Source organism: Podarcis melisellensis, assembly GCF_964234715.1.
Source record: "Podarcis melisellensis genome assembly, chromosome: 10".
NCBI lineage: Eukaryota > Metazoa > Chordata > Lepidosauria > Squamata > Lacertidae > Podarcis > Podarcis melisellensis.
This window is the reverse complement of record NC_138542.1, coordinates 57,549,949-57,666,604: the sequence shown is the minus strand read 5'-3', so window position 1 is coordinate 57,666,604 and position 116,656 is coordinate 57,549,949. Positions and strand designations below refer to the sequence as shown.

General features: G+C 44.0%; 2 protein-coding genes across 8 annotated transcripts; both read left to right on the top strand.

Annotated features, from left to right (window-relative positions):
• The first annotated feature begins 1,149 nt into the window (after positions 1-1,149).
• Positions 1,150-46,001, top strand: KDM5A (lysine demethylase 5A). Of its 7 annotated transcripts, XR_014172374.1 has the most exons (30): positions 1,152-2,066; positions 5,202-5,279; positions 6,521-6,643; positions 8,418-8,588; positions 9,039-9,173; positions 13,883-13,988; positions 15,014-15,102; positions 16,598-16,756; positions 17,861-17,980; positions 19,583-19,741; positions 20,958-21,139; positions 21,982-22,144; positions 22,700-22,819; positions 24,492-24,686; positions 24,814-24,995; positions 25,225-25,349; positions 26,691-26,841; positions 28,119-28,236; positions 29,274-29,629; positions 30,400-30,538; positions 31,949-32,128; positions 32,843-33,004; positions 33,985-34,536; positions 35,668-35,811; positions 36,913-37,072; positions 37,380-37,600; positions 38,859-39,269; positions 39,606-39,823; positions 42,237-42,299; positions 44,219-44,262. XR_014172374.1 is itself a non-coding variant. In XM_081927963.1 (29 exons), the coding sequence occupies exons 1-29, from the start codon at positions 1,890-1,892 to the stop codon at positions 44,429-44,431; spliced, it is 5,151 nt and encodes a 1,716-aa protein (XP_081784089.1). In that variant the 5' UTR covers positions 1,150-1,889; the 3' UTR covers positions 44,432-46,001. The 7 variants fall into 7 exon arrangements, 5 of the variants coding, with proteins under 5 accessions (XP_081784089.1, XP_081784088.1, XP_081784091.1 ...); XM_081927963.1 differs by lacking the exon at positions 39,606-39,823 and having other exon boundaries at positions 1,150-2,066; positions 28,122-28,236; positions 44,219-46,001; XR_014172373.1 differs by lacking the exon at positions 42,237-42,299 and having other exon boundaries at positions 44,219-44,351.
• An 8,386-nt stretch (positions 46,002-54,387) lies between these two features.
• On the top strand, positions 54,388-101,954 carry LOC309378632 (sodium- and chloride-dependent GABA transporter 2-like). The gene is made up of 15 exons (XM_081927094.1): positions 54,388-54,422; positions 59,406-59,689; positions 67,861-67,995; positions 70,762-70,902; positions 72,038-72,122; positions 73,705-73,837; positions 83,525-83,659; positions 90,864-90,967; positions 92,131-92,255; positions 92,922-93,034; positions 93,590-93,727; positions 97,249-97,351; positions 98,351-98,451; positions 100,024-100,194; positions 101,479-101,954. The coding sequence occupies exons 2-15, from the start codon at positions 59,476-59,478 to the stop codon at positions 101,596-101,598; spliced, it is 1,818 nt and encodes a 605-aa protein (XP_081783220.1). The 5' UTR covers positions 54,388-54,422; positions 59,406-59,475; the 3' UTR covers positions 101,599-101,954.
• Positions 101,955-116,656: the final 14,702 nt, after the last annotated feature.

The window sequence follows — 116,656 nt, the reverse complement described above, 5'->3', positions numbered from 1 at the left end:
TATTGTTCCATTAATAGAAGACCTTAAGAGGACAATGCAGTTATGTATGTTATGAAAAAGTCACACCAACATGAAATAAAAGGAGTTGGAGCAGTATGGCGGTCAAAACACACACCCCTATAAGAATCCTGGGAACTGTAGTTTACCACTCAATGAGCTACAATTCTCAGCACCTTCCCAGCAATTTTTTGGGGGGAGAAAGGCATGATGTGTAGAGAGCCAGTGGATGTACAGAATCCAGATTAAAATCTCTATACTCAGAATCTCTCTGAGCAAACATAGGTGCTGCAACCTCACACCCTGCAAAGTAGGCTGCTGTTTCTCCGCCTAGCCTATCCTGCCCTCGCAAAGATTGCTGCAAGGATTAAAATGTCTGCAGGCAGGGAAACCTGTTTTATTTTATATCTATCCTGCTCTTCTAGTGATTGCACATCCCTTAGGGTGGCTTGCATGAATTTAAAATCAGAATAATGCTCCTAAAAAACACACGTCAAAAATACATTTAAAAGCAACAATGATTTTAAAAATGACCTTTGCAGGTTTAAAAAAAAATAATTAAAGGAATTTTAAAAATTGTTGCCTACTGGAATAAAAATATATTTTATCAGCTGGTGCAAGACAGCGAGAGGCAGGGCTAGGTTTTTTAAAAAAAAAATATTTCAAACTGCAGCCAGCAGGAGGAAAAGTGGCAGGTAAACGATTTTAAAACACTGCACTCGTGGTTTTTGTTTTCTTTTTTCTGGTTAGCTGGCAAGTTTATTTACTGGGAAAGTCGTTTTAATTAATCACTATGGCTAAAACCGCCTCAGCCAGCCAGCCAGCCCCCCCCCCCCCAGGGATTGTTCTCTGAGGGACTCCGAGGGGGTCAGGGAACTGCGGCGCTTCGGGGGGGGGGACGGTTGCTCTGGCGACCGAGAACGGACGGCGGCGTCCGTTAGGGCGGGGCAGGAAAGGTAGATGTTGAGAGTGACAGCTGCTGTGGGAACTAAGTGGGTGGAGTCCAGGTGGGCCGTTTCGAACGCGGGGTGGAGGAGCGAAACGTCAAGAGAGACGCTGCAGCTGAGGCGGCTTCCGCCCGTGGATGCGGGGGGGGGGAGGTGAGAGAAAGGAGCGCATTAAGGCTCGTAGAGGCGGGCGGGGCTCTGCGAAGATTCCACGGAGGGGGGCGGGGCAGAATCTGTTCGCACACGGAGAGAATGGGGTACATGGACAGTCGGCTCCGGAAGTTCTCTAGCCGAAGTGAACCTCGTCACACAAAACGCACTGCACATTCCTCCGCGAACCGAAAAAAAAGGGCCTCGGCCTAACTTGCTCCTACTGTTTTGACCCGTTGCAGGAGCAAAAGGAGGCGACTCGCGAACTTGGCACGTATACGAGCCGGTGCTTCGCGCGAAGAGAGGAGCGGCTCAAGCCCCGAGGTAGAGAAGGCCGGTACTAATTATTTTGAACATAAACTACATCGCGGAGGGATATTCTCACACGGCTCGCTTCCGCAAGAAAGGGTTTTTAACAGACGCGTCACTTCCGGCGAGCCTCAAGAAGGGGAGGAAAAGGAAAGAAGAAGAAAAAACAACAAACCCCCGAAGGGGGAAACAAAAACAAACGAGAGGCCTCGTCAGCCGCGGGCTCCGCGAGACTCCGGCGCCTGTTTCTGAGGGCCTCAGGGCTCGCGGGCAGCAGCGACCCCCTCCTCGATGGGCACCGGCATGTCCCTCCGCCCCCCGGCCCCTCTTTGAGCTTCTTTGCCTCCCCTTCGCCTTTCCCCCTTCGCCCTCCCTCCCTCACTGCTTCCCCGCCTGCCGCCTCCTCCTCTGCCGCCGCAGCTAAGCCCCTTCCCTCCCCGGCCCTGAGGCGGCGGCATCATCACCGTCGACGGCTCCGCCGCCGCCATGTCGGGGGACGACGACGGCCCTGGCGGGTCTCACTACGTGGCAGAGTTCGTGCCTCCGCCCGAATGCCCCGTCTTCGAGCCCAGCTGGGAGGAGTTCAGCGACCCCCTCGGCTTCATCGGCCGCATCCGGCCCTTGGCCGAGAAAACGGGCATCTGCAAGATCAGGCCTCCCAAGGTACCCGGGGAAGGAGGAGGAGGAGGGATGGCGAAGTGGGGTCCACCCTTCAGGGCCTGGAAAGGGGTCCGTAGTGGGGAGGGCGGGTGGGGTCTTCGGAACAGGATCTCGGCTTTCCCATGAAATCGCTCCCCTGGCTTTTCATCTCCTCGCTGGCCCAGCCTCCCGTGCCCGGTCGCATCACCAGCTGCCACGGTCTGTGATGCTTCTTCGCCCGTGAAAGGTGCCCAAGGGATGGCGCTTCCTTAACGATGGGGCAACTTCTCCTTTGGATTCCTTGATTTTTGTTTGTTATACTGACCTGTTTTTAATTTTGGCTATGTAATTCCGTAACGATGTTTCAAAAAAGCAAAGCTGGGTGGGTGGAAAGGAGGAAAACAGGAAGAGAGGGTATTGAAGATTAAGGGTCCATTCAGTGTTGTAGCAATATACGATACAGTAGCTATGATCAATACAAGAAGAATACTTACTTTCACTTTGGGGGAGGGTTACCATGTTTACGTTTTGCATAGAGCAAGTGACCTAGGCCACAAAGACTAACTTCTGTTAGTTTTAGGGTGAAGGGCTCCTAAGCCTTTTGAGGTGTATAAAATTCCCTATCAAAAATTTGTGTGCAGTTCCTGCGTAATTTGATCTAGTAAAAATGCCTTTTTGCTTGTCTATCTGGAGGCAACTTGGTAGTAGCAGAAAACACTATACCAATTTAACAAAGTCCTCTATCCTACACTCCTTTTTTCTCTAGTACATTTCTTCAATAATCTAAAATATCAATTTAACATATGAGGGGTGATTATTTTTTTACACAAAAAAGTTCCTAGTTCTCCCCTTGAACAATCCTTTTCTGGCTTTGGGAAATGGGATCCAGTTGCTGCATCCTGCTTTGAATGTTGCTAATTCCCCTTCACCATCCAAGGTCAATCTAGATCCTGTCTTCCATCTTTGTTACTGCATTTTCAATGTACAATATTTCAGTTATATTCCATGGCATTGTATGAAAGACGGTTTTACTCATCACATTCCCTTTAATCTCAAGAGGTGTTTAAAGTGCTGGAGTTTTCATTCTCAGTTTTTCAGCTCCCTGCCCCAAATAACTTGTAGAAAGGGAAAAGCAATAGCAATGATTAGAATTGCTTTTTTTCTGGCATTGCTTTTGCACCTTGAGTTTGGTAGGTGCTGGAAAAGGAGTGTTGCCAGAATAAGATGTGGACACCCTGTCTGTCACTAAAAGAGTTGGGTATTTGGGTTTCTCTTTTTAATTTCACAATAGTGAAAAAGTGGATTCAGCGATGGTTTTGGAGTATCAGTGATCTGGCAATAAGCTTTTAACTAATTTTTAAATATATTTCGGGTACTTGCTACTGAATGAAATGAATTCTGAAGTAATGTTGTGCCCCATTTAGTCCTTACTGGGGATGAGTGATAATAAAAACTTCAGTTCTATTACTATATTGTGTTTAAAAAACATGGTTTTATTCAGGACAATCCTCAGTTGCAATTATGGATGATCACTATTGCATACTGTTAAAAAGACCACATTGCTTGAAAGTTGTTCAGCTAAAAAGATATCATTTTGCATCTCAGCATTGTGCATTCGTTTGCAATGCATTTTACTTGCAAGTTAGAGCATAATCTCAAGTGCAAAGTAGAATAACATTGTAATTTTGAAACAGTGTAGTAGCAATACATAAGGATTAAAAAGCACTTCAGGAACAAGTCTTATCATTCTCTAAAATACTGAAAAAAAGGTACCATTAAGTTTTGTAGCCTTTGTTTTGTTATTGCCTCTGTTTTAATCTTGAATCCACCTAACTGGCCTTGTGGCATGTTGCTCTATAAGTAGATGCCTATTTTAGGACCACATCAAATACGTTGGATTGTACAGTGGTGCCTCGCTAGACGAAAAGAATTCGTTCCGCGATTCTCTTCGTCTAGCGGTTTTTTCGTCTTGCGAAGCAAGCCCATTGACAGCTTAGCGGATTAGCGCTACAGCTGTCAAGCGGCTTCCAGCAATCAGCTGTTAAGCAGCTTATCAGCGGAACAGCTGATAAGCGGCTTAAGAAAAGGGCGAAAAAAGCGGGGAAAAAACACGGGGGGATGCAAGATTTTTTTCGTCTTGCGAAGCAACCCCATAGGGTAATTCGTTTTGCAAAGCGCCTCCAAAACGGAAAACCCTTTCGTCTAGCGGGTTTTTCGTCTTGCGAGGCGTTCGTCTTGCGGGGCACCACTGTATGTAGTATCTGCTGTGGTTCTAAGATGAAAACTCAAAATTCTGTTGAGCTTAAATGTCTTCTGATTCTCACTAGCAGCCTCAGCACCTGCAAAGTGAACTGGTTACGTTGGCAGATACTTTAAATCTTCATTCAGCAATGAATTGCTTGCTTGCTTGATATTATTAGAAGCTTTAAGCGGTATGCTATTCTAAATGTTTTTGAAATATTGCATTGTAAGTGATTTTATCTCCTATCTTATAGATGCTTCGATGTTTAGCCTTAAAAGGTTTTTGAAACAAAAAAGCTTGTAGTAATTTGATTGCTTATGGCAAGTGGTTTTTCTGTTGTTGACTCATGCCATACTGTGCCATAAATGGCAAAGAGAGATGTAGGCAGACAGGCAAGTAAAGTGTTCTATGGACTTGTAACTTGTGAGGCATACTGCTGTACTGACAAGAAATTGAAGTGCATTTGCTGAAGTCAGAGTCTAAGCATGTTTACAACATGATGAATCCTTGGGTTTACCTTGCATATTGTTCTCAGTTTTGTGTTCCTCTCATGCCAACATCTCCTTGCAGGAGTGAAGGTTTTATTGGATTGCAGATTCTGCTTCTGCTTGTATACATTAGTGACCCACATGACTATAGACATTGGAAGAATTAGGGCCTTTTTAAACCAGATACATTCTCAAGTATGCCAGCATTCTGACTGTTTCCTGTCAGCTCTAAAATAAATTAACCTTGTTCTTAAAAGCCTTTTTACTTTCTAATTCATCTGAAGATATTCTCAGGTGTGCATTGATTTAACTTGCATGTAAGAATAAAAATCCAGTATTTATAAAATATTGGGGAAATAGCTATGGGGATGTGTTGGATATTCGTTGAAGGCTTATATCTTGAAACTAAATTCCCTCCTTTCTTTTTAGGACTGGCAGCCTCCTTTTGCATGTGATGTACAAAGTTTTCGTTTCACGCCACGAGTTCAGCGTTTGAATGAACTAGAGGTGAGCTTCCCAACCATTGGCATAAATCTGTACCCCTATATAAAGCATTAGACCTGTTTGTTTGGGGTTTTTTATGAGGTACAAAGTTATTGTCTTAAGAAATGTTTAGAACATCTCAGTCTTCCATCATTTGTATTTACATGATTTGATTAATTTAACTTCAAGTGTCTATGAGCAATATTTCATTTTATTACCGTGCATCATTGCAGGAGCTCTTTACAACCTACTGGAAATGTCTTACAACACCAGTTTAAAACACATCCCCTGAAACTATAACCGTATTCAGGTGCTCAGAAGAATGCATGAGGGCACAAACTGTGTAGGGAGTACATTCACTGCTTAACATCTACACACACGCTGTCCCTCCCTGCTCCCTCCAGCCAATCTTTTGATCTTTCCAGTAGGTTTGAAGGAGGATTGTAAGCATGTTTGGCTGAATACATTTAGAACCTTATTCATGATAGGGAAGTTTGATTTTCAGGAGGATTCTAGACACATTTAGACAACTATAGGAAGATTGGGGTGGAGCAGACAGTCATTGTATATAGGGGACAGTATACAGGGGACAGCCCCGTGTCCCTTGCAAAGTTTGCGTGTTTGCTTGAATGCCTGAATAGGATTTGTTTCAATGATTCTATTAGAACTTGTTTTCAAGTAAATAGGTTAGAGCTGAAATTAGGCTTAATACCAGCATAATAGTCTAGTGAGACATAGACTCTCCTCAGCTTTCAGATAGTGAATGAAACTCTTCCATGAGTATATTACTCTGATATATATTTTAAACTTCAATTTACATCGATACCTTTATTTCTTACTGCACAGCATTTTGATTTGAAAATGCTTAAATAATATACATGCAACTTGCAAGAGACTTTTAAAATTCTGAAAAGAGGAAGCGCAAGGCATCTGCATTCAAGTAGTATTTTTCATTGTACTTGGATTCATCTGTTTCTTCTCCTCATTCCTAATATTTTTTCTTGACTTCTGCTGTGCAAGAAATATCTGCCAGTGCTAAAGGAGAAGTCTCCACCAGGGTTGTAGGAATGTAGAAAGCTTATATCCAGATTTGCCATTTGTTGAAATGGCCTTGGTTCTGATAGGACATATTCTGGTCTAAGTTTTGAAGACTTTCAAAATAGAAGAGCTGACTGTGAGCATGCTGCCATTATTTTCCTTGGGTATTGTGCTTCTCTCATACCTAACTTGTATGACGTCCATCTGTTGCCTTGGTTTGTTAATAGGCAATGACTAGAGTGAAGCTGGACTTCTTAGATCAGCTGGCAAAATTTTGGGAACTTCAAGGATCTACATTAAAAATCCCAGTCGTGGAGAGAAAAATACTGGATCTTTATTCACTGAGCAAGGTGAGTGTGAATCTACAATCATTTGGTAGGGTGTTAGTGGTTTCTCATAAAATCACGTTTTCCCTGCTGTAATAGAGAATCGTAAAATATTCTAGCTTATGGCTTGAATAATATGGTGTGTTCATTGATAACTCCCCCTCCCTCCATATTAAGTCCATGGATTTTTATCGGGGTACATAAGCAATAAGGAGTTTTGGGTGCAGTAGCTTTCTATATCAGCAAGGCAAATTACTCTTGCTATTTGAAAGTGTCTTAAGACTCTTTGTTGGGTCTTGCTGCAGGAGACTAATATGGTTACTCTACTAGAACGTAACTTCCAGGCATGTAGGGTTCATACTGCACAGCTTCTTAGTGTTTCCATACCAGTTCATAGCATATGCATTGCATCATGGCAGAAAGCTGTGAATTGTGACTTAATTGGTAGCTAGTAGCATTAATACAATAACGCTAAATAATATTGTTTCTGGTTTTAAAAGTGCCTGTAAAGCATGCTAAACTCTTGTAGTACTAAATGTTTATTTTTATAAAATGTTTTAAACCTGCCTTTCCAAAGCTGCACGTAGCATACAACTTATTTAAAGCCTGCAACCTTGGTATAATACAAACCAATGGAAACAGCCTGGTTTCTGCCATAACTGGGGATGAAGGGCCACTGGGAGGCTGCATCCCTCCCTCTCAGGGAATCATGGTAAGGGGCAGACCAACCTGAATCCTTTCATCAATAAGTGAAGGACTTGTTGGAACTGCTTTCCTTTCCCCTCTCCTACTTTTTTCCCTTCTGTCTTCTAACTATTGGATTGTGATTGTGAGTCTGAGAACAGAGACTGGTTTGTCTTTCCTTAATTGTGAAACACTTAGAAAATGTTTAGTAATAAGAGTAGTAGTGCAGAGAGTTCCAACTGTGCAATAGCACTTTTGGTCTCATGGCAGTTCATTTGTCAGATGAATGCCTTCTCAAAAGTGCCTTGTCACCTCCCTGAATGCCAAGAAGGAAGAACAGAGATTTGCGGTATGCACAGCTATGGGCCCTTTTGAGTGAGATGAGTAGTATTTCACAACAGTAGCTTGTTAGATGTGAACTTGAACAAGTAGAAAGCTGTACATATCCTGGGAAGGGAATTTTACAATTGGCTTGTAATTCTGTTCAAATTTACTTGACAGTTTAAGGGGAGGAGGAAATATGGTGTTGGAGGAAAGCTCTCTGGGCCTGATGCTGACCGTATTACTCTCATAACATCTTCTTCATGGCAAATAAACACTGGTTTAATCGAGCCATTGAGGATCTAAATTGATAAGAATCAGTTAAGAATTGAATATAGCTGTGGCTGCCACCTTCAACTTGAAAGAAGCAGACTGTTTTACCTCATGCAGTAATCTGTTGCCTTAAGACTCTTTCCTGGGAGTGTCTGCATAGCCACTATTCTTGATCTCCAGCTCTTCTGACTTCTGAACTGGACTGAACAGCAGGTTAAATTAATGCTTTTCATAAGATGGAAAGTCAAGTTTAGCAAACTGTTTCTGGCTGCTGTTAGTGAGAATCTGCTATTTCAAACATCTTTGGGAACTGCTTCTTGTCTGGTTTCAGGCATCCAAATCGTCTTTATGCATTAAGCTTTTGGAGCGAGAAATGAATTTGATTCTGCAGAACAACTATCCCCTTGTTATTAAGTAGAGGATCTGGTGAAGTTTTATATTTGGACTGTGACCTGTATGCTTTAAGAAACTTGTATGTAGCTTTCTAAATAAAATAAATATCTGTTTTCTTTTATTTCAGATTGTTGCCAGCAAAGGAGGCTTTGAAGTGGTCACTAAAGAAAAGAAGTGGTCTAAAGTTGCAAGTCGTCTTGGTTACTTACCAGGAAAGGCAACTGGCTCACTGCTGAAGTCACACTATGAACGGATCTTATATCCATATGAGCTTTTCCAGTCTGGTGTCAGCCTTATGGTGAGAGATGGCTTTGTTTGCAGGAGAGTAATATGAGATACAGTATGTTGCTTGTCTACTGTATACTAACACAAGGTTTTGTGCTCTTGTGCATTTGCCTCATGGAAACAAGTTGCTTATATCACAATCAAGAGAGATATGTATTATACTGTGATCTGGTTTTGCGATGGTATCTACTTCTTTGTTTATGCTTGAGGTCAACCTTGATAGGATGAGGACTTTGTTGGAAAAGAATCAAACATGGGAAGGAATCTTTCCTTGGCTAGGCAGCAGCACTTGAGAAATCAGTTCTATTCAGTTTTCGTGGGTGACTCTGTCCAGATGACATTTGTAATGCAGTGTGTCATTGTTGGTAGCCCTTTCTCCCAGTAGTGCTGCTCATCTTGAAAACCAGAGTCTGCCATCCCAGATCCAACCAACCTGGTGTCCTTCTGTGCTCTGATTCTTTAGGGCATCCAAAAGCAAAACTTGGACCTTAAGGAAAAAGTGGAGGTTGAGGACCTCGGCATTGGTGCCCAGTCTCCCCCTAAGCAGGGTACAAGAGTGAACGTTGTGCTGAAGAGAACCAGACGTGTCAAGTCCCAGGTACCCAGATCACTTGGCCACAGTAGACAGAGTGCTTTAGTCTTTGCACCAGTGCAGATGCATTGGAAATGCAACAGCCTTTGTCCGGCCGTGGGGGCTCACTCAAAACTTCTCATGAGGAAGCCATCCTTTTAAAGATCAAAAGTGAGCATGCTAGATAAAAACGCTCACGTTGTGCTGGCCTCACTTAACGTTTCTCTCACTGAATAAGCCGACTATGTTAAGAGGAAAAGGACTTGTGTTCATGCCAGCTTCTGAATTTTATATCAGTTTGAGCTGGTGGCTAAGCTGAGGAGTTCCTTGGGTTTCATTTGGACTGTGGCCTCGCCGTGTGGCCTTAAGCAAACCATTATCTCTTAACCTCAGCTCCCCACTTGCTGTAATACAAAGGTGATAAACTGGTCTACCTTACAGGATTGTTTATAAGAATGAATGAAATGCTTGTTTTGAGTATTGAAAACTTAAAGTCCTGTATAAATGCTTAGTATTGGTATGGATGAGGAGATTGGCTGGTGCACACTAACACCAGCAGAACTAGTAGTTATGTAGGAACTTGGTTCGGTTAATTTGTAGACAACCTTCTGTTTGTGTGTTGTGGTGGCTGGAAGTCTTCAGAATAGTCCTAACACTGAAGGGGAGAAGTTGCTTGTAGCAGTAAAGGCTTTCTAAGCAATGTCTACTTCTTCCGTTCAAATTTCTCAGTATTTCAGTTAATATAACCACTTTATTTCATGAAGGTTAAGAGTATTTTTTTCCAGAACATGTGATGACACAAGCTACTTTTAAAACCCAATTCTTTTTTAACAGAGTGAAATAAATATATGAAAAATTGTAACTAGCATTGACAGCCTTTTTCTTTAATAGTTAAACTCTGTGTATGTTTAAAGTGAGTATTCTTCATGTTTTGATTAATTAATTAAAATATTTATTACCTGTTCTTCACTGAAGCAGCAATCCTAAAGTGGGGAATGTAATAAGTTAAAATACAGCATATAAAACAAAGCACAATTAAAATTTTCATCACATTGTTTAACAACTAAAAAAACAACTGCTACAATTATAACTCACCAGCCATATGCATCAGCATTCTGCTGGTACCAAAAACTCTCATAAGAGTGATTGCTCACAGGGGAGGTGGCTATAGCTCAGTTTAAAACATAAAAACACTAAGTTGCAGATACATTTGAGAATGATACAAATGATTATGCAAAAGGAGAATGAACAGGAAGGAGAGACACGTTCTGTACTTCATTAAACAAAACATTCTAGTAGCTTTTAGGTCAGTTGGCTTTAAAGGAAAGTTAGCTTTTTGGTTAATCCTCTAACATTTGCAAGTAAGTATGAAGTGACAATTATAGTTTGATTTTTTAGGCTAAATGATGCTGAAATAATAATTGAGGATATGGTTTCTTGACTGAACTTGGAATAATTTGATGGGTTTTCTCTCTATGCCTGCACTTGGTACATCGTAGCTTGGCTATGAAGGGTTCCCAGGTATATTTGGTATGTCTGGTTTTTGCTTGCACTTTTCTACTTGCTCTGGTGCAGGTATGGGAATAGGGAGGGTTGTGCTAGCGCAGCAGAAATAGTCCACAAATATCAAGTGTCCTAAGAGTATCAAGTTAATACAGGGGTGGAAGAACTGGATGAAACCAGTAGGCCATCCTTATCTTCTTTGCTCCATTCCCACAGGCCAAATTTGACTGGTTAGTGGGACTGCTGACCTGCCAGTTACCTGGCATCATAAGGACATTAGGTGACACATTTTTGCCTGTGCTTTGCAAGTCTTGACAATCAACTACATATTTATCTGTCAATGTTGAGGCCAGAATGGCCTCAGAGGCCAAATAGGGGAGGCCTTGTGGAGTTTATTAGGGTTACTGAAACAGTAATTTAAAAATATATATACTGTATGTAGAAGGCACATACATTCAAAGTATGCTTTCTATCTAGTCCTTAGTAGTTTTGTAATCATGGTTTTTGCATAGATATATAGTATACAAATCTCTTAAAGTTCAAATGAAATAACATTAGTTATGTCTTGAAGACTTCAAGTGTAGTCTAGTGTGAAATTCTGAAAAATAAAAATGAAGATGGGGAGGAGTCTGGACAGTCAAAACAGAAATATCTTATTAAGACATCGCTTTCAAATTGATTTTGGTTTATAAGTCACAGTTACCAGAATTAAGTGTTTTGATAGAATAACTGAATTGCATTCCTGTATGTATAATTTCAACCATGAGCGTGAAAAACCCTCAGTATGAAGTGAAAAATAAAGGGCTACAGTATATCTAGCATTTGTCATACTCCACGTAGACTCATTGAAATTAATGGCATGACTAACTTGGCTCTAACTTGGATGCAATACAAGTCAGAGTAGACCCACTGAAATTGCTGAACTTTGTTCACATTGGTTGGTTTTTTCCAGTGTGTCTGCTCAGAGTATGATTTGGTCGTTGGGTGGTATCTGACTATGCAACAAATCCTAGGTTGAATCCAGACTTAGTTGTGCTCAGAATAGACCCATTGAGATCACTTGGGACTTGAGAGTTATTACTAATTTAAGTCCCATTGACTTTGGTGAGTTTCCTCTAAGCACAACAAAGTCTGGATCCCCTATGTGTTTTCTGCAATCAAAACATGGAATAAAGTACTTTAAATGCTTGAGTAATACTACCGCTTCTACTGTCGGTCTTGTTAACTGAGTGTGGATAATCACATTCGGTTTCTTTTTCCCTTCAACTCTTTAAGAAGGTTTAAACATATTTATTTTTGAGTCTTCCAAAGCAATTCTCATGGTTCATCTTGTTTTGCTGCTGTTTTTTTGGAATTGGATATGTAAATTAGCAAGACCATTCCCAGTAGTGTACTTTTGTGGAGTAGAGTGGCTTTCCCCAGGCTCTACTTAAATGCTTCCCTCCGGACCAACATTAAAAGTATTCTTGATCTTCTTTTTCAACTTCCCTGCTCTTAATACAGTGTGGTTTGTAGCAAAGCATATTTCTCCTGAAATGTGGATAAAATATATCTGGATGCGGATGGAATAGGCCTGTTTTGGTTCTTTAGACTGGCAGGACCATTCTTACCAATTTTGGAAACCCTATGAAATACTCAAAGCAGTTTATTCTGTACTTATATTGGAATCTTGGTACAGCTTTTTCAGTGCACAGCTTGGCATACAACTGTTCAGAAAACAAAAACCCCATTTTCAGAAACGTTACAGGGTTTCTACAAAATCTCTCCACATTGGGGCAGGTGCTACAATTGTGCCTGTTCCAAATGAGATGCTTGCTCCCAACAAGATCATTTGTGATTCACCTAGCTAAAACGCAATTTTAGTGCCAGCATAGCATAACAAAGGCATTCTTAAATGTGACCAAGAACAAGCTTTCAGGGTCATGCACACTCCATCATCTCTTCTGCTTAACTATAGTTAAGAGATATGAAGGTGTGGCCTTAAAGACAATCCTCCATTAACCAGGGTTCATTTCCAAAATTTTGATTAAGGGTTACACTTCTTAAGCAAGCCAGAAATCCTGATTTAAGAAACCTTAAAGTATGGAATCTGCTTAGCCTTAATTGCAATAAATGTTGGTGCCAGCATATCCCTGAACTGTGGTTGAGTAAGAAGGGAGGGTCCAGGGAGTGCAAGTTAATGCTCTCCATCACCTGATCACAGTTAAAAGGAACGTACAGTGCTTTGTTAAAGGCTAACTTTGAGTCAGTATTGCTGAAGACGTTGCAATTGCAATTAGCAAGTGCTGATTTACAAATTAAGCAAGATATCATGTAAAATGAAGAATCCTAATGAAATTTCTCTCTTACTCTCTCTCTTTTTAAAACTGCATCTCACTTTCTACTTATTGCCTTATGTTGTTCAGGCACTGCTGTGATCTCCATTCACAAAGAATCATGTCCCTTTTGAATTTTAAACAACTTGACAGGAACATGAGAGATACTATTTAGCGTTACAAAATTTAATTTGGAAATGTGAAAAAAATAATGATTTAAGCCCGTTGAAAGATAAAGCCTTTCCTGGATTTCTGAGGAACAGCAGATTGGACTGTTTTAATAAACACTAGAAATGTAGCAGAAGATGCAGGATGGTTATAGATAAATGTTGCATGTGTCAAAAATCGAGACATGTAGTGGCGAGCATCCAAGCCTGCAAGACTCAATCTCATTAACAAAGACATATACTTAGTTCTATATTCTAATAGTATTTATTTCCTATAATTTATATACCACTTGATTTTTTAAAAACTCAAAGCGGTTTGAATATGTATAATGAACACTTATTCTTGTTCCTTATTGTTGGAACTGTCCTTTAATAACTAATGTGATAGGTTTTTATTCTTCATTACAGAACGATTTAAAAAGTGCATTAGCAGATGGTGTCAGTTAGTAGAAATGGGATAGTAAATATGATCTAATTTTAATTTTCTTCCTGCTTTTGACATTTTGCAGCTGGGTGCCATTCCAAGCAAGGTAAAATGTATTGATTATTTGAAATTTGTTACACATGATGATGGTAGAGATAAAAACCACACTATCTTCCAAAGTATCTGCTCTTGGCAGTGACTGTGCAAAGACCAATGTCTGTGGAGCAGGAGTTTGCTCCAGCCCCATAACTCCTCTGGTCATCTACTGTGAGAGCAATTATATTCTGTGTAAATACTAATGGTGAGTTGATGTGATCTTGTTTTCAGGCAGAGGCAGGCGAGATGAGTAGAAACACTGAACTGAAGAAGCTCCAGATCTTTGGAGCAGGACCAAAGATGATGGGATTGGCTTTGGGAGCAAAAGAAAAAGAAGGTAAGCAGCAGCTTTGAGCCACTGCAATTAAAGCGGAGCGAGGCTATTGTTTTATTTTATTTTTTAAATTTCTATGACCATCCTCCATCTGAGGATCACAGGTATGTTAACTTCTTCAACATAGAGTTTCGAGCCTGGTGGTTCATCATTTAGCTGCTAGTGCAAAGTGGTGACACAAGCATTTCCAAAAATTGTATAGCAGCTGCATGCCCACTCCATTGAGAACCTTTGGTAAGTTCCAGATGCTATGGAGTTTTATATATTTGTTAAAACTGGCACTACTAGAAGCCAGCATGAAATAAACTACTGTGGTACTTAGCCGAAACCTTGAGGGAACTTGGTGCCTTGCAAATAATTGAACATGATGTACGGTAGTTTAAAGATTTCACATGTCACTGTGATTCCTAGTTAAGTTTATGGGGGGAAGGATTTCAGTGAAGGTGAGCCTTCTAGCCTACTAATGTGCATATTGTGGATACGCTGCTTATGAGCTAGTGAGATGCAGGCCAGATGGATCTTCCACATTTGCATGCCTGAGCAGTGTTCCCCCCTTTTAAAAAAAGGGGTGTTAGGAATATATTTATATGCTTTCATCTGGTAAAATTTGTGATGTGCACATTCCAGTTTTTAATAGGTTGTAACAGGGAACTTTGGAATGAAGGTTGTGATGGTAAGAGTAGAATGTGTGATGGAGTTTATAGGATTCGTGGCCTTGAACAAAGTCTCAGGAATCATATCAACGTCCTTCTGGTTTCCATTCCTTTGTTACAGATTGCTCACAGGCTTTAAAGTTCTGCTTTACAGCTATCGTGATAAATTTTGTTCACCTTAAACACAAAAGGTTTGGGCTCTTAAGATGCTATCAGGTTGTCGTTCTGTGGCTAGTAGTGCCATTGCAACCTAGTTAAGTGATGACTAATTTGTTTACTGCTAAGCGTGCTTCGCTTGCTGCTCCATTCAGGACAGCAGACTGACCCTGTGAAATCTTTGCAGAGAATATAACTAGTACAACATTCTCTCTCTAGATGAAGTACCTCGAAGGCGGAAAGGTACTCGGTCGGAAGCTTTCGGCATGCAGATGAGGCAGCGGAAAGGGGCCCTTTCTGTCAACTTTGTAAGTTTGCTCTTGAGCATCTGATAAGTTGCTTCTTACCTGGCTTGGGGAAATGATGAATGAAGGGATAAGGAAGCAAAACACCTTCATTTTATTAAAGTTGCTGGTAGTGCTGTAGTTTGGTTGAGAGCAACTTCTAATCCAGTCTTTAGTTGCAGAGGTCTCATTCTTCTTCAGGCTACAGTTTGGAACTGTTTGCATTAACCTCATGAGAGAGGTCTACAAGATGAGAAATTTGAAATTTCAAGGCGTTCTCTGTTTGATCACAGTTAACATCTTGGATACTTGTTACCAAATAGTACCTCTACTAGTTTTTGAGACTATGCAATGTTATTCAGTCTCTTCCTGGCTTTATGCATTGTCTTTAAGCAAGACTGCTTGCAGTTGCCTATACAGAGAAAATCTGTGCTAATTGGAGAGCTGCCAGATCCTCATTATTGTGTCTATGCATCTATGCATTTCATGGAAGAAGCATGTGTACAATGGGTGTTTAAAAACAAGCTCCCTCCAGATTTTGTTTGGGTTTCAGAGTAACCTTGATACATTCCAAGTGTTTCAATAGCAGAATGTGAGAAATTTGGGTCAATTAATGAGTCTTAATTATGTGACATCTCTAACATGTGTTAATTAGTATTAGGGAGATGATATCGCTGAATTTTACATAACTTTACATACTACACAACTGAGGATTATATTTAATGAGAGAATAGATGGTTTTTAGGGGGAAATGCAAAAAAGGTGCCTGGCTATAATCAGTGAGCCCAGGAATAATATTGGGTTGTGTATAGTAGTATTAACCACTGAATTTTGTTATTGGTAAGTCATACATTGGACACGGGTGGCGCTGTGGGTTAAACCACTGAGCCTAGGACTTCGCGATCACAAGGTCGGCGGTTCAAATCCCTGTGACGGGGTGAGCTCCCATTGCTCGGTCCCTGCTCCTGCCAACCTAGCAGTTCGAAAGCACGTCAAAGTGCAAGTAGATAAATAGGTACCACTCCGGCAGGAAGGTAAACGGCGTTTACGTGCGCTGCTTTGGTTCGCCAGAAGCGGCTTAGTCATGCTGGCCACATGACCCAGAAGCTGTACGCTGGCTCCCTCGGCCAATAAAGCGAGATGAGCACTGCCACCCCAGAGTCGGTCACGACTGGACCTAATGGTCAGGGCTCTCTTTACCTTTACCTTTTAAGTCATACATTAATTTGCTTTTGTTAACTGTAGTTTGAAAATACAGCAAAAAATAAGCATAAAGATGAATTCCTCAACCAGAGATTCCCCATGCTGGCCAGTGCCCGGCAAATGCTATTCCAACCCTGTAAAGAGCCCGTGGCTTCCTTGGATGATGATTGACATCTTTCCTCTTTCCACTGGAGGCTTATTTAGAATCTCGTTGCGGAGGCCACTGCATGCAGCTACATTAGATGTAATGAAGGATTTGGGTAGGTTTGTCTTATGCATAGAAGACATGAAACTCAAGATGCTGTTTCCTGTATAGGTTGACCTATATGTCTGTCTGTTCTGTGGCCGGGGCAACAACGAGGACAAATTGTTGCTGTGTGATGGATGTGACGACAGCTACCACACTTTTTGCCTGATACCCCCTTTGCCTGATGTGCCCAAAGGTGACTGGAGATGCCCTAAATGCGTTGCTGAGGTACTTTGTTTATGTTTTTGGCGTATTTGAAACATTGAAGCCATAAAACACTAGTGGTTCGGCTAAGGTGGCCAGGTAAGAAAAGAGGATAGGATTTCTGTGTCATTTTAGTTGCATAGAAGAGGAAATTTTGGAAATCGTAGCTTGGCATGTGAGCTACACTTGCTGAAATTCCTTCCCTCTTCAACTCAACTATTTAAGATTCAGGAATCCTGTCTTCTTTTTCATCTAGCTACCCAAGGTTTACCCCTTCTGAGGTGTAGAGGAGTTTTGTCCAGGAGACAAGGCTTCTTCGTTAACAGTAGAAAAATGCATCTGTTTTGAAGTTTGTAGTAGCTACAATCAATTGTGGCTTGCTGAGACATGGGCAGCTATATAATAATAATAATAATAATAATAATAATAATAATAATAATAATAATAATAATTTATTATTTGTACCCTGCCCATCTGGCTGGGTTTCCCCAGCCACTCTGGGCGGCTTCCAGAGAAACCAAAAATACATTAAAATATCACACATTAAAAACTTCCCTGAACAGGGCTGCCTTAAGATGTCTTCTGAATGTCGGGTAGTTGTTTATCACTTTGACATCTGAGGGGAGGGCATATGTGATCTTTCATGATTCTTCCTATCTGGAAGGCGTTTCTGTGTAGGGACTTGATGATTTTTGGAGATGCCCTAAGTCCAGAAAACAGCTGAACAAGCTTCTGTCAGAGTTATTGCCTGTACAGCTGAGTTAGACACAGATTACTATTGAAAAGTGGAACCTGCTTTCAAATGGTCCTGCTCCAGATGTTTGTCGCATTCCAGGTTCACTGATGAGCTGTGTACAGCTTGCTAGGCTCTCTTCCTTGTCTTTCTCTCCCCAACAGCAGTGTATTGCAAAAGGCGCAGATACTTAGTATTTTGGAAGCAAGTCCACTTGTCCACCAACACTGCTGCATGCGCTCATTGGCCTAAGTCAACTTACCTGGAGAGATAAAAAAATGAAAGCTTAATATTTTCTTAATTTAGTTAAATGAAGGAACTTCATTCCATTTTTGCAGGATGCTCTGATAAAACTGCTTTCTGTGATGTCGAATAACACTTTTCCTCTTTTCTAGGAATGTAACAAACCACGTGAGGCCTTTGGATTTGAACAAGCTGTTCGAGAGTACACCCTTCAGAGCTTTGGTGAGATGGCAGATAACTTCAAGTCTGATTACTTCAACATGCCAGTCCACGTAAGTATGTAATATATATTGCGGTCAAAGTGTTCTCACTAGTAGTCGGAAAACCTATAGGCCAGTTCAGATTTGCCCACACAGCGTTGCTATTTAACTATTTTATAGGTTTTTTAAAATTTCTTTTTATATTTTTGTTGTTGCAGAATTTAGAATTTAGAATTCTGTCCTCTTCTGTAGAGAGACGTCAGGGATTGGGTTCATGGGACAAAAATGGGGGAATGTGTCTTTAGAGGCCAGAGAGCCCCAATGGAGTCCTTTTTCCTTCTCTACATCCATGGTAAAAACCTTGCATTTCAAAATGAAAGGAAAATGGATGCAGTTCAGGTGCCAAGCTCTTTAATATCCAGTTGGGCTTTTACTCTGGCAGCATTAGGAGTTGGATTTTGTCTTCAATTTTGAAAAAATGTTTTCAGGTATTTTTATAAACATTCCATAGCAAGGTTGTTGTTTACTGACAAGGCCACTGACCCATCTAGGCCAGAGATGACCTTCTATAACTGTCAGTGGTTCTCCTCAGGTCCCCAGACAGAATTCTTTCCCAGTCCTGTTGCATCTTTAGGTATGTGGGGCTTCCAACATGCAAAGCATGTTTAGTAGTACTAAACTACCATATTTACTCGAATGTAATGCACTCTTGTATGACCAAATTACGTTGCGAAAATTATGGTGCGCATTATTTGATGGCACATTAGATTTGATTGCAAGCTTGAAAAACACCTTTGACAAAGCAAATACTTTTTTTGGTGTCAACTTTTTGCTAATTGAGGTGTGTGTTAGATTCAGTGGTGCATTAGATTTGCGTAAATACAGTATGTCCTTTCTTCTATCCCCTGCCACTCTTTGCCATTTTCGTGAATTGGCTTTAGTTGCTAGAAAAATGGTAGATCGTAAAAGGGGTTATGAATTCTAATCATGATTGATCCTTTCTTACGTTGATGTCATCATTTATTTAAATTCAGATCCAACAAGAATGTTACAGAAATTTGGAGTTGGACACCCATACAAAAATTATCTGTAATGCCCACCTATCCTTCTGTTTCCTATGAACCCTTGAACTGTGGTGTAAAAAGTAGCAGTAGCACTCTGTTGCTGCAAGAAAACAAGCACAGTGACTGATTCTCTCTGGTTGGTTTCCTCCAGATGTAGAATTTGAGCAGAGTAGCAGTATTTGTTATAATTCACAATGTAGCCTGAGTGCTTGTGTGGGTGTGCGCGCTCTCTCTCTCTCTCTCTCTCTCTCTCTCTCTCTCTCTCTCTCTCTAACATGCATACCCTTGCTTTCCTAGTGGGAAGAAGGGGAGCATTCAAGTGTGATTCCTCCCACTTTCACTGCACCTGCGTAAGGCAGGTGTGAGGACACCCTGGCACTCCAGATGTTGTTGGAGTACAATTTCTATTTTACCTGGCCGTGCTGGTTAGGGAAAATTGAAGTCCAATAGCTCCCGGAACACCGCAGGTTCCTCAGCTCTGGTCTAGAGAGAAAAACGGCTTTAAATGTGGGTTTGGGAAAGCATTGAACACCAGTGAGGTGGTAAGTGCTGCTCCATGCCACTTACATGTAACTTGCTAGTTTTAAAGTTCGTCCCTCTGTGCTTTCAGATGGTTCCCACTGAGTTGGTGGAGAAGGAGTTCTGGCGACTTGTGAGCAGCATTGAGGAGGATGTAATTGTGGAGTATGGAGCCGACATTTCATCCAAGGACTTTGGAAGTGGTTTCCCTATAAAGGATGGCAGGCGAAAGCTAATGCCGGAAGAGGAGGTGTGGCTAGGATACACAATCTGCATGCACTTTAGAAAGCTGACTCTACATGTTATTAGGATTAATGTATTTGGGGGGATTTCAGTTTTGAGAGGCAACAGTTTTAACATACAGTTAACATTCTTTCTGCTATCTCTTGGCCCCAACTAGCATTGTGGACAGAAAGCTGGGGGCCAGGCCACTGCTGCTGATTTAGCTCATCAGGCTGGCAGTGGGGCTGAACAGATATTTGTACCCTCTCATTATTCCCCTGCTCCTTATGGGGGGTGGCCCTATGGTGTCACTGAGTTCTGTGGAGTTCTGAGTCCAAATGTGTGTGTGTTGCCGTATGAATGACTTCATTCCTTATGTATGCATGTTGGATGCCGTATCACTAGCATGGAGGCACCAGCCAGTACATGTGTGTGCCAGGAGCGCTTCCATCATCTGATGAATGGTGAGGATGGGTGGGATGTTAGACCGACCACCAAGGGCAGCTTACTTAGAGCCCCCCAGCACTTTTATTGTTACTGGTTTAGCAACAAGTTGTAGGGGGGTCAATGACACCTTTCACTGACTCCTCTTGCAGCAATGTCACTAGAAGTGGTAATTGGTGTTGTAAAGAGGCAGAAGGGGAGTGTTTAAACTTTTCCTGCTAGCTGAAACTCCCTTAGCTGTTTTTTTAAAACCTTCCTCTTCAGAGGGGGAGCATCTTACTGCATCCAGTCACAGTGGGGCTTGCTTCAGTGCCAAATGAACCCTGCTTGCAAAGGAGCAATTGGGAGCTTACTTGAAGCTCCTAATTATTCTTTTGTAGCCATGTCCTTGTCTTCCCCACACCTGGTGTCACATATGTCCCCAAATGTGGGGCAGGTGGATGTGGTTTGGGCAAATGGTGTCATGGGCCAAATTGTGGCCTGTGCCCATTCGAATTAGGTCCATGGGCTAGAGTTTCTTCACCCCTGCTGTAAGTGAAGGTTGGGCTGACCTGCGTAAGGGATGGAGGTCAGGTTTACCATCAGTTACAGCCTCCCCACCCCATTCAGCCTCCCTTCCCCAACCCAGCGTTCAAGCGATGGTGAAGCACCTGCAGAACCTTATTTACTGCTTGAATGTGGCAGAGGATTATAACCAGTCTAGGAGGAGAGTGTAAAGAACTGGTTCTTGTCCTATGTTACGGTATATTAGTTGTCTTCTGGCCACTTCCTTTACAAACTCGTCTTTGTTCTTTTGGCAGGAGTATGCCCTTTCTGGTTGGAACCTCAACAACATGCCCGTCCTGGAACAATCTGTTCTTGCTCACATCAATGCTGATATTTCTGGCATGAAGGTGCCCTGGCTTTATGTGGGAATGTGCTTCTCTTCTTTCTGCTGGCACATTGAGGATCACTGGAGTTATTCCATCAACTACCTTCACTGGTATGGACTCCTGCCACATTGGGTGGGTGGGTGTGCATGCCCAGGTAGTGTCACCCTTATTTGCCTTACCTTTTCTAGAATGTTACACAAGTTCTCTGCTCAAGGGAGAAGAGCATTGAATACAATAATGAGTGTCCAGTAAGGCCCAAAGTAAGGGACGCGGGTGGCACTGTCGTCTAAACCACAGAGCCTAGGGCTTGCCGATCGGAAGGTTGGCAGTTTGTATTCCCACGATGGGGTGAGCTCCTGTTGTTTGGTCCCAGCTCTACCCACCTAGCAGTTCAAAAGCACGTCAAGTGCAAGTAGATAAATAGGTACCGCTCCGGCGGGAACGTAAACGGCGTTTCCGTGCGCTGCTCTGGTTCACCAGAAGCGGCTTAGTCATGCTGGCCACATGACCCAGAAGCTGTCTGCAGACAAACAGCGGCTCCCTTGGCCTATAGAGCGAGATGAGCGCGCGGCCCCAGAGTCGTCTGTGACTGGACCTTATGGTCAGGGGTACCTTTACCTTTAGTGGGAAAAGACAGTTATTAGTGAAAGAAGTTGGTATGTGTCTAAGTTGCAAAACACTCCAAATATGTAGGACAGGCCAGAGTAATGTCTGTGAACCTCCTTAGTCAATTTCTGAACAATCATATGTTTCCCTGCAATTGCTCAGCATCCTCCTTGCTTGTGTATTACCTGAAGACCAGGCTTATAAATACGTAGCTTATCCTTGACTTGAAGCATCTTGTTTTCCAGTTCAATTTATTCTTGGCAAACTATTTGTAGATTAGGGTTGGAAAATACGCCTCATGCTAGAATGTGCTTTCTTTGTGGTAATGGATGATATGTTTTGCTAGGGGAGAGCCAAAGACGTGGTATGGAGTGCCCTCCCATGCAGCAGAACAGCTGGAGGAAGTAATGCGAGAGCTTGCTCCGGAACTATTTGAGAATCAACCTGACCTTCTGCACCAGCTAGTAACCATCATGAACCCCAATGTGCTAATGGAGCATGGTGTGCCTGTAAGTTCTGCAGAACCTTTACCTGCCTATAGGTTACTCGTCTTGTGTCACGCAGAATGACTTGGAATAGCATTTTAAACAGTCTATAGATTCATTTCAATCCAGCTTCAGCCCTGATTATGAACTGAGATTGCTTTGGTAGGTCTGAAAAATCTGTGCCAGGAACTGGACTGTGAAGGTTTCCCAGTCGAATCTTAAGTAGCTTTCAACACCATCAACCCTGACATCCTTCTAGCTACTGTGTATAGATTGTGTTCTAAACGTTTTTAACCCTTATCTAGGCAACTAGTGATTTCACTTGTAGATAGTGGAAAGATGCTCCTTTGGCGATATGCCCTAAGAGCCTTATGTAAAAAGATTGAGGTTTTAAAACCAGTTTCTTTGCAGCCTGCATCAGTTGGTAGATTCTACGAAGTGGTTGAGAAGGGAAAAGGTGATAGCATAGTTCATGCATGAATTAGTAGTTACTACCAGCCATGTTAATCTCCGTTTCTGAAAGATGAATATGATAATGATGCTTTCTTTCCAAAATCTCTCACTTCTCACTGTCTCTAGGTGTACCGGACCAATCAGTGTGCTGGCGAATTTGTTGTGACTTTTCCACGTGCCTATCATTCTGGATTTAATCAAGGATACAATTTTGCTGAAGCTGTGAACTTCTGCACTGCTGACTGGGTCCGTATACATCTGGCATAACCTAGCTTTTCTCTTATCTGGGCACTGTCTGGTGCTATATATTAAAAGGCATCAAAGTAATACCCATCTGAAAAGGATTATTGTTTTGGTTACAGCTCAAGGTGCAGTTTTCTCTACATTGGGCAAAATACAGTTGTGGCTATTTAACTTTTTGCTGAGGAGGTTTGGCAGCTCTCCAATTTACTTCTTGCCATTAGTATAGAACAAGCAACTTACTATAATAACCCTGTGGTGGTTTGGTATCCAAATACTAATATGCTGTTTACATTAGACAGGCATGTATTAAGACACCCTGTTAAAACTTTATTAAACCAGCATATCCAGATACATTGCTTAAGGTTTGCTTTTAAATTTTCTCATATTGTCTGTGTATTTTTTTTGATTGAGCAAAAAACACAACACTATTGTTACCTCTGTGTCCACTCGTATAAGCCCCTTGAATAATTTATGCATATCATACTGTAATACACCATAAGGCTGAATGGTCAAAATACCTTGCATCAAACCAATTTTAAGCACAACACTTGTTGCAGTGCAAAGCCTAGGTATTTTATCTAGCTTAAGATGCAAGCTGAAACCTTGCAGAATTTCCAGAGGCTGTGACATGCTCTGTGTAGTAGTTGTCTTTTTGGAAATTAAATCTCAAATTTTGGGGAAATTGAAACTTGTTCAATACAGTCATACCTCGGGTTATAACCACTTCAGGTTGCGTTTTTCAGGTTGTGGACCGCCGAAACCTGGAAGTACTGGAACAGGTTACTTTTGGGTTTCGGCGGTTGCGCATGCGCAGAAGTTCTAAATAGTGCTTTGCGCATGCACAGAAGCACCGAATCGCAACCCGCGCATGCGCAGCCACGGGTTGCGAACGCTGCAGGTTGCGAATGTGCATCACGTTCGCAACCTGAGCGCCCACTGTACTGACTTACAAAGTCACCACTCTGAAGAACAAAGTTGATCATTCTGAAAGAACCTTTGTATTTTCTACTTTTTTCATATTCAAGTGAGGCAAAATTACCTTTTTTTTGGACATCTGGTCTTTAAGGTTGCCTCACTTGTTTTTTTGCTGAAATAATTACTTTTGGCAGGAGACTATGTGATATACTTCAAGTCTTGCAGTGTAAGTCTAACTCTTACTCTGTTACTATGTTGACATCATTTTCCTCTGTTAAAATGTGTTGGCTCTTGCAGCTTCTTTGGTTTCTCAGATATTATGAGGAGATGGTATCCCCTTGAGAGACTTTCAAGTCTCACTCCTCTTGTTTTTTGCTTCTCATCCCTATTGCTGTTTATCTTTTTTTCTGTTCCCAGCTAATTATGTGGTTGGCTTGGAGTTTCTGGGGGAGAGGCTGATTTCAGACAGGCTATTTGAGACTCCTTTGGCTTCATGTGAAATGAAGCCCTTGGGTTCCAGACCTCACACAAGCAATTCCCTCATATCCCCTCCCCCCCAGTTGACTCCAAAGAGCTTGGCTTACCCAAGGCCCCTGGAGACCCTACTCCTGGATAGTGTGACACACTTAATGCTCATAGTAATTGCCTATATCATTTAATGAGACCATTTTAACGTGTTTTTCTCATGAACTCCAGTGTGGAAGCCCAAGATGAGCTGGGGATAGTTCTAAACCAGATATCTCGCTTCTTGCATTTCTAGCTTCCAATAGGTCGGCAGTGTGTCAGCCATTATCGGCGACTGAGGCGTCACTGTGTGTTTTCTCACGAGGAACTAATTTTCAAGATGGCTGCCGACCCAGAGTGCTTGGATGTGGGGCTGGCTGCCATGGTCTGCAAAGAAATGACTCTCATGACAGAAGATGAGGCACGTTTAAGGGAGGCTGTCATACAGATGGTGAGTTCAGGGAAGCTCTGCTTTCATGCCCTTTGGGACTGAACAAAGAGATTGTGTGAGGCCTTGGAAACAAAAGGTCTTCCCCTGACCAGTATCTTTGTTAGATGTCACTTTTTCTTTGCATTAGGGAGTTCTGATGTCAGAGGAGGAAGTGTTTGAGCTGGTTCCAGATGATGAGCGTCAATGTGCAGCTTGTAGGACCACCTGTTTCCTGTCTGCTCTTACGTGTTCCTGTAACCCTGAGCGACTTGTATGCCTATATCATCCAAATGATTTGTGTTCATGCTCTATGCAGAAGAAATGTTTAAGGTACCATTTTCACAGTCCATCCTGCTTCCTTTTGTATACTGCCTTATTTTCTGCCTCTAAACTAGGATAAATGTTTACAGCAATAATGTTCCCTCTTATTCAAAGATCCAGTGCATAGTAGTCTGACAAATACATAATGTTGTTATTATCTTCTCCATTTTTTTTTTTGCTTCTACACACTTGAAAGTTGCAGTACATTTGAAAGTTCTTCCTCCTTGTTTATCTCCAGATACCGGTATCCACTAGAGGACTTCCCTTCCTTGTTGTACGGAGTGAAAGTCAGAGCACAGTCCTATGATACGTGGGTCAGCAGGGTCACAGATGCGCTGTCGGCCAACCTCAACCACAAGAAAGGTTAGATGCAGTTTTGTTTCCTATTGGAATCTCTTAAGGAAGATTTTCAATTGGTTGGAAACACAAATGGGAGATGGACTTGAGCAAAACCAAATCCTAAAACAATATATAAATTTCAGGGAAGGCTACACAAAATACTTCACTAAGACATGTAAACATGTATTTAAAACTAAAAATACTGAAATGTTCAACATAGAACTGAATTAAGTCTGCAAATGATTTAACACAGTGAGTTCCAGAGAGCCAATGTGGCATAGCAATTAAGCGTGTTTGGCTAGGATCAGTTTGAAATCCCCACTCAGCCATGAAGCTCACTGGACCAGCCACACACTCTCAGCCAAATCTGCCTGATTTGTGGGGAAGATACAAAATGGGGGCAAGTGAAGAACCATGTACACTAAAACATACTTTGGAAGTGTCCCTGAGCTCAGAGGAACAGCTTGTAATGTGACACAAAGAAGGGCTACAGGGTCAGAAAAGCTGTGCTGGTATGTGAAGCTACTTCCATACATTTCTACACTGTGGCTCTGTGTCCTGCAGAGAGGGAATAGTTTTCTTGCTTTCAAAATAAGATTGAGACAGTATGCATTTGACCCGAGCAAGCTTACATGACCCAAGCAAGCTTATATGACATTCCAGCTGGGAATGTCACTTCTTGTGACATCTGAAATACTTGTTCCTTTTAGTACTGCATGCTTGACTTCCTGTTTCATTAAATATATATATATATGGACCAGTTGCCCAGAAGCAGCCAATCAGCTGCTGCTCATTTATCAAGCAGCAAATGCTTTCAACATTAGATCATGCGGGACATACATTTGCAGCAAGGGATGGCTAGTTCAGAATTAAATTTGTAGTTTGACTCTTAGAAACAACAGATGGCTATCACCCTGGAAATTTTTTCTGTTCTTGAGGAGGTTTAATACTTAACATTGATTCCATGTAGCAAGGTGATGGGTGTGTTACACAATGTGTGCAGGGTTTCTGATACCAAGCTAGTGTGCTCATCCTTGTGAGACATTCTTCTGTTTAAAGTGCCAATATGGCAAGATAGTCAAGGTTAATTAGTTAGTGGAAGTATTGGATTGCCAGCCTGCCTTTCACACAATTTCTTTGTAGAAATGAGGCTAAAATACTGCCATGAATTGAGGCATCTTGACTAAAGTGAGGAGCAAATACTTTCTTGATGTAGGAAATAGCTCATAACAAATGGATAGCTATGCATATGATAACTTGAATGTGTTCAGTCTACTGTTCTTGGGGACTTCGTGGTTGGGTGTGGGGAGTAGTTTGCTGTGCTTGTTTATATGTGCAAATGGCCTCTTGGCTAATTTCTTGCAGATGTGATTGAGCTGAGAGTGATGTTGGAGGATGCTGAAGACAGGAAATACCCAGAGAATGACCTCTTCCGCAAGCTAAGAGATGCTGTGAAAGAGGCAGAGACTTGTGCTTCAGTGGCCCAACTGCTTCTGAGCAAAAAACAAAAGCACAGGTATGAGCAGGGAAGGTGGAGGTAGATTTTTGGCATAACTGTATAAATCAGCAACCCAAAAACACTTATTCTACTGTCAAAATAATTTGTGCATGCCTTGCCAGAATTGACACTTTTCAAATGGAATATATTAGCTTGATAGGCGGTTGGGGGGATGTGGCAAAGGCAGTTTCATCGTGAAGGGGGGAGAAATTGGAAAGTGTTTAGAGAAGTCAAATCAGAAGGATTCTACCCCCTAGAGAAAGCATGTAGAACACTTTTGCAATGGCGAGAGAATTAGGGAACTCGTGAAACATTTCAAATTGGAAATAATGTGTTCAAAAGTGACCAAACTGGTGTTGATAATATTTTGCTCATGCTGAAGGAATTTTGCTGCTTCTGGGTTCAACTAGAAAGACCTAGTTAATATTTACATGGGCATCCTGAAGGACTCCTTTCTCCTCCATGTGAACTTGCATGTTAATAAAAATCACTAATGAAGGCCCTGCTCTAGTTACTTCACCTTCAAAAGTTAGGTTGATGGTGACAGCATTGAGCAATGTTGTCCCCAAATATTTGTGCTTGTTGTGAGGTGAAAATTGGTAGAGATTTTGGCAAGCTTTAACTCTGTATTTTTACATGAAAATCTACACTACTATTAATTTTGATAAAATATTGGGCTGTACAGCTTTTAAATTATTACATAATTAACATCTGAACTCTATTTTTCAGAGTATGTGATGGTAAGGCCTCAAACTCCCCTACAGCCTCTATTTTATGTAACAGATTTGTTTACGTGACCAGAGGAAATTTACTATGCGTTGCTGTTGTTAATTTATTAATCACATTTGCCTTTGTCTCAATGGTTTCAAGGCGATGTGCAATAAAAGAGTAAAAAACAGTTAAACACAAAACACCCAATACATTTAAAACAAAACTAAAATGATACAAAATAGACACTCATGGCAATGGCTTATTTATCCAGCTGGGAAAGCCTGTTGGAACAACAGCAACAAAAAAAGTTGCTAAAAAGTGCAGATAGTGACACCTGTTGCATCTTGACAGGAATGCTGTTCCACAGAATGGGCAGCCACTAAAAGCCCTGCTCCAAATTACTGCGGAGCGAGTTTCTGAGATCTTTGGAATTTGCAGAGAAACTTCCCCAGAGAACAACTGGTCCTAGTCTGTATAGGGCTTTACATGCTAGTACCAACACCTTGAACTTGGCCCATTTGTTGACTCTGTTGCCCTCCAGGAACTGTGTATGTGATTTACAAGGTTCTTTCCTTTCCCCATAGTAGACTGACCCCAGAGAGTGGAAGGACACGGACCAAGCTGACTGTGGAAGAACTGAAAGCGTTTGTGCAGCAGCTGTTTAGCCTTCCCTGTGTCATCAGTCAGGCCCGGCAAGTAAAGGTGGGTTTTTGGAGAAGGCTGTACTTGGATTGAGTTTTGGTTCTCTTTAGAATGGAGATGGCTACCTGATTTTCACTGAAGGGTATTCATCCCGCACACGCAGATATGCACAGGCCTGCAGCCCCTGCTCCTCAGCTGATCTTTGCAGTTCAGCTGTGTCTGTGTGTGGCAGGGAGTATGGGGGTGTTATCAACCCCTCTCTGCTCAACAGATGTTTGATCTTACGAGGTGGTGGTTTCAGTTGCCATCAAGGCACTGAACTGTAATAATCTTAGCACTTTCTACTTCATTTTTTTACCTCCTGCCACTAAAATCAGTGGGGTTTGGGGGAAGGGAGCTAGATCAGGGGCTTCTGATTTAGAGCTTCCATTTCCTATTTGAAATGAACGTTCTGCAAGATAATCAACTAATGAACATATCTAAGTTTGAAAATTGTGCAACCCGTGGGCTGTGTTTAATACACTATTCCATTTAGCTCTGTGGTCTTTAAATCTTCCTAATGTTAAACAAAAAATAACTTGCATTTTGTGTCCTCTAAATATAGCCAAAGTGATACAAAGGCAGATTGTTTTCCTGGCAGTGCTTTCTCTTCTCATGGTTTGAGAAGCAAATTGTTTAAAGGGGGGAAGCAGTGAGCTGGACACTGTAGCATCCCAGGAAAACAAAACACAGACAGTAATGAGACTGAATTTGATTTTTTCCAGTAGTCATAGTCAAGAAAAGTGTTTTATGGGGAGGGGTTTCAGGTTTAACACAACAGATAGAAGCAAGTGTCTTAGCATTTCTTGCCATTCCAGTCAAAGCACTTAGAATAGCGCTTTTTTCTATTTTGTCAGTTACTCTGGGCAGCATTTATTGCAATAAACTGTTAATTGTAGCTTTTTTCCTGCCTGACATCAGTTGTCATTGCTTGGAAACTCAATAGTTCTGAACGTTCAGCTCATCCCAAACATACCAGTAACTAGTTACGCAGTCTGCAACCCCTCTGGCAGCTGCCATCACTGTAGTGAATGAGCACCTTGTTGTCACTCCCTTAGAACCTGCTGGACGACGTTGAAGAGTTTCATGAACGTGCTCAGGAGGCCATGATGGATGAGGTCCCTGACTCATCTAAACTGCAGATGCTGATAGACATGGGCACTGGCCTCTATGTGGAACTTCCTGAATTGCCTCGCCTGAAGCAAGAGCTGCAGCAGGCACGCTGGCTGGATGAGGTGCGGGTGACCCTTTCAGATCCTCAGAGAGTCACCTTGGATGTGATGAAGAAACTGATTGACTCAGGGGTGGGGCTGGCCCCACACCATGCGGTAGAGAAGGCCATGGCTGAATTGCAGGAGCTGCTCACAGTTTCCGAGAGGTGGGAAGAGAAAGCTAAAGTCTGCCTGCAAGCAAGGCGAGTATTACTCTTGGTCATTCTGCTCTCTGTTTACAGGACCTCCGAACTGCGGTGTCATTTAAGCCACAATGAGTTATAGTCTAGTCTTGGCCTCCCAACACCTGAACTGACTCCTCTAATAAGTTTCTGGAGCGGTGCCTGCCTTATGGCCAAAAAATGAAACCAAAGCATTCACATTCTAATTCCGTTCTTTAGAGATAGGTTTGGGAGCGCCTCACTAAAACTGCACTTTGAATCCTGTTGATGATATTCAGTTTTCATCATCAGCCTTAAAAATGGAATAAATAACGCTGAAAAATGCACTGCTACAGAGTAGGGGTTAGTTTTGGGTGATGGCTGTTCAGGCAATGACTACGTGGTAGCTAGGACTTACTGGATGATGATGATGATGATGATAATAATAAATTTATTATTTATACCCTGCCATTCTGGCTGGGTTTCCCCAGCCACTCTGGGCAGCTTCCACATGAATATTAAAATACAATAGTCTACTAAACATTTAAAGCTTCCCTAAACAGGGCTGCCGTCAGATGTTTTCTAAGTCTGATAGTTGTTTTTCTCTTTGACATCTGGTGGGAGGGCATTCCACAGGGCGGGTGCAACTCTGCCTGGTTGCCTGTAACTTGGCTTCTCGCAGCAAGGGAACTGCCAGAAGGCCCTCGACACTGGACCTCAGTGTCCGGGCAGAACGATGGGGGTGGAGACACTCCTTCAGGTAAGAAAGCAAGACCGTATGCTAATCAGGTTGTGCCCCCCTGCACCCCCAGGCCTCGGCAAAGCATAGCAGCTCTGGAGAGCATTGTCAATGAAGCAAAGAACATCCCTGCTTACTTGCCCAATGTGCTGGCACTAAGAGAAGCCCTGCAGCGAGCGCGAGACTGGACATCCAAAGTGGAGGCTATTCAGGTATGGTTCACAGCAAGCAATGCAGCTGGTATATATATCCTTGAATCCTTTCCAACAGGCATTTGCTTCCTTCCTTGAAAAGACAGCATTGTTTTTTCATTTTGAAATCTGATATTCATTGATTGTCCCATTCATTTCCATGCTTTTTAATCCGGATGCATCCTGGCAATGCATTGCAGTGTCTTCTTAATATTTACTGACTGTATTTATGTCCTGCCTTTCCATCTCGATAGAGATGCTGAAGGCGGCAAGCAATACACTCCAAAAATAGAATAAATTGTAAAATTTCTTCAAGCGAAGAATGGTAGGGATTCTGTTCCTTGGCTGTGATTGTGTTTATTTGTGAATGAAAGCTGACATTTTTAGTTCTCTGAACTGGCTTCAGAATGTAAGGGTGGATAGTTACTGCTGGTGACAACTGCTCAGTTGGAGCAACTTGAATACTGAAGCCTTCTCCAATTAAATGAGCTGTATTTGTATTGATAAATATGTGGCATCATCCACCCTGCCCCTTATGTCTCAGCCTTAGCCTTATAGCTGCGTTTTCTTGAACAAAAATTGAACAGGTCCTTTTATAGAGGTTTCCAATTTTATATACAAGCTCACTTGTTCCTCACAAGCAGAGTGAAGTCATTTGTTATTTACAGATAGGTGTTCTGGAATTATGTACGTACAAATTATAAAATTTGCTTTTGGAGTAAATTATGGAAACTATTGAAATGTGTAGGAAATTATTAAATGTGTGTGTTTTATGGGTGAGAGCTGGTAGAGTAATAGGCTGCTTGGGATCACTTCCTTCCATATGAACCTGCCAATACACTAAGGTCATCCTTAGAAGCCCTTATCCAAATGCTTCTGCCCTCTGAGGTCTGGCAGGAAAGAGCCTTTTCAATTTTGGCACCCCAGCCTTGGGACACTCATCCCAAGGAAGATTGGCTAGGGCTTTCTCCTTGCTTTATGGGTAGGGCCCATAGCGTAGCAACACAGCACCTGTATTGGATGGAGAAAGTCCCAGGTTCAATCCCTGGCCTCTCATTTTAAAAAAATCAGGTGGCAAGTAATGGGACAGACCACTGTAAGAAACACTGCCATGGTGGTTAGTATTGCCAGGTTAGGTGGGTAAATATTTCTCCTAAAAGGCATCGCCCAATGTATTTTTGGCAGCAGACATGGACCCTTTTATTTTCTCAGGGATATTAGTGTGAATTGCTTTTATTTTACTGTTGTAATTTTATTCTCTTATTGTGTCACGCTGTGTTAATGCTCATATGTGATTTTATTGCACTTACCCATTTTATCCTAATATAATTGAACAGTGTTGAAATCCACTTGTGGCTGCATAGGTTGGCATAAGTTCAGTTTACTGTGGCGGTGGGAATGTTTAGCTGAGAATTATTCTTTACCCCTTAGAATGGGAGCAACTATGCATATTTAGAACAGCTAGAGAATCTGTCTGCAAAAGGCCGCCTGATACCCGTCCGCCTTGAGGCATTGCCGCAAGTCGACTCACAGGTAGCAGCAGCCCGTGCCTGGAGGGAGCGAACAGGGAGAACGTTCCTTAAGAAGAACTCGAGCTACACACTCTTACAGGTAAGTTGTGGGCAATCCTGTATTGGGGCCTGTAGAAATGGCCTTAGCATTGCCTTCAAATGGTTAAAAATGCACTGACACAGAGAAGGGGTTAGTTTTGGGTGATGGCTGTTTAGGCCAGTGTTTCCCAACCTTGGGTCTCCAGCTGTTTTTGGACTACAACTCCCATCATACTTAGCGAGCAAGACCAGTGGTTAGGGATGATGGGAAGTGTAGTCCAAAAACAGCTAGAGACCAAAGGTTGGAAACACTGGTTTAGGCAATGACTACGTGGTAGCTAGGACTTACTTTATAATAATAATAATTTATTATTTATACCCTGCCCATCTGGCTGGGTTTCCCCAGCCACTCTGGGCAGCTTCCAACTGAATATTAAAATACAATAGTCTACTAAACATTTAAATCTTCCCTAAACAGCTTCTCTATCTTGCTTGGCGCTGGTATATCCATAACACCTCCCAATGTCTTAATGCATAACTGATTGAGAAGCATTAAATCTGCACATGACTTAGGTGAAAGTACATGATCTTCAGTACCATGTAAAGGTGTTCTCTTTAGGAAAATGGGTCTGCTTTGCCTGAAATTGATCCCCCCCTGCTTTGTCCCAATGGAGAATAATGAGTTAAATCTGATTTCGAATGAAATTTGTCTGAAATGTTTCTGTGCAGCATTCAATCTGAGTGGTCTTATAACTGGTCTGCTTTTTGGTTGCAGGTTCTGAGCCCTCGAACTGACATTGGTGTTTATGGAAGCAGTAAGAACAGGCGAAAAAGAGTCAAGGAGCTGATAGAGAAGGAGAAAGAGAAGGAGCTGGACCTGGAGTCCTTGAGTGAGCTAGAAGATGGACTAGAAGAGACCAGAGACACTGCAACTGTGGTAAGGAACTATAACAGCACTGCACTGGGTTTGATTTCTTCTATGGGGGGCCCTTACATACTAACTTCATGGAACAATAAATGCTTGTGAGTGTTGTTACCTGTGGCAGGTATTTTGGCCAATCTGTAGCCTCCTCTCCACATGCTGTGATCATGACCTGAGGCCCAGCTCTTCCAGGGCCAGGGCCTTACCAACCAGGGTGCAACGTGCCTCATTGCTATATACCGTATTTTTTGCACCATAACACTCACCTTTTTCCTCCTAAAAAGTAAGGGGAAATGTCTGTGCGTGTTATAGAGGGAATGCCTACGGGTGGCATGCCTACAGATTTTCCTCCTCTAAAAACTACGTGCGTGTTATGGTCGGGTGCGTGTTATAGAGCGAAAAATACGGTAGTTTTAGGTGGCGGGTAAAGAGGTAGTTGTTTGTAATTTTTTGAAATTAAAAAAACAGAATAGATGTGCTACATAGTTCTTGTTTGCTCAGTGGAAGTCTCTTCAGTGTTGAGATGGAAAGCTTTCAACTATAATTTTAAAAGTTGTGTTAAAAATGGAAAGCATTTCGGAAGAATGATAAAATGTATTTGCATATAAAGATAATGATATAATTATGCTGTAAACTCTCATTATGTAGAGAGATGTGAACTGCTTTTGAATACTGGACTAATCTGTAAATGTAAGTTCATAGGAAATTCTGTGGAAATTAAGATGAAGGTTCTTCTGCACATTTAAAAATGATGTATAGTGCTTCACATGAGTTTTTGTGTTCAGTAATAATGTGCCAGAGATGGAGAGAAAAGTTTGCCTAAGGCCAGCTAGTTAGTTCATGGCAGAGGTGAGATTCAAACAAGGGATCTTTTGATTCATAGTTTGATGCTGTGGCCTCTTTGCCTCCTCAGCTCCCCACTTAAAGGAAGAAAATGGGGTCTAGCAGCTGAGCTGAGTGAAGGGTTTTCACCTGTTCTTCTCCCTGTCCAATAGGTGGCAGTCTTCAAGGACCGTGAGCAGAAGGAGATTGAAGCCATGCATGCCCTCAGGGAAGCCAACCTGGCAAAGATGATGATGGTGGACCGCATTGAGGAGATCAAGTTCTGCATCTGTCGCAAAACAGCCAGTGGGTTCATGCTCCAGTGCGAACTCTGCAAAGACTGGTTTCACAGCACTTGTGTGCCCCTCCCCAAAACCAGCTCCCAAAAGAAAGGCTCCAGCTGGCCTGCCAAAGAAGTCAAGTTCCTATGCCCACTCTGCATGCGTTCGCGAAGACCCCGCCTTGAGACCATCTTATCTCTGCTTGTGTCCTTGCAAAAGCTGCCGGTCAGACTGCCGGAGGGGGAGGCACTCCAGTGCTTGACAGAGCGGGCTATGAGCTGGCAGGACCGAGCGCGGCAAGCTCTGGCTACAGATGAACTGTCCTCTGCATTGGCCAAGCTCTCTGTGTTGAGCCAACGTATGGTGGAACAGGCTGCCCGGGAGAAGACAGAAAAAATTATCAGCGCAGAGCTACAGAAAGCCGCAGCCAACCCTGACCTACAGGTAGGGGTGAGGCGGGGCCTAAGCAATACACAGCATGTAGTTTGTTTCTCTGGTGTATGTAGTGCTTCTTTCTGGGAACACTTGAAAAGTTGTCGCATATTAAGAACTGTCGCTTAGTTTGATCTGAATGCAGTCCATCTCCTGTGACAAAAAGCTTCTGGTGATTTTTTTTTAAAAAAATCTTAGGTGTCTTGTAAGGCTTACAGGCTTACAAGTGAAGGTTATAATGATATACACAATAAGGACCTCCACAAAAATAACACAAAAACAATAAGGCACAGAACTTTATAAAAATGTATATTCAGTTTTCATAGCTGCAGTGCACCATTCAGACAATGGCCAGTTACTCTGGAATTCCAGCTGATCACATTTTCTTCTGCGTTACAAAAATAAAGTCACAAGGCTTACAGCAGGAGTCTGCAACCATCTTCAGCCGTGGGCCGGTCCACCGTCCCTCAGACCATGTGGTGGGCCGGACTATATTTTGAAAAATAAATAAAAAATGAACGAATTCTTATGCCCCACAAATAAGATGCATTTTAAATAAAAGGACACATTCTACTCATGTAAAAACACGTTCCTGGACTGTCCGCGGGCTGGATTGAGAAGGCGATTGGGCCGCATCCGGCCCCTGGGCCTTAGGTTGCCTCCCCCTGGCTTACAAAATCAGGTGATAAGGTTCAGTTTGAATAGAGGTGGGTTCACAGTTTAATAAACTCAAGTTTGTTACGAATGTAGGTAAGTGGCCAAATCACATCCGTTTTCTTTAAGCACATAAAGTATATTCATTGACCAGCAGGGGGTTTATAGGCTGCAAAGCCAGAGATTGTAAAATGTGACAATCAGGACAGGTGAATGTAGGTGTGCTCCCCGTATTGTTTTACTGATGGGATTATAGCTTTACTTTGAAGAGTTACTAATTCACATTTTGGTATCCTGCCTCCTGTTTGCTTCACTCCTTTTGCTGTTTTGGCTTTCTCTGCCAAAATACAGTATACTGTATTTTATTTAGATGTGGAGATTACACTTCTGGATCTGAATTGTGACCATAGAGCAAAGCAAAGGAGACCTCCTGTTGAATTCTTCTAAATTTACTTAGTTATAACCTCCTAATACTTTTTCACCCCTTAGGGTCACTTGACTAGTTTTCAGCAATCTGGCTTTAACCGGGCAATGAGTAGTGTGTCGTCATCTCCGCGACAGACTATAGACTATGATGATGAGGAGACGGATTCAGATGAAGCCATCAGGGAAGCATTTGGCTATGACATAAAGGTCAGCACTGCAGTAAAAATCTTTGAGCCATTAATGTCAGTTTTATTTCTTCAATGAAACTTCAGCCAATTTACTGTAGCTTACAGTCACAGCTGTAAAAGTTGCTTGACACATCAAGGTGATCCAAGATGTGTCATGAAGCTTGTAATGGATTTTAATCTTACTGCAGAGTTTGCATTTGAATTAACTGACTGGAAATGAGCAAAAATGCACTGCCCGTCCCCATAAATCTGGAGAGAGGTATTGGCCCTCTTGTCTATCGGTTGCAGTGGTTAAAAAGTAAACCATAACCCATGTTCGTATTACAGATAGGTAGCCGTGTTGGTCTGCCATAGTCAAAACAAAAAAAAATTCCTTCCAGTAGCACCTTAAAGACCAACTAAGTTAGTTCTTGGTATGAGCTTTCGTGTGCATGCACACTTCTTCAGATACATCAAATGCCATCAAATGCCAACAGTGTCCTTCAGCTCTCTATATTGGACAAACAGGCCAGACCTTACGCCAAAGAATAAACGGACATAAATCGGACATCAGGAATCACAAGACAGAGAAACCAGTAGGAGAACACTTCAATCTCCCAGGACATTCTATACAAGATCTCAAAGTAGCTGTTTTACTACAAAGGAATTTCAGAAATAGACTGGAAAGAGAAGCTGCTGAATTGCAACTTATTACCAAACTTAAAACCATGGAGAGACCTGGTCTGAACAAAGACATTGGATTCTTATCTCATTATACATGACAAAGCCATTTTTCACCTTTTCACCCCTTGCTTTTTCCTGTAAGACCTATTGCAGTCGTTAAGAGTCGTCAACAGGCTCATCACAGCTATCTGCCAATCACCCATTCCCACCACCCTTCTGAGTAATACCCCTCCCCACCTTCTCACTATATAGAAGGGTCTGGAAACCTCTGTTTCAGTGTATCTGAAGAAGTGTGCATGCACACGAAAGCTCATACCAAGAACTTAGTTGGTCTTTAAGTTGCTACTGGAAGGAATTTTTTTTGTTTTGACCATGTTCGTATAACACACTAGCTTAACATATGTTGGCACAAAAATAGATAACTCTATGCTTATGCCCACTTACATTCTGCTCGTAGGACAATGCCAGTGTAAAATCCTCTAGCAGTGTGGAGCCCAACTTGTTTTGTGATGAAGAAATTCCCATTAAATCTGAAGAAGTTGTAACACACATGTGGACAGCCCCCTCCTTCTGTGCTGAACATGCATATTCATCAGCTTCCAAAAGCTGCTCCCAAGGTAACATTTCCTATATATATGGGGCATCTAAGGGATTGTCTGACCTCACAGTAACATGTAACACTTGAGTGCCTTGTGGCTCTTGAGTAATTAACTATAATTCTAGCTTCCACTGTTGTGTTTGATCATTCAAGTGACTTTGCAGTCTGCCATAATTAAGGGAAATAATTGCCATTCACTACTAAGAAATACAGCATTTGAAATGTTTATTTGAAGTCTTGTCTGCTCTAATCCTTTTTATGTTAATGAAAAATTAAACCATTCTCTTTTGACTTGTCTGGTGTGATTTTCGGCTTCTCTCTAAAAGGCTCCAACACCCCAAGGAAGCAGCCTCGCAAAAGCCCCTTGGTACCTCGCAGTTTAGAACCTCCTGTGCTTGAGCTGTCTCCTGGAGCCAAATCCCAGCTAGAAGATTTAATGATGATCGGAGATCTCCTAGAGGTTTCTCTGGATGAGACCCAGCACATCTGGCGGATCTTGCAAGCAACACATCCACCATCAGAGGATAGGTTTCTACATATTATGGAGGTGAGGATGGACGTTCCATACTGAGAATCATTTAGTTCCCTTAACTTACCTTCAAAAGGAAGAGTTTCCATCTCTTTCCTTCCCCCAAGTCCTTTTTCAAGACATGCTTACTTAATGCTGTTGGGTTCCCCTCTGTTTCCTCCACATCCACTGAGGATGGCAGGACTGCCTGTGGCTCTGGGTCTAGGAGACAAAACAAAATTGGCTAGAACAGCAACTACCTTCTCTTCCCTGCCTAGTTAAGTTAGAGGAGGGGTGGGGAATCTTTACTATGTTGAGGGTTGCAGTCCTGCAGGGAAAGCCTCATCCCCCCCATCACTTTTTCATCTCTTTCCCTACCTCATCAAAAATCTCCTCCTTACTAGGCAGTTTGGCTCAAGGGAAAACAAACTCAGTCATGTGTATGTGAGAGCTTTTTATTTAAGCCTATCTGTTGTAGAGGAGGACGCAGGTGGCGATGTGGGTTAAAGCCTCAGCGCCTAGGACTTGCCGATCGAAAGGTCGGCGGTTCGAATCCCTGCGGCGGGGTGCGCTCCCGCTGCTCGGTCCCAGCGCCTGCCAACCTAGCAGTTCGAAAGCACCTCCGGGTGCAAGTAGATAAATAGGGACCGCTTACCAGCGGGAAGGTAAACGGCGTTTCTGTGTGCGGCTCTGGCTCGCCAGATGCAGCTTTGTCACACTGGCCACGTGACCCGGAAGTGTCTCCGGACAGCGCTGGCCCCTGGCCTCTTGAGTGAGATGGGCGCACAACCCCAGAGTCTGTCAAGACTGGCCCGTACGGGCAGGGGTACCTTTACCTTTATCTGTTGTAGAGGGAAGGCAGGCAGGCTGCAGGCTGGATCCAAAGGCTGCTGGTTCCTGAGCTCTGGTGTAGACAGTATGAGCTAGATGGACCAACTGGTCATTTTCTGTATAAGATTGAGAAAACTTAGAACTGCAGCACCTGCCTTTCTGGGTCATGTAGCCTGTCTCTCTCTGCGTATATGTGCACACATTCTGCTTATTGATATGCATTACATACACTCTTTTGTGCCCTTCCAGTGGTGACTGAAATGGCCAGTGCTGTGGGGCGGATGAAGGGTTTTCACTTTGCCTCCACTCCAACAATGAACAGTGTCACCCAAGTAGCATCACAGCAGTATATGTTTGGAATCTCTGGAATCTCTACAGGATTTAAACAATCCTAGTTCCTTGACTTTGCTTTGTGATATGTCCATCTTCCTAACCTTTCTGTTGTCCAAACTACCTTTTCTTTAAGGATGACAGCATGGACGAGAAGCCATTAAAAATGCGGGGAAGAGACTCTTCTGAGCGGAAGCGGAAGCGCAAGCTGGAGAAAGCAGAGCAGTTCTTTGGCGAAATGAAGCAGAAGTCTAAAGAGCTGAAGAAGTTGGAGAAACCCAAGAAGAAGAAGCTAAAACTGACCATGGATAAGACGAAGGAGCTGAACAAACTGGCCAAAAAACTGGCCAAAGAGGAGGAGCGGAAGAAAAAGCGTGAGAAGGCGGCTGCGGCCAAGGTGGAGCTGGTGAAAGAGTGCACAGAGAAAAAGAGGGAGAAGAAAATCTTGGATATCCCCTCCAAGTATGACTGGTCAGGAGCTGAGGAGTCTGATGATGAAAATGCAGTATGCGCTGCACAGAACTGCCAGAGGCCCTGCAAGGACAAGGTGGGTCACCTTGGCTGAACCTTTTCAGAGCTCAATGCTAGCCTGCTTCAGATTTCAGGCTGTCTAGCATTCTGTCATTTTATTTTTATTTAAAGGGTAGAAACCATACAAATGTATGCTTGATAATAATGAACAAGGAATTTTATGCGTGTGTACCATTTGTGCATGTATGACTTAGGCTGTTCTGAAGCAGAATTCAGTCTTGCTAACTGGATTCTGACTGTTGACAGATGCAGTTTAAGAGATGCAGTAGAGAAATGGGTAAATCTGAAAATAGTGCGTCCATCTGATAAGTTTTCCCATCTCCTCATCTTTCCTTCCCTGCTGGCACTCTAGAAAACCTGCTGACTGACACCCAGGAGTTAATTCCAGACTTGAGAGAGAACTGTATTCCCAGGCCTTGGTGTGTATCGAAGTGAAAGTCTCTAAGCTGGCCGTGCGGTCCTCGTCTAGGAAAGTTAATCTTCCAAAAGCTCTTGCATAAAGCCTGTGAGCCATGAGTCTGCAGGTTGAGGGAAGCCACATGCTGCACTGCCCCACTTTTCTTGCTGGAGGTAAATCTGCAGAGCTTTTAGAACTGATCGGATTATAGCAAATTAAATCTCTTCCGCCCTGGAGACCTTTTTTCAGGTCCACTTGCAGCAACTTTGGACTCTACTTTCAGCTCTGCAAGAGCAATCTCCTGGAAGCAACACTCAAACTCCATCACAGTTTTGTGCTGCTTCTGTCCAGAGAACATTCCATAAAGCTGCTATGCATGTGTGCACACACATAACTAGGATTGACTTGTGTGTTGGCAATGCCAGCTGTTGCCTATGTGCAGTAATGCACCTAATCACCCAGGGGTGGGGGAAAAGGGGGTTCTTGTGCAGGTGAACAATGCAGATTGCTGTTGGCTGTGTGGTTCTTTGTTGAAAAATAAAGCTTTCCTTTTGCAAAAAAGCCACACGCCTCAAAATGTAAATCCTGCACAAGTGCATAAGCTGCTGCAGAAATTTCCATATGCTGCAAAAGCCAGGGGTTTGCTGCAGAATTTAGCTGCAGAGACCTAGGGAACACACCATGAAAATGCTATAAATTGCCTGTTTTTTAGACTGATCACTATCCACACCAGTTCAGGTCAGAGGATATTGTATAACATCCTTGCTAATTTGTTCCTTTATAAACTTAATATTGCCACTCATATTTGCCCTGCCCACTGTGCACTTGTCCAAAAATATACAAGTAAAAAAACGTTTCAGTGCCAAGAGGCTGCTAAACACTGGCAAACTCTAGGAGAAAGAGTTTCATGGCATACAGTAGCCATCAATAATGTTTCTGTACATTTCTCTTATTCTAATGTTTTGCACTGTTTTGCTTAAGATGGCACACTTGTTCTAAGACCCAATGGTTGGTCCTGTGGAAAGTGGTGGTCAAAGAATAATAAAATAGAGTTGGATGGGACTGTGAGGGTCATCTAGTCCAACTCCCTGCAATGCAGGAATCTTAAGCACCCATGACAGATGGCCATCCAACCTCTGCTTTAAAAACTTCCAGTGAAGGAGAGTCCATGGTCTTGAAGAGGGAGAAGGACACAGGTAATAAGAAAGTTGATGCAGATGCTGGAGCACAGTAATGTGTGGACTCCATTCTGCCACTTTATGACATTCCAGTCTCAAAGCTATGAAGACATGAATGGTTCCTTAAGTCTGAATCTGAGGTTGCTGGAACAGGTGGAGTTGTTTGCTGCCCCCAGCAAAGCTACAAGCTTGAGGACCAAGCTCAAGCCCCCATCTTCCTACCTGCTAACCATGGTCACCTTAGTCTTATATAGATAGGGCTTTAATTAACGTTGATCCTCAGTGATCAGGCATAGACTCTGCAGAACCTGGATTGGACAAAAAGTATAGCGATCGGTACATGAGTAATGCATAATGCCATCCCTAAACCTGATATCTCCCAGTGGTTTTCATACATAGTGGGTGTGCATTATGGGATTCTGTAAGAAGGGCTGGTGGGGGTGAGGCAGGGAGGTGAGCAATCCCATCTTACAGGCCTTTGGGGTTTCTCTCAAGAATGAACACAATAGCCAAGCAATTCTATGAATATTAGTTCTGTAACTGGGGCGCCAAGACTCATGGCTAGTACTTTGAAAGGCTGCAAAGGAAGCCGTAAGAAGGCCTGTAGGAGATTGTTTCTCCCACAGTAGATGGGAATCAATCAAAAGGCCACAATCACAGTCTCTGTGCCATTTAGACCAAAAGTCAAGTTGGCAGGAATTTTAGAAAACATTATTTTTGGGGTGCAATTTGCCACTTGGAACAGGTCCACTGCATGATGCTTTACAGATACAGTGGCAGCAAAGAGGGAAGGCCGATGTGTCCATTGGTCAGTTTTGGCATTAATAAGAGTTAACACTGGTATCTCCTTCACGTGCAGCAACTTCCTAAACCAGGGAGACAGTGCCAATGAATAGGCTATTGGGAGTAACACTGGCTAAAGTCAACCTTCTGTTGTACACATCAGCCAGACCATTGACAGGTACCCATTCCCTGTTGCTTATCCTCCAGAGTTGCGGAATCCAGCTTGCATCATGAATCCAGTGGCACACCAGCCTAAAAGGCCTACTACCCCAGTGAGGGCACCTGAGGGAGGGATCTTCCTTCCAAGTTGGCAGTGGTGTCACCCACCTTGCCTAATAGGCTTTCAGACTAGGGCAGATCATGGACCCCAGAACTTACCCTGTTGCATGAACAGAGCCAGGTATTGGTGTAGACCCATGGTTGTCAGAGACCAAGAAGTTCAAGTCAGCTCCGGCCTTGGTTTGTATGTATGCTGAATTATCCAGTATAATGGGTCTGCCCAACCTCCAGCACTGCAGAAATAGATTTTGCATTCGATGAACTAAGAACCGCATACCTTAATGCATAGCTAAGGTACCAATAACTGTCTTTACCAATAACTGACACTTCTCTCTCCCCACTGCAGTTTGGATACTTGCACGAGACCAAAACCAGGCCTTACTCAGCCAGGTCTCATAACGCACACAAGGTCAGTGGCCTTATCCAGAATTAAATAATGGATAATAAATGTTTAATTGCCCACTGACGGTTCCAACAACCATGACAGGTTGGAGGCAACAGCCCTGCACCCCTAAAAGACCCCAGCAATTGCAGGAAGTGACACAGAATTAGCACCTCCTCAAGTATTCTTGAAGTGCTCTGTTTGGAGACAAGAGGAGGGGGAATTGGGTTCAAATGTTTGAGTATCTTAATTTACTGTACTTCATTCATCTTTTTGGGTAGGATTAAGGTCAGACGCTCAGCAGTTTTGACTGCTGAAATAAATGCTTCTCAGTGTCGGGAACCAAAGCTTTTTGATGGCAGCATGCTTGCCTTTGGTTTAACTGATAATTTTAGCACTTCCATCCCACTTGTGCTTCCTCTTTTATTTGCTCCTGCCACTGCATGGTGGCCATTAACCCTCTGCCACATATGGGCAAAAAAACACAAGCAGGAATTCTTTGATCAGTGACTAAAGCATTGCTAGAAACAAAAAAGTAGGCTTGGCTCAGAACAGCAAAAAGGGGAAGCAAACTGTGTTTAGAATAGACTTGAATTAAGGAGGTTTACAATAATATGATTGAATTGGGTTTATGGCTACTTTGAGATAGTCGATAAATTTTAAATTCTTTTAAAGTATAGTGCACTTAATTTAGGGGACAAAATCCGATACTACTTGAAAATCAAGCCAACTACTAATTTAGGGGATGATGGTCTGTTTCAACTTGATACCTATGTTAGAGTTGAATATATGAAGCTGCCTGATACCTTTGGCCCAATTACTTAGACGGGCAGCAGCTATCCAGGTCTGGATTTGCTGCAGGCTTGAACATGAATGTCTTCATATATGCATATATTATGTCATAAAGCTGTGGACTCTCCCTTTACTTTTTTACTTCCAATTTTGCCTGTACATGACATTGAAACCACAGATTTCAGGAAGGGCCAGTTTCTGGTCAGGAACACCTTAATACTGGAAATATTTGTGTGTGTGTGTGTGTGTGTGTGTGTGTGTGTTCGTGCGTATGTTCTTGAGGAGGAAATGGAGTATATTGAACAAATGGACATTGTAATTATCTAGAAAGTGAGCCTTAAATGTATAGCAGCAGCAGCAGCTAATTCCCACTGTGTATGTCCCTGGCCTTTGTGATCTTAACTGCAAGAACTGGGATTGTGCTCATGTCATTTCACATGATTATTTTTTATGCAAAGTGCCATGTATCTTGGTGGTGAAATGCAAGAGCCTAATTGCCCACTTACTGGAATCATAGTCCCCTCTGTGTTATGGAAGTTTATGCAGGTAATGTATGCTCATACTGTATGTAAGCTAGGATGCTGTATGAATCTCTGAGTCTTCTGGGTGCAGGCTGTGAAAACCCTGCTTTGTTACTTGAATGAGAATTAAAACATGCTTGCAGCATCTGAACCATGGGAGGCACCTGCGATATGTTGGTTTCAAAAATGAAGTCTCCAGGTAAATCCTACAGAATGGGGCTTTTCCTTCTCAGACTTTCCCTGCCCATTTCTGTTGCGTTAACCAGGAAGTCGTCCTCCTTGGTGAATTCCCAGCCAAGTATTCTGCACCGCTCAGTCTGTCCCCTTGAGCAGAAGTTACCTGGGAACAACTGATGAGGTGCTGTAGCATCTGCTGCTGGTTTCTGGCATCCTTAACGCTGCTCCTGATGGACAGGCTGAAGGTCTGGGGCCAGATGCAGTTCTCTCCTCCGAAGATGCCCGGTTTGGTGGTTAAAGAATGAATGTATTAACCCTTGCTTCTTTAATGACACCTGAATCGGTTTGTACTCCAGTTTCTCAGCTTCTGTAATGCTAAGCTGGAGAATTCTGTCGCCTTTTGTGAGTTTCTCTTCCGTTGCGATGTCACTAACACGTGTCTGTTGTATCTTACAGGTAGACTGGGTGCAGTGCGATGGTGGCTGTGATGAGTGGTTTCATCAAGTTTGCGTTGGTGTCTCGCCAGAAATGGCCGAGAGTGAAGATTATATCTGTATAAACTGTGCAAAGAAACAGATGCAGGGGGCAGGCAGTCCGACACACGCACCACCTCCTCATTTCCTGCTGAGCTACAAACTACCTTTGGAGGACCTCAAGGAGACGAGTTAGCAGCCGCTTGGTCTTCCTGGGACTTAAGGGAAATGGAACACTAAGATGGCGGCGTGAAGCTAATGTAGCCACTTGGAAATGCTCCACTTCTGCGGACGTACGGCCCTATAGCGGAGCTGGCCCCGTATAGCTGGCTTCCTTTACGCAAAAGGGATGTCATGGGCACAGGGGTACTGACCCAGCTATGCAGATACCACCCTGTTGGAAGTCCCAGCCAGTGTATTTACTCCCATGTTTCCTTTAAGAAAAAAAGAGGCTAAGCATAGATACCACCTTCAGGCTGAGCAGATATGAGGCTAACGGATTAAGCTGCTTTGCCTCAACGGTTCAAATGGGGGTCATTGTTGAGAATCCTGCAACCCACAAGTTTGCCTCTTGAGTGGTGGGCTGATTGGGCAGAGGTGCCTAGGCCATGTTATGTGGACAAGGAACTTGCGCCGAGCACCACACAGGGGGAGATGGGTGGGTGGAAAAAAACAAAAACAAATTAGCTCCTGGTTTTGTTGTTAGAAGGCAAAGGAACTATAGGTCTTGGAAACAGACGTTGATTTTGTGTTTGCCCTCCTTCCTTTGGTGGTCCCTCCCCTTGTTGGGGAAAGCTCACCGTATAAATTAACATGTAGCTGAGGGTATGTTTCCTTGGCAAAGCACTCCTCTCTGCACTGGTGGCCATTTCCCCTTGTCTCCGGCTTTGCTTGACACCCTGTCACTAAGTTGTCTGAAGCAAGGTGCAGCTGGTATGGCAGGTATCACGAGTGCATGGGGTTGGAGATGGGGGCCGAGAGTACTCCAGCTTCCTCACGATTCCACACTGACATGCTTCTGTGAAAAACGCCAGCTCACAAGTATTCCCAGCATCACCAAACGGTAGTTTCACAGTTCTAAAAATGCAGTCTACAGATTGCAGCCCTGCTTCCTCGCCTTTAGGTTTCTATGGATTAAAGCCCTACACTTGGCTACAAATCTGGCTCAATCTCTCTCCTCCGCCCCCCCGCTTTCCTGGAAGAGAGGCGACTTGGGGAGCAGGTGGCAATTGTTTTAGTAAACCAATTTTTAAAAAAGGACTGGTTTTTACTTTTTTCTATGTCTCGGACTACTGACTTGTTCTACAAAAAAAGAGAAAGATTATTTTTCTTTGGTTTTTATACTTACCACGGTTACCAGCAGCACAGAAAAAAAGAGAGAGGCTCACACACACATACAAAAAAACCTGCCTGCAGGCTTGGGTTTTTAACTTCATTCCTTCCTTGTAGTACAAGGAAATTAGCAGTTACTCCCCACATCCTTGCTCCACCTGCTGCCTGTGTTTTAAATAGGTAAAAACAAAACATTTCATGTGCTACCTTCATGTTGGAGTTTGTTCTGTTAGCAGGGCATCTTGATCCTTGCTGGCTTTTCTGTGAGTGGCTGAAACTGGCCATGGTGGTGTCTCTCCCTCCCCCTCCCCCCGTTCCCATTATCTATTGTGTTTCCATTCTTCTACAGTTCTAGGAGTGTTGTAACTATAGTGTCCAGTCTTACTAGATGCAGGGGTTGGGATTTTCTAAAAGATAAAAATCTTGTAGTGTTCTGCCTTGACTGTTTTGTGTCCCTTCTGTTGTATCCAGTACTTGGAGATGTCGTTGATCAAGCATCTTTGTCCTGAAGCACATCGCTGGCTTCCGTCTGCAAATAATGCACTTCCTATAATATCGGGGTGGGGGACTCTCATTAAGTCAAGGGGTGGGTCTAGTGTTTTTATAAAACTGTTTACAGGACCCACAAGTGTTCTCCTGAGCTGCATTTCAACTTGACCCTCTAACTCCTTTGTGAAGAAGTGGAAAATGCTGACAAGTTTCTCAAGTTTTCACTACATGTTGAAGAGGCAGGCAACCCACTTCTGCTTCCGCTGTAAAATTGAATTGAAAAACATCTTTCCTCTTCAACAGCTCATTCAATCATAGTTGACATTTCAAAGAAATCTCTGGCTGGGTTTCCTTGGTCTCCCCCATTCATTTATATAGCTTTCTGGATTGCAGTTTCAGATTTCGGAAGCAAAGTGTCCTCTCAATTGTGTGGCCGCAAGGTAAGAAAGTGTAGTGATTCGCAAAGAACAACTAAAGCAGATTATTGATCCCTGGAACAACAAAGTTTCTCACTTGGTCAGCCTCAAATACCAGCCAGAGCTACAATATGAAGGTCAGACCTAGTCAACTCGATTACCACAGACTTCTGAACAGAAAGTGGTAGCAGAAAAGTTGTGATATTAAACCGTCAAAGAAAATTTAAAGCAACGTGACTTTATAGGGTTAGTTGAGGGGGTGTTTGTCCCCACACTTTCCGGTCTTCCCAGGCCAAGAAATCATTAAGGTGAAACAAACATTTTAGTCCCCTCTTTTGTTACTGAATGTGCATAATGTATATAGATTTGCAGTATTTCTGCATTCATTATGTATTGGCTTGGTTTTATGGCCTATTTAAGTCTGCTTTCCAATCTAGACTGTTTTTACCCTTTTACAGCACTGGTTTCAATTTTTCAAGTTCCTATAATAGGCCTGTTGAGTCAGACCAAAGTTTTATCCAGCCCACCATCCTTGTTTCATTCAGCAGCCAACTGGACATCTCTGTAAAATCCATGAGCAAGAGTGTGAAGGCAATAACCTTTTGTTACTTCGCAGCATTTAGTAACATACAGCCTCTCAGTGTAGAGGTTCCGTATAGCCATCCTGACTAGTAGCCTAGGAACCTTCCTACCTTGAATTCACCACCCAAGATGACCCACCCTACCAGACCAAATGCATCAGTTTATTCATTTAACATTGCCTTTGTGTTCTCACTTTACTTCCAAAGGCCATTGCATTTATGAGTATGACGTATGATCTGTCAGTCCTCAAAGATCTTCACTAAGCCACGACTTCTCTATTCTGACCTTTGGCTGCCAAATGTTTGTTGTTGGCGTGTGCTTCTGTCTCTCCTCAAAGTAATAGGGTAATACTAGCCTCCTTTACAAGAGGGTAAGAGTGTACAACAATTCCCCTAGATGTTCAGGGAAAGTCGTGTGAATGCTTTATTATATTTAATGAGCCCCACTTAAGTTACTCTAAGGGTAGGAGGTCTTGACTATTGCTGACCCTCATCTGAAAATGGGAAAGAAACATGTTAATATATATTGTCTTTTGGCAAATGAGGCAGGGTAATCTCTTACCTTATCTGCTTTCACGTGCCTCTGAAGTTCAGAGCAAATTCAATGAAAGTTCCTACAGTCATGCTGATTCTGAAAGTGGTGAAGCCTTGGAGAGCTGGTTCAGAGACCACCCGCTCCCTCTGCTTGTTCTGGCCTGAGGCAGGTTTCAGAATGCCCCAAAGCTCCTGCATCAGAAAACCCATCCTTTGAGCTCTAGGAAGGGGCAGTGGTTGCTACAAATGTTGATGACTTACCCATTGGTTGGCATCTGTCTCAGGAGACAATGGAGGAGTGTCCCTTTGGGGATGAAGTCAAACGGTTGGAAGGTTACAGCGCCTGGCCTGCTGTGGCTGTAGAAACAGATATGGGAAAGACATGTTTTGTTGCAGCTGGGGAAGATGAAGGCATCCTGTTGTGCCACTGCAGATGCACCATGGCGCTTCTTCTCTGCACCTCCTCCTAGTGGTCATTCCTCCTCTGGTCACTGCTACAGATGATCTACCAAGACATACCTGCTGGGCAATATGATACCAACAATAGAAAGGGGTGTGGGGCAGACTCCTTCAGCAGTTTGAGAAAAGTGCTCTCTCATTTAAAAAGTCTGACCACGGAGATATTTCTCAGCTTGTGAGCAGGACATGTATGTTTTTTAGAAATAGCTTACAAATCATGCTGTCAGGGCTTCTGCCTCCCTTCAGTAGTGTGTATGATTTCCTGCATTGGAGTGTGAATGTTGCAGAGTTCTCAGAATTTTCTCTTGGTGAAAAGAACAATAGGACTTTTCCTTTTGGATGTGAAGAAGAGGATGAAAATCTGCATGTTCAACTTGTAGGTAGTCTAATGTCAAAAGGTTAGGAGATGTTCAATAAGCACAGCCCATTTTTCACCATGGCCTGTACGCTACACCTATTCAAACACTTGAATATTGCACCTTTTGTAGTATGGTTCATGCTGCAAATGTTTCCTGTGAGGCAGGGGTTGGGGAAGACAAAGAAACACCTAAGCTAACTGGGATTTGTGGGCTTCAGAATACAGTGGTACCTTAGGTTACAGATGCTTCAGGTTACAGAGTCCACTAACCCAGAAATAGTACCTCGGGTTAAGAACTTCGCTTCAGGTTGAGAACAGAAATTAGGCGGATGCAGCTTTGTCACGCTGGCCACGTGACCCGGAAGTGTCTCCGGACAGCGCTGGCCCTCAGCCTCTTAAGTGAGATGGGCGCACAACCCTAGAGTCTGTCAAGACTGGCCTGTATGGGCAGGGCTACCTTTACCTTTTATGTTTGATCCATACACTTGGGTAAGAAATCTTATGCGCCATAGTTAAATTTGAATTGAGCCTCATTCTGCTCAGTTTTTTGCCACATGTACAACTGGCTCATTCCCACGCAAAAATCAATATTCTTATTTTCTAGAGACTTTTAACACTCATCAGGTGCAAGGAGATCGGTAGCATGCTTAACTGCCAAGGGGGGAGGTAATGCTATATAGAGACTGAAAATCGTGAAGTCAGGAAAGATCAAAATGAGGATAAGGGGTGACGAGAACCAGCCATTGGATTAGAAATGTAAAACAATGAGCCATTTCCCACTTTGGAGATGAAGCTGAGGAGGACAGCTTTTAAAGCCACTAATATTGCACCTGGGCTCCAAGGAATAAAGGAATTCCCAGGAAAGGTACAGATCCCCAAGCTGCATAGTTTAATAACAAAAGGGAGTAGTTTAAAGGTGGCAAAGAAAGCAGCAAATAGGGGCCAAGACTGTTTGCTAAAAGTAAGGCTATACTTAAATACTTTTTAAGAGGGCAACTGGTATGCTGAACAAAATGTAGATGGATTATTTAAAATGTTTGGATTTTAATACATTTGATGTGATGAAGCTGTATAAGAAATATTTTCTTGCTGAATTGCTACTTCCTCTGAAGTTTACAGCCAAATACATTCACACAGTGACCGAACTCAAAAGTGTTTTTCAGGAGTGAAATTAAACCTGTGAAGGTGGTTTGGCTTCTCAATATGGATGCACAAAAGGTGGGGAAGGTCATAGCCATAACACCCTGTTTCTGAGCTCCTAGGGTAATCTATCTGGCTCCTGCTGGCACCTTAATTTGTAGTAAGGCTTAGCACTAATGGAGTTGGGGGCAAGAGGAAAGGTGGAGTAGGCTTTCAGTTTGACAAGCAGTGGAGTGACTTTGCACAGGGCTCGTCCGCACTTCTGCTTGCCCCATGCCTAGAAAGCAGGGGTCTGAAAAGTTCCCTGCTTGTTCTTTGCTTTCTAGACATGGGTCCATTTTCTCCAAGAAAGCCCACTCTTTAGTGCTGAATCGGTACGAACGTCAATCCACTCTAAAACCCCATTGATGTTGGTTTCGATTTGGCTGTAAAAATCAGATTTTCTCATGGGAAAGCAGTGGGACAAGTGGAAGTATGTTGATGAGCCCACAGTTTTGGGCAACCAAATTGTTCCATATTTTCAGTCGTTAGCTAGTTGGAAGGACAGCTGGGAGTATTTTTGTTTGAAATTTGCTGGTGACATCAAGCTGGGAAACATGGTAAAACTGTAGAGCAAAGTTATTCAGGAGCAGAAGAGAAATTAACTTCTTGATTCATATGGGGCAAGTTAGGTTCGGTAAGTATTGGCATTCCTTGTTCAAAAGCACTGGCAAGGGCCTTGCTTTGCCTCCTGGCCTTCACAAAGAATTGATTAACAATGAAGCTGCCATCATAGTCACTTTCTCTGCAAGCTCTGAACTAAGTGGCCTCATTTAGGCATTGCACAAGATAATGGAAGGTCCTTGGAAGACAATGAGCAATCAAGGATTTCCTACAGCATGGTTGGCTAACCTTTTTGGCCTGGGGCCTGTATTCACCCTGGCCCAACCTTCAGGGAAGGAGGATCACATATCAGCAGTAGGTGTGGCCATCCCATAAACTCATATGCATGTGCACACACACAATGGCACTCGGAATCCCTACTGAAATGACTCATACTGATTGTTTCTCCATCAATGAATCCAATGACTGGAAGGGAGATCTACAGACTTGTTAGGGTTCTGGTCTTCATCTACCCAATTGCCATCTACTCTTGCTACCAAAATTGGTGGGGTTTGAGGGGGCAGAAACATTGCCTGGAGAAGCCAGATTCGGCTTTGGGGTTTAGTCAACCCTTGTCCTACATTCTCTCTATTTCCAGATGATGAACCAAATCTCAAAGTAGTTTCACAAGCATTACATCTTCAGTATAAAAAACCCCACTCCTGCTTGCCATGTGTGTATTTGTGAGGTTATGCAACTGGAATGGCAGGGTTGTGTCCTAAGTCATACCAAAGAATAACCCATTGAAATAAATTGTCTTAAGTCGATTGATTTCAGTGGGTATTCTTTTGTTAACCTAGGAAGCTATTAAAGAACAGTAGGAGGGGGTGATGGTAAGGCACCATTGTCCCTTTTCAATGACTTAACCCACAAAGCCTGCCATTGTAATGACATATTGTTCACTATTTTGTAATTACTGAGACACTTAACATTGTCTTACACTACTACTGCTTTTACTACACTACTACCCTGTCATAAGGGGTGGGGATGGGGGGTGAGATGGCCAGAATTTTAAAGCAAAACTAGACTCCTCTTTAGCTTTTATTTATTATTATTGCAAATATAGCATGCTGCTAATTAATTAAAACATACCAACTCTACACCTGAGCCAATAGATTCTATGATTTCTCTTATGTCTACCACCACTGGCAATTGTTGCATACTTACGGTAGTTGCAGGCAAAATAATTAAGAGCACTGGTTGAAATTTTCTCCAGCAAACTAGTGCTCTAAACTAGTGCCGTTAGTTTTTTGAAAAAATATTCACATGGACAGGGAATTCTGGTACAGAATTGTGATTGCTGTGGATTCACATATATTTCTCCAGAGAGAGGAATGTCTAGTTCTTTGTATTTTGTCAAATGTGTCTCTAGGACAACGTTGACACAAGGTTTTGGGTTCTAAGGCATCCTCTTTCAACTTTGTGCTCTCCAAATACTTTGGACTATAACTCCCATCATTCCAAGCTAGCATAGCCATTGGTTTTTGTTTTTGGAGTGGGGGGGGAGGGAGAAAATATAGCAGGTTCCTGGGGAAAAGTTTGGTAACTGAGATTAATCAAGTGCAACTGAATACATTTAACTGATCATAATTTATGATGAGCTCAGAATTTGGAAGCTTTTGAGATGCAGGTGTGAACCGTTTAGGTCATGAATTTCTTTAATGTGCTGTGGTTCAAGGGCAGCTGCTTAGCTGTCTAAACAATAAAGAATATCTTGAAGTGTGTGAGAACTTAATTTAGGGTGGTTATCCAGCAGTTCTCTAATGTCCCCTGTGTGAGTGCGATACACACTGCAATGTTTTCAAACAGCTTAGGAATTTCCGTTCTTGATCTCTTGGATCTGCTGGGGTTAGCTGGCAATAACAATTCATAAATCTGCAAAATTGGAAGGGACCAGTTTATAACCTTATCTTATTGCTTTCTAAAAACAAACCAACCACATTTGTGTCTTGATTCAAATAACCTAAAAGCTGAAAATTTTTCAGCAACAGCCTAGCAACATGTGAAGCTTTCTTGTGTAGAGATGAATCATTAGTCCGTATCCCTCAGTGTCGCAGGGATATCTCCTAAAGTTGCTACCTGGGCTTTCCCCCCCTGAAGATGCCTTTGTAGATTCTGAATGCCACTGAACTATGGACCCCTTACTATTTCTTATTCCAACAGGCTTTGGGGAACTAACAGCTTTTAATGAAAGAGCTGGCGCCATGCTGTTTTTAGCTGTAATTATATGTTTGTTTTTAAACTCTCTCTCTCTCTCTCTCTCTCTCTCTCTCTCTCTCTCTCTCTCTCTCTCTCACACACACACACACACACACACACACACACACACACACACGCACACACACAGGTTTATCTCAATTCCCAGTATCCATGTAGGTTAACATATTTTATAATAATCTTAATAACCCAAGTATTAACTTTAAAATTAGTCTACACATTTGCAGAGAACCACTTAACTAGGACTCCTGGGATTGTCAGGTGTAGATCTCATATATATTTTATACACATCTCCTCAAGCATAGCGGAAAATATGTGCTCAGCATGCTGTGTAAATGTGGTGTCCTGTCTTTAGGCAACATAAGAAGCCACCCTAATGTCACCCCCTGGGCTGAAAAGGAAGGTGAAAAAAATATTTAAAGGGGTGAGGGCAGAAGTTGGCATTGAGTGTGTGAGGGCACAGGATAGAAATTAAGAGGCTGAAGAGTAGGCTAAAATGCAAGTGCAAGAGACATGGTTGGAAAAAGACTGTGTATGGATGCTTATAAGCTAATGGTAGAAGCCTCCTAGCAAAGATTAGTGAGCTGGAATGCTTGGTCTTGCAAAGAATATTTAAATGCATTAATAACAGGAGACCTGCTAGGGAGGTAGTTGGGCCTTCGGATGACAAGAGAGTCAAAAGTAAGTTAAAGGAAAATAAGAATGCAGGGATGCAGAATGATTTTTTTGCTTCTGTCCTCGCAGAATAACTTTCAGGGCAGATCCCTGTCTCTGAACTAACTTCCACAGGAAGCCTTGTCAATAAAATAAAAACAAATTGCTGGATCTGAACGCCATCCCCGTGAGAGTTCTTAAAGAACGCAAATGTGAAATAAGTAACTTGTCCCTCTGATCAGCCTCAATACCATTTATAAATAAGGGTTCTAGAGGGGATTCTGGAAATTACAGACTGGTTAGCTTAGCTTGGTCCCATGTCACTAGCCTATTCAGTGGAGCTGTTGTTTAGAGTGTCAACAAGCATATAGATAGAGGTGTTCCAGTTGACACTGTGTACTCAGACTTTCAAAAATCTTTTCCCAGAGTACCTCACCAAGGACTCAAAAGTGAGCTTAGCAGGCGTGGAATAAGAGGAGAGGTCCTCATATGGATCATGAACTGGTTTAGAAACAGGAAGAAGAGCAGGAATGAATGGGCAGTTTTCACAATGGAGGTATATAGAAAGTGGAGCCCCCCCACCCCCCCGATCAATATTGGGACCTGCGTGTTTCAACCTGTTCCTAAACAATCAAAAGTTTGGACTGAACAATGAGGTAGCTGACAATACAGAATAGTTCTGTGTGGTTAAAATGGGGTTTATGAAGAGCTCCAATGCTGAAGACATACTTCCCTGACCTGCCTTTTGACACTTGAAATGTCTATTTTAGGACCCATCTTACTTCTGTAATTTTAACTTTTAAACTGTTTTTAATATTGCGTAGCAGTGTGATTCAATATTAGCATTGTGTTTTAATTGTTGTAACCTCGGACCTTGGGGTGAAGGGCAAGTGGTAACAACCACCACCACCACCACACCACCTGTTTGCTTGCTCCCTCAATATCCATAATCCCCATTAAAAGGTTGTTCAACAATCCTGTGGTATGTTTCAGTGGCTGGGCCTTGGAAGGTGAGACTGAACAGAAATTGACCAGTGACACAGACATGGTCGCAGTGAAAGGAGAGGCAGAACTTACACATTTGTGTGCATTTCTTCCACACGGACGGCGAAAAGCAGAGGAGGAGGAAAGTTGCCTGGGCAGTGGGCAAGGGCTCCTTTAGTAAGGCACATCAGAAGTCGTGTGTAGTTTATTGTACAGCCCTGGGGGGTGGGGGTGGAGGAAGGAATGTGGGCCGGGCAAAGTCTAGAATTACACCATTGCAGAATAGCTTTTTTTCTTGCTTGCTTTAAATAGCCAGACCTTTTTCTTATTGCTTTCACGGTTCCCCAGTCAGCCAGACCCCTGACAGCTCATTCCTTCAAGGTAACAACTTAGTTTTGTACCTTCTCCTCTGCTGCGTCGGGCTGTGTTGCAGTCATCAGGCGGACTGTGTGCGTTTGTGTGTGGTGTGCATGTGTGTGGGCTGCCTAACAATTTTTAGTGGCAAAGATATCTTTATGCACCTACCTCTTTCTCCTTCTCTCCTCCCCCTGCCCCTCTGATTTAACATGATTCCTTGTTCCTTCTGGCTATGCATTCATGTGTAGCTTTCAAAGCACTTTGGGCTGTAGTATTCCTCCCTGTGTATTGGAATCTCTTGTTTTCTTCACAAAAGGAACTGGCTGAGAGAATGAATGAATCAAAGAATTTGGTTTTCACGGGCAGGCAGGGTGGTGGAGGAAAACGGTAACCTACAAATGGCTGATGCTCTTCACATGAATGATGCCATCACTATTTTCCTGGAGCGGTTCTCCATAGGGAGAGGGTTCCAAAGATTCTTTGAGGTGCATCTGGAAGTGGCATGAAGGAAGTTAGCATGTGACTGGGCCACTGTGAGTTTGTGTGTGTGTATGTGTGTGTGTGAGAGAGAACTGGACCACTGTGAACTATTAAAGATTCTGAATTGGGAAGGTGGAGGAGAGGCAAAGTATACTCTGTACATGATGATTATGGGAACATTCTCTCACTGGACAAAGCACTGAATGAGACATTTTCAAAAGAAAACATCTTGGTTGTCTTGTGCCCGAGGCAGGTGTGAAGAACCTTTGGGGCTCCAGATTTTGTTGAACTACAAATGCAATCAGCCCAGCAGACAAGGGATGGTGGGAGTTTTAGTTTAGTAACATCCAGAGGGCCAAAGGGACCCTGGAGTATGATCTCAAAACTGACCCCCCAAACCCCCACACCATTAAGAGATGGTGTGCAATAGTTGGCACATCGCAAAGGTGATCTAATGGGAAAGTGATCAAGACTCTCTACTTTTACAAGTTACAAAGAAGTAGGGATCCCAGCAGGTGGAATATCCTCTACTACAGACCCATTAAAGCTGTGTTCTTCTGGCTTGGCTCCCTGGATATTGTTGGACTACAACTCCCATCATCCTTGATGATTGGCTAAAGTGGTTGAGAATGGTGGGCACTGTATTCCAGCAACATTGGGGGACCTCAGATTGAAGAACGCACTGCATTATTAAAATTACAGCAGATGTATCCTTTGTAGTTGTTCATCCTATTCTTAACTGGTTCATTACTCCATCACATGTATGCAGTTTCTATTGAAATAATGCCCAAAATGGCCTTAAAAAGGTGGATTTGCACCAGATCCCTCACATGCCAGATTTTCCTTGCATTTGGCCTCCCAGCTGGTATCCATTGTGTGTTTTAATAAAAGGGCAATACATGTCCAGATCTGTGAGCAGAATGCAGCATCCTGAGAGTTTCATATTTTTTTCCAGGGAAAGAGGCATTTCTGGTTCAGAGGAGGCAGGGGGCAGAACCCAATCACAACAGAGAGTCTGCTTAATTTTCAGAAACTAATGCGTTTGGAGAGATTTACCGGGCTCAGCTACTTTTGCTAGCCTCTAAAGATCTCCTACATCCAGTCTCCGTCCCCTGTGCTGCTTCAGCTTTCCACAAAATAAAGGCTTTATGCTTAATAGTGACGTACAAATGTGCATGGTTTGTATAATAAAGTCTGATTATGGAACTAGCTTTCCCTATTTCAGAATCCTCCTTATTTAGAACAATCCCCAGAGCAAGACACAGAATGCTTTCATCTGCCTTGTAGTCCCCATTCCACTTTTACCACCACATCCAATCACCTATAGCAGCCCTCTCTCAGCCTGAAGCCCCACCACCTGCTGTGTTACCACCTTGATAGTTACTTGGTCTTGGACTCTAATGGCACCAAAGCGCCATTGATTTAAGAAGAACAGCAGACACACTTGGCTGCCAGATCTTTGCCTTGATCAATGAACAATGTTAAAGATTCGTGCGATGTGAGTTATGATGCTACAGAGCATATGCGATGCTCTCTGTCACTGCCTAATTTCTTAGGACTCACCACATTCCTTTCAGTGATGCACTTGGGATCAGTCCATGCATTGAAGGCAGAGTAGCCAAGATGTTGTGTACTCTAAATCCCACTGTCCCCAACCAGCACAGCCAATGGTCAGGGGTGATGGAAGCTGTAGCTCAAAATGTCTGGAGAACACCATTCTGACCACCTAAAGCAATGGAGAGGTTTACAAGCTTCTTTCCTCCTGGCACTCCTTCCTCTTACAAGCAGGGCTGGGGTTAGGTTTGATGAGGCTCTAAGCTACTGAAGGTAGTGGGGCCCTTTATATGTCCAGCTGTCCTTTGTCAACAACAAATTGTTGCTGTTTTTTGTGTTGAATATATACTATGGACCTAAAGCCATTTGCACATAACAAAATATGTATTTTATCAAATAATTGTTATATTTTGGAAATGTACATCCAGTTTTTTTCCTTTAAATTTTTTGGGGGGCCCCAAGAGAGTGGGGCCCTAAGGTATGGCTTGTTTAGCTTATAAGTAAATCCAGCACTGTTTTCAAGGGAACACTGCCCACCTGCCACAGAACCACAATCTGTTGCAAGGGGTTTCTGGTACATATTCAGGATTGTCCACTTCATTTGTATGGGGCAGCGGTCAGGCCTGTTGGGTCTCACTGTTGCCCAGCTTAACTGAAAATGTCCTCCAGGACAAGGGTTGGAAACTTGTGCTCGTCTCCCCCCACCCCCAGATGTTGCTACAGTTCTCATAACCCTTGGCTGTTGGCCATGCCAGCTGAGCCCAATGGGAATTGGAGTCCAGCAACCTCTGCAGGGCCACATGCTTCCCCACCCCTGATCTAGAGCAGGGTTTCCCAAACGTGGACCTCCAGCTAATGTTGGACTACAACTCCCATCATCTCTAGCCAGCAGGACCAGTGGTCAGGGACGATGGGAACTGTAGTCCAAAAGCAGCTGGAGACCCAAGTTTGGGACATCCTGATGTAGAGCAATGTTCTTCAACCTCAGGTCCCCAGATGTTGCTGGAAACAGCTCCCATCATCTCTGACTATTAGCCTAAGCTGGCTGGGAATGATGGGAGTTGTACTCCAAGTGCTATTAAGTATAGAAAGAGAATATGGGAATGAAAATGTATTTCAGCACAAGTCACCTTCAACTGTATTGCTTAAATACTGGTAATTTAGCTGGGCCAGAATTTAGGGAGGCAGTTAAGGCTAGTATTCATCTAAAGTCATTCTCATGTTTCTGATGGTAAGAGCTGTTTGGCAGTGGACCGGACTCCCTTGGAAGGTGGTGGACTCTCCTTCATTGGAGAGTCTTCCTGCATTGCAGGGGGTTGGACTAGATGACCCTCAGGGACCCTGCCGACTCTACAATTCTATGATTCCATGGTTTGGCTTATTTTGATCAGTGCAGAAAGCCAATATGAAAAAAACTGGAAGGTGCAATTTTTAAAGTAAACAAGCAAACACTACCACCTCCACTTGTCAGACTCTACTTGGAATCCTCTGTTTAAAAGAATTTAGAAGTTAAATAGTGTCACACCACTTTTTGCAGTTGGGGGGTTGTTGTTGTTTTTATATAAAATAAGGGGACAGAATATGTCCCCATGAGAACAAAGCATAGAAGTCTGGGATTTAAAGGTGGATAAATCTCAGAAGACTCCCCACCCCACTTCTTCAAAAGCATCAGTAAGGTTCACCTCTGGTCTGAAGACTGGTGCTGTCCTCTTAGTTACAGAATGGGTCTGAGCTCTGGAAAAATTGGAGTCTACTGATGTACAGAAATAATGGAGAACCTTGGCCCTCCTAATGAATGATGCTCTTCAACCCCCATCAGCCCCAGCTAGCAGTGGCAATGGTCAGCGATTATGGGAGTTGTAGTCCCATCTGGAGTACATCTGGAATAATAATAATAATAATAATAATAATAACAATATATTTATACCCCACCCATTGGCTGAGTTTCCCAAACCACTCTGGGTGGCTCCCAACAGAATATTAAAAACACAATAAAACATCAAACATTAAAAATTTCCCTAAACAGGGCTGCCTTTAGATGTCTTCTAAAAGTCAGGTAGTTGTTTATTTCCGTGACATCTGATAGGAGGGTGTTCCACAGGATGTGTGCCACTGCCAAGAAGGCCTTCTGCCTGGTTCCCTGTAACTTCACTTCTCTGTGAGGGAACTACCAGAAGGCCCTCGGAGCTGGATCTCAGTGTCCAGGCTGAACGATGGGGGTGGAGACGCTCCTTCAGGTATACTGGGCCGAGGCTGTTTAAGGCTTTAAAGCTCAGCACCAACACTTTGAATTGTGCTTGGAAATGTACTGGGAGTCCATGTAGGTCTTTCAGGACCGGTGTCATGTGGTCTCAGTGGCCACTCCTAGTCACCAGTCTATCTGCAGGTTCTCCATCCCTGACACAGATCACAGGAGCATCCAGCTGGTGGTCAGCTATTGTTCAGGTATCCCGGCCCCAGGTTGTGAAGGATATTGCACTGATGCTCCATGGCAAATGTGAATACATTTTCTTGAAGGGGGACCATAGGGCTATTTCTATGGGTCTGGGAGGATGTGATGGGCCAGTGACAGGAGCAAACATGGCCCAAAACATGTCTGAGCCCAGTGCTTCTAGGCACACTTTCGTAAAAGTAAACAGGATTGCAATATCTCCACTGAATTGTTTTCACAAGTGAAATGAATTAAAATGAAAAGGGGAAGTAAATAAACAAAATACCTGGTGGTGTACAAAACATCGGCGAATGCTTACTGAAAGGATACTCTATGAGGAACCAGAACATTTTGAGATGAATCATTTAAAAATTAAGCTGACACTGTTCTTCTAATCCAAAGTAAATACCTCCTGCCTCAGTAAAGTCTATGGGTACATCTTGTGCACTTGGAATGTCAACATATCCAGCTGTTGTAAGCAAGGAAGCTGTGGTGTGAACTTTTGAGCGTGTCCCTGAGTTTGTCTCTCACTTTTCCTCCAGCTTGAGAATTTGATTGTTGTAAGCATAACAGTGGAGGGGCGAAAGGCGACACTGACCTTTTGAAGGTGGGATGGATTACAGAGTCCCCGGGGCAGTGATCAATGGAGAAATACCTGCACAAGCCTCTGGGGAGAAGAAGAAGAAGAAGCAAGAAGCAAGAGATCAGACACTAGAACGCGACCACTGGAACAACAAAATGGAATACGTGCTCTCTGTAGCAGGAGAAATCATTGGCTTGGGGAACGTCTGGCGGTTCCCTTATCTCTGCTACAAGAATGGTGGTGGTAAGTGCAGCTCTTGCCTAGCAAATTTACATTGCATCTGCTAGATGTCTCAACTGTGTCACTTTCCCATTGATCACAAGAGAACCTGCACACCTGCAGTTGCATACCATGGGGGATGGGTGGGAGGGAATCAATAATGCCAGCCGAAGCAAGCCAAGTGCTTTTCAGAATACGAAATGTCTTGCCAAGTTTATGCCATTTATCTTCACAGCACCCTTATGTGGTAGGTTAGGGTGAGAGAGAAAGATGAACTTGCACAAAACCACTTAAGAGTTTCCTCTTCAAACCCCAGTACAAGGTGGGGAGGGGGGGGGACTTAGGAGGCAGCCAGCGACTTCCACAATTTTCTCCCGAAAACTGTTTGTGTCCTTGCGAGCTAAGTGTAAAACCACACACAACATGAAATCTCCCGACATTACTAAAAAGAATAAATAAATAAATATTCATGCAACTATAAAGGCCTTTTTTTTGGGGGGGGGGACTGAAGCAATGGTGCTGAGGTTCTTGGTGAACTTTTCCTTCCCGTGTCGCTTTCCACTCCCACCTCATCAAAAAAAGAAAAAGGAGGTACACACAGACCATGCTTAAAGCATGGAAAGCAGAAATAAGCAAACTAACCTCAGCCCCATCCCCACTAATTCCCCTGGCATACCACCCATTGTTCCATCACGCAGCACAAAACCTCCAGATAAAAACCTGGCAAACCAAAGGCCTATATCGCCTAACAGACTTCTATAAAAATATCAAACCCTTGTCAAAACAAGAAATACAAGACAAACTAGAAGACATCCAAATGCCTTGGTTAACACATCACCAATTACATGCCCTTTTAAACAATCCAGTAGTAAAATCAGCAGCAACTAGGCCCCTGACAACCTTCGAAAACCTCCTCCTAACAACAAAGGGACACGGCAAAGGAATGGTATCCGCAATATACAAAATGCTACTCCAAAATCCCACGAACCCCCTAGACGTAATCAAAAAACAATGGGAGGACAACATAGGCTATGAGATTAACCCCACTTAGTGGACCAGAATGTGGTCTAACCCCCCCTTTAAATCTATATCAATGAAAAGAAAATTACTTACTCTGAAACTTAACTATAGGTGGTACCTAACACCAAGGAAATTAGCGCTAATTCACCCAGGAACCTCACCAAAATGCTGGAGAGGGTGCACCTCCACAGGCACATACCTCCACATGTGGTGGAAATGCCCTAAAATCCAACGATTCTGGACAACAGCCATACGAGAAATATGTAAAATAACTAAGCAAGTATAGTGGTACCTCAGGTTACAGACGCTTCAGGGTACAGACTCCGCTAACCCAGAAATAGTACCTCAGGTTAAGAACTTTACTTCAGGATGAGAACAGAAATCATGTGGCGGCGGCGCAGCAGCAGGAGGCCCCATTAGCTAAAGTGGTACCCCAGGTTAAGAACAGTTTCAGGTTAAGAATGGACCTCCAGAACAAATTAAGTTCTTAACCCAAGGTACCACTGTATTAGAAATCACCCCACAATTGGCCCAGCTGAACATCTTCCAAGACAATAATGCCCACTCACATCACAAATAACTCATAACCCACCTACTCTCAGCAACCAGAAACATCATAACCAGACATTGGAGAGACCTGTCAGGAGTAAGCATGGACCAATGGTACCAAACAGTATGGGAAACAGCCCTACTAGAAAAATTAACCAATAAACTGAAACTGACACAGGAACAAAAATAGAAAAAGATGCCTTCACCGCGGTATGGCTCCCCTTTATCACATATACAGCCCAACATGACAATGACAAGAATCCACCAATAGCATACAAATCAATATGGCTAATCTGATTCAAGAACACCCACCCACCCCACTCACACACAAAAACAAAGTTCACCACAGCCAATCACAAACAAGCAATCACACCCTAGGCCAAGCCCAACCTCTCTCACCACCAAAGGAACACAAGCAAATAGCAAAGAGAACCTGCACAAACGACACTGATGCAAAACCCCACACATACCTTACGTAAAAAAGAAACATTACCTCCCGAACCCCCCCCCATGGCCCCCTCCACCTCTTCCCCCTTTTTCTTCCTAATGTAACCCTAATGTCTCAACAAATGAAACTGACCTATGGAAAATGTAACTTGAAAAAAGAGACATTGTGCATACCTTTGTAAACGAAAAAATCTTTAACAAAAAGGGGGGAAGGGAAAAAAAGAGAGCAGCTATTAACCCTACAAGCAGAAACAAAATGGACAAAGTTGAATTCATCCAAGTCCTACTCAGAGTAGACCCATTGAAATGGATGAACCTAAGTTAGTCATCTTTATTTCAGTGGGCCTACTTTGAATAAGGACTAGCACTGAATATAATCCATACGTTCCTTTCCAACCAAAGCTAGTGCTGATTAACATTCTATGGCCTTTTCAATGTGTTTGTGGGAGAGGAGTTATTGGTTTGTTTTTGCTCATGTCATGTGCGCAATCTCATGATGCAAGCACGGTGCACGGCATGTGCACATCATGGCGGGATATTGAGGGCTCCTCCTAGCTGGTGACCCTGTGTCCGAGTCTGCATCTAACAGACTTAACTGTGGCTTCATGGCTTCTTTCCTCACTCATGCTAAAGAAGCGAAAGGGCTGCACCTGTGTGCCCAGAGATCATTAGTATTTATGAAGCCTGGTTTTGATTGTCCAAACATGGCTACTGGCTTCCTGTCCCTCTATGGATGCTTAATTTACAAAGCGAGTCTAGGATGACTGCTTTGTAGTGCTGAAATGGTTGCCGTACTTATTTTCCATGCTTGAATTGATCGGTTTCAGAAGGCACATTCTGCATTCCATGGCCATTTTCTCCTACTGCTTTTTGCTCTACGCTGTGTCCGTGTGTCTCTCTCACTCACTCACAAATATCCATAGAGAACAATTCCTCATGCATCTGAAGTGAATGTGTGTCCACGAAAGCTCATGCCATAACAAATTAGCTAGTCTTTAAGCTTGCTACAGGACTTTTACTGTAAAAACAACAACCATCTGACTAATCTTGACAAGAGCTTGGAAAGCCAGGCAGTGTTATTGCTATATTGAGAGAAGAGGGACTAAAAACCTGGCTATAACATTACGGCTCTGTAATAAGGTTACCAGACGTCCCCGTTTCCCGGGGACAGTCCCCGGATTTATAAATCAGTCCCCACACAAAATCCATTGAAGTTGAAAAGTGTCTCCAGATTCATCAAAAAGAATCTGGTAGCCTTACAGTCTGTAATGGGTTAGCATCCCAAAAATGACCCCCCAAAATAAGGAAGACAGGAATGGCTTTGAAGCACTGGTTCCTCTCTCCTCCTCCCTTCCTCTGCTGAGAGCCCCAGCTAGTCAAATTAGTAGAAATAGTTCCTTGCACGAAGGAAGAAATTATTCTCTGTTCCCACTGAAGGCAGGCCTTTTCCCCTTCCCTTACCCATCTTTTGGAATGAGAGGACAGCCTGACTCCTTTCCACAACATTACAATTTTGCCTCACATGGTGCATAGTCCTAAGATGTAATGAAGAAAGTTGCCAAGGAGATGGCTTCTTTTACTCTGTCCTTAGAGAGCTCTCTCTCTCTCAGACACACACTTGTTTACTTGTGGGTAAGGATGAGGGAGAAATTTGATTCAGGACACATTTAAAGGACAACCTACCTAACCCACACTTTCTGAAATAATGTGCAAACCAAAACACAATAAGAGCCACGCTTCTCCAAATTTTGCCAGCCACAAACTAGGATAAAACGTGCATAAAATGTTCATATTTGTGAAAACAACATATAAGCATGTGCAAGATTAGGGTAAAAATATTTGTTAAAATGTGTATTTTAGGGGAAGTTGCATACAAATGTCTATACTGGAAGAAATTCACACTACACTGCTGAAAATTTTTTCATGAAATCTTTTTTTTTATAAAAAATTCACAAAGGTGGCGAAATGAATTTAAGATGGGAAAATGAGGTACTGAGAGAAACTGAAATTGACAGATTCTCCCATCTGTCCTTGTGGGGCATTCAAAATGATGCAGGCAAGGGGTGAAGAGACTTGTTATGAGTCTCACAGTGATGTCACAACAAGACACACATGAAACTATCATCCACAAAACAAAATATGTTGGGGCGAGAGAATTAGTTTTCCAGCAACTTGTGTTAAGATGCTTGTGCTAGTAAATTAAATTTCCCCTCACAATGGAAGCATGTACCAGAGGACACTATATAGGTGGGTTAGTGAGGCCCACCATTCGTTGCCATACCTGCTAAAAAAGGGCCCCATGGTTTTCTTTTTATGTTAAAAAAAATAAAGTCAAGAAAATGTTTTCGTCTCTCTTTATATTAGTAGCACTGGTGTGATAAGTTGCAGTTTGGAGATAATAGGTGTTCATCTCAACCAGCTCCACTGAAGTAAAAAGTGCAGTAACTGTCTTAGTAAGATTTTAAATCCAAAGAGTTGTATAATATGAGTACAGAAGTCCTTCTCTTCAGTTAAGATAATTTATAGGCTTTTGCAGTATAAGAACCTATTATAATAACGTTTCCTTTAAAAGACTCAACAGGAGTCATCTGCCACAGAGACGCTCTGTGCTGTCGTGTGGGTTATGTATGTGTTCTGAAAAAAATTACCTAGAGACGTATTTGGGAATTGTTTTCCTTGTTTTGTTTGATAACTATTTACTTAATCTGACTTTCTGGAAGCTTGTAGAAAAACAGGTTAGAAGGACTTGGTACTTGTAAGAGTTATCGGTGAGTAGATTTATGAACTCTGGTCTGAAATCTTTTGGATTTGCCTTAGAGGCCTACCTAAACCGCTTTCCCACCCTGACAGCATGAAAGGGATTAGCTACTTCCATGCCGGCTTTCCTTTTTGTTTCTCTTTCTGCTTGAGAATTTTGTTTTTGAGGAGGGATTAGAGGGGAGGCTTGTTTTTATTTTTGTGAGGCTGGAATGTTCCTAAACTTGGGTTCGCCAACCCTATGCATGTTTACTAAGAAGCCCCATTGTTACTTCAGGAACAGGCAACATGGTGCACTTCAGATGTTGCTTGACTATCAACTGTGCTAACTCCCATCAACCCCACTATGATGGCCAATGGTCAGGGATGATTTCAATATTTATTTTAAACCATTTTTATACTGCTTAATATATAAAATTTATCTTGGTGATGCATACCCTCTATCACCTTGATGGCAAAATCCAAGACACAATATTCCCAGACGCCATCTTCCTGTTTTTTCTTAAGAGAATGTTGGCCGTTTTGGATGTCTTGATCTCGTGTGGTTTTGCACCACAATCCCGCCCCCTGAAAAAGAGCCTTTTTTCAGGCATGGTGCTCCAAAATGTGTATTTTGGGGGTGCTGCACAAAATCAAAGCCTCAGGAAATAATTGTGATGTGCAATTGTGTGAGATCATGGCATCCAAAATGGCCAACATTCTCTCGCAACAAAAGAAAAACCACGGGGTGTCTTGATTTTTCCAGGACACTTTTGGGGTATGGTGATGTACAACAAATTAAACCAAACCAAAGCAATTATTACAAAAATATACAATGCAACCATCAATACAAATAGGAAATCAATGCAATAGTAATAAATACCGTATTTTTTGCACCATAACACTCACTTTTTTCCTCCTAGAAAGTAAGGGGAAATGTCTGTGCGTGTTATGGAGGAAATGCCTACAGGTGGCATGCCTACGGATTTTCCTCCTCTAAAAACTACGTGCGTGTTATGGTTGGGTGCGTGTTATAGAGCGAAAAATATGGTATATACTGGTAGAAATACTGTAATTGAATACTGGTGATGGATGTTCCTATCCACTCAACCACTCTGAGGAGTTTTCTTTCTTTTTTTACAGTCAAGTGATCTATAAATTTTATTAAATAAATAAGTAAGTAGCAAACCTCCCCTTCATATAACGCTGATTTAAATGTATGGTGTTGAATGTGGCCCTAGTCTCCCTGCCTTCTACCTACCAGCCCCACTGACACCAGCCACCACTGACACTCAGTTCAAACTTGACCTACATGTGGATCTCGCTATTGGTTCCATTCCTTGTTCCTCTAAAATATGACCTGGCATCATGTTTTAATTGGACCCTGGATTTCTCTTCAGCAAGAAAAAGGAATCATCTTTCAGCTGGTGTTCTTGACTAAACTGAAAAGTACATGCCCTTTTAGCACACAAAAAAACAATGAAAAGCATGGAGGATACCAGCTCAGTTTCTGCTGTCAGGCTTAGTAAAGCATCCTCCTTTACTATTGGCTAGGAAGAGAGGAAGGCAACCAGAGGAGTGATCTCACCTCCCTCTGCCTCCAGGGTCTGAAAGCTCATTGCTTCCATAGCAGGCACAGCCTCCTGTCATGCCAGCTTGGTGTGGACTTCAGTCAAAGGGCAGGGAGCCCAGTCCAGCCTGCTAAGAGCTGGAACCGTTAAAGGGATTTCGGAGCAAATTAAAGTTAATTGTGATTTTCCAGTCAGTTAAATATTGGCTTGATCCTGGAACGGATGGAGGTGTTGAAAGTGGCTAGCAATTAACGCCAAGGAGCAGAGTCTGCATCTGTCCAAACCTGGACACAAAATGCATTAGAATTGCTTTAATTCCTTCCCTTTTCAGTCAAAATGTTAGTCATGGGTTGTATCTACAGTAGTGTTGAGTAGTGCATCCCATCAGTGCAAAAAATTCTGCTTGCTCAATGGGACTTGGCCCGCCTCCCCGTTCATGCCTCCAACCCTCCAGTCTAGATTTGGGGAGGACATGGGGTGGGAAGGAGAGGAGGGGGAATTCTGCTGCAGAAATCCTTGTGTTGATGGGATGTGTTAGTTGGATACTGCCCCATATGTCACAAGGGGCCACCAGTTTGAACGTTGCTGAATAGGTTGGTGCTACTGTGATAAGCATCTTTTGACTGCTTTAATGCTGGGCCAGCATCAAATATTAACACCATTTGATATTACATGACAACTACTGAATGCTGTCTAATATTAACTATGGTTGCATGTCAGCTGTAAAAAATAACTTGCAAGATATCCTTGCATGGCAGCAGTCGAGCACTGTTGAGTACGGAATACCATGTTGTATCAAGTATCAAACATTATTCTGGTATCAAATAGTGAAGCAAATATTGTATGTAAAATATAGATTTCCAATCCTGAGTAAGTATTTGGCAAAGATAAGAGTATTCCAAAAATATCTTCAAAGTTTGCAGAGCAAAATATTGTGGAGAATAGTTGGGAGCATATTCATTTGGGCTCTTAAGACTAATGAATTGATAGGCTTGCTTTGTGCAGAAGGTTAAGTTAGACAGTGTTTTTGTTCCATGGCTGACTCTGTGATGTTACTAAACTCATTTTTTTAAATGCAATTTGTCTGTGATCAAATACAATCAAAGTTGCATTTGTCTCATCCTGATCAAAGGTTTGAAACTTCTTCTGCTAGGAAGTATTCAAAACCTATTTGTTTGTTTTTTTAAGTATTTTTTATTAAGGATTTTCTTGTTTTACAGAAGTGTAGTGCCTCGTATTTTTTCTTCTTCTTCCATGTAACGTTTTTACAAATCCGTTTCATTTGTTGAGGCATTAGGGGGAGAAGAAAAAAGAAAGAAAAAGGAAAGGGGGGTGGAGAGAGGGAAGATGGATGGGGGTGGGGTCGGGTGGCGGTGTTTCTATTATGTTTAATGTATGTAGAGTTTGGTGTCAGCGTTGCTTGTGTTGTTCACTTGTGTTGTAGTCTGAGCTTTCTTTCTAAAAACCATGCTAAACCTGCTCACTGGCCCATTGGGTCAATGTGTCCAAAAGCTCAACATTTTGCTGGCAGAATCCCGGAGAAGTGTATTGCTATTGGCTGGCCCAAACCCAAGGGAAGATCTTCAAACACCTCTGAGGGTCAAACTACTTCAATTGTGTGGTTAGCAAACATATCTTTTCTAATAATAATAATAATAATAATAATAATAATAATAATAATATAGTTCAGTTTGGTTTTCTGAATATAACAAATGAACAACAAAAGGATGAATATTTTCATAAATAAATAAATAAATAAATAAATAAATAAATAAATAAATGCCCCTCCCCATTTGGCTCTTTGTCATCACCATAGCTTCCTGTTTTGAAAGCCTGAGCATCTAACACCTCCATGTGTTTCTGAACCTGTAGGTGCCTTCTTCATCCCCTACCTCATCTTCCTTTTCACCTGCGGGATCCCAGTATTCTTCCTGGAGACGGCACTTGGGCAGTACACCAGCCAGGGAGGTGTCACGTCCTGGCGGAGACTGTGCCCTCTCTTTGAAGGTGAGTTGGGTATGATGGGGCCAGCTTGTTTGCTAGAAAGTCTGTACCACCTTTTGCACTAAAGGAGCTATCTTACATAGGGCATCAATGGGATTTTCTGGGCCCGGTACACTTGCATGTGGATTGGACCCTCTGCCTGGCTTCCAAAAGGGGACACATATTTGCATAACATTTCCATACACTTTGTATCACGTGAAGATCTTTTTGCTCTGTGGCAGGTGGGGTGGAGAGCCCTAGCATAAACCAGAGGCCACGCTCAAGTAAATAAGATGTCTGATGGACAAACAGAATGTGAACAGGTAAATCCTTTGCCTCCCTGCGCACCCACAAGATTCAGCTGGGGGTGTCAGCATTCACATGCAGATGTCAACATTTGCCCAATTTTGGATGTTGGCTGTAGCATTAGCATCAGATCATCGTGCATCAGCACTATTTCGGGTTTTAAACGACTGTGTCTCTTGCAACAGCAGCACTGCTTCTTCTTGAAGCTTGAGAGTGATACCTGTCAGTGGAAAATGCAAATGCCCCTCAGTTGTGACAAAGATCACTGTTGTGGAGGCAACAGAGTGTGGCTGAAGTGACCACAGGAATCTCAATTTTTATAAAAGAGGAAAATGAACACGATGCAAAGGGAAAACAGAAGCTCAGGTTGCACATTAGCTGAAAGAAAATGTTAAATGCAGATGTTTACTGATTAAAAGAAAGGATCTACCAGGTTGGGAGAAATTGTATTAATGCAGTGCCAATCAGCATGGGGTGGGTGCTAATCAAATATCTTCCTTCTTTTTTTGTTTTGCTCTGTAAAATGCATGCTTATGTCTACTTTTGATGTGTTTATGTTTGTTTTAAATCAAAGATTCCCTCACTCTCTTCCGGCTGGGGTAAGGTCTGTTGGGAATCTGAGATGAGATCCCCACACAGCGGAAGTTGCCTCCATATCCAGTCACCACACAGAGGCAGCTTAGAGCCCCAAATAGTCTACTGCTGCAGAAGATAAAGCTTCAGTAATACAGTTCTGGATGCTGAGAAATATATATACAGGATGTAGCATATACAGCTACAGACACCTACAAGTACAAAGCATATCTGTTGCTCCAGCAATTCAAGACGTAATGCCGACTCCCTTCACAAGACTGACCCGGACACACAACACACCCTGGCACAGATGAGCTGGCATGCATCAATCCTTACATAGGTGACCCTGGGCCATTGCCATAGCAACGGGCTTGGCTGGCCTTGCACCTCTGGCCTTTTCTAATATAGAGAGTGATTTGTGCTCATGTAGGAAATTAACACCTTCCTCATGCCCAGTTCCTCCAACAAGGGCTGCCGTGCCAAAATCAAGACATAAGGCACACTTCGGAACTAGTGTAAAGTAACAGAGGAAAGGGGAAGCCTCTACTTGTTTTCCTGTAGAATTGTAAGATTCTGGAATATATGACACCTTGGAAATGTACAGTGCATAAACAGGTGCAGGGAAAATTAAAAAAGTAAGTGGAAATTAAACCAAGGGGAAGACATGGTGAATGAAAGGAACACCCAGAATGGTGAATGGAGCACCTGAGAAAATGGGAAAGAAAAGTTGATGTATCCTGCAATGAGAATGCATGCCCTATGGGGATTTTATGAAAATTATGGATTAGGGCAGGCGTCTCCAATCAGCCTCAGCCAGCATGGCAAATAGCCTGTTCTGAATCCCCTATCCTTCAGATTCAGTGGATGACACCCCCTCTTCCAAGTTCTAGTATAATGGAGCACTTCACTTTCTGATCAGATGTTTGCATGATTTTAAGGTTACTCAAAATCTGGATCAAATGGAAAGTTGAGGCTAAAAGGTTCCTGGGTAATTAGGGACTCTTGATTTATTTCTGCTTCATTCCAGGACAAATTACTGTGTTAATCACAGCCTGGCAGTTAGCTCAGGTAGGTAGAAGTGGATGGAGTTCATTGTTCGCTGTAACATTGTAAGCAAAGGGCTGCTGGAATTTCTTGCCCATGTCAACAAAGGCAGTTGTTTCAATGCAATCAACAACTGATAGCCAGCTGACTTTAGCAAAGGGAACTTCAAGTCCTGGGGGCCAAGTATAGTCCTCCAGAGGATTTAATTTGTCCCTCAGGCCTCTCCTCAGGCCACACACCACCTCAAGGGGCCAGATACTCCTTTGCCTGGCTGGAATGAACCCTTGAACCCTTTGTTTGCATGGAAGGATAATGGAGAGGGGTGTTATATGGGGCGTAAGTGAGTGCGCTTGTGTTTGTGTATAGAATCCACTGACTTTTACAACTTGCTTGCCCACCACTGGGATGCAACCCAGGGCAGATCTACTATGAAATTTAATAATCTTAAGTTTCAGAGCCTTTAACCCCAGAGGGGCCCCAGAAATGTATATAACATTTCCCTATTTCTCACCCCCTCCCAAGAACTTGAAAACTACAAGGCATGGGAAATATTTATTTACTGCGGTGACTTTGACATGGGAGATAATCCAGTATAGCAATTTTAATCAAGATCTCAGATGTCGTAGTTATTATTATTACTATTATTAAAATAATTGTGGGGATCTGTCATGGAACAACCCCACTGAAGAAGATAACCGAGTGGTTACCGAGACCTCGTTGCTGGTTGCAAAGGGGGCCCCATAACAGTTTGAGCTTCGGGGCACCCCCAATGTAGGTGCAACCCTGAAAAAACAAAACCACCCTGGCTTTATTACTCCAATTAATTTTCTTAAAATCCCCTCCCTGTTTCTTTTGTTCACTCTGCAGGAATTGGCTATGCTTCCCAGGTGATTGTTGTACTACTTAATTTCTATTACATTATTGTTCTGGCCTGGGCCTTGTTTTACCTCTTCAGCTCATTCACCATAGACCTTCCATGGGGCAGCTGTGATCACGAGTGGAACACAGGTAATCTGGAGTCCCTCCCTTGCTGTTCTGCAATATGCTTAGTATTACTTTGTACTGACCCCCCCCCCGCTAGCAATAACCATCTACAGTACTTCATTTCCCATTGTTGCTTCAACCCTTTGGAACTCCCTGTCCAGGGAGATCCACATGGCCACGTTCTCACTCTTCTGCCCCTCCTTCCCTGTGGGAGGCCAACCCAGCATATGCCCTCCTTGTGCACTAAACACAAACAAACTTCTACCCACTTTTGACAAGGCAGTGTAGGCTGCCTTGTCTTGCCTTCTCTCCATTACATATGGACATGGATATTATTGCAGATGACGGGCTGAAATTTAGCCCTAGCCCCACACAGGATTGGTATCGGGGGGGGGGGAGAGGGGAAACCACCTCTGAACTAGCTGTAGTCCTGAGCTGTTAAGTCCTGAACTTCATGGGCTCTGAAAGAAGAAGAGGAGGAGTTTGGATTTGATATCTCGCTTGATCACTACCCGAAGGAGTCTCAAAGGGGCTAACATTCTCCTTTCCCTTCCTCCCCCACAACAAACACTCTGTGAAGTGAATGGGGCTGAGACTTCAAAGAAGTGTGACTAGCCCAAGGTTACCCAGCAGCTGCATGTGGAGGAGCGGAGACGCGAACCGGTTCCCCAGATTACGAGTCTACTGCTCTTAACCACTACACCACACTGGTGTAGTGGCCGGTCAATCAAGAGTAGCCAATCTTGTCTAGGAAAGAACATGCCTCATCCTTTTCATAAATATATAGGCTTGGATGCCCAGTCACACTCATGAACAGCTATCTCAATCAGGTTTGGCGCCAAACTTTGAGGTCAGTGGGTTCGGCATGATGCTGGTGTTGAGCACCTCATCACATGCTCACCATCTTCATCGCTTTCCAGAAGTGCTTCAGTGGTAGATGGGCCCCACTTTTCTGGACACTGATCCCAGGCCTGCTCTCTGTAGGATCCTAGCCTCATGTGACACAGACACTTTCTTTCCTGAGCATCCTATTGCGTTCTGCAGTTTTATTCCTGGTCTCCCCCCCCTTTTTTTTAGGAAAGTGGATTAGTTGCATTTTGTGGGGATGTCTTCCAATTGTATGTTTTCACAGTTTCTGTCACTTGGGCCTGTCTTACAGAGAACTGTGTGGAATTCCAGAAGACAAACACTTCGCTAAATGTGTCGGCCGAAAATGCCACCTCTCCTGTTATAGAGTTTTGGGAGTAAGTGAAGATTCCTCCATTTTCAGGTTCGGTTTCCGCAGCTATGACCAACCACCAGCCACAGGAGTGTTCTTCTGTTGGGCGTGCAAAGTCTACAGATCTCAATAGCTTGCATTGCTAACTGAGAAAGGCATGAACTGTGGGAATGGAATCTTGGTCTCTGAGCACCTTAACTCTTAATTTGCGATTTAAATCAGTTAAGTTCTGCACAAAGCGGAACGTAAATCTGGCCTTGGGTTTATTGTCTATTCCTCATCTTTTGCATATTTTTAAAATGAACTATGCAAATTTCAATGCATACCTTACCTGTAGGATGAATATGCTCTTAACGTAAGGTCCACCCATCCGGTATCTTGTGGCAGCTGCTGTCTGCACCTTTGTAGCTACCCAACAATGAACCCCCTCCTCCTGATTCCAGGCACAAAAGCAATAATGGTTGTTTGCTGCCTTCTCATAGATCGATTGTACAAACACATAAATATAGATTTGCATATAAAATGGAAGAAGCAGTAAAGGAGGTGGCAGGAGTGGGCTGGCACTGGAAACGACTCAGGAGCACATAATGTATGCTCCAGCACAGTGAGCACATGGCACCTGCCTGGTTTCAGAAGCAGTGCAGGAGTGGCACTTTTTCGTGATCTAATCCTGTCTTTCCTCCACACATGCATTTACACCTCTGCACTACTTTAACCAGAGAGGACAATTAGGTCATTTCCATAGAAACCACCCTTGCGTCTTCCTTTCTGAAATCAACTCTCTGCGTCAAATACTTGGAGGTTATTCAAACGCCCAACACAAAAACCCACAAAGGAGCACTGTAAGAGTGTGGCTTCTTTGGCGAGAAAATTTGTTTCAACGCATCATGACATCAGATGTTTGTCAGGTTCATGGCCCTGCCCACCTGTCAAAATTGACCTGTGGGGTGGCAGGAGATAAATTTCTGGGCCACCGGGCCAGAACTGTCCCCCCTCACTCCTGCCCTTCATCAGCAAACAAAGAGCTATCACGTATATATGCCCTTGTTTTGAAGCATATTACAATGAATTCCTTAATGGATGCACAAAGAGGGAACTGCTCCATTTACTTGCTTGCTGTCACCTGCAGCTGTGCAAAGTCAGAATTGACCAGGGCTCCAAACCAGTCAGAAAGGACAGTGTGTGGGGGCAGAGCATGTACTGGGCATGCAGCTGTGCTCTAGGTTCACCCCCTCCTCAGAAACCCTGATGATCAGTATGGGGACTTGCTTGAATAGGTTAAATAAGTTTGCAGGCTACCAAAACATCAGGTTGGGGTTCCATAATCCAGTGGGGAATATTTTGACTTGGGCGACAAAATAACTTGACTGGCCTTGAGTATTGCTTTTCATTTTGACCTGGCAGGTGTGGAGTGTGAGGCGATTTGCCTCAGGCTGCAACATGGCTTGGAGTGGCCCAGCTCCTCCTGAGGTTCCCATGGCAACCCTCCATGACATTGCGAGGGGGCACCATGTGCAAAACAGTGTATTCTGGGGGAAGTGGTCAGGCTGCGACATGTTACAAAGTGTACCCAGAAGAAATCAAGCCAGGCTTTGTTTCTTCCGCAGGAGGAGAGTACTCAACATTTCTGACGGCATAGAGCACTTGGGAGGTGTGCGGTGGGAACTGGCTCTCTGTCTCCTGCTGGCCTGGATCATCTGCTACTTCTGCATCTGGAAAGGAGTCAAGTCCACAGGCAAGGTGGGCATATTTTATTTCTCTCTCTCATTTCCTCCATCACAATACAAACTACTTGTAGCCCTCTGCAGCTGATGGGCTTAACAACATGTTACAGTACATTAGTTGCGTGGCTATTAGCCACATCATGGAATTTAAATACACCACCCAGGAGAGGGTGGCATCAATTATACATGTGCAGGATGCCAAGTTATGGAAAGATTGCCACTTGTACAGTGGTACCTCGGGTTACAGACGCTTCAGGTTACAGATGCTTCAGGTTACAGACTCTGCTAACCCAGAAATAGTACCTCAGGTTAAGAACTTTGCTTCAGGATGAGAACAGAAATCGTGCGGTGGCAGTGGGAGGCCCCATTAGCTAAAGTGGTGCTTCAGGTTAAGAACAGTTTCAGGTTAAGAACGGACCTCCAGAACGAATTAAGTTATTAACCCAAGGTACCACTGTACCTATTTTTCCTGTGTGAGTGACAGGCAGAAATTCAACTTGGGCAGCTTTTCTTAGAATGCAAACATAAGAGCAGAAGACGAACCTGCTGGGTCAAGCCAATAGCCTATATAGTCCAGCCTCATCTTCTCGCAGTGGCCAACTAGATCCTGCAAGCAGAACCTGAGCACAACAGCACTCTTCTTGGCTGTGACTCCCAGCAACTGGTATTCAGAGGCATACTGCGCATACTGGAGGTGGAACACAGCCATTGAACTGGTAGCCACTGGTAGCCTTGTCCTCCATGAATTTGAAGATCTCTTTTGAAGATATAAAGATGGTGGGAGGCAGGAGGCAACGCCTGAACTGATTTGGCTGCTGAACAAAGCCAGCAATTAAAAGGCATGGAGCTTATCTCAGCAAAAAGTGGTGCTAACTGGGTCCTTGGAGGGGGGGGCTCTTTAGGATGTTTCCCATCCCCTGTGGAGGTCTATCATGCAACATTCACATGCAAGGGAAGCTATGCCAGCTCCTTCGTTAGACGGAGGTCATTGGGGTGGGAGCCCATGCACAACTCATGCATTTAGTATCATATTTATTTTGCCCCAAGAAAGTGCTTTATGCTCTGCAGGGGAAAACATGCAGGGACCTCACAATGACCTCAGTGTTTTGCAGCCTTAGGAAAAGCCTAGTCTCTGCTGGTTTCCTGTGTCTCCATGTATGCATTAATGGTTGATTGTGTGCAGTACTGGACTCATGGCAGGCCATCACAGGTATTCAAAATAAGAGGATGTGGCCGAAAACCAACATGGAAAAGGCTGCCCCCTCCCTGGTGTGTACTATGCGTTAAGGTGATTACGAGTTGGCCTCTCAACCGTTCCATCTCGTCTGCCTCCATCTCGGTTTTCACAATATGTCGCTGTCATTTGGCTGTGCTCATTAGTGTGTTTTTAATACACTCCCCTGAGCCATTCCCAGCCAGCTTTCTGTTTTCGCTTCCATCTGTTCTTAAACTTCAAAATCATGAGGAGACCGTCTTTTCCCGATAAGGTGCAAACCACAGCGTGGTTATTAGGCCAGATGGAATCAACACATGCGTGGCAAAGGTTTCCGTATTATTTTCCTCCGCTGCAAAATGAAATGAGAGTCTGCCTTGAGCCTTGACACTGTGATGAGAGACAGAGCCTTATCATCAGGTTTTTGCCAAGTTCCCCGCTGCCACAACACCCCCAATAATGAAATGGAGATTTGTTTGTTTGTTTATTTGTTTGTTAAATGTATATCCCGCCCTCCCTCCCAGGGGGACAAACAACAGCTGACGAAACACTAAAGACATCTTAAAAACAATTTCAATGCAGACACAGACTGTGAACGTTCTCTGCTTGAAAGTCTTGTTGGCAGATGAGAGTCTTCATGAGGCACCTTCAGGAGAGGGTATTCCAAAGGGTAGGGGGGTCAAAACACTAAAGGCCTGATTCTCATATTGTGTGGAAACAGTGTTTTTTTTCCCTGGCGCTATTGAATGGTACGCAGTACCGGCACCTCACCCCCCCCCCTCAAATCTTGAAATAAGGTAAATAGAGGACGGGGAGAGCAAGCAGGCAACCGTGACTAGAAGGGGGACTGCGAAAAGCAGGAGGCTGAGGCGGCGAGGAAAAGGAGGCCCTTGTTCAGAGCTGTAGTTGCTGCTCTCAGTTGACAGGTTGCACCATTTCCCCTCAGCTGCCCCACAATGGCGCTCTCTCTCCCCAGACGTGCCACTATGCCGCTGCCTTGCTGTGCTGCAAGCGGATGGGCTAGTGTGAGCCCCTCTTCCCTTCTGTGTTTTCTCGCTCTTTTCAGAAGGAGAAGGAGGAAGGTGGGATGCTGGGTGGGTGTGAAGAGCAGATGGGGCCAGGTGGCGGGGTAGGTTGAAGAATGGGGAGGGGGCATGCAAAATGAGGCTTTAATTAATTGGGAGGGAACAGGAGACAGTGTGTGTGTTAGAGAAAATGGGGCTGGGGAAGAGGACCATGGTGAGCACCTTTGTTTTCTAGAAAGAAAGCCCTGTGTGGAACAGATCTCAAATGGAGTGGGAAGAGAGTTCCAGAAGGGCGTTGGAGGGCTGCCATGTGTGTGCTGTGTGCTCTACCTTGTTGCTCTTTGGGCATGGTAGATGCTGCTGCTCCGTCTCCAGACAGAGTCAGCTGCCAGGCTGGATGCCTTCTGTACATGGAACCAGGGAGGAGATGCCACCTTGTGTTTTGCCTCAGGCAGCAAAATGTATTGGGCTGGCCCTGCTTAGAATGTAGAAAAATAAGACCAAACATGCTGATGGATAACTGATGTAGTGGGGAAAAAACCCATGTCTTGTGAAGCATATGCTATGTGAAAGCAAAGCTGGCATGCGACACAGAAACTCCGAAGAGAAGATCTAAGAATGGAAACTGTGAAAACGTGAAGTCTTCGGTACACATTCCCTGAATGGAGAGAGGCTATTTACATTTTGCCCAGAGAACTTTGCTATGGGGAGGCATGAAGATATTTAATAAGTAAAATAAGCAACTGTTAGTAACGAAAAAGTAACTCATAACTAACTAGAACAGATATGGCCCTCCTAGATGTTGTCGGATTATAACTCCCTTCAAGCTCTGGACTGAGCTATGGCTCTTCCCTATTCAGGAAAACCGAAACAGCAATAATCAATTTACCATTCAATGATTAAATTGTCTACAATTCCATTTTGTTCCACATTCCTTCCCACTGCTAACATTTGTTGTCCAATTTCTCCTTAACATTTCAGCTGTCTTGTTTCATTCTTGGGAGGTATCTCTGTGTTCATATTTTATGTCAATATAATAGAGTGCAAATGGATCTCCTTGTCTGGAATAATCTGGAAATAATCTAGGAATATCTCTTAAATTTTGGCTCATTAAGATAAACACAAGATTGAGCTCCAAATGACCAAAAACAACCCTGGCTTGGCTTCTTTCCCAACACATGCTGGGCTCCTGTTGTGTGAGGAAATGAACATGATGAAAGTGTTCTCTTACAGCTTTGGAAGGCCCAAGAGGTCAAGGAAGGATTAAGGTAGGACAGGAAAAACACCCTTTCTAAACGCATGTACACAGGTGCTTCTTCTGTGATCCCTGTGGCCCACTTTCTTTGGGAAACATTGGTCTGTGTTATGACTACCTCTCTGTAGCTGATTCACAACCAGTGGCTATGGTTTTGAGGCCAGTGCTACTCAAAAGTGGTGGTCCATGAACCAGCGCTAGTTCGCAAGCCATCTGCTGCCCGTCTGCATTGAACTCCACCACAGCCAAGGTTGAGTCGGATGCTTGAGGGACCAAATACAGTACCGGTCCTTGGCATATTGGGGCAGGGTAAATTGCTGGTCCACTGCATTGTTTGAGAAACCCAGAAGTAAGCACCTGGTTGTGATAGGAATCTTCTGGGAGCGGAATTTCTGAGAGGACCTCAGCAGCTACGGGGGAGTTGCGGTTAAGGAGATGTTGGTAGTGTTCTTTCCAGAACAGTGCAATAGCTTCTTTATCTTTTAGAAGTGTGGTACCATCTGCTGAGCATAGGGGGCATATGCCATGATTTATTGGCTCATAGATGGTATTTGTGGCTTTAAAGAAACTCTGTGCATCATGAGTGTCGAAGACAGGTGAACTAATATCAGTGTACTGGATGAAGCAAAGATCACCAGTATTGAAGCAATGATTCTTCAACATCAACTTTGTTGGACTGGTCATGTTGTGCGGATGCCTGATTATTGTCTTCCAAAGCAACTACTCTATTCCGAACTTAAAAATGGAAAGCGTAATGCTGGTGGTCAACAAAAGAGGTTTGAAGACTCTCTCATGGCACATCTAAAAAAATGTAGTATAAACACCAAAAACTGGGAAACACTGGCCTGCAAGTACTCCAATTGGAGAACAGCCTTGACCAAAGGTGTCATGGACTTTGAAGACACTCGAACTCAGAATACAAGGGAGAAACGTGCTAAGAGGAAAGCATGCTTGGCAACCCCTCACCATGATCAACTCTCGCCCGGGAACCAATGTTCCCACTGTGGAAGGACGTGTGTTTCCAGAATTGGCCTCCACAGTCATTTACGGACTCATTCTTAAAACCGTGTTTATGGAAGACAACCTTACTCAGCTACGAGTGATCACCAAAGAAAAGAAGATTCTGGGAGCAAAAGTGCTGGCCTATTCCATGAATGCTTCCTGTGTTTTTAGTTTGGATTTATAAGAGCCAAACTAGATGTGATGCAGCAGCTGCATGATTCATGGAGGATAAGTCTGTCAATGTCTGTTGGTCATGACAAGTGGGACTGGACCTGCAACATTAATGTTGCACTATAGAGTGCTCCTGCTGTTCAGGGTTCAAGCCAATAAGTTATTCCATCTTCTAGGCGATGCCTTTATTTCCCGCGGCTGATGACTTTCTGGTTCTCTCCCCTACAATTAGCATTCCATGCATACACGTGCTCAGTCCTCATTGGGTGGTCTCTGCAGTTTCCTCAGACCTTCTGACACCTCCCTCTTGTCCATGGAGGGTGCTGTTTTGGGTACATAAGGACCAGCACTCAGAGGATCACGTTCAGTATTAGTGTACATGACAGCTGTATGCAGCCTGCAGGATTCAGAGGCACCTCTGAAATTACCAGTTGCTGAGGAAAGACAGGAGCAGGCTATTGCCTTTAGCTTTGCAAGCCCAGTCTGTTTGCATCCCCCTTGTTGCTTTTAAGTCTTTTTAAAAAGAGTTGGGAGTTCTGATAATGGAACTCCCACATAAGGATAAGTATATCTGTCAGTTTTGGTTTCTCTCATTTCAAATTTTCCAGTCTTCAGTTCTCCATATTTCCATATCACTTTGCATTTTCATTTAAAAGTCATTGTGAGAATTCAACACTGTATTCGTCCTAATATAGACATGGTTTTTATGCAATTTTGCCTAATAACACACATTTCTGCAAAACATTTTCCCTTGATATAATGAGGTTATTTCATGAATATGCACAACTTACCCTAATATTTGCATTTTTGTACACATAACTTGGCTGGTGAACTGCAAATAGAGGCTGAAGGCCCAGCAAGCTGGGAATTTACCTTTGCCCTTAACACGGGGCCAAGCGCCGCTATTGGTCAGCTGGTCCCACGCCCAGGGTAACACACTCTAATTCCTGTCACCATTGGCCAATTTGGTGGCAGGAGGATGATCTGGCCTGCAATAAGCCGGTTCACAGAGGAGGTCTGGGGGCTGCCCACAAAACTGCATGCCTGAGAAGGGGCGAATGGACTTCTCCCACATCCCATGCCCCCCTTTTTTTTAAAAAATGCTCTAAGTGGCTGTCTTAGGCCAGAGACAGATATTAGTGTTTTGGAGAGGTGCCATCATTGTCTGCGATGTGACTGCTGGCTTTTTCCATTCCACCGGAGCAGGAGCTTCATGCTCTGAGCAGATGCATAAACTTGTCAGTGCTACAGGAAACACAAAAGTTGATATTTTGTCCCCTTCAATGGCATGGATGGAATAATTTGGCACTGATGATGCATGGACCAGATCCAAACAAAACCCTATCTGTTATAAAACAATGTGAGTCAAAGCACAGTGTCTTTGATCGCAGTTGGCTTTTTCATAGTCAAGTCAGTGTGAACAGTGCTCTAAAAATGCCAGGGCGGCGGGGGGGGAGGGAGGTCACAACTAAGCCGAACATCTGCTATCGTTTCATTGAACCAACAATGGTTGGATTTGGGCCAGTCATTTACACCGGAGCAAATATTTTGCTGTTTTCAGGCACACAATCCCATCACAAATTCTTGTAGGAGTTGGGAAAAGGCTTTGTCATTGCAAGTGTGTGCCTGTCTGGTGCTCAGATGGGATCTGAAAGGTGCAGAGTCTGGGAATTGATGGAAACCTCCACCCCATGCATGAGTTCACAAACGCAGACCCTGCAAGTGTCCCTATTTTCCAGGGATGCCCCTGATTTAGAGAGTTGGAGGGTATGGAGTTATCTGACCCTCGAGCCATCTGAAGACAATCCTGTATAGGGAAGTTTTTAAAAATGTTTTATTATGTTTCTATATACCTTAGAAGCTGCCCAGAGTGGCTTGGGCAAACCAGTAAGATGTGTGGGATATAAATAGTAAAATTATTATTATGGAATGGGACGTCCCTATTTCCATCAGAGAAATGTTAGAGGGTATGAGTAACATGGAGGAAGAAGGTGTTTGTCCATGGTTTGGGTGGAACCAGTTCCATAGGAGCAGTGAGCAAGTCCCTTTCGCCATGAGGAAAATTCATAATGAATAATTGGACTGGGAATGAATGGTTCTGAGCACATGTATGCAACATCTATAACAGTTCTATTCATGCTTTCGATACCCCTGGCTCCCCCTCAAAGAATCTAGTGAACTGTAGTTTGATGAGAGACCTTCCATGTAGGCACTAGGTTTCAAAGGTGGGTGTGTTTCAGCTCACATATTGTTTTGGAAAGTGACTTCACCTTTAAAATGCAAGACTGAAACAAATTTCTTTCCCCAACCCTAAATCTCAGTGAATTTGACTTCCACATGCCTTCATTATTATGTTTTAATAAGGAGACCAGGAGGAGAATACTTATGTGAAAGCAATTTTTGTTGTTGTATTCTACTGGGTGAGAGCATTAATGTGTCCTGCCTTGGGCTTTGGGGAAAAAGGTTCAGCTTAGGAGGGATTTATGCTGTTTCTAGGTTACAAACTGCAAATCCAAATAAATATAAAAGCTGGTTGTTTTGCTGTTGACGTTGTATGTGCATTTTTTAAAAGGAGAAATGCAGATGCAGAGGAAGACCATGGCTAGGATTCTTCCTTACTTATTTTGCATATTTATTACATTTCCTCCAAGGAGCTTACAGAAGTGTAAATAAAAAGTTCCCCCCTCCATTTTTTTACCCTCACAACCACCCTGTGAGGTAGGTTCAGCTGAGAGGGTGTGACTGAGCCAAACTCCCCTCATGGCTAAGGAGGAACTTGAACCTGGATCTCCCCAGTCCAGCTCTCTGACCACTGCATCACACTAGATCTCTCTCTCTTCAAACCCAGTTTTTATGTTCTAAGAAAGACATTAATTTGTGTTCTGTGATCAGTCAGCACTGGAAGTTGTTAGATTCTTATGTCTACTATTTGAGTGACAAACCTACAAGTAGGTTAAATGACTGTGTGCTATTTATTTATTTATTTATTTTTGACTGTGTACTTTTTAAATTGTGTGTCTGTTTGCCAGCCTGGGTTCCTTGGAGGAAGGGCGAGTTATTTAAATCAATCAATCAATCAATCAATCAATCAATCAATCCTTGATCACTACAGCCTGTCGCTTCTTCAGCACCCAACCATTCCTCCTGCCATCCTCCCTCTGAGTACTCCTCAGTGTCCCACCACCAATCCCTGGCCTCTAAGCCTTTCTCCTCTGGGGTTTCCCCATCTGGTACCACTCCTGTTATCTAGGGACTCAGCTAGACTGGTAAAGAAAAAGAGATTGATACGCATTGTATATCCAATATAACATTGTGCCACCAGATGGCGCTGTGGAGTCCAGTTTTTCTCTACCTGTTTCCCCTGTTTAAATTTACAACGCGTTTAACTGAAATGCTTCTTTGATGTGTCTAGATCCAGCCACGGATTCAGCTATACAGCTGCAAAGAAAATGTTTTAAGTGTGTTTTAAGTGCAATATACAATGTGATGCTAGATGGCGATGATGAGCCCTATGTAAAATTCAATGTATGGTATTTTTTAAAAATGCTTTTTTTTGGGGGGGGGGAAGCATTTCCAGAACGGTTTTTATATGTGTGTAGATTCCACCTTAGCCAGTCCCTGACGTGCTGTAAGATCTGGACTCCCTCTGTCTAAATTCAAGTGCAAATATGTGAATAAACCATATTTCTTAAAGGTACTACATCTTCAAATCTCCAATGCAGCACTGACCCTGCTTGAGGGCCAAACCCCCTGGAATTCCATGTGTGGCTTGGCAGGGATTGGGATGGCCTGTAACAATATTCAATAACTGCCTCCCTCTCCCTTGATTCAATGTGATGGCAGGTCTATCTAGGCTAGGGAAGCCTGCTATGGCAGGCACTTCAACTCAGGTGATCCACAAACTCTGTTCCAGTCCTGTTGTGTCAATTCAGAAATAAGTAAGAGGAAAATTTCCACTTGGATTGTCTCCAGAACCAAATAAAGCAAGGCGGGGGGAACAGACTATGCTTTTGTTTTAGAGTCCTCATTGATATATTCAGTTTTCACCTGAACTGCTGTTTTGTTTTAGCTTGGATCTTAGCAATCTTGAGATGGAAAAAATATCGAACAAAAAGATTCGCCCAGAAACCGCTGATTCCTTCATTCAGCAATTAAGTTGGTCTTCTCAATTAAATTAGTGGCAGTTAAAATTGTCAGGGTTTAGTATTGGAGATTGGATTTGGTGCCCTTTGTTTTTATAAGCACTTAAACACTTGCTATAGTAGGAATGGAGAAACGGGCTAAAATCCAACTGCATTTATTTATTAATTGCTTGGATACATATTGCAGTCAAGCGCTGCTGCAGTCATATATTCTATTTAATAATGTGTTCTGTATCTGTGTATATTCTCATGCTCTTCATAGGGAATATTAATGTACCAGGAAATGACATGTGAGCTGCTACATGGAGATGTGGGGCAGCTGGAATAAGGAAAAATCCTCTAATATCTGGGTCATCCAGGATGTATTTGAGCCCTTCCAAGTCACCTTACCTTTCTGCATTCTCGATTTATATTCTTAGCTGTCACTTCTATGTATTCTATTACACCTGAACAGCAGCAAAAATTGTAGAGTGACCTATTTGTTGTTATTTACTGCCTTTATATCCTACGTTTTCCTTCAAGGCTCTCAAGGAGAGCTTTGCCCCTCTCCAGATTATCCTCACAGCAACCCTGTGATTAAGGTTGGAGACTGTGAGAGACAATTACCAGCCCTAGGTCACCCAGTGAGCTTTGTGCTGCGCCACCACCACATGATTTCTGTTCTCATCCTGAAGCAGAGTTCTTAACCCAAGGTACTATTTCTGGGTTAGTGGAGTCTGTAACCTGAAGTGTCTGTAACATGAAGCGTCTGTAACCCGAGGTACCACTGTAATGTTTGAAGGCTAAGCAGGCTATGCTGTAGGTCTACTCGAAGCTCCGGCCACCTGCCTGCCTAACCCAGCTGTTCTTCGCAGCAAGTTGCTGATGATGTGCCTGCGTTTTGTCCTCTTGCCAGGTGGTGTACTTCACTGCTACGTTCCCATACCTCATGCTGGTAGTTCTGCTGATCAGAGGTGTCTCCCTTCCCGGGGCATCTAAAGGGATCCTCTTCTACCTTTACCCAGACCTCACTCGGCTCAGTGATCCACAGGTAAGCTGAGAGAAGCAATGAGAGGCTTCCTTATCCTCGTGTATCCCTTTTGCAAATCTCTCTTATCCCCCACCCACCCACAACCTGCTTCCTTTATGTTTCTTTTTTCTTTGTCTCCTTTTAAGGATGCTTCCAGACAGGTGTGTGTTGTGGGATTGATGCTGCTCATGTATGCAGGTTGTTTGCAGCACCTGCTGCATCACTGACATCAAAATGGCAGCCTTTAACCCCCTCCCCCCCGTTTAACCTGGATTTATCCTTTCTGTGGAAAATCTCCCTTGCTGCCAATGACCCTTTTAGGAACATACCGATCTGCCTTATACGGAACCAGACAAAAAGCAGAGGAGGGGGTGACCCCGCTAGAGGTAACAAAAAAGGCAAAGTTGTGGGAACCTGATTAAGAACGATGTTGCTATAAATACGTGGAAGCCAAGGCCGTTAAGTGCTAAGGCCGCTGTGTGAACGAAAACACTGCAATTTCCCAAACAATACAGAATATGTGGACAATGAAACAATTCTGCAAAGAAAACAGGAGGGGATCTCCAGGGCTGAACCTCCATATTATTTTTTATTTCTTCAACAAATGGAGGATATGCATAGATGACAGCAATTAACCCATTTTGCCTCAGTTTTTCTTTCTGGATTTTTCTCCTGCCCGGGGGAATCTCCTTGTTGCAATTCTGTTATATGCTCCTGGGCAACAAAGGTGGTTGTGACTCCAAACACTATGCCCCCCCCCCACAAATGAAGACTCTTCATTCATCAAGCAGGGCTGAAAATCCAGCTTTTATGTATACAAGCCCCCACCTCTACCATGGGACTCTCCCCACACTGCACCTCCTCTCCAGCCACCAAACCTCCTCTTCCCAGGCCATGCCACAGCCCTCAGTATGGTGCCCATAGATGCCTTTGGTGGCAGTGACTTTTGTTTCTTAAAGGCAACATTGTGCCACCTTTATGCTTTTTATGGGCCTTAGTGAGTGATAGCTTTTTTCGATGCTCAGGTGCTTAGAGTTTGCTGAGGGGCAACAACAAACGGTAAACGGATCTGGTGCATCTGTTCAGAAGCAGCTGCTGTAGCCTCTTTGGCCCCGCAAATGTTTTCCCCTCCTCGCCTCTCCTTTTCCCCTCAGTCACCAAAGCTCGTTCCACTTTGCCTGGCTGAAAAGTTCCACTTTGCCCAACTGCCCTCTTTTAATCTCTTCAAGACAAGTTCCTCCATGTCAAATCCTGGTTCCAGCTGAGCTGCTGTACCAGCCTTTTTGTGTGGAGGAGGTGTCTACAAAGGAGATTAAGGGGGTGCCTGTCTGGGGGAAAAAAGGTCAGCAAAAACCTTTGTAACCCCTTTAAACTGCTCCCAGGCCAGCCTAGAAGCTTTATTTTGACAGCATCAGTAGAGAAATGCTATTCCTGGAGGATAAGGCAATCAATGGCTACCAGCAATGATGGCTGTATTCTGCTTTCACGGCTGAAGGCACACTCCTCAAAATTATTCTCTGAATTTCAAAGGAGAGATGGTTACCCAGTCATTCTTTTCAGGTTTCAATATTTTCCCAAAAATTCTCTGAAAACCTGGCCGCTGTATTAAATTGAAAATTTTGCAATATTTGATAGTTCACGCAAAGGGATATTGAGTATGTGGCAGTACTGAGAGCCAGTGTGGTGTAGTGGTTAAGAGCGGTAGTCTCGCAATCTGGTGAAATGGGTTCGCTTCCCCGCTCCTCTACATGCAGCTGCTGGGTGACCTTGGGCCAGTCACACTTCTCTGAAGTCTCTCAGCCCCACTCACCTCACAGAGTGTTTGTTGTGGGGGAGGAAGGGAAAGGAGAATGTTAACCCCTTTGAGACTCCTGAAGGGGAGTGAAAGGTGGGATATCAAATCCAAACTACTACTACTACTACTACTACTCCTCCTCCTCCTCTTCTTCTTCTTCTTCTTCTTCTTCTTCTTCTTCTTCTTCTGATGGCAGATGGTGTAACACAGTTGTTTTCAAGTCTGTTACCTTCAGTGAGCACAGCGGTGGAGGATTTTGTCACCCCCCCTCTGGGATGACACCTGGTGCGGACCGCCCCCACCGCCCCACTTCCTACGCCCCTGAGTGAGCACTTTCCAAGTTAACATGTGCCAAATGCATGTCTGCTGCAACATTCCTGCATACCAAGGAGGATTTTAGGTTATGTTCCAGGCTGCGTGTTGCCTGCATTTGCATGTTGATATTTCAGCTTAATCGGCTGAGATGTGGATGGGCATCATGCACCCACATGCATCCCTTTGCTGTCACTGATCTTTCCTTTGCACCAACCAGGAAAGGTTCTTTCAGCCACAGTTTCCTGTAACATGCAGATGGAGAAACTAGGGCAAATGGCTTCTAAGCAAAGCAGAATATGAAGCCATGCTTTAAAGTGGGCTTGCAGATATTGGTTTATTTGGCAGCCATTTGCTATAATCCTGGGTTCAAATGTGATGAAAAGCTGTAGTTAATTATGGCTTCCTGGCTTATATAATACCTTCCAACTTTTCCCGATGCAAAACCGGAATGCACGTGTGATGGGATAATGAGCTGCTTGTGCGTAAAAGCTTGATCCCTCTGGTGTTTGGCTGGTCAACCAAACCGAGGCACTAACGGAGCCTCCCAAGGCGTGACTCCGTTAGTCGCTGGTAGAATCTGACAGTGGGCGTCTACGAAATTTACGCCAACATAAAAGTTGTTTCAAGGACATGCGCCTTCGTGACTCTCTGCGTGACAGCTTCCGGCGAAGGGTGGGAGTTGCCAACGGGGGTCTTGTTACCTCTGCACTATTCTCACTAGAAGTATCCCAGAGCCCTCCCTCCTCCGACTCCCCTTCTGCCGGAGCTTCTGCTCTCCCCCTGCTGGTTCCCTCCTCCGCTGCAGAATCTCTCCGAGTCTGCTGGAGCCTCTGCACCATCTCTCTTTCCGATGGCAGTTCCCTGACATCCACCTCCCCCTCAGGGCCCCCTTCACCCCCCGCGTCCTCTCCCACTGGCGGTGAGGGCGGAAAGCCCCTAAAGGAACTCTCCTCGTCGTCCGAGGATTCAAACACTTCTAACCATGGCGTACCGTCTCTCTCCCCGTCTTCCTCTTCTTCGTCGGAGTCGGCTTCCTCACCCACCCCTGACTCTGGGAACCCTCCAAACTCTCCTTCCTCATCGGTGGTCCCAAAGTGTTCCCTTCTAAATCGTGCCACGGGTTGCAGTTTTTTTGGGAAACGCCGATGAAATGTTTCTATTAAAACCTCGTCATTGACTACCTCAGCGGGTACCCAAGTGTTTTCCGACTCTACTTCCCCCTCCCATTCTACCAGATATTCCACCTGATCCCCCTTCCACCTGGAATCAATGATTCCTGCCACGTTCATGTCGCGTTCTCTCTCTTCTATCACGGGCGTTCGGGAGACCTCTCTCTCACGCTCCCCCCCCCATTCACGTCCCTCTCGGTACGGCGACAGTAATGACCTGTGAAATACTGGGTGCAATTTCATGTGACTGGGCAGTCTGAGTTTGAATGCTACTGGGTTCACCTGCTGTATGACCTCTCGGATTTGTTCAACTTCCGCGAGAAGAATGCACACGGTCTCCATTCAGACGCATCTTTCCCCGGCTGGAGAAGCACGGCCCCTACCGCTCGGTCTGACGCGTCAGTCTCCACTCGCATTGGTTGCCGTAGATCCACGTGCAAAAGTTGCTCCTCCGACGCAAACGCTGCCTTTAATCGTTCGAATGCCCCTTGCGCTTCTTCCGTCCAAGCAAATTTTTTCTTGCTGCTAAGACAATCCGTGATGGGCGCTGTTAAATGGGCAAAGTTCTTGATGAACTTCCTATAGAAGTTTCCGAAGCCCAGGAACCTTTGCACGTCCTTCTTGGTCTTTGGTGTTTTCCATTCCAGTACCGCTTGAACCTTGCTGGGATCCATAGCCAACCCCTTGTCAGACAACCGGTACCCCAGGAATTCCACCTCCCTGCTATGAAACTGGCATTTCTCCAGTTTCACCCACAGCCGATTTTCTCGCAGTTTGCTCAGTACTTCTCTAACATCTCGCACATGCTGCTCCTCATTCTCTGAGTACACCAGGACGTCATCTAAGAACGCCACGCAGTTCTTGTAAAGCAATGGCCCCAGGACGTGATTCATGAATGATTGAAAGCAGGCGGAGCCCCCTTGTAATCCAAAAGGCATAACTAGGTATTCAAACGCCCCCAAGGGGGTGAACATAGTGGTTTTCCACTCATCCCCCTTCCTCACACGTATCAAGTTATATGCCCCCCTAAGGTCCAGCTTGGTAAAAATCTTCCCTTTTCTCACCCGTGTCAGAATGTCATCAATTCTGGGCATAGGGAAAGTCACTGGTTCTGACACAGCATTTAGGGCCCTGAAATCACACACAAGCCTGGGTTTGCCCGTGTTTTTTTTGTCCACAAAGAACACTGGGCTGCCCCCCACCGCTCGTGACTCTCTGATGAAACCTTGCTTGAGGTTCTTGTCAATGAACTCCCTTAACTCCTGCATCTCACGGTCTGACATGGCATACAGCTTGCCCACTGGCAATTGTGCTCCTGGGAGTAAGGTGATTTGACAGTCAAAGGGTCTGTGCGGGGGCAGTTTATCTGCTTCCTTTTCACTGAAGACGTCAATCAAATCAGCGTATTGTGGTGGCACCTTCCCCTTGTCAGTCACTTCCATCCCTGCTAGAGTGGCTCTGGCCCCTGCCTGACCCTCTCCCTCCTTGCAGTGTTCTAGGCAATGTGCTGAACCAAAGGAAACCACCCTCTGATGCCAGCCTACTAGCGGATCGTGTAGTGCCAGCCAGCTCATTCCCAGAATGATGGGAGCTCCTCCCAAGGTGGCTACATTAAACGCTATCAGTTCTGTGTGTCTTGCCACCCTCATAATCATTGGTACAGTCTGTTGGCTCACTTCTCCCCCCAACAGTTCCCTCCCATCAATCGTGGTTACTTGCAAAGGCTTACTTAATGGGAGAGTTTGTATCTGGTGTTCAGCAGCAAACTCCTTACTCATGAAATTACAGGAGCTGCCTGAATCCAATAGCGCTTTTATCTTTAGTGGGTGTCCGTTTGACAGTTCCAGCAACACCTCTATCACAAGCGCTGGTCTTGGAGGTTCCGGTGTGGGCACATTCACTACTCCCTGGCCTGGCTGCTGTGCCCTGCTGTTGGCAACCAGGCGTTGGCTTTTACTTGCTCCTCTATTTCTCCTTCCTCCTTTCCCCCAACAGTTCCCGCCATGCCCTGCCATTCCTTCCTTTGCGGACAAACTCTGGCAAAGTGCCCTGGCTGTTGGCAGAGATAACATCTCTTGGCACTCTTTCCCTCCTTCTTCCGCCCTTCACTGGTGTTTGAAACTGCGCGCGCGCGCGCTGTTCCCAGTTCCATCGGCTCTGCGGGCGGGAAAGACTGCTCCGGAATCTCTGGAATGCGGAAGTCCTTCCAACGTTCCCCCTTTCCTTCCCGCTTTTCCAAAGCTCTTGCTTCTTGGCGCGCTCCTATGGACAGTGCAGATTTAGTCAGCTGATCCATAGACTCCGCCCTGGGCGCCCGGGAAAGTTCATCTTTCACGGTCGGAGAGAGCCCTTCTTCAAATAACATTTGAATAGGTTCACTTGCTAGATCCCACCCCAGTCTATGAATAAGCATAGTGAACTCAGTCCAGTACTCACGTACAGATCGGCTCCCCTGTTTGCACCCCATCAACTGCCTCCGCACCACCCCCTGCTCAATCTCGCTGGAAAACATCAAGTCCATGGCGCGAAAAAACTTCCTCGTGTCCTTTAAGATATCATTATTGGCTGCCATCAGGGGTCGAACCCAGTCCCTCGCCCCTTCCTCTAGATGGCTAATTACGTACGCCACTCTAGAGTTCTCATCGGTGAAGTCATCAAACAGTAGATTGAGAGCATATTGCATCTCCGTTCTAAAGGCTTGATAGTTCCTGGGATCCCCCCCAAATCTCTGCACCAATCCAGGCACCTTTCTGGCAAGTGGGGCGGTTTTCCCCTTATCCGCATCTTGAGCCCTCCTCTCCTCAAGCCTCGCCGTTTGCAGCGCGAGCTGGACCTCCATCGCCCTGTACCTTTCCTCCAGGCTTGGACCTGCTCCAGCTCCAGCTCCTGCGGTTCCGGCTGGTTCGCTCATGATGCCCTCTGCTTGCACAAGCAGCTTACAAAGACTGTCAGATTGCTGTGATGGGATAATGAGCTGCTTGTGCGTAAAAGCTTGATCCCTCTGGTGTTTGGCTGGTCAACCAAACCGAGGCACTAACGGAGCCTCCCAAGGCGTGACTCCGTTAGTCGCTGGTAGAATCTGACAGTGGGCGTCTACGAAATTTACGCCAACATAAAAGTTGTTTCACGGACATGCGCCTTCGTGACTCTCTGCGTGACAGCTTCCGGCGAAGGGTGGGAGTTGCCAACGGGGGTCTTGTTACCTCTGCACTATTCTCACTAGAAGTATCCCAGAGCCCTCCCTCCTCCGACTCCCCTTCTGCCGGAGCTTCTGCTCTCCCCCTGCTGGTTCCCTCCTCCGCTGCAGAATCTCTCCGAGTCTGCTGGAGCCTCTGCACCATCTCTCTTTCCGATGGCAGTTCCCTGACAGCACGTCTTTGGGATATGCTTCCGGGTGAGTCACGTGAACTGCACCTTGCTCCTGCCCTGGAAAATGTGCTATTTTAGAAGGGGTGGGGTGAGATTGTGGCCCCAGGAAAAGTGCCATGCTTTTTCATGAAACCACTGTAAACACTTGGGATTCACCACACAAACAGTTTTGTAATCAGAGCGAAAGTGGCTTTGTGGAAACCGCATCAAACCCCAGTATTTCAGAAGAAGCCAGAGGATTGAGAGTAATTGTGGATAACGTCATGTGTACATGGATTCGAAGGCTGGTGTGAAAATGGACGAAAGCCAGATGAAAGGGTAATGTGTGACAGAGGGACCTCACTTGACACAACAAATCAGCTTCCCTTTTTCTTACCTACTTAATTTTACTGTTAGGGAAGGGGGACAGAAAAGGACTTTCTTCTGGGGAGATAAATTGCCTCTTGATACTGTAGGCTGAGGTATTTTCTCTAGTGGAGTTATTGACAAACAAGTCCCATCCACTGTCTTTCAAGTGGCAAAGCTTCCTTGAGGTGATGCTCATTCTACTTTGCTATGCTTTTTCTGCTGCTTATAGGTATGGATGGATGCAGGTACTCAGATCTTCTTCTCTTACGCCATTTGTCTGGGATGCCTGACAGCTCTGGGCAGCTACAACAAGTATCATAACAACTGCTTCAGGTAACTGAATGTGAGTCCACCATGCAAAGTCCTGCCCTTTTCACTTGTTGTTTTCTTTCTGAACCTTCAGTATACTTTCTGCAAAGCAGCAGAACTTTACTGGATTAAAATAATCCCTGCTCTGATCCTGTGTGTTGTGTTTCTCAAATTTCCTGTCTTTTCCAAATGAGTTTTTAAATTTGTTCGTTTTCTGGAAGCTAAAAGGTGAGCCATCTGTTACAAGAAACACAAGGCTTCTACCAAAAATGGATCTTCCATATCAAGTTGTCGCCTTCCAGCCCTCTGTAAAATGTAGCAAAATTTAACCCACTTTTCCACATTGGTTGCTTCCACACTACTAACATAATCCGGAATTGCCACCCTTCACTCACTCACTCACTCACTCACTCACTCACTCACTTTTTACAGAAAATCCAGACAATGTCATTGCCAGCATTTAATTCCCCCTTCTCATCCTGTGTTTTCCCCCCAGACCTAATTTGTGACAAATCTTTAATTTACATTTTAAATGTAAAAGAAAATTGTCACTGGCAAAAAGTGAATTGAGGTTCTTAGGAGTTACTGTGCCTTTAGTTACAAGCTTACTCCTTGCATCTTCTCCCTCCTCTGTTCCTTCCTATTTCTTGTGGCAGCAACTACACAGTTAAAACATCTAATAATAATTGTGAAGGAATAAATGAGACAGAAACTGCAAAGAGTAAGCTACTAATTAAAAGCACAGTAACCCTGAAAAACTTCAACACACTTTGCCAGCTATAGCTGTCTTTTAAATTTAAAATGTAAATTACTATTTTTTAAACTGTATTGCACTCATCCTGTTCCCTGCATGGGGTAGAGATGGGGCCTTAATTACAAAAAAAAGAAGAAAAAGAAAAAAAGATAGAAAACCAGTAATTAAATCTGCTTTCCCTTCCACCAGGTAGAACAGCAAATGAGAAACTAAGCTGCAATTAAGAGGCTATTCATCAGTAACTGAATGATTAATAATTCATGCAATTAATTTAGTGATTTCCCTAAGATGGACACATCTTCATTTGATTACTTCAGTCTTGTTGGCTATTGGTGGTGCTTATCATTTGATTGGCTGTCCGTCTTTATAAATGTTTCATTCTCACTAGATGTAAGGTTGTTTTGTTGATCTGATATTCGCCTGTTCTTCCTAGGGACTGCATTGCTCTGTGTTTTTTGAACAGTGGGACAAGTTTTGTGGCTGGTGTTGCAATCTTTTCCATCTTGGGCTTTATGGCACAGGAGCAGGGAGTGCCTATTTCTGAGGTAGCTGAGTCAGGTGAGTGGTTTATGCAGAAAAGTAGCATTATGATCATCAGCATCCTAGAATGCTGTATGTGACTGCGCTTTTGGGGCGGCGGAGGCAACGTGCCTTGATTCTATAAAGGGAGAGCCAAATCAGACTGGGAGGCCTTTTCTCTTCCCCCTTCCCCCTTCTCTTGTAGCAGTGCCCACAGCCAGTGTGGTGTAGTGGTTAAGAGCGGTAGTCTCGTAATCTGGGGAACTGGGTTCGTGTCTCCGCTCCTCCACATGCAGCTGCTGGGTGACCTTGGGCCAGTCACACTTCTTTGAAGTCTCTCAGCCTCACTCACCTCACAGAGTGTTTGTTGTGGGGGAGGAAGGGAAAGGAGAATGTTAGCCACTTTGAGACTCCTTAAAGGGAGTGAAAGGCGGGATATCAAATCCAAACTCTTCTTCTTCTTCTTCTACTTGCTGCTGAAGATGGTACCCAACACTTTAGCAGCCTTGTTTCTTTATTAATACTGTGCATGGCAGTGCAACAAAGATCCAGGAAAGAGGCTGGACTTCCCTGCCCTATAAATATAATTTGGCGAATGTGGCTTACATTTTGTCATTGTTCTCGCTGCCTGCCTGGTGTTCATAACACCTCTTCGCAAAACTCTCTGATTCCAACACACCTCGCTTAGCAACTTTCTCTCCACAGGGCCTGGCTTGGCGTTCATTGCATACCCACGAGCTGTCGTCATGCTGCCTTTCTCACCACTATGGGCCTGCTTCTTCTTCATCATGGTGGTTCTGCTGGGACTGGACAGCCAGGTAACAATGCCTTGAGTGGGTAGGTTCAGCCAAGAACTTAACCTCTCGCCTGGGAGGCAGAAGACAGCTTGCTTCTTTTGCTGTGGGTGATAAACAACAACTTCACATTGAGGAAAAGGGCCTCGGACAGACCTAACAGGGCATGAAATACATTTTTTTCCTACCTGATTAGACTTGTCTTGGTGTGCTTACCCAACTCATCATCTGCCGGGGAAGGTGCAGGAGGCTGGAATCTTGTTGTCTGAAGGATAACTTGTAATGTTACCTGCAATTAATTCATTGCTTGGGTGAGCAGCCAGTGTTGAAGGTAAAAATTCTGTTCATGTTGGTTGGGCTCAGGACTAGAATCAAGCTTTGGGAACCCGGTCTGCTCACGTCTTAAGGTGTGGCAAGCATTAGAAGCCCTCAAATTCTTCTCCAGCTCAGAACTGCTAGGGCCATGTTATGTTCGATACTTTGTGGATAACTTGTTGAGTTGAATGATAAGGGAGGGTCTAAATTGGGTGATTTTCGGTGATAGGAAATTGCTGATGGGTGCCTAAATTATCTCCCTAGTTTGTCTGTGTGGAGAGCCTGGTGACGGCCCTAGTTGACATGTATCCTGGAATCTTCCGGAAAAAGAACCGCAGAGAAATGCTAATCCTTATTGTGTCCATCCTCTCATTCCTCGTGGGACTGGTCATGATCACAGAGGTATCGGAACTTGCATTTCCTTTGCTTATATAACTTCTGCATAAAAAGGGAGGGAAAGAGGGTTTGCTGTTGTTGCAAATACAACAAACTCTTTTTAGCCCCATGGGTGCCAGTGGCACTAAAATGAACAAATTGCTCTACTTCCCCCTCAAGACATCCTTCTCCAAAGGAAATGGAAGTCACCTCAGAGGACCCTGTGGTCTCCCATTTCATAATGGGAGGAGTGCCCTGTTAAGGCAAGGAGATGCCAGGGAGACTCAAGCAGGATTTGAGCAGGGGTGGGAAACCTTTGACCCTCCAGATGTTGCTGGACTACAGACCCCATCGTCCTTCACCACTGGCAATGCTTGCTGAGGCTGAGAGGAGTTGAAGCATCTGGAGAGCCAAAGGTTCACCACCCCTGGATGAAGAGGCAACAAATTGGGGCTCTGCCTTTAACTGATCACCAGCACTTTATCAGTCGGTTTGAGTAATCAATCAACATTGCAGCCTGGGTTTTCATAGATAGCCAACTATCTAATCATAAAATGTAGCATAGGAGCCAATTCCTAGGGGCCAAGAGGTGTTTGCCCCCACTAATAAAATATTTGAGGGGGCTGCCCCCCAGTTGATGGGCATTGCATGCACCATGTCATGTGATCCATTATGCTTGGTGGGTCTTACCTGCCCCCCCATATTTTATTCAAGTTGGCACCCCTGAAAGGTAGCCATATTAAGAAAGTATCCTACTATCTGCTAGAAAATGTATCATCACAGTTGAGTTCCTTGTTATGACAGATATTCCCCTCTTAATGCTGGTTAATTTTGAAGATTTAAGAAAAACATACAATAATCAGCACCTTTCATGAAATATATCAAAAACTGCGATTTTGCTGCCTTGGTTGTACATAAATTGTTCTCTGTTGATTTATGCACATTGCCTAGAAACATCAACAATTAATAACTACAAATTTAATACAAACAATCCAGAACAGAAAGCATAATGGAACGACTAAAATATTATTTGCTGAGATTTTCCAGGTCTTCTGGGAAACAGGACTTACATCTTCATGCTCAAGCCTACTTTTTCTTAGACTTCTGATATTAATGTCTAGAAACTAATATCAGAATAAATTATCAGGAATTGCCTTTCTGGTCATGCCCTATGGCAGGAGTGGGAAGCCTCAGGCCTGGGGGCTGAATATAACCTCCAAGCCTCTCTAGCTGACCTTCAGGACCAGGCCATGCAAACCTCCCCGGCTTCACCTCTCACTGTCCCTGCCTTGCGCTCCCTTTGAGTGGTTTTGCCTGGCTGGGCATTGTCCTTGAGCTCTGACAATGCCTCTTGCTTGCGTGAATGGAGGAGAGGGGTCTCTGAAAAACTAGCTCACAGCACAAGACTAACGTTTACATTAATTGCTCTGCCCACTTTTGCCCTGCTCGCCACTGGCATGTGGCCCTTGGAAATTGGCCCCAAAGAGAATGTGGCCCTTAGACTGAAATAAGTTACCCCACACCCACCTACCCTATGGGCTTCTGAAGGCTGATAAGGTGCCTTTTGGATGGAGATGAACAGCTGCCACCCAGTGCATGGACATCTGTGCAGCAGAGCTCCCTCTTTTCCAGCTTTCTACAGAGGCATGAAATGACACAAGAGTTTTTGTAGCTCGTCCTCCTGGATACCTTAGATTCCTAGTTTCTCGCCATGTGGAGGCTTAAATATAGGCCTGCTGCATACTTCTGCATTCCCAGACTATAACTTATCGTCTCTTTTCTGTCTCGTGGTAACAAGAGGCTGAAAGGAGAACATTGCTAAGATTGCATTCCAGAGACATTGGCTTTCCACCATGATGTGGCGTATTTAAGGAATAGTCCCTGGGGTCAGACTTTTACAATAAATTACTTATTATCCATCTTGGACCCCACTCCCCACAACATGCACACCAGTTGCTGCGTAGAGTACTTAACATTAAATAGTGCAATATATATCAACAGCCACTAGGGCCTATGTTATGCTACTACTTATTATTATTATATGACCTTTGCAGAGAGGGGAATTCAGAGTTGATACTGGAGCAACAGTGGTTTCCCCTAAATTCATATTTTTTTGGCAGCAGCGAAGAAGGAAAAAGCAACAACAGGAATCTGGAGGGAGCAGATGGCGTCCACTGCCAATATAAGATACACTGACAGGATCTCCAAATACCAAATAATGGCCCAGTGGATGATAAATATCTCTGCTTAATAAGCCAAGATGTGGACCATTGTAGAATCATAGAATTGTAGTGTTGGAAGGGACCCTGAGGATCATCTGGTCCAGCTCCCTGCAGTGCAGGAATCCTGCCCACAGCTGTCCCTGGATGGGCTTGAACCACCAACCTTCTGGTGAACAGAAGGTTGCACTGACCCATTGCACCACAGGCTCTGTTTGCAATCACTTTGATTTTCCCTTTGCATGAGTAAGCCAGGATGCAGTTAACCCCAGTTTCCCATTGTGTCTGAACTGGAAACTATGGTCAATGGCTTCCAAACAAGCCAGAATCTGGTAAAAAGGTAAAGGTAAAGGTACCCCTGCCCGTACGGACCAGTCTTGACAGACTCTGGGGTTGTGCGCCCATCTCACTTAAGAGGCCAGGGGCCAGCGCTGTCCGGAGACACTTCCGGGTCACATGGCCAACGTGACATCGCTGCTCTGGTGAGCCAGAGCTGCACACGGAAACGCCGTTTACCTTCCCGCTGGTAAGCGGTCCCTATTTATCTACTTGCACCCGGAGGTGCTTTCGAACTGCTAGGTTGGCAGGCGCTGGGACCGAGCAGCGGGAGCGCACCCCGCAGCAGGGATTCGAACCGCGGACCTTTCGATCGGCAAGTCCTAGGCGCTGAGGCTTTAACCCACAGCGCCACCTGTGTCCCTCCAGAATCTGGTAGCCAATTTTAAATCATGGCTTCATGTTCGGATTTTGTTTGGATGCCATTACCCATTGTTTCTTGGTTTTGATGTAATTTTTGTCTATCCACATGTGTAAAGGGAGACTGTATTGAAATGCCAAGTTGAGATAAGATTATTTCCCAAACTGATATTTGGAAAGGAGGTTTCTAGATAAAAGAAAGTTATACTATACAGTGGTACCTTGGTTCTGGAACTTAATCCGTTCTGGGAGTCCGTTCGACCCCTGAAACTGTTCAAAAACCGAGGTGCAGCTTCCGATTGGCTGCAGGAGCTCCCTGCACTCAGGCGGAAGCTGCGTCGGACGTTTGGATTCCGAAAAACGTTCACAAACCAGAACACTTACTTCTGGGTTTGCGATGTTCGGGAGCTGATTTGTTCAGGAGCCAAGCTCTTCGAGTACCAAGGTACCACTGTATTGAAGATCAGATCAGTAGAAAGCTATACTAGATCAATATTAGAATATTAGATCAATATTAGAAGAATTCATGCTGTCACTGGTTGCTTGGGACGAGAAGCTCTGTGCACTAACTACAACCCTTGGCTTTCTCTCCTCTTGTCTCCTTCTTTCTGCATCCTTAACTCCCCTTCTTAGGGTGGGATGTATGTCTTCCAACTGTTTGACTACTATGCTGCTAGTGGGATGTGCCTGCTCTTTGTCGCCATTTTTGAAACCCTGTGCATTGGATGGGTATATGGTAAGTGCAAATGCAATGGAAAAACATGCCACTGTTTTAAGAGCACATCTCTATTGTTTCTGAAGCAGGCATTAAAACCACCAGAAGAGGGGCTTCCCAAGATGTCATTTTTAACACACATTAATGATTTGTGCTCACAATACTAATGGGGTGGTTGGAAGTAATGCCTCTTTCAATATCGTTTCTACCCGCAAAGGTTTTGAGGTGGTCGCATCGCTTCATTTGCAATCAGTACACATCTCATAACTTCCTGCTGAAATCTCATAACTTTTTATATCACAAGTGCCCTAGTTTACAGTGGTACCTCGGGTTAACTACTTAATTCGTTCTGGAGGTCCGTTCTTAACCTGAATCTGTTCTTAACCTGAAGCACCACTTTAGCTAATGGGGCCTCCTGCTGCCGCTGCACCGCTGGAGCACGATTTCTCTTCTCATCCTGAAGCAAAGTTCTTAACCCGAGGCACTATTTCTGAGTTAGCGGAGTCTGTAACCTGAAGCATATGTAACCCGAGGTACCACTGTATTTTCGTCCTGCTTTTGTTGCACTGTAGCCCCTCCAGATAGCAACAACGTGGGAGGATCGGTCAAACATTGCAGAACAATGCTAAAACACTAGTGCACTATTATTTTTTAATGTTTGACGTCTTACTATGTTTTTATATTTTGCTGGAAGCTGCCCAGAGTGGCTGGAGAAACCTAGACAGATGGGCGTGGTATAATAATAATAATAATAATAATAATAATAATAATAATAATAGCAATAATGTCAAGAGCATGTTGCAGAATATACCTGCAATAATACTGAAGAGGCCTTAGAAAAACTCCTAGTGAATGAGGCACCTTGATGTCACTTCTCTGGCCTACCCTATATTGCCTTACTGGCCAGAGAAGTTGCCAATCGTTGCTTTGATACCTTAAACAGGTGCTGCTAGCCTTTCCTTCTCCCCACCATATGTTTCTAGCAGACTGCTTTCCCTCTCCTCTTTTTGCTTTTCACAGGCGCTGACCGTTTCTATGATAACATCGAAGACATGATTGGCTACCGGCCATGGGCTGTCATCAAATACTGTTGGCTATTCATCACTCCAGCTGTCTGTGTGGTGAGTTAGACATCCCGGTCATTTGATCAGGAGGCACAACAGGAAAGAGTGCACTTGGGCAAAGAGGCAGTGATTTTCCAAAATGGGGGTACAGATAGTCTTTATTCTTGCTGTACTGTACTGCAGGTGGGAGGCGGGTGGCGCTGTGGGTAAAACCGCAGTGCCTAGGACTTGCCAATCATATGGTCGGTGGTTCGAATCCCCGCAGCGGGGTGAGCTCCTGTCTTTCGGTCCCAGCTCCTGCCCACCCAGCAGTTCGAAAGCACCCTTAAAGTGCAAGTAGATAAATAGGTACCGCTTTATAGCGGGTAGGTAAATGGCGTTCCGTGTGCTGCGCTGGTGCAGGCTCGCCAGAGCAGCAATGTCACACTGGCCACGTGACCCGGAAGTGTCTGTGGACAGCGCCGGCTCCCGGCCTCTTAAGTGAGATGAGCGCACAACCCTAGAGTCTGATAAGACTGGCCCGTATGGGCAGGGGTACCTTTACCTTTACTGTACTGCAGTGTGTGGTTCCTCAAGGAACTGGGGGATAATGATAGGATTCTGCATAAGTGGAAACAGACAGAATCCAGAAGAAGTTCAGGATGCCTAAACCCAAAACTTGATGGTTCATGTCCTGTAGTTCAACATCCTGACAGTTATGGGATTGGCCCTTTCCCACATCTACTGTTACATGTTTGTGCTGGAGTTATAATAGTTGGGTAGTTGGAGGTGGGTAATAAATGGGGCAGAAGTTGATAGACAGGTTCTGTTACCCAAAATGCAATGTGTGGTCAAATATTGCATTGTGGGTAATTGGCCATGGCAGGTGACTGTAGCGGATCGGAATCAAAAGTGCTGCCACTCACCAGAAGAAAATGGGTCCTTCTGAGCTCCAGGGGCCTCATTCAGTGCCTGACTACACCAACCCCTGACAACGGGCCTGGGAAGATATTTGATTGTGGATCACCAAGGCCAGCCAATACTATTGGGCAGAGTTCCAGCTAATTTTTGGGTGCCAGGCAGCTAATTTTGGGTGTCAAGAAATGGCAGCAAATGCTTCATTATTTAATGGATGGTGATAATGATACATCTGCTGCTATGGGAGAGGTGTCTGTGAGATTATTATTTTTTGCCTCAGATGCCAAAATAGCTTGGCCAGCCATGAATATTATGAGTGGGGAAGTGGGGAGTGGCACTTTCTGCTTTGCCTCAGGGAGCAAAACATATTGGGCTGCCCCTGCACATCTCACCTAATTTGGCCCTGATGGTATCTATATGCTGCAGATAGCCAACAAGATATGGTTGGGCTCTGAGACTCTTCTTCCCCAGTCAGCGGTAGTTCAACAACATCTGGAAACTAACCACATTGCCTACCTCTCCTACTGTGTGTGTGTGTATGCATTTTGTGTGTGTGTGTGTGTGTGTGTGTGTGTTGGGTCATCGGGAGAAGTATTTCCTTGGCCAGAACTCAGAAATCTTGGTCAGGGAGGTTCTCATTGTGTCACAGGCCATTTTGCTCTGGCCATAAAGTGAGCAACATGACTTAGTGACGGATGGTGTGCTTAACCCTTCCTCCTCTCCTCTCCCCAGGCTACATTTCTCTTTTCTCTCATTAAATACACCCCACTGACATACAACAAGAAATACGTGTACCCATGGTGGGGAGACACGGTGGGCTGGCTGCTGGGACTCTCATCCATGATCTGCATCCCGCTCTGGATTGTCTATAAACTTTCCACCATCAAGGGCTCCCTGAGAGAGGTGAGGTTGTTGTTGTTGTGTTTCAGAACTGGACTTTGAGAGGCTGCTTGGGCGAGGGAGGCTTGCTGGTTACTCAGCCTATTGATGCGATGCACTTTGGAGGCCGGCTTGTTGTGTTGCAAAAGTAATTAACGGGGACATTGCACTAATTTTTGCCAAGGATCATTCAGTTACTGGCAAGAGGAGTTCGCGGCTTTATCGAGCTCCGCTTGGCTCGAGGGCTAGGCAGATGAAAACTGCCTTCCTGTGAGCTTGTTATTGACTGCACAGCATTTTTAAAATGTCACCATTTGAGAGCTTCGCTTTGCAGTGCTCTCTGGCTCCCTTCCTTCCCCTCCTCCTCTGCTTATTGACTTCCAGAGAAAACACTTCATGTATTTCCTGTGTGATATTTTAAATTTGTTTCCCACTATTCAGAGCTATTGAAGAAGTTGCAGTATCATGAATGTCGTGGGGGGTGACTGCCACCCCCTCCTCCGTAGTTGGAGCTGTGCCTTCTTAAAGCCATTTCAAGTTTCCTTCTCTCCCCCCCCCCAAATAATTCATAGCAAGTTTCAAAAGCCTTATTTAGTATTAAATTACACAATACAACAGTATTCTCAGCCCATGCTGCTTTGTTCTATTTCTTCTTTTCTACATGGTATGATTCCTAGTCATGGTGATTGATTGATTAATAAATGTTGATTATATGTTGATATTTCTTGACTTTATTTCAGTACCATTCCTAATAATTTGGAATGGTGTTCTCAGTTATGGGACCTGATATAGACAAACTAACAGCGTATGTGCAGGAAAGGAGATGGGGCAAAAAATCCAAAGGATTCCTCCCCACTATTTGACATGACTTTATCACCTATGCAACACTGAATGAGCATGGGCACAGAACCCTGCCGCCACACAGAGTCCTTTGGAACAATACTTTTATTTGATAAAAATGCCAATTTTCACTTGTTTCACTTTTTAATTGCTTTACTTTTAATTTCTGCAGGGCAGGGGGAGGCTGGAGGAGGAAGAGGGCTTTTTTGTTTCTTCTGAATTATAAAATAATAACAATAAAAAGTTGGAGAAGAATTTGGAGTTGGTGACAACTTTATAAACTTATCAGGGTGTTAATGAACTCAGGAAACCCTGATCTCGATTGACCAGTAGCCTGACTTAGGATAGAGCAGCTTCTAGTGTGTGTGTGTGTGTGTGTGTGTGTGTGTGTGTGTACAGAGTGACACTTTGATTGCTTAGAGGAATAATCTTCCTTCCACTTTCTCTTCTTCCCACTTTGTTTTTCAGAGATTCCATCAACTTGTCTGTCCAGATGAAGACTTGCCCCAAGGCATGTGCCCAAGACAATCTTTTCCAGCCTCCAAAACTAGGCTCCTGATGCTAACTGAGTTGGATTCTCACTGTTAGAGGGAAGCAAGCCCCTTCTGCATTGGACAATCCTGGACTTTGCCTGTGGCCAAGGAGAGAGGGACCCAGGAGCTGATTTCCCCTTCCCCCCTTCTGAAGATCCATGGTGGCTGCTAGGGAAAGAGAGTTCTCCCAAGACGTTGTGGTGGAAGCTGATTCAGCTTTGTCTTTTCTCTGGGGGCACAACCACAGGAGATGGTTCAAACCAAAATGTTCCTCTTGTGAGATCTTCCAGGAGTGGGACTGGAAGGACAGAAGCCTGGGATGGAAATACTTAACACCGTCACAGAAGCATTTTATCATGCATGGGTTTTAGGGAGCTTCCTATTCCATCTATAAAATCATTGTTCTTTCCACATATTTGTGATGTGCATTATTGTCTATTAAAGTGGGTGGTGATCTGCTGCTCAAGGCTTTGCCCCTGTTCCATTTCCAACTTGTAGAGACATATGGCTTGGGACAGAAGTACAGTATTCCAGTATTGGCCTTTTACCTTGTTGCAGTAGGATTTTGTCCCCCTTCCCTTTTTTCTTTAAGGCCCAAACTGTGTACAGCATCAACAGTAGCTCCTTTCCTCATGGGCTGAAAGTAGCTCTTTTGGAAGGTGGAAGCAGTCATCATAACCATGGCAGGGAGGTGTGATTTTAAAAAATCCAATTGTCCCATTTCTTCTGATCCCCAACAGCTGCTGCAATTATTACTATTACAGTCGTACCTTAGTTTTCGAACAGAATGCGTTCCGGAAGTCCATTTGACTTCGGAAACCAAGGCGTGGCTTCTGACTGGCTGCAGGAGTGTCCTGCAGCCAATCAGAAGGTGCGTCAGACGTTCAGCTTCTGAGGCAAAGTTCGCAAACTAGAACACCTGACTCTCCAAATGATCTCACCACATCCATAAGCAAAGATGTTTTCTGCATAATGTCTTTCCTTCCATAACATTTGGTAATCCCTGTTCCTTCTCTTGCTTACCTATTGGGACTTTTGTTACTCATTTTAAAGAACACTATTAGCTTCTATCACCACCACTCCTAGATGCAAAATTGCACACAAACATGTGCATATTAGGGTAAATTCCCACTAAAATGCTCATGAATTTTAGGGAGGATTTATATCTATTGTAGGAACGTGGGTGGTGCTGTGGGTTAAACCACAGAGCCTAGGACTTGCTGATCAGAAGGTCGGCGGTTCAAATCCCCGCGATGGGGGGAGCTCCCATTGCTCGGTCCCTGCTCCTGCCAACCTAGCAGTTCGAAAGCACGTCAAAGTGCAAGTAGATAAATAGGGACCGCTCCGCTGGGAAGGTAAACGGCGTTTCCATGTGCTGCTCTGGTTCACCAGAAGCGGCTTAGTCATGCTGGCCACATGACCTGGAAGCTGTACGCCAGCTCCCTCAGCCAGTAAAGCGAGATGAGCGCCGCAACCCTAGAGTCGGCCACGACTGGACCTAATGTTCAGGGGTCCCTTTACCTTTACTTTATATCTATTGTAAACGTGGAGAACCAAACATGAGACTGGAAAAAATAGAAGGCGAAATCAACATATACGCCCATCCCTAATCGCAGTGAGCACAAGCAAGGGCATGGAACATCTTGTTGGTTAATGGCAGTAAGGGTGTCTTCCTACATGCAGGATTCCGTTTTGAGCTGTTGCTGTGGCTTCTGAGCAGAATAGTGGCTGTCTAGTGGCCCATGGAAGGGGAAAGATTAATTATATAGCAATGCTGTTCAAATATTCAAAGCAAATGTTTTTGCTGAAAATGATGGCCAGCTTTTTTTAAAAAACAGAAATCCTGCAAGTATTTGTTGCCACAATTTTTTTTTGGAAAGAAATCATTTTTCTTTTGTAGTCCAGGTATGAAGACATTTGTTATTCAGCAGTTCATTATTCACTGACTTCATTATTTGTCCATTATTCAGTATAGGTTGGCAAGCTGCAGACTGATGAAACTGCATCACATGATGAAGAAAGGAGGTGCTGAGGTGCTGTAGTGTGGAATACTAACAATTATTTGGGCAGCAGTCCAGCATATTGATGGAACATTGTAAAAAGTCCTAGATTCTTTGAGGGAGATGGATTGAGGATTAAATCTGTAGATTAAAATTTAAACCTCCTATACACATGTGTGGGAGAAATGGAAAAGTAAGCAGGCTGTGAAGCCAGTGTGGTGTAGTGGTTAAGAGCGGTAGTCACGTAATCTGGGGAACCGGGTTCGAGTCTCCGCTCCTCCACATGCAGCTGCTGGGTGACCTTGGGCCAGTCACACTTCTCTGAAGTCTCTCAGCCCCACTCACCTCACAGAGTGTTTGTTGTGGGGGAGGAAGGGAAAGGAGATTGTTAGCCGCTTTGAGACTCCTGAAGGGGAGTGAAAGGCGGGATATCAAGTCCAAACTCTTCTTCTTCTCTTCTCTGTAGCTGAGCAAAAACATTTATATGTTTTACAGTTTGCTGAAGTTTAAGAATTATGAAGTTATACTGTTTTATCCCCTTTTATTTGTGATCTGCTGACCTTCCTCTCTTCACCCCCGTTGCAGAGAATGAATGAGACATTTTCAGTAAGATAAGCAAAAGGTTTTACTTACATTTCAATGAAGGCAGCAAATGCATCAAAGTAGTGTGCAGAAAAATACTTCTAAGTTACCATAATATAAAAGTTGGTAGTCTCAAAATAGTGTGTGTGTGCGTGCGCATGTGTGCATACTTGAAGCCCAGAAACATGTCTGCCTCAGAAACATGTCAGAGGCAGAAGGAAGTGTAAGGGATTATCATATTTGTTACAGAATTGTGCTGAGAAGGCAAAGGAAGTGGCCTCACACAGAGGGTCCTAGCAAAACACGCACTTGTGATTTGGCTGCAAACCCCACAGATTCCATGTATGATTTCATACATTTTATCTCACTGGTTTTCCAGCTCTAGCAAATTCTATTCTATTCTATTCTATTCTATTCTATTCTATTCTATTCTATTCTATTCTATTCTATTCTATTCCTGCATAATACACCACTTGATTGTAAAAGTATATATCACAAAGTGGTTTAGAAAAGATAAAACAGAAGCAAGAAACATACAAAAGTTAAAACGCTAAAATTAAGATTACAATTACCTCAACTTTCTAAGCATCTGAAGCAAGGAAGACTGCACAGTGCAGGCCACTGGTGAAATGACTTGTAGAATGAAAGAACATTTGGAGGAAGGGCCGTCTTAAGCATATCTGGCGCCGTGGTGCAAAGATCCCCCCAGCGCCCCCCCAGTTTCCCAGAGTTGACCTTTTTTAAGCGGGGACCCCAAAGTTGTTGACCTTTTAAAGGAAAGGTTCCCCTGAGTTGTTGACCTTTTTTAAGGGAGCTGACACCACGCTTAACATAAGCAAAGAACCAGTAAACAGTTAGGCTAGAGCTTAACTATATCAGAAAAGCACTCAGCCAGTTTGGTTGCCAATAAATACTCCTGCTGACATTTCTGAAATCATGGTCTTTCCAACTAGTGGCTCTGTTAAATGTCTTACTTTAAATGTTGTGATGATCCTCTGCCCTTTTAAAATGTGGTTTTGGGAGTGAGAGGTTATTAGGGTTGTTATTTTTATTTTGATTATGTATTTTGTGGTTTTATATTTTGATTTTATTCAGTGAAGCGCCCCGAGACCTTGGGGTATAGGGCAGTATATAAATTGTAATTCTAATAATAATAATAAATAATAATAATAATAATAATAATAATAATAATAATAATAATAATCCCACTTCCTGGCATCCACGTGCCCCTTTTTGTCCCTTTACACTGTCATGTTTTGCACCAGCTTTCTTTCAACTAGCATAAATAGATAAAATTGGAAGGGGGGGGGGGAGAGGTAGCAGTGAGAGAAGAAAGACAGACATCCTCTCCCATATCCTATGCCTTCTTGCAGCACTACTCAGAAGTAAATCTGACTCTATACAATGGGGCTTACTCTCAGGTGCATTTACATAGGATTATCATTGCTGCAGAAATGATACCTTTACATTGCTTTTAATTATCACCTGCCCCAGGAAGGTGACCTTTGCAAAATGAAATCACAAGGCTGCGTTGCAAGATCAGAAATACCGAATATAAAAGTGGTCGGCAAGGGGTGAAGGGTGGAGACAGATGGCTGGTGACGCACGAACTACAATGCTTCATCCAGCCCACATCATAGAAACGGCTCCCCCTCCCCTTTTAATTTCGTGGGGAGGGGAGAGCAGGGGATCCTTATCAGCCACACTCCATAGAAATCATACCCCACCACATAAAGGTAAAAGTAAAGGGACCCCTGACCATTAGGTCCAGTCGCGGACGACTCTGGGGTTGCGGCGCTCATCTCGCTTTCTTGGCCAAGGGAGCCGGCGCACAGGTTCTGGGTCATCTGCCCAGCATGACTAAACCGCTTCTGGCGAACCAGAGCAGCGCACGAAACGCCATTTACCTTCCCGCCAGAGCGGTACCTATTTATCTACTTGCACTTTGACGTGCTTTTGAACTGCTAGGTTGGCAGGAGCAGGGACCGAGCAACGGGAACTCACCCCGTTACAGGGATTCGAACCACCGACCTTCTGATCGGCAAGTCCTAGGCTCTGTGGTTTAACCCACAGCGCCACCCGCGTCCCTATCCCCACCACATACCCAACTATTAAAACTCCCTCTTGCCAAGCAGCAGGTGGGGGGCAGGCACAGCGACGGAGGAAGTCTCTCGGCACTGCCCATAGGGATGGTGTGGGAGCTGCCCAGGAGGCAGCAAAAGGGGATGTGGGGCTGGGAGGGACGCAGTCCTTGGCTCTCCCCCCACCCGTAGCCACCTTTGTCTCCTCATCCTTTCGGGGCCTGGCGGGGAGTCAGAGCCTCGCTGGAAGCTGGAGAAAGCCTCTCTCAGCCCAGCCCCTTGACAGCCCTATGCTAATCCCAGGCACACAGGGAGGAGCCAGGCGGTTGCCCCAGTGCCTCGCTTGGATCTTAACTCACGCAGAGCCGCAGCAAAAGAGCCTGCTCGGTGCCCCTGGGAGCCCAGTGCTGTGGTGCCACGCGGTAGGTGGATATAGGTGGATGGTAGGTGGATGTAGCCTACCTTGATTTCAGCAAGGCATTTGACAAGGTGCCCCATGATATTCTTGTAAAGAAGCTGGTAAAATGCGGTCTTGACTATGCGACCACTCAGTGGATTTGTAACTGGCTGACTGACCGAACCCAAATGGTGCTCATCAATGGTTCCTCTTCATCCTGGAGAAGAGTGGCTAGTGGTGGGCCAAAACAAACAAGATGAATTTTAACAGGGAGAAATGTAAAGTATTGCACTTGGGCAAAAAAATGAGAGGCACAAATACAAGATGGGTGACACCTGGCTTGAGAGCAGTACATGTGAAAAGGATCTAGGAGTCTTGGTTGACCACAAACTTGACATGAGCCAACAGTGTGACGCGGCAGCTAAAAAAGCCAATGCAATTCTGGGCTGCATCAATAGGAGTATAGCATCTAGATCAAGGGAAGTAATAGTGCCACTGTATTCTGCTCTGGTCAGACCTCACCTGGAGTACTGTGTCCAGTTCTGGGCACCACAGTTCAAGAAGGACACTGACAAACTGGAACGTGTCCAGAGGAGGGCAACCAAAATGGTCAAAGGCCTGGAAACGATGCCTTATGAGGAACGGCTAAGGGAGCTGGGCATGTTTAGCCTGGAGAAGAGGAGGTTAAGGGGTGATATGATAGCCAAGTTCAAATATATAAAAGGATGTCACATAGAGGAGGGAGAAAGGTTGTTTTCTGCTGCTCCAGAGAAGCGGACACGGAGCAATGGATCCAAACTACAAGAAAGAAGATTCCACCTAAACATTAGGAAGAACTTCCTGACAGTAAGAGCTGTTCGACAGTGGAATTTGCTGCCAAGGAGAGTGGTGGAGGCTCCTTCTTTGGAGGTCTTTAAGCAGAGGCTTGACAACCATATGTCAGGAGCGCTCTGATGGTGTTTCCTGCTTGGCAGGGGGTTGGACTCGATGGCCCTTGTGGTCTCTTCCAACTCTATGATTCTATGATTCACCAGAGACAACGGTTAAGACATCCCTGCTTGCAGGCAAGCTTCAAACATCTCAAAAATGTGTGACGAAAGACTGCATTCCCCCCGCCCTGTGAAAATTTCACCGAAATTATGTTAACTTTTGAATGCAGTTGGTTTAAAATTAATTGATTGAAAAACAGTCAGGAAAATAGCGGAAGAAGGTTTTGGCACTTCCAATTCAGCATTACTTCAGCTCAGCACTTGAACACAGTAAAGGTGAGCTACACCTGGGATCTTATAGGTACGGAATGTTCGCATGAACTTGCCTAGGTCTATAACAGTGATTTACAGAGGCCTTTGCTTCTGGCCATTTGATTATTATTATTTAAACAATGAGGGACAAAGAACTAGAATATATTGTAAATCAGAGGACTTCTGCAAAAAACAACAACCCCCAAAAACAAACAAACAACACCCCAAATCCCCTATAGTACCAGTGGGGAGTTTTATTTACCAGGAAAGTCCATCGCTCAGTGCTAGAGCATCTGTTTTGCATGCAGGTTAAACCTCTTGGCATCTCCAGGTATGGCTAGGAATGCCCCCTACCTGAAACCCTGGAGCTCCACTGCCTGCCAGCGTAGACAGTTTTGAATGACACCCTACCAAGGGTCTGACTCAGTATATAAGGCAGCTTGCTATGTTCCTACCAAGCAAAAATAAATAAATGACCATTTGAGTACATATAGCTCCCATGATGTCTTACAGATTAGCTTTGTGGGTGATATCCCCCAGCAATCTCTCACAGCAGCAGCAGCAACTGGGATTGCATTTTAAATAAAATTATAAACTTCCTTCTAGCAGCCACAAGGTGTCCCCAGTACTTTAGCTCCTTTTGGTGATCTAGGTGCCCTGCACAGCAATCGGATTGGAATTTGGGAAAAGCAATTTAAATTAACTTTAAACACTTGAATTCAAGGGTGATGCTGAGTCTTCTGCAGCAACAGGATTCCTGTACACTGCAGAGATTCCAAAATATGCCCATGGCATGTACTGTATTTCCAGTGGCATAGCGTGGGTTGTCAGCACCCGGGGAAAGGCAAGTAATTTGTGCCCCCTAACCCATGGATTTGCGCCCCCTAACCCTAACCCCTAGATGTTGCACCCAGTGCGGCCGCCCCCCTGCACCCCCCACGCTACCCCACTGTGTATTTCCTGATCGCAAAGCATCATCCTAAGGGTTCTTTTTTAAAAAATGACTCTATGATTGCTGAGTGCCCTTGGGGAACTCATTCACGAGAAAGGCTTTGGGAGTAAACCCTGGGGAAATATCTATACCCACTGCCTTGCAGGACATATTCAGGAGGAGAAAAGGCTAAGGAGTAAATTCTACCCAAATCTGGAGTGGAGTCCCTAACATGGTTGAATGGTGCTCTGTTCGCCTTCTTCCAGCAATTCCTGCAGCCAGGCTGGTGCCAAGCATATTGCTCTGCTTTCCTTTTGGACCACATCAGTGAGGCTGAAAGTTGTCTTCTTCTCTGGGTAGCCCAGGACCTTCATACACACTGCCCAGGCTTGTGCCTCAGAGAGGGGACTGCAGCAAAAGCAATGCAGGAGGCAGCAGTTACAAGCTAAGAGTCTCTGCAGCCACAGAGAATCAGCGCTGTGATTCTCCAGTGGTTTGACTTAATCCCCGGAGGCGCACTCCATTGTCTCTCAAGACAGACAGTTGCCAACAGCAACAACAACCCTTGGGGAACCCAGCTTTCCTAGGTACTCAGTCACTATAGCTCCCATGGCCTCTGACTGGGTAGGATTAATCAGATGGGATGAATCCAGTCAATGAATGGATGGTACATATAACTTAAAACTGGCAAGTGGTGTTTAATACTTTATTATAGGAATGGGGAGCCTTTGCACACCCCCACCCAGGTAATGCTAAACTGCAGCTTCCATCATCCCTAGCAAACACGGCCAATAGCCAGGGGTGATGGGAATTGTAGTTTAGCAACACTTGGTGCTTTTTTAGCTGCTCTGTAATGTGTTTTTGAGTATGGTTTTATGCAAGGTAAGGTGCAACGCCCACCTTACCTTCAAGGAATTGTGTGTTTGCACATGTAGGACCTGCACCATGGAGGACAGTGCACCTCAATGTCAGGATCTTCTCCTGTTCAGGCTTCCTGCCAACTTGCAAAAAGTGTGAGGAGCTCAAGCAGAACATTCTCTGCTCCCTCCCATTTTCTATTTTACTTCTCCAACAAACACCCAGTTCTCCCTGTGTGTGTGTTGAGGTTCCTTTGGTTTTTGGCCCCAATAGTGTTGTGTTTTTTTTAAAAAAAGGTTTTGTTTCTACATCTGCAAACGTCTGCTCTCCTGTGTAACTGAATGCCTCCCTCTTTCTCAGAGGTCTCATTCTAGCTCTATTTTTTGTCAGCACTCATCATCCGAGTTTGCTATTAGAGGGAGTGATTAATGATCTAGCAGGAATCTTCTCATCTGTCAGATGGTGCTGCTGTTTTGGTTCCCTGCCTAAGACAATCTTGGTGACACAGAAGAGCTGCCACAGTGTGTATGATGCCAGGAGGAGCTGCCTCAGCACAAGGGTTTTCAATGATGCATCTCCTCTGTGTTTTGGGGAGACTTCTCCCATGCCTCCTGAGATGCACCACAGCACACAAGGGGTTCCTTGGCAGGAAGGCAATTCAGAAATACTCCAAGTAAATAAATGATGGAGCCTTCTGCATTATCTATAAGGACTGCAGACTTCCTGCTGTTCAGAGGGCTTTACCCTAAATGTTCGATTGCCAGGCAGAATTCTAAACCTCCAAAAAAGAGAGAGAAGAAATATTTTCATTTTGCAGTTGGATATGGAGGGCGATTTTAGGTGTCCAAATGGAATACCTGCTGGCCTGGTTCATGACTTGGGCATAGGAGTGTTATGTTACAAATGGCTCAAAGTTAAGAAAAGGATGGGCTGCTCCATGTTACAGAACTGGCTTGGACAGCTGTTTATTGTCCAGGACAGCTGTTTATCAGCTCCATTTGGTACGCAGGCTGAGACCCTACCTGCCGGCAGACTGTCTCGCCAGAGTGGTGCATGCTCTGGTTATCTCTCGCTTGGACTACTGCAATGTGCTGTACATGGAGCTACCTTTGAAGGTGACCCAGAAACTACAATTAATCCAGAATGCGGCAGCTAGATTGGTGACTGCGAGTGGCCGCCGAGACCATATAACCCCGGTCTTGAAAGACCTACATTGGCTCCCAGTACTTTTCTGAGCACAATTCAAAGTGTTGGTGCTGACCTTTAAAGCCCTAAACAGCTTCAGCCCAGTATACCTGAAAGAGCTTCTCCACCTCCATCATTCTGCCCGGACACTGAGGTCCAGCGCCTAGGGCCTTCTGGCGGTTCCCTCACTGCGAGAAGCCAAGTTATAGGGAACCAGGCAGAGGGCCTTCTCGGTAGTAGCGCCCGCCCTGTGGAACGCCCTCCCATCAGATGTCAAAGAGAAAAATAACTACCAAACTTTTAGAAGACATCTAAAGGCAGCCCTGTTTAGGGAAGCTTTTAGGTTATTGTATTTTAGTGTTTTGTTGGAAGACGCCCAGAGTGGCTGGGGGGACCCAGCCAGATGGGCGGGGTATAGATAATAAATTAATATTATTATTGGTGAAACCAGAGCTCCAGAAGCTGCAGATGAAAAGTCCCTCATTTAAGAAGCCTCTGTGCACACTTTGGAAACTGATCGTGGACATTGCAGAGCTGATGCCAGCCACCTGCCTGGTCCTTTCTGTGGTGTAAGCTGTGCCAGGCATAGAGGGGTAACCAGCAGCACCATTGGTGTTGCCATCTCTGTGTACATATTGTACTGCAGGGGCTTTCAAAGGCCATCAAGTGCACCGCTGTGCCTTGGAAAATCTCGGAGTAGTTGAGCCCTAAAATCACTGGTGGTATCTCTTCCCCAGATTTCAGGCGACAGCATGGAAAGCTTAAAGCAGCCAACATCTGCTTGCTTGTTTCCCCAGCCTTTGAGTAACAAATCCCTTCTCTGACTTTCAGCTTACATAGCATAATCTTGACAAGTGGATCCTTTGGCAGTCTCCTCTTCATGGAGATGCAGCTTTCCCCACCTATATTTCTTCTCCACACTTGAGAAAAAAATATGTAGTTTTCATATAAACTAAAATAAATTGGAAAGAGAGCTCCACGAAAGCCTAGGCTTAGGGCGCCATTCATGTTTAAAGCGCTGCGATATGACTTTAAACAGTCATGGCTTACCCCATGGAATTCTGGGAGCTGTTAAGGGTGCTGAGAGTTTCCTGTGAAAAGGGATTTACTGTTAAGTGACTCTGAGAATTGTAGCTCTGGGAGGGGAATAGAGACCGAACAATTGTTAACACTCTTAACTACAGCTCCCAGAATACTTTGGGGGAATGTCATGACTGTTTGAAGTGTCATGACAATGTTTTAAATGTGTGGGTGTGTGTGACCTAGGTCTAGAGTCAGGCCACAAAAAGAAACCTGGCTTTGCTGATCCTTAAATATAATGGACTGCAGCTCTTATTCATTCAACCTTCCCCAAGCAGACATTAGCTGTGTCACAGATGAACACCTAGAATCTCTATAACAGGACATGTATCCAGATGCCTTCACACAATACATTTTTAGCTGTTTACAGATTTCTTGCTGAAAGAGTAATCTGTGAAATGTCTAAAAGGCAACAAATGTGCTTTGCAAATGCACATATCATACAGGTGGGCACATCAGGGGACTGTGATTGGTTGATGACCCACAAGCCCACACTTACTTGGTATGGTGACTCTGATTTATTATCACATGAATTTTGGACCTTAGGTCTTCAGCAGCTGCCTGCTTCATGCATTTTAACTTCAGGTTTGCCAGTTTTATAACCATGACTTGAGGCACCCAAGCAAAAAATTACTTAACTCCTATGAGCACCTTATGGCAAATGCTCACTGGATCTTTTGTCAGCTGCCAGAGAGCGGTTCCCAAGTGTTAAAATGTAAGACTTGAGCCTTTCCAAAGTTCAGCTGCAGATGTCAACACAACATTATAATATGCCAACAAAACAAAAGTTGTAAGTGATATTCATCATACCAGTTAAGGATTGCAACCAATAATTATTTTGGATTTACTTATGGAGCCTGCAACCGACTTGCACAGGTGAGCCACAGATTGGGAACTGCTGAGATAGAGACCTGGATTCCAAGTGCTTAGCAACTGAGGCAGCACATCAAATCCAAACCATGTGTATATTATCTAGAGGACATTGGGACAGAATGCAATCAAGCACATAGAGAACAAATAAGAACTCAAATACTGCATCTAGATTGAGGTTGGTTTTTTTGTCCGGCATCTTTCCAAAGCCCACAACTTGCTGGCCAAGATCATAATGATTGACAAGAACAAACCTAAGCCAAGGAAGCAAGGAAGTGGAAAAGGGTATACCAAGCACAGAAGTACCATAGGTGGAAGTCCAATCACAGGCAATGCAGGAATCTCAGCTATAGCATCCATGACAGATGGCCATCCAACCTCTGCTTAAAAACCTTGAAGGAAGGAGAATTCACAACCTCCTGAGGGAGACTGTTCCACAGTTGAACAGCTCTTGTGTGGGATAACAATTGCTTGGTGCATGGTCACATAACTTCCCCAGAAACAAATCATAATGAATGATCACTGAACAGCCAGCATCATATAACATCCCCATAAGCTGTTGCAAATAAATCAAGATGAATTCTCAGTTAATAGGTGGCCTGGAGCTGACCTCTGTGTGGACTTCTGCTTTCTCTGTCTCCAGCACAAGGCTTGTGTGACAGGAAGGGAGTTCCCTGGAACATCTCCCAATGGATCTTTCAGAAAGACATCCGCAGTGTTAACAGACCAGGTGGGAGGGCCGTGAGTCAGCCCAAGCAGTTCTATTAAAATCTCTGCACCTGTTTCAGGAAGAAAAGGGCCAAGCAGAATAGGAGACAGAGGAGGCTCTGCCAGCTGGCAAGAGATGAATAGAGGAAGAAGAGGGCTTGTCGGAAGAAGAATACTGCTGAGATATGGCTTTTCCCCATTGTTAGGTTTAGTATTTGGTAAGACAGGAAGGAGACTGCAGCACAACACAGGTTGTGGAAGAATAACTGAATCCCGACTCAAACAGTGGGATTAATCCAGCAGTGGGTGGTGTTGTCAGTCAGGGATGGTATGGAGGAAGACAGCCAGTTTACTGGTAGGTGGAGAGACAAAAGCAGGCGGGTAGGAACTGGCTGAGGGCAGACTTGAGGCTGGTGGGGCAGTGGTCCATTCACTCTCATGAACCAGCCCCAAGCAGATTAGTCTTCTGCCATGTCCGGTGTGCAGTTAGCAGGCCAAATGGAGATATTTTGCATAGGGACAGTAAACAATGCTGGGAACGCATGTAGTTTTTGATACTATAAAAGGTAAAGGTAAAGGGACCCCTGACCATTAGGTCCAGTCGTGGCCGACTCTGGGGTTGCGGCACTCATCTCGCTTTATTGGCCAAGGGAGCCGGCGTACAGCTTCTGGGTCATGTGGCCAGCATGACTAAGCCACTTCTGGCGAACCAGAGCTGCACACGAAAACACCGTTTACCTTCCTGCCGGAGCGGTACCTATTTAACTGCTTGCACTTTGACGTGCTTTTGAACTGCTAGGTTGGCAGGAGCAGGGACCGAGCAACGGGAGCTCACCCCGTCAAGAGGATTTGAACCACCTTCTGAACGGCCTTCTGATTGGCAAGCCCTAAGTTCTGTGGTTTAACCCACAGCACCACCCGCGTCCCTTTTGATACTATGGTGGTTTATAAATAAAGCAAAAATTGGGGTGTATGGGGTGTTGGGGGACACAGTGTACTCCTTGTGGGGTAGTTTGATCACTTTTGGTCCCCACCCCGTACTCAGCCTGTGGCTCCTAGAAGCTGCCATCACGCAACAGCAGTCACATCATGGGAATGGCTTCAACTAGCTGGCTAAACCAGGTGAAGGTAGCCAATGGGTCTCAAACTCTTGGTGAGTTAGGAACTTCCCTTGCATTTGAAGACAGGCTCTAAGAGTTTGAGTGGATGAGATCAATAGTGGGTCCAACAGTCAAGAAAGCAGTTTCTGCACATGCTGTAGAGGAAAGTGAGGGGCAGATGGGCCTGTCAGCTTGGGAAGGTAGCGCACCTAGGAGAAGGAAAATGCTGATCCTTCAAGATTGTGGCATACATTTAAAAGCAACATTATAAAATGCAATGTAATAAAAGCAAATTAGTTTAAAACAATAATTAAAATACACCCAAACACATTTAAAACCAGCAATTATTAAATTTTTAAAACCACCCAAACACATTTAAAAACAGCCTGCCCTGACAGCGGTCCAGTGATCAGCATTGTATATACCTTAATTTTTGGAATAAGGTCTTAGCCTGTTGGTGGAAGGATAACAAGGAGGGAGCCAAGTGAGCCATTATTGGGAGAGAATTCCGTGATATGGGAGCAACCATGGAAAAGGCTCTCTCTTCTGATGACGATGGAACAGAGGGAAGGTGCTCACTCAAAGATCTTACCGCCTCGTCAGGTTCATACAACCATATAGGGCTTTATAAGTCATGACCAGCACTTTGAATTGTGCCCAGAAATTAGTAATTAGTGAAACTGTTTTAACCAAGGGGCAGGGCTGGGGCTTTGTCTTCCGTAGCTAAAAGTGACTGGGGCCTCTCCCTTCAGAGGATAGATACTTTATAAATTTCCTAATTTGGCTAGAACAATATAGGTGGCAGCACTAACTGACTTTTAAACTTTTCGATTACAGATCGACAAACTTCTGTCCGTTGAACCCTATTATTGCACTTTGGAACTCTTTTTGTCAACAAAGTTTTTAAATAGATTGTGTAGCCATGTGGCAAGGATAGCAAATTCCCAAATGAACTTCATATAGTATTCCCTACAAATACAAAGCTTTTCTAATCCTTGTCATAGGATCTCCTCATTCATGTAAATCTTCAGTTTTTGACTCTCTGCTGCGATTCCTTGAAGATTGCCTCTTTAAAGAGTCTTGTTTAAACAACTAGCTTCTTTAAAACGTTGGCATTTTACTCTAGACCCCTGCCATAAGCAATGATGCCTATTCAACATTGCTTTTTTTTTTTAGAAAGCAAACCATCTGGCTGCCTAATCATATTTCAATGAAAATGTTATTGTATGGGGTAATATGGTTTGGTGGAATTTTTATATAGATATAAAAAGAGTATCAGGTACCTAGTGTGGTTTTAAAAGGGTTTAGGATATGGCACATGGGTCTACTGTTCATTGAGAAAGTACCCCTAGTTTCAAAAGTGATTTACCATTTGGTATTCAAGGTCTGCTGCCTTAGAACCTCAAGCCCAGAAGAAGAAGAGTTTGGATGTGATATCCCGCTTTATCACTACCCGAAGGAGTCCCAAAGCGGCTAACAAACACTCTGTGAGGTGAGTGGGGCTGAGAGACTTCAGAGAAGTATGACTAGCTCAAGGTCACCCAGCAGCTGCATGTGGAGGAGCGGGGAAGCGAACCCGGTTCCCCAGATTACGAATCTACTGCTCTTAACCACTACACCACACGGGCTCTCATTTCTTCTCTGATATATCATATGAAAATACAGCTGAGGGAAGAGTGGAATATAAGATATCATAGTCAAGATCAGGAATGTATAGTAGTCAAAGGAGAAATTGTATTTGTTAGGTAAACTAATTGAAAACAAGTCGGACCCAGAGCCTGTTTGCCATGTAGTTCTCAGCAGCCTGGCCACTGGGAATAAAGGCTGTGGCATTCAACATTCAGCTGCTGTGTTCCCTCACCCCACTTTTCCGATCATGCAAACTGACCCAGTCTCCTCCTTATTTATGTCTTTTAATAACATCTATGGGCATTTTAAGGCAGTGGTTCAGGGAAGGTGCTCTAACGTTAGAAGGGTCAAGTGGGTGCAACCGGGCGTGGTGCAAAACGTACAATGACAAATAATGTGAATATTGTATGAAGGGTTTATCAATTCGGAAAGGCGTGGGAGGGCCCTTATT

Bases quoted from the DNA above. Each gene is read 5' to 3' on its own strand.
- KDM5A (XM_081927962.1), top strand. From the start codon at position 1,890: ATGTCGGGGGACGACGACGGCCCTGGCGGGTCTCACTACGTGGCAGAG. The intron at 15,103-16,597 runs GTAAGTTTGCTC...TTTCCTGTATAG, and splicing joins GGGCCCTTTCTGTCAACTTT to GTTGACCTATATGTCTGTCT. The intron at 32,129-32,842 runs GTAAGTTGTGGG...TTTTGGTTGCAG, and splicing joins CGAGCTACACACTCTTACAG to GTTCTGAGCCCTCGAACTGA.
- LOC309378632 (XM_081927094.1), top strand. From the start codon at position 59,476: ATGGATTACAGAGTCCCCGGGGCAGTGATCAATGGAGAAATACCTGCA. The intron at 70,903-72,037 runs GTAATCTGGAGT...CCTGTCTTACAG, and splicing joins TGATCACGAGTGGAACACAG to AGAACTGTGTGGAATTCCAG. The intron at 83,660-90,863 runs GTAAGCTGAGAG...TGCTGCTTATAG, and splicing joins CTCGGCTCAGTGATCCACAG to GTATGGATGGATGCAGGTAC.